This window comes from Coenobita brevimanus, chromosome 77, assembly GCF_032717465.1.
Source record: "Coenobita brevimanus isolate Jiangsu-jjx chromosome 77, ASM3271746v2, whole genome shotgun sequence".
NCBI lineage: Eukaryota > Metazoa > Arthropoda > Malacostraca > Decapoda > Coenobitidae > Coenobita > Coenobita brevimanus.
This window is the reverse complement of record NC_137030.1, coordinates 6,523,324-6,667,502: the sequence shown is the minus strand read 5'-3', so window position 1 is coordinate 6,667,502 and position 144,179 is coordinate 6,523,324. Positions and strand designations below refer to the sequence as shown.

Genomic DNA, 144,179 nt, shown 5'->3' with positions numbered 1-144,179 from the left:
ATACAAAGTGATGAGCAGGGCACGCTCTTGGAAGTATCTTGGGGAAGGGCACCGAACCTATCTCGATAAATGGGCCACGAAAATACGGACTGGCAACCCTCACAGCTTGGGTTACCAGTCCGTATTTCTCTGGCCCATTTATCGAGATAGAATAACCTGACATCCACCACTACATCCACCACTCTTGTGTATAACTTGGAAATAAAACCAATGTATTATTACAATGTCTTTACTATATACCTTTTCTTTACAAATATATTTTTTTTACATATATATTAAAATGTGGACTTTGAAAAAATATCAGAGAATAATACCAAGACATATATGAATAGTACAAAGGAGACATCACTTCGTACTATTCATAAATGTCTTGGTATTACTTTCTTTGATATTTTTTCAAAGTCCACATTTTGTACACACAATACTAAGCAAAATTTTTCTGAGACATACCTTAAAGTATAGAAAACATGATTTGGAACATGAAAGCACAGAAAATACAATAAATGAAATATATAAAGACTAACAAATTACATAAGGGGCATGGCAAGGGAGGGAAGAGGAGAGCAGCAGACAAGAGCAGGGCCAGTTCCAGGGCAGAGGAAGGAAAGAACAGCAGAGCACAGCAGGGGAGGGCAGGTCAGAGGCACAGGCAGGGAAAGAACAGCAGGGGAGGGCAGGCCGGAGGTAAGAGATGTCAGGACAACATAAGAGATGAGAGGACAGTGATGGAAGGACAAGAACAGCAAGACAGGGCACTGATGGCAAGGCAAAGCAAGGGTGGAGGTGAGGACACAAGGGACGGCAGGGCAGGACAGGTGAAGGATGGCAGGGCAGGGCAGGGCAGGGCAGGTGAAGGATGGTAGGACAGAAACACCTAGACAGCTCAGGGGAGGACTATGCAAGGGTGCAGGGCAGTTATGTGAAAGCAGGACAGGACAGGAATGGCAGGGCATAACAATGGTACAGGGGAGGGTATGGCCGTGTATTGCAATGACACAAGGTAGATTATAGCAGGGCACAGCAAGGGGGAAAGTGAGATTATGGCAGGGCACGGCAAGGGGGGAAAGGGAGATTATAGCAGGGCACAGCAAGGGGGAAAGGGAGATTATAGCAGGGCACAGCAAGGGGGGAAAGGGAGATTATGGCAGGGCACAGCAAGGGGGGAAAGGGAGATTATAGCAGGGCACAGCAAGGGGGGAAAGGGAGATTATAGCAGGGCACAGCAAGGGGGAAAGGGAGATTATAGCAGGGCACAGCAAGGGGGAAAGGGAGATTATAGCAGGGCACAGCAAGGGGGAAAGGGAGATTATAGCAGGGCACAGCAAGGGGGAAAGGGAGATTATAGCAGGGCACAGCAAGGGGGGAAAGGGAGATTATGGCAGGGCACAGCAAGGGGGGAAAGGGAGATTATGGCAGGGCACAGCAAGGGGGGAAAGGGAGATAATAGCAGGGCACAGCAAGGGGGGAAAGGGAGATTATAGCAGGGCACAGCAAAGGGGGAAAGGGAGATTATGGCAGGGCACAGCAAGGGGGGAAAGGGAGATTATGGCAGGGCACAGCAAAGGGGCAAGGCAGGTTAAGGCAGGGCACAGCAAGGCAGGTTATGGCAGGGCACAGCAAGGGGGCAAGGCAGGTTATGGCAGGGTGCAGCAAGGGGCCAAGGCAGGTTATAGCAGGGCACAGCAAGGAGGCAAGGCAGGTTATAGCAGGGCGCAGCAAGGGGGCAGGGGAGGGGAGGACAGTGCAAAGATGCAGGGCAGGTAAGATATGGCAAGACAGGACAAGGCTGGCAGAGCAAGGGTGGCAGGACAGGACAAGGATGGCAAGACAAGGATTACTGGACAGGACAGGGAAGACAGAACGGTGAAGGCAGGACAGGTAAGGGATGGCAGGAACTGCATGGGGAGGGGAGGCATGGCTGTGTATTGCAAGGGTGCAAGGGAGGTTATGGTGGGGCAAAGCAAGGGTGTAAGGAAAGGGAGGACAGCACAAGGGTGCAGGGCAGTAAGAGATGGCAGGACAGGACAGCATTGGCAGCACAGGACAAGGTTGGCAGGACAGGACAAGGCTGGCAGGACAGGACAGGGTTGGCAGGGCAGGACAGGGGTGACAGGGCAGGACGAGGAGGGCAGGACAAGGATGGCAAGACAGGGGTGACAGGGCAGGCCAGGGGTGACAGGGCAGGCCAGGGGTGACAGGACACAACAGGGGTGACAGGGCAGGCCAGGGGTGACAGGACACAACAGGGGTGACAGGGCAGGCCAGGGGTGACAGGACACAACAGGGGTGACAGGACAAGGATGGCAGGATAAAGGATGGCAGGACAGGGGTGACAGGACATGACAGGGGTGACAGGGCAGGACGAGGAGGGCAGGACAAGGATGGCAAGACAGGGGTGACAGGGCAGGCCAGGGGTGACAGGACACAACAGGGGTGACAGGACAAGGATGGCAGGATAAAGGATGGCAGGACAGGGGTGACATGACACGACAGGGGCGACAGGACAGGACAGGGGTGGCAGAAGAGGACAAGGATGGCAGGACAGGACAAGGATGGCAGGACAGGACAAGGATGGCAGGACAGGACAAGGATGGCAAAAACAGGGATGACAGGACAGAGGTGACAGGACAGGACAGGGGTGACAGGAAATGACAGGGGTGGCAGGACAGGTCAAGGATGGCAGGACAACGGTGACAGGACAGGACAGTGATGGCAGGACAAGGGTGACAGGACAGGGATGACAGGACAGGGATGACAGGACAAGGATGGCAGGACAGGGATGACAGGACAGGGATGACAGGACAAGGATGGCAGGACAAGGATGACAGGACAGGACAAGGATGGCAGGACAGGGGTGACAGGACAGGATGGTGATGGTAGGACAGGGGTGACAGGACAGGGATGATGGGAGAATGATGGCGAGGCAGGTATGGAAGCAGGGCAGGGGAGACATGCCTGTGCATTGCAAGGGTGCAGGGAAGGGCATGACTGTGTACTGCAAGGGTGCAGGGGAGACATGGTTGTGCATTGCAGAGGTGCAGGGGAGGGCATGGTTGTGCATTGCAACAGTGCAGGGGAGGGCATGGCTGTATTTTGCAAGGATGCAGGGGAGGGCATGGCTATGTATTGCATGGGTGTAGTGGAAGGCATGGCTGTGTATTGCAAGGGTGCAAGGGAAATTATAGCAGGGCACAGCAAGGGGCCAAGGCAGGTTATAGCAGGGCACAGCAAGGGGGCAAGGCAGGTTATGGCAGGGTGCAGCAAGGGGGCAAGGCAGGTTATGGCAGGGTGCAGCAAGGGGGCAAGGCAGGTTATGGCAGGGTGCAGCAAGGGGGCAGGGGAGGGGAGGACAGTGCAAAGATGCAGGGCAGGTAAGATATGGCAAGACAGGACAAGGCTGGCAGAGCAAGGGTGGCAGGACAGGACAAGGATGGCATGACAAGGATTACTGGACAGGACAGGGAAGACAGAACGGTGAAGGCAGGACAGGTAAGGGATGGCAGGAACTGCATGGGGAGGGGAGGCATGGCTGTGTAATGCAAGGGTGCAAGGGAGGTTATGGTGGGGCAAAGCAAGGGTGCAGGGAAAGGGAGGACAGCACAAGGGTGCAGAGCAGGTAAGAGATGGCAGGACAGGACAAGGTTGGCAGCACAGGACAAGGTTGGCAGCACAGGACAAGGTTGGCAGCACAGGACAAGGTTGGCAGTACAGGACAGGGTTGGCAGGGCAGGACAGGGGTGACAGGACATGACAGGAGTGACAGGACAGGGCGAGGATGGCAGGACAGGGGTGACAGGACAGGACAGGGGTGACAGGACAGGACAGGGGTGACAGGACAGGACAAGGATGGCAGGACAGGGGTGACAGGACAGGACAGGGGTGACAGGACAGGACAAGGATGGCAGGACAGGACAGGGGTGACATGACAGGACAGGGGTGACAGGACAGGACAAGGATGGCAGGACAGGGGTGACAGGACAGGACAAGGATGGCAGGACAAGGATGGCAGGACAAGGGTGACAGGACAGGGATGACTGGAGAGTGATGGCGAGGCAGATAAGGAAGCAGGGAGGGGAGGGCATGGCTGTGTATTGCAAGGGTGCTGGGGAGGGCATTGCCGTGTATTGCAAGGGTGCAGGGGAGGGTATGGCTGTGTATTGCAAGGGTGCAGTGGAGGGCATGGCTGTATATTGCAAGGGTGCAGGGGAGGGTATGGCTGTGTATTGCAAGGGTGCTGGGGAGGGCATTGCTGTGTATTGCAAGGGTGCAGGGGAGGGAATGGGTGTGTATTGCAAGGGTGCAGGGGAGGACATGGCTGTGTATTGCAAGGGTGCTGGGGAGGGCATGGCTGTGTATTGCAAGGGTGTCGTGGAGGGCATGGCTGTGTATTGCAAGGGTGTAGGGGAGGACATGGTGCTGTATTGCAAGGGTGTAGTGGAAGGAATGGCTGTGTATATTACAAGGGTGCAGGGGAGGGCATGGCTGTGTATTGCAAGCATACAGGGGAGGGCATGGCTGCACTGCATGGGTGCTGGGGAGGGCATCTCTATGATGGCAAGGTAGCACAGTACAGGGGGGAAGGTATGGCAAAACAGGTCAGGGAAAGGGAGCACGGCAAAGCAGTGCATGGAAGCATGGCAGAGCAAGGGTGCAAGGCAAAGATGCAACGAAGGGCATGGCAGAGTGGAGGGAAAGGAACAAGGAGGTGCAGGGCAAAGGGCAAGGCAAGGCAGGGCAGGAAAGGTGGGAGAGCAGGGCAGTGGTATGGTGGGTTGCAAGGTGGTGGTGGTAGCAGTAGGGAGGGTTGTAGGGTGGGTTGCAGGGCAGTGGTGGTGGTACGGTGAGTTGCAGAGTGGTGGTGGTGGTGGTGGTAGTGTTGGATGCAGGGTGGCAGTGTTGTGAGGGTGGTTGGGTTAGTTGCAGGGTAGTGGTGATGGTGGTGGTGGTGGTGGTGGCAGGGAGGCTGGATGTGTGGTAAGGTGAGAAGGAAGAAGAAATGAAAAGGAAGGGGAAGAAGTACAAGAAGAAGGAGGAGAAGAAGAGGGAGGAGAAGAAGAGGGAGTGGAAGAAGGGAGGGAGCCTAATACAATAGATAACTATATGAAATACTAAAACACACAGATAATAACACTCAAATCTGTTTTCACTTGTAGTACTGTATAATGCCAACAAGAGGTATCATTAGTTTAAGCTTCAGAAACTGCTTGTTAGAGTAAACAAAAAATAATAATAAAAATAACAACAATAATAATAATGATAATAATAATAATAATAATAATAATAATAATAATAATAATAACTAACTGTGAAACCCCTATCAGTAATTCCTCATTTAAGATACTTTCACTAGGCACAGTTTCTCTCTTAATCTGTCATTCAAAATACAAACACTTTCCACAAACTTCTTAATTAATCTCATCAGTGTGTGGTGAATGATCAAGGTTAATTCATCTGAAAACATTACTAATCTAAATTTAACATTAATACATATTTTCTTACTTAATTGCTGTCTTGAATATGATCCGTAAATCTTTGAGAAAAAGACCCACTTGCTGGAACCTAACCCTAACTTCAAGCAATGTTCATCTATTAGCCATTTACAAGAATACAGTACGTTATATATCAATTACTAAATGAGGAACTACTTTTTGCTGGCATTATACACAGACGAACCTCATGCTTTTATATATTCAGTTTGTAATAGCAAGGAAAATGTGCCACTGGATTTCAGATGATCTCTGTCTATCTATCTATCTATCTATTGCCAGACACCTTAAACTGGTAAGGGGTGGCCACAAATAAATTGCTTCCATGTCGTCATGTCCCCCACCATTTCACTGCCCAGCTCCCAGCTCACACCACCCTCTCTCATATACCTCCCCATTCCATCCCTTCATCTCATCCTCAGCCTCCCCCTCCCTCTCCTCCCCTCCATCTCACTCAAATACACTCTCCTCGTCAGTCTCTCGCTCTCCATCCTCTCCATATGGCCAAACTGCGTCAATGTGTTTCTCCTAACGCTTTCTATCACAAACATCCACACCACAATGCTCCTTCACTTCCTCATTTGTCAGTCTGTCTCTTCATGTGACTCCACATGCTCCTCTCAAATAACTCATTTCCACTGCTCTCACTCTTGACTTCTGTCCCTCCAACTAGGTCCAAGCTTCACTTCACAAGTTGGAGTTGGTATCACAATACTGCCATGCTCACTTCCCTGTTTCTTATCACTGCTTTCAAAGAACCACCAACCTTTCTTCCTTGTTGTACCCTTTCAAGCACTTCACTCTCTTCTATCCTTACTTCTATCCTTACTCATCACACTACCCAAGTACCGAAATGCACTAATATTTTCCATTTCTTCTTCATCAAACCTCACTGTACATCCAGTGACTTCATTTCTCTCGAAGGCTATAACTTTACTCCTCCCTACATTCACCTTTAGATTACGTTTCTTACACACACTCCCAGACTCATTCACCAAGCCTTGCAGCTCCCCTTTCTCTTCACTTAACAACACAGTATCAATCTCAGATGATGTGTTTAAATATATTTCAATCCTGTGCATATATATATATACTGAGGTGCTAATATCCTTGAAGTTCTGAGTGCATGATGGGCCTGTAGAAGTGGTTCAGTATTTCTGCATCATTTGTATTGTATCGTTTGTAAAGACTACAACATGCATGCATCAGCCTTGTCACCTAATGGCGGCTCTCAATGCTGCTCAATCTCCGGCAGCCACTCTGCAACCTTGTCCCTGGTCATTTCAATCTGCATCTCTCAATCCTACCTCAGAAGTTCACACATCTCACCTTCCGAATCTAACTGTTATAAAAATGTGGTGCTAGGGAGGCACCCTCATGTGGTGGCACTGATATAACCAGGCCATGTCCAGTGAAAAGGGGCAGAAGCTCGCTCACTGACCATTTAAGCCCCTGGAATCCTGACTACCTCACATATTTTTCTTTACATAAGCGCTTCAAAATTATCAACTCCATGACTTTCCCAATCCACACAAACACCAATGTAATACCAGCTGGTGTTCTCAGTGCCAAAGATCCCTCGTGGCTAAACACACAGACACAGGACAACCAAGGGACTCTCAATCCAGAAAAACACAAACACATAAACATCGTAAATAACCACTACACCCCAACAAGACGTCCACACACATATATGAAGCTGCCTCCTCCCCCCAGCCTCACTATGTACCTCTTTACAGTAAGTTATTTCATTTTTATCTGACAAAAGTAGACCAATCCCAAGAAACTTGGTGCACCTTAGTTACGAGACAGGCATAAGCTTGCATAAGTTTCCTTGGTTAGTAGTTAAACTCACCCTCCAGTCTGGCTTCACTGTCAGGGGAAATAAATGCATTATGGCCATACAAACCATCAAGGAAATTGTAGCAGACCTATCACTTTACCAATACCTCAAAGTCCTTAAAATGCAACCTATCACATGACCACTGCCCCAAAGTATTGTACTTAAAAAGCAACCTCCATCCAATTATGTGACCATTTTTTTGTGTGTGCTTTAGTTTGCCCCCCTTTATATTAATTTTTTTCCTTCTATTAATATTTAATCCTGTACATACTCACTACCTAGCCACTGGAGTCATTCAAAACCTACAACATTACATGCACTGCCTGAACAATATCCCCTCTTCCTCCTCTACCCTACATTACACTTCTCTTTTCCTCCCCTGCCCAACACCACACTTGCCTCTTCCTCCTCAACCTGACACTACACCTCCCTCTTCCTCCTCTACCCAACACTACACTTTCCTCTTCTTCCTCTACCTAATACAACACCTCATACAATTTTTTTCCCCTACCTAAATGATCTCCATCCTACAGGGACTGCATTTTGAAAAGCACATTATTTCATAGCACAGGTCACAGGCCCCGACCATCCACCAGTGATTGTGGTCGTCATCCACCTTTTTTGTCTTTTAAACTTTATTAATAATCACAGTTCATACAACAGACTAGCTAAAACAACTCTCTGTGCATACTGCATGAGAAGGAATACAAAAAGCCCACAAAATTAAAATAAAACAGAGAGCCAAATTCAAGGTCCATTCATTTCCAGATGCCTGGGCACACTGCCTTAAAACTGGAGATTTAGGGCAATAATTGCTGGAGCATCAAGTTCTTTTATATTGTAAACAGCTTTATGATTTTCACAATAGTATATTCTACAATGACAAACATGTGAAAGCATGACGTTCCATTTCTCTGAATAGTATAGGGGATGTGTGTGTGTGTGTGTGTGTGTGTGTGTTCTTACCTAATTGTACCTAATTGTATCTTTACAGGAATGAGTCAAGCTCGTATTGTCCCGTGTCTTAGACCATATTTATCGTACATATCCTTAAATTTGTGAATTGTTTTGGCACACACTATTTCATTCGGTAGTGCATTCCATTGATCAATTGCTCTGTTTGGGAAACTGAATTTCCTTACGTCTTTATCACCTCTCTTCTTATGCAATTTTTTGCAGTGTCCTCTTGCTGATGCTTCTCCATATGTTAAGTAATCATTTATGTCTATTTTCTCCTTTCCTGATATGCACTTATATAGCATTATCATGTCACCTCTTTTCCTTCTCTCCTGTAGTGTTGGTAGATTCAGTTTATTTAGTCTTTCTACGTTCGTAGCTTAGCTCCCTTAAGCTTGGTATCAGGGATGTTCTGCCCAGAGACCCAATATATCGTACCGTAGCATGAAAATTATCGTATATTACCCTAAAATTATCGTACAGGTAAATTTTCAATTAAAACAAGTTACCAGACGAGATGGTGTGTAAAGAAAGTATGATGAAATGGTAAATGTAGACGGGGCATCATGAGCTTGACTGAGTCAATCCAGGAGAATCACAATTAGGTGAATACAAACTAGTAATTAAGACGGTACATTACTTTTGCCTTTCTTACACTCACGTTTCCCGGTAAGAAATTGAGAATATCCTACAAAGCTTTATGTATACCAGCATATCAACTGTACTTACGACTTTACTGAAGTCCTATACAAAGTTGCAGAGTGGGTAGTGGGTACAGCAGCACTACAGCTTGGCCAGGGCATTGAACCAGACCACTACCAAGCACCAAGTAAAGTTTGAACTTCTAAGTCCTTGACATTTATGGGGTCGGCCGGGCTTGGCCCTGACCTCCCATGGGTCTGGGAGGGGAAAGGAATTTCGTGAGTGACTCAGGGGAAGCGTGGGTTACTGGGGTGTGGGCACAATGAACCGTGTGGCGGGAATAGTGAGTGTTGTTAACCTGCAGTATATATATATATGAAAAAAAAAAAAAATCTAGGGAAGCTGAAATAGACAAAAATTATCGTATATTTTGAATGTGATATCGTACATCGTACAAGCATCCCAAATTATAGTACAAATACGATAATTATCGTACGTAGAACATCCCTGCTTGGTATCCATCTTGTAGCGGCCCTTTGAACTTTTTCAATCTTGTCTATATGCTTTTTGAGATGAGGACTCCAGACTATTGATGCATATTCCAGGGTTGGTCTAATGAATGATGTTATTATCCTTCTTAGCATGTCTTCATTTATGTATGTGAATGCTATTCTCATATTTGCAAGCAGTGTATACATGTTCCGTACCTTCTCACTGATGTGGTCAGCCGGAGATAGTCTGTTATTGATAATCACACCTAGGTCTTTCTCTCTTTCTGATGTGTATAGGGTTTTATTTCCTAACTTATAATCCCAATCAGGTCTTTTTCCACTTTTACCAAACTTGATTACATGACACTTGTCCACATTGAATTCCATTTGCCATGTACTACTCCATTCATGAAGTTTATTTAATTCTTCTTGTAGCTCCCTACAAGAGTCTGTGCTAGTAATTCTCCTTTGTATTTTTGCATCATCTGCAAACATATTCAGATAGCTCTCATTTCCAGTATTACTGTTTATATCATTTATGTACACTAAAAACATGATTGGTGCCAGCACCGAACCCTGTGGTACTCCACTAGTCACTTCTTTCCATGATGAGTAGTTTCCTCTTAGTACTGTCCTCATTTCTCTTTTTATGAGAAAGTCTTGCATCCAACAATACAGTTTGCCTCGAATTCCTCCTTGATGGTACAGCTTCCATAAAAGTCTTTGGTGTGGTACTGTGTCAAAAGCTTTCTTGAAATCTAAATAGATACTGTCCACCCATCCTTCCCTTTCCTGTATTGTGTTTGTTACTCTGTCATAGTAGCTCAACAGATTAGTAACACATGATTTTCCTTTTCTGAAGCCAAACTGTCTTTCTGTTAACATACTGTGTTCTTCTAGATGATTTACCCAAGCTTTTCTTATATGTTTTTCTAATACCTTGCTTACAACACTGCTCAGTGATACTGGTCGGTAGTTGAGAGGATTTTGTCTATTTCCTTTCTTGAATAAGGGGACTATATTTGCTTTTTTCCAAATATCAGGTAGTTTCCCTTGACTCAAGGATTTCTTGAAAATTAAAAATAATGGTTTACTTAACTCCTTTGCACATTCTCGTAACACCCAACATGAAATTTCATCAGGACCACTTGCTTTTCCTCTGTCTAATCTACTTAACTCCTCCTGTATTACTTTTCTGCTATTTGTATATCTGGTAGTATGTGTGGACATGCGTGTTCCACATATTCCCTCTCAAAATTTTTTTCTTCTGTAAAAACTAATTGGAAATTCTTATTTAGTGCTTCACAAATATCTTTCTCTTGTGTATAAGTGATTCCCTCGTCCGTGATGGATTGTATTATACCTTTTACTTTGGTTTTGCTTCTGATATAGCTGTAAAACAGCTTTGGTTGATCACTACTTTTATTTATTATATCCTCCTCAAACTGTTTTTGGGCTTCCCTCCTTATTCTTGTATAGTCGTTTCTTGCCTGTTTGTAATTATTATACGCTCTTTCACTATTGTATCTTCTGTATCTATTCCACAACAAATCTCTTCTTTCTTTTGATTTTTTACATTCTGTATTGAACCATTTCTGTATTTTCTTATCTGCTTCTTTGTGCTGTGGGATGTACTTCTGGACTCCTATTTCATAAAATTCACAGAATTTTTTATATACAGCATTTAAATCTTGTCCTCTAAGCTTATTTTCCCAATCAACTTCTAAGAAATACTTCTTTAGGTCTTGATAATTTCCCTTTTTATAGTTTAGTCTCTTTTTGTAACTGTCATTGCTGTTTACTATGTCATATGCTATCCTGAAGTTATAATTTAGTATTGCATGATCGCTTTTGCCGAGTGGAGGGTGAGATATTAAACTGTCAATGTCATTTTCTTGTCTAGTAAATATTAGATCTAGCACTGAAGGTACATCAAGTCCTCTTTTTCTAGTGGTTTCCCTCACATGTTGCGTTAAGAAAAACTCTTGTACGAGATCCAGGAGCTTTTGGTCCCAACAGCTTTCTTGGCTATTTATATCTAGAGTATTCCAATTTATATTTGCATTGTAATCCCCAGTTAGTATAATTCTTTCCGATTTCTCTTCCATTTTATGTAGCAAGGATCTTATACTCTGAATTGTACTCTCTGCCAGGTCCTCATATTCGTCTCTTTCCCATGTGTTTGATCTGGGTGGCATATACAAATTGGCTACAATTACTTTACCTTCAGATGTGTCGATCTCTACTGCAATCAGTTCTACTTGTGATGGTATATCTAGGTTTATTTCCTTGACTTTTAGATTTTTCTTAGTTAATATTATAATTCCTCCTCCTTTTTTTAAATTTCTGTCTCTTCTCCATATATTGTATTCCTCAAAATTTAGTATGTCATTGGATATCCTTGGTGTTAATTTTGTCTCAGGTATATTATTTGTGGTTCATTTTCTCTGACATAATCATTCATTTCTAGTAATTTAGATACCATTCCATCCACATTCGAGTACATCAACTTTATCATCTTGTTTATATACTTGTCATGACATGGTTCTACTAACTTCCTCCTTTTTCTTCCATCCTGTTTGTGTACCACTTTCGTACCTGCAATCCTATTACTTTGTAAAAAAATTTCTTCTTGTCCTCTTCTGATCTTCCCTCATTTTTTGTTTTTGCTTCCTCCCTTTTCTCTTTCAGTAATTCCAGTTCCTCTTGTGTTAGGCATCTTTTTATCCATACATTTTTGAACTCCTCTTTTTCCATAAGATTCTTTGCATTTTTTAGTATCTCTTCCACAGTGTTTACACTCTGGAAAGTCACCTTTAGAGGTCTTGTCTTGCTTTTCTCGTATTTCCCTAACCTTTTGTGTTCCTCTATGTCTTTACTACAGATTTCCTCTGATACTTCTTTCAGTAAGCTCATTACATTTGCCATCTCCTTTTTGTCTCTAGTGATTTTGTTTTTAATTTCTTCCTCTTCCATACCAGTGATTACTATCGATTTATTTATTTCTACTGAATCTCTGACTAACTTTGGATTGTTTTGGATTATTCTTTTCACTTCCTTTTTAATGTTTTTTTCCTCCACCCTTGTTTCTAAGTCTTTCTTTACTTTCACCACTTCAGCATACATGGTTTCTACATCATTTTTGTAGCTTTGCACAGCTTCATTCATCTGTGTTATCTTCTCCTCAATATCACTGCTCTGGTCCATAAGACTGCTTGCTTGTCTAATTGTCTCTGTGTCATTTTTTAACTCTTCCATAACACTCTCGTGATTAACTACTGTACTTCCCATTTCACTCACTTTCTTCCTAAGCGTACTCAATTCCACTGTTAGTTCACTGATGGTTGTGTCTTTCTTATTGGCCTCCCTTCCCAGTTTTTCTATCTCTTCCTTTTGCAAGTGCATTTGCTTCTTTATTTCATCAATTTCATTTTTGAAAGCCATTTCTAGTTTGTGTACACGTTCAACCAGTCTATTGTGAGTCTCCACTTCAACCAGTTCTTGGTAGAAATCATCATTTTGCTTTTTACTTTTATCCCTTTTCTTTTCCAGATTTGTTTTACTGAAGTATGTATCCATTTTGTAATACTAAATGAAGAGTATGTTCTTACACCTCCCACGTGTTGCCGTAGTATAAACAAACCCAGCTGACTCAACGCATCGTGGTTCTTTGTTGTTTCAACCAGTCTTATTTAAACTTATTTCTTTTCCTTTTAATAATGAAAAATCATTTAGTCTAACCTGGTACAGAGCTTGACTCATTCAAAGATACTTATTTAGGTAATGCCTCTGGCAGTGTTGAGCTTGTATGGAGCGCCGGTAAAGGACGTCTTCCTCCGACGATGCCGTGTGTGTGTGTGTGAGTGTAAAATTTCTTCTTGTACCGGTATTAATAAGCATCTGATATGGCATCCTAAGTAAGTGTTAATACTGTGAAATGTGGTATTCCCACAAGCTAGCCCTGACTGACCTCATAACCTGCAGTGGGATGTTTTGTGAATCATGTTCCTCAATAACAAACCTGGTCTTATGATTCAATTACGATGTAGCATGCAGTGTCAAGGCAATCTTTATGCACTAAATCCAGGGCTATATAAATCCATTCTGTCACTTTTTAGTACTCTGGCTTTACACTGAGTGACATGCCTAATGGTTTCTCGTAAGCCAGGAAACCATTAACAATGCCGGATGGTAACCATATAACCAACCCATTCATGTTCCCTATATGTCACCAAGTGGGTTGACAGAGAGTTAGTGCCCCTCCCTGTAAAACAACTGACTCAAAGACAAACGACCGTCCCTTATGGGATTATGCCATCTATCTACAGATAGACTATATAAGTCTAATAAGCCAAAGCTGTGGTACCAACTGTCTCCCTATACTGAGAGACAGTCATCGTAAACAGCATTATTCTTATATGGCAACACTTGCATATCAACCCTCCTAAGATTTCACTTGTTTCATTTAAAATTTTGGAAACACTGACCCCCTTTAAGCATAGATACTTGTTTTAGCTAGAGTATGGTCACTACCCAGCAACTAAACCTATTCAAAACCTACACCACACAGAGCTATAATACATCAGTTCTCATCCCACACCCAACACCAAATTTCACAAACATACATATTTTTTTCTCCCCCACCATCTGCACTATTCACATTCCGCCAATGACTGTGATCATTATCCGTTTTTTTTTTTTTTTTTTTTTTAATATATACTTTATTCTTATTATTTCAGACTGTACACAGCTACTACCTAGACATACATGGCCACTACAGCCATCAAAAATTCTCCAGCCAAACAGGAGCCTTCAAAAGCCATCACCAGACACCCACCCTTCTGAAACAACCCTACCCAGAGAAATGCAATTACATTATACTCTCTCTCTCTCTCTCTCTTTACCCTAACTTGGTCTAAAAATGCCTTATGCTCTGTCATGGATGCTGAGTTGTAAGAATACAGTATATAAACATTAAAATATGATGCTTGTCATGAAGAAAAGCTATGGAAAGAATGTAGGTCTGTAATATTTTCTTTTTCTGTTATCGAGTACTGTAATATGAAAAAAGCCACAAAAATATGAAAATCTGTGCTAGAGTTACATAAGTATACCAGACTTCAACACAACCATCACCTTTCTCTGCTTCAGTGCCAACACAAAATACAACTCTCAGACAAGACACTATGCCCACAATGTAATGCATCCTCCCATACCACACCACATTCACCACATGTACCACACTATTGTACCACACAACCATAAAACACTCACCACATGTACCACAGTGTAATGCATCCTCCCACACCACACCACATTCACCACATGTACCACACTATCACACTGCACTACCACAACACACAATATAACGTCTCCTCCTACACCACAACACACTCACTACACATATGTACCACACTATCACACCACATTACCACAACACACTCACCACAAGTACCACAGTGTAATGCCTCCTCCCACACCACATCACACTCACCACATGTACCATACTACCACACCACACTACCACAACACACTCACCACATGTACCACAGTGCAATGCCTCCTCTCACACCACATCACCTTTACCACATGCACCACACTATCACAACAGACAATCCTTCAACATATGTCATTGGGGCTGCCAGGATTTTTGTAGTCATTCCACTGGGTTTATGTCTAGATGAACCTGGAATGGCAACCACCACCATCAACTAATTTACATCTATATTATTCAGGGCATGGGAGAGGGGGAAGTCGATGGCGTCAAAACACCACAGCCTGAACCCAGAGGGGACATGCAAACCAGGACTAGATTTACTCATATGTAGCAAATATTCTTCAAAGCTGCATAACCTTGATCAAATAGGTTTATCATCTAATGACAAAGAAATGAAATATACTGTCAGAATTAACTGTTTTGCTTCACGGGATGGTGAGGGGGAAAAACTGTCAGTACAGGTGATGGGAGGGTCGGAGGCCTGTAATAATTTTTAGCACTAGGACATCCGGGTCTCTCTCTCTCTCTCTCTCCTTCCTTGCATACCACAAGTTTTCCAGTCCATTCGCTCCAAATTTGCTGACTCTAATTCCTCCAATACCCTTAACCGGTATTCAGCTGTCACTCTTTTATTTCTTAGTTACTCCCCCCCTTCTCTCTCTCCCTACAGGAACACATACCATCACAACCTAACCTGACTCTCTCCAACATCATCACAAAGACCTAAAATTATCCACAAACCAAGAAAAGGCAACAAAGTAGGAGAAATGTCAACAGCATAGCCTAAGAACAGCCTAAAGAATCCTCACTACACCTCATGAGCATAAAAAGCACCATCATCATCAACTAAAAAGATCCATAAACAAAGAGAAAGCATCACAGTGGGAGAAATATCAACAGAGTATGCAGTGAGCTGCCCTGGGAATATTACTCTTCTCCTATGCATAATATCAGTAATTCCTAAAATGTACAAGGCCAAGGATGAGATAGAGGGATGGAGTGGAGAGGTATATTAGAGAGGGGGGTATGGGCTGGGAGCAGGGCAGTGAAATGGTGGGGGACAGAGCAACATGGAGGCGATTTGTTTGTGGCCACCCCTTACGGGATTAAGGCGTCTGGCAATAGATAGATAGACAGATATAAATCATTGGCTGTGATGTTAGAGAACTTACAATTTTCTACAACACAGCCTGCCTAACATAGCTTGCTGCACAAAAAAATCTGTTCAACAAAATACTGTTGATTTCTGAGATACCATGAGTCGATAGATGACTGGGTGGGACTTGGACGGCAAATTAGCTCTTGCACATGCTTAAGAAATTAAGGCTAATGACTATGTGATTTGAAACAATATATCAAAATAATCCAGATTACTGGGGTACTTTAGGATCTTTCCATACAGCTAGTAAACTTTCAACAGCTGAAGATGACAATGCAATGGCATAATTTCCCCCACTGTTACAAATCAATAACAACAGAAATGTAAAAATAATGTACATATTACAATTCAATACATACATAACTACAGTCAGTTTGTTTTCATCTGACAGAACCAGGCAACTTTTATAACTTCAATACTAAATCATGGGTGTATAAAATTCTATATGCATAGTTGATGGGGTAGGGATGAGCCTCTTTGGTTACTAGTCAAATTAACTCTCCAGTCTGACTGCACTTGGTCATCTCCAAGCTATGAGGTTATGAATCTCTGTCAGGTAAAAGTAAACTGAATATAGTATAAATCAATAGAAATAAAAAGGTACCAAAACAAATAACTATATTGCTATATAAATAAATGTACAGTTGGCAAAAGAAAAAAATATTAACAAAAAATTCAAACCATAACAGTTTGTATACAAATAGCAATGTTGACATCACAGGGTCAATTGGTGTGGGTGATTGAAATGGAAAACACAGCAGTGACCTCAAAAAGTTTAGGGAATAATCTCAAACATGGATAAAGTTGCATGGAAATTTGAGATAAAAAGTATATTGCTAAGTGGAGGGTTTTGGAAAACTGATCATCATATTTGGAAGGTTACAATACATAGCTACTGGTACAGTAAGCTAATCCAGTATGCTAATCTGAAGTGTTTGAATTGAAACAAATGGGCAAACCACAAGCTATATAAATCAGTCCACTGCACATCTAGCAATATATATACCTTAACAATAAAAAATAATAATGCTAATAATCAGTCAATAATCACATACATAATTGACTGGGGTGTCTTTTAGGTGGCATAGGAGGCTTGGTAAGAAATTATGTTAGGAAATCACCATAGCCACAAAGAAGACAAGCCACTTTCATTGAACTAACACCAGACGTTGTTCACCTGAGACAAATACTGTACTAGTGGTCAAAGACATAAGAAAAAAAAAATGGGGAATCTTTCTGTCTATCCATTTCAAAATTCAAGCAATATATCTAACTAGCAAACATCTGTGTATCTGCATAATATTAATCTATTTATGTAGCTAGGCTACATGTCTATCTAGCAAGCTATCTACTATTTGTGTATGTGTAATGTTTATTTTAACGGTGTACTTGTCTATCCATCTGTCTATCAACTTGAAATAATGCTGAGCTGATGCAACAACTTAGCATGGAGACATGCTATTCATGAAGAAGTGCAATGGAAAGGTTTCAAAACTACCTGCTACTGGTATACCTGGGAACTTTGCTTACTATACTCTTGTTACTCTGTTCATTCACTCATCATCTAATCCTGGGTTGCCCCATGAGAAGCGTAGGAGCCCGGGGCTTGGCAAGTTGATCCTGAACCTGGCATAAAATTACCATCTCAAGTTCATCAAACAGATGAATGCTAGTCATGAAGAAGTGCAATGGGATGGATGTAGACCTGTAGTACTGCATTGTTCTACCACTGAGCTGCATGGAATAAGCTGGTGAAAAGGCAAATCCTGGGCCAAGTAAAGGTGCAAGAACTATGATAACTGAGCACAGATTAATATGAACAGATAAATAAGTTAAAAATAAAGTTCATTATTATCCTCAGACCCCCAAGAATTACTCTCAGTTGAAGAAAACCATCTGATGTTAGTTGGAATAAACCGAAGGAAGTTGCTCTCCCACTTACGCACATTTGAGCTATGAACTTTAGTTGTTGACTAAAGACTTATCAGCTTGAGATTTTATTAGGCCTTGTGGTTATTACTGACTCCTGACACTGCATCATCCTATCATCATTATCACTGTCATCATTGTCATTATCATCATCATCAATTAGCAAGTAAAATAAGTAAGTTGATTAAGTTAACTGGCCTTGTATATCCTAGTGGTGCAATGAATTATTTATGAAGCCTAGCGCTGCCACTGAGCATAATCATCATCATCACTAGGCAATATCATTATCATCATTAGGCATTATCATTATCATCAGCCCTGCCTTCTTTTCCCACATATAGATGGGATGGAGAAATCTCAATAAAATTTTGTAGGTAAGGGGAGCAACTGTTAACACACTTTGTTCACCTCAACTTGGCTTAAAAGTGATCTGGAAAGGATGAGCCACAGTGCTGCTATCCTTGTCTTATTCTGCTTGTGGGCTTTGTGGATTAGACTGCAAAGGAAAAAAAATCTTCACTAAGTGAAGGTGGACGAACCAAAAAATGTCTAACTCACATTTCAGTAGGGAGACTGTAGCTGTAGTAGTAGCAGTAGTAGTGCTACGTAGTTGTTGAGGTGTAGATAGGATATGAAGACTGACATTCTAAGGGAACCTCTTCAAGGCAGTCACAGGTATTTCCCCAGAGGTTAGAGGCCACTGCATAATAGGCACCAACCTCACAGGCAGCGGCAGTGGCAAATCCACAGGCAGCGGCAGCTGCAACCCCACTAGCAGAGACAGCTGCATCCCCACGGGCAGAGGCAGCTGCAACCCCACAGGCAGTGGCAGTTGCGACCCCACAGGCAGTGGCAGTTGCGATCCCACAGGCAGTGGCAGTTGCGACCCCACAGGCAGTGGCAGCTGCGACCCCACAGGCAGTGGCACAGGCAGCGGCAGCTGCAACCCCACAGGCAGTGGCAACTGCGACCCCACAGGCAGTGGCAACTGCGACCCCGCAGGCAGCGGCAGCGACAACCCCACAGGCAGCAGCAGCAGCAGGACAGCAGCAGAGGTAGCACTGGCAGCCCTTGAAAATATGTCAAGCTTTTAGAAGATAATCTGAGGTCCATTGATAATTCAATCCTTTGTCAGTGGAGAAGTTCAATATAGATCTTAATTTATCCCTATAGTATTTCATTAATAAACTGCTATAGTACTGATGCTAGAGTGGCACTAATAGGATGGGGGGGGGAGACCCTGCCTGATTTTATTAACATTTCTCAGTCCCATCCCTATCCCCCAACAGGACTATTGTGGACTGAAGACGGGCAACTCTGCCAGCAGTCCATTGGGTTAATGTTCTGATTAGTCTGGGTTGCAGCTACTACACCTACTAGTACTCAAAATCTAAGATGAAAAAATCTTTTTTGCATTATTTGTGTCTAAATTCCCTGGTTATAGTCTCTCAATTACTTCCTTATTCCCAGAGTGGAGGATGGTGGACTGCAGCAGACGGGATAACTTCATGCCAGCAGTCCATTGAATTCCTATTTCAGATGAGCCTGGGGCCACAACAACTACTAAAGCTTGGGGAAAAGTAGCAAATTTACTTCAGAGGGAGAAGAGGAACTATCTATCTACCTATCTATCCATAATAAAAAAAAATAATAATAATAATAATAATCTGTCTAAACCTGGCAGTCTTAATCCTTCAGGGGAGGGGGGGATGCTATGAACACCTGGTCTCAATGTTGCCCTGTCCTCTGCCATCATGTTGCCCTTCCCCCAGCTCACACCATATGGTATATAAAAACGACAAAAATTTGTATGAAGAAAACCTTGGGCCATATTATTTTAGGGCTGACAAGGTCTCTCAGCACCTCTTCCTAAGCAACTTATTTTATGCACTATATCACAGCATTCAGCATTCTCTTGCATATTATTTACATTATTTTTAAGACACTGAAGAGGTGGAGCATTTATAAACAATACACAATGAATGAATGAACATATGAAAAATAAACAGCATGAATAATGGACACGAATGAGGAGAGCATGTCATCATATGGTAACAATGATATAACTATGCATCTCCGTTATTCATTTTCAGAAACATTCCTCAACTATCTCCCTATCCCCCAAGAGGAGGAAGGTGAATGGCACGAAGAGAGCACCTTCAGTTGGCAGAACAAGACAATACTACGGCTCAGCAATATTACGGAACTCTTCACGGCTAGCATTATTCGTGCTAATCTCGTTACAGCTCAGCACTGGATATGGAGAGATGGCAGTTTAGACTGATAGATAGTGGGAAACAGGGTTGTAGACAGATTTAATTCCCTCACAATGATGGCTCTCTCCTAACATGAATAAATTCTGGTGGTAACAAGTATAAACTATATGACATCAGCAGAAGGTCCCATACTACAGGTTCCTTAGGCAAAAGAAAAGTTGTCATAGAAAAAAAAAAAAAAAAAAAAAAAAAAAAAAAAAAGCCTTTTCCCCACCCTTGTATGATGAGGTAAGGTACCAGTTGTCCATCCATCCATCCATCCATCATCCAATCCTACATTGCCCCATGAGGAGCGTAGAAGCCCGGGGCTAGGCAGTTGGTCCCGACATTTAAGATGACAGTGACCAGCCTCACTCATCCCTGAGTGGCATTACATAAGCAATCAACCCCAACCACCCCTTGGATATAAACCTTCACAGGCTCAATCCGATTGGAACGCAATAATTACCCACTAAACCACCAGGCGCCAAAATTTGGTTATATGGTTACCACCCAGCATAGTAAATGGTTTCCTGGTGCAAAGGAAACCACTTGGCTTGTCACTCAGTGTAGAGTCACACACATACACACACACACACCTGTACCAGGTTAGACTAAATGATTTTCCATTATTAAAAGGAAAAAAAAATAGTAAGTTTAAACATGACTGGTTCAAACAACAAAGAACCACGAGGAAAAAAAATGCGCTGAGTCAGCTGGGTTTGTTTATACTACAGCAACATGGGGAAAGTGTACATACTCTGTAAGTATATACTCTGTTCATTTAGTTTTACAAAATGGATACATACTTCAGTAAAACAAATATGGAAAAGAAAAGGGATAAAAGTAAAAAGCAAAATGATGATTTCTACCAAGAACTGGTTGAAGTGGAGACTCACAATAGACTGGTTGAACGTGTACACAAACTAGAAATGGCTTTCAAAAATGAAATTGATGAAATAAAGAAGCAAATGCACTTGCAAAAGAAAGAGATAGAAAAACTAGGAAGGGAGGCCAGTAAGAAAGACACAACCATCAGTGAACTAACAGTGGAACTGAGTACGCTTAGGAAAAAAGTGAGTGAAATGGGAAGTACAGTAGTCAATCACGAGAGTGTTATGGAAGAGTTCAAAAATGACACAGAGACAATTAGGCAAGCAAGCAGTCTTATTGACCAGAGCAGTGATACTGAGGAGAAGATAACACAGGTGAATGAAGCTGTGCAAAGCTACAAAAATGACGTAGAAACCACGTATGCTGAAATGGTGAAAGTAAAGAAAGACTTAGAAACAAGGGAGGAGGAAAAAAGCATTAAAAAGGAAGTGAAAAGAATAATCCAAAACAATCCAAAGTTAGTCAGAGATTCAGTAGAGATAAACAAATCAATAGTAATCACTGGTATAGAAGAGGAAGAAGTTAAAAACAAGATCAAGAGAAACAAAAAGGAGATGGCAAATGTAATGAGCTTACTGAATGAAGTATCAGAGGAAATCTGTAGTAAAGACATAGAGGAACACAAAAGGTTAGGGAAATACAAGAAAAGCAAGACAAGACCTCTAAAGGTGACTTTCCAGAGTGTAAACACTGTGGAAGAGATACTAAAAAATGCAAAGAATCTTATGGAAAAAGAGGAGTTCAAAAATGTATGGATAAAAAGATGCCTAACACAAGAGGAACTGGAATTACTGAAAGACAAAAAGGGAGGAAGCAAAAACAAAAAATGAGGGAAGATCAGAAGAGAAGAAGAAGAAATTTTTTTTACAAAGTAATAGGATTGCAGGTACGAAAGTGGTACACAAACAGGATGGAAGAAAAGGGGGAAGGTAGTAGAACCATGTCATGACAAGTATATAAACAAGATGATAAAGTTGATGTACTCAAATGTGGATGGAATGGTATCTAAATTACTAGAGATGAATGATTATGTCAGAGAAAATGAACCACAAATAATATGCCTAACTGAAACAAAATTAACACCAAGGATATCCAATGACATACTAAATTTTGAGGAATACAATATATGGAGAAGAGACAGAAATTTAAAAAAAGGAGGAGGAATTATAATATTAACTAAGAAAAATCTAAAAGTCAAGGAAATAAAACTAGATATACCATCACAAGTAGAACTGATTGCAGTAGAGATCAACACATCTGAAGGTAAAGTAATTGTAGCCAATTTGTACATGCCACCCAGATCAAACACATGGGAAAGAGATGAATATGAGGACCTGGCAGAGAGTACAATTCAGAGTATAAGATCATTGCTACATAAAATGGAAGAGAAATCGGAAAGAATTATACTAACTGGGGACTTCAATACAAATATAAATTGGAATACTCTAGATATAAATAGCCAAGAAAGCTGTTGGAACCAAAAGCTCCTGGATCTTGTACAAGGGTTTTTCTTAACGTAACATGTGAGGGAAACCACCAGAAAAAGAGGACTTGATATACCTTCAGTCCTAGATCTAATATTTACAAGGCAAGAAAATGATATTGACAGTTTAATATATCACCCTCCACTCGGCAAAAGCGATCATGCAGTACTAAATTTTAACTTCAGGATAGCATATGACATAGTAAACAGCAATGACAGTTACAAAAAGAGCCTAAAGTAGAAAAAGGGAAATTATCAAGACCTAAAGAAGTATTTCTTAGAAGTTGATTGGGAAAATGAGCTTAGAGGACAAGATTTAAATGCTGTATATAAAAAATTCTGTGAATTTTATGAAATAGGAGTCCAGAAGTACATCCCACAGCACAAAGAAGCAGATAAGAAAATACAGAAATGGTTCAATACAGAATGTAACAAATCAAAAGAAAGAAGAGATTTGCTGTGGAATAGATACAGAAGACACAATTGTGAAAGGGAGTATAATAATTACAAACAGACAAGAAACGACTATACAAGAATAAGGAGGGAAGCCCAAAAACAGTTTGAGGAGGATATAATAAATAAAAGTAGTGATCAACCAAAGCTGTTTTACAGCTATATCAGAAGCAAAACCAAAGTAAAAGATATAATACAATCCATTACGGACGAGGGAATCACTTATACACAAGAGAAAGATATTTGTGAAGCACTAAATAAGAATTTCCAATTAGTTTTTACAGAAGAAAAAAATTTTGAGAGGGACTATGTGGAACACGCATGTCCACACATACTACCAGATATACAAATAGCAGAAAAAGTAATACAGGAGGAGTTAAGTAGATTAGACAGAGGAAAAGCAAGTGGTCCTGATGAAATTTCATGTTGGGTATTACGAGAACGTGCAAAAGAGTTAAGTAAACCATTATTTTTAATTTTCAAGAAATCCTTGAGTCAAGGTAAACTACCTGATATTTGGAAAAAAGCAAATATTGTCCCCTTATTCAAGAAAGGAAATAGACAAAATCCATTCAACTACCGACCAGTAACACTGACCAGTGTTGTAAGCAAGGTACTGTATTAGAAAAACTTATAAGAAAAGCTTGGGTAAATCATCTAGAAGAACACAGTATGATAACAGAAAGACAGTTTGGTTTCAGAAAAGGAAAATCATGTGTTACTAATCTGTTGAGCTACTATGACAGAGTAACAAACACAATACAGGAAAGGGAAGGAAGGGTGGACAGTATCTATTTAGATTTCAAGAAAGCTTTTGACACAGTACCACACCAAAGACTTTTATGGAAACTGTACCATCAAGGAGGAATTCGAGGCAAACTGTTTTGTTGGATGCAAGACTTTCTCATAAAAAGAGAAATGAGGACAGTACTAAGAGGAAACTACTCATCATGGAAAGAAGTGACTAGTGGAGTACCACAGGGTTCAGTGCTGGCACCAATCATGTTTTTAGTGTATATAAATGATATAAACAGTAACACTGGAAATGAGAGATATCTGAATATGTTTGCAGATGATGCAAAAATACAAAGGAGAATTACTAACACAGACTCTTGTAAATAGATACAAGAAGAATTAAATAAACTTCATGAATGGAGTAGTACATGGCAAATGGAATTCAATGTGGACAAGTGTCATGTAATCAAGTTTGGTAAAAGTGGAAAAAGACCTGATTGGGATTATAAGTTAGGAAATAAAACCCTATACACATCAGAAAGAGAGAAAGACCTAGGTGTGATTATCAATAACAGACTATCTCCGGATGACCACATCAGCGAGAAGGTACGGAACATGTATACACTGCTTGCAAATATGAGAATAGCATTCACATACATAAATGAAGACATGCTAAGAAGGATAATAACATCATTCATTAGACCAACCCTGGAATATGCATCAGTAGTCTGGAGTCCTCATCTCAAAAAGCATATAGACAAGATTGAAAAAGTTCAAAGGGCCACTACAAGATGGATACCAAGCTTAAGGGACCTAAGCTACGAAGAAAGACTAAATAAACTGAATCTACCAACACTACAGGAGAGAAGGAAAAGAGGTGACATGATAATGCTATATAAGTGCATATCAGGAAAGGAGAAAATAGACATAAATGATTACTTAACATATGGAGAAGCATCAGCAAGAGGACACTGCAAAAAACTGCATAAGAAGAGAGGTGATAAAGACGTAGGGAAATTCAGTTTCCCAAACAGAGCAATTGATCAATGGAATGCACTACCGAATGAAATAGTGTGTGCCAAAACAATTCACAAATTTAAGGATATGTACGATAAATATGGTTTAAGACACGGGACAGTACGAGCTTGACTCATTCCTGTAAAGATACAATTAGTTAAGAACACACACACACACACACACACAAAAAAGAGAACTACTTTATGTCTCAATGGCATGCCAAATGGACCACACCCCCACACACCATTCAAGCCCCTGGAATCCTGAAAGCTCTACACAGGCATAACTATCCACACATATGCACTTCATGAAACCCATCAGATAATCCATCCAACATCTTTCAAGTTAAACAAATGCTGTCAACCCTCATGTACTCTCTCATACAAAACTCATCCAATCATCTTTTGATCTATTCCAATCATCTCTTACCTACTCAGCAAAAAATCAAACATATACCAAAATGTGATACTAGTCCCTGGTCTAAATAAATCTACACTATCTATCTATCAATAGCTAGATGCCTCAATTCCATAAGGGGTGGTTACAAACAAATCTCCTCCATGCTGCCCTGTCCCTGCCATTTCGATGCCCTTCCCTCAAACAACATCCCCCTCTCTCATAAACCTCACTACTCCTCCATCTCATCCTCGGTCTCCCCCTCCCTCTCCCTCAACTCTCTATTCCAAATAAGGAGGATGGTAGACTATAGGAGAAAGGTAATTTCTGGTTTTCCATCCAGATGGACTTGGGAACACTGCATTAACAAAAAACAGTCACCATTGAACACTTACCAGAGAGTACAGGCAGATGGTTAATATGACCGTAATTTGGCTGTTGGCAGCTAGTGGGTTTTAATTTGGCAGTTGGTTGGTATTAATGAGGCAACTGGTTGGTATTAATTTGGCGTTCTTCTTCCCTTTTCCACCTGTCTGTAGGCAGTTTCTGCAGCTGAGTCAACTAAAACACCTGAAATATATATTACACATTAGTCCTTTCCTTCCAAGCCTTGATTAATAAAATTATCTGGATGGTAGCTAGATCATCATCTGGGAACAACAGTTAAATTACATGTCAATACTAAGTGCAAAAGTGTCTTTCAAAATGCCTATCTATCTATTGCCAGGTGCTTTTCCCATAAGGGGCAGCCACAAACAAACTACCTCTATGTCGCCCTGTCCCCCACCATTTCACTGACCTGCTCCCAACTCACACATCCCTTCTCTCATATACCTCTCAACTCCATCCCTCCATCACATCCTTGGCATCCCCCTCCCTCTCCTCCACTCCACCTCACTCACATACACTCTCCTCATCAGTTTCTCACTCTCCATCCTCTCCATGTGGCCAAACCACCTCACTGTTTTTCTCCTAACACTTTCTTTCACATCCACATTCACACCACAATGCTCCTTCACTTCCTCATTTGTCAGTCTGTCTCTCCATTTAACTCCACATGCTCCTCTCAAATAACTCATTTCCACTGCTCTCGCTCTTGACTTGTGCCCCTCCAGCAACGTGCATGCATCACTTCCATAAGTTAGAGTTGGTATCTCAATACTGTCATGCAGCGAATTTTTCACTTCCATGCTCACTTCCCTGTTTCTTATCACTGCTCTCAAAGAACAAGCAACCTTTCTTCCTTGTTGTACCCTTTCAAACACTTCACCCTCCAAACTTCCATCCTTATTCATCACACTACCCAAGTACTTAAATGCATTCACATTTTCCATTTCCTCCTCATCCAACCTCACTGTACATTCAGTGACTTCATTTCTCTCGAAGGACATAACTTTATTCTTCCCTACATTAACCTTTAGATTTCATTTCTCACACACTCTCCCAAACTCATTTACCAAGCTTTGCAGCTACCCTTCATCTTCACTTAACAACACAATATCATTCGCAAACAACAGTACAGGGAGTTTCCAAACATTGCCCTCTCTCCTTAGGGCCACTCCAACGTCCACTGCCCTACCTTGTATCTCTTTTATAACTCCATCCGTATACAGGTTGAACAATCATGGAGATATAACACATCCCTGTTTCAATCCAACCTTCAAAGAGAAAAATTCACTCAGTTCGCTCTCCACACGCACTGCTGCCTTAGCACCCTCATATATACGCTTCACGGAAATCAACAACTTTCCATTTACTCCATGTATATCTTAATACTTTCCATAATCCCTGCCTATTCACCCTATCATATGCTTTCTCCAAATCCATGAAGGCCACATACAACTTCTTTCCTTTCTCTAGAAGCTTTTCCACTAAAGACTTAAGCATGACTATCTGATCTACACAACCTCTTCCCTTCCTAAAACCTCCCTGTTCTTCTCCAACTAATTCCTCTGTTATTTCCCTAACTCTGTCAATAAGTATCCTACCATTTACTTTTCCTATTACACTAAGAAAACAAATGCCCCTATGACTGCCACATACCTCTTTTTCCCTTTTTCCTTTGTACAGGGAAATAATTATACCTGACTTCCAATCATCCGGGACTCTGCCTTCCTCCCAGGCCAATCTGCACATCTTCCACATCCATTCTACTACTATCTCTCCCCCATGCTTTGGCATTTCACCACACACTCCATCAATTCCAGGGGCTTTCCCCATTTTGACTTTCTTCATCGTATCCACAACTTCCATCCTATTGCTTTCTTCCTCTCTTCTCACATCCCTCCTCCCAGTCATTCCCCAGTCACTTATACCCACATTACTTTCATTCTCTATGTTCAACAATTTCTTAAAGTGATCTCTCAATCTGCTCACTTTTTCTCCCTCCTCCACAAGCAATCTACCATTTTTATCTTTCACTCCCCAATTAACTTCTTTATCACCCTGTCTAACTCTCTTTATCTCTTTCCAGAACATTTTCTTACATTCCCTCCACTTTACACTCAAATTCCTTCCAAATTCCTCCACTCTCTTCTTATTCTCTCTCTCATTAATCTTTTCTCCTTTCTCTTCCTCTCTACAAATAACTCTCCCTTCTGTCACTCAACTTCCTCCACACCTATTTCTCATCCGCTCACTATATGTTTTCTTCTTTTAAGCCACAGCCTGTCTCACTGCTTTTTTCCAGCATGCTGTTCCTTGCACCCCCATTCATCTCTTCACCCTACACACCACCTCACATCCTGCAAAGATTTCTTCTGTGAATATCTTGCACCCACTTTCCACACACCCCATCTGCTACAAATCATATTTACCCAATCACTCCTCCACATTCTCTTGTGTTCTGACTTTTATAATATAATAATAATAATAAAAAAAATAAAAAAATGTCTGCAGTTTACCAATTTATATGCTGGATGAACCTGGAGTGACAAGAACAAAATCCACATACAGTATACAGTGCACTGGCTACAGTTAACATACTACAGGGGAAAAATATTTTCACCATATGCTGAATTAATCTGCCTTTTGGTACAAAGAAAGAAATCAGACAACCACATTCAGGACTAAACCTAGCACTCTTGAATAGAAAACAAGAAAAAAAAAAAGGGAGTGAGGGGTGATTCCTGGCAGATTTAACCCTTAATGCAATGAAGGCATTAAAAAGGTAAATCAAATAAAAATACTCATCTTTTTTTACTTACTTTAATCACCAAACAATAATACAGGCATGTGCAAGTGCAATATGATTGCATCATATTTACAAAGGCTCCAACGTGCTTGCATGCATCGGCCTTGGAAACCCAATGGTGGCTCTCCATGCTGCTTGATCTCTGGCAGTCTCCCTGTTCAGTCCCTTATCCCTGAGGTCACACTCTATGATCTCATCCCAGGTCTTTTTGGCTCAATCGGTAGAGAGGTGGCCTGCAGTCCTAGCGGACCCAGGTTCAAATTCCGGCTGGGGCAGGGAACAGTTTAAGGATTTGAATTTCATTAAATCAGGCTTTACTGATCTACCAGAAGACCCGCCGACATGTCGTAAAAATACCCCCGCTAATACCAATACACCAGTTCTGTATGAGACAGCCCTAGCATGTATTCAATATGGACGGTGGGTGTTAGCGCCGAAGTGGTGAGATGTAGAGGTGTATGGTATGTAGGAGGACTGCTGGGCCTTGATAGCAGGCTGTGAAGCTTATGCCCAGAGTCGGACCAAAAAAAAAAAAAAAAAAACTACCCCCGACATTCACACTTCTTGCTTTCCGCACCCAACTGTCATTTTTTATCCTCTCAACATACACATACCATCTCAATCTACCAATCCTAATCACAATAATGTTTTCCCGTATATTTTTATGCCTTACCTCCTGTTGCAACTTTAATCAACTTATGAAAAAAAAAATCTCAAATTATACATGACATGGTGAACATACAAAAACTTAAAAAAAAAAAAAAAAAAAATCTATATTTCTTCCTAAATACATACAGAACTGACCATCTATTTGATATCTCCTTGCTGGGTATTGTTTAGCCAACTATTGCTGGTGTGTTTGTACATTAATTATCTTTTTTTTTTCTTTTTTTTTTTAGTTATCTATACCCTGAAAATTTGCACACAAAAAATGAGGTTCATTTGTGGAACACTAGAGGGTTACAGTAGTCCTTAGCTTTAGCTCATCTGATGTCTGTCTACCTATCTATTGCAAGATGCCTTAATCCCACAAGGGGTGACCATAAACAAATTTCCATGTTGCCCTGTCTTCTGCTATTTGGGTGATCTTTCTCTACCTCACTCCCTACTGTATCATATATCCTTCCACTCCATCCCTCCATCTCATCCTTGGTCTCCCTCCCCTGCTCTCCCCCTCCACCTGACTCTCATACACTCTTCTAGTCTGTCTTATTCTCCATCCTTTCCACTTAGATAAACCATCTCTAAGTATTTCTCTTAACACTTTCAGTCACAAAAGATTTTTCCAAATGAGTCACACCAGATACTGAGTAGATTTTTCAACAACTTCACCAACAGTTTGGTTTTTATGTGTGCTGATTACTTCTGCATAAATATAAGTTTTTTTGCTTTCATTTTATAATTCTGACACTTTATTTCTTTATATCTATCTATCTATCTATATACCTAGGCTGCTTCCCCCAAGGAAAGGGAGGTAGCCGAGACAGGACGACTCACTCTCCATTTACTCATCCATTCAAACACATTCATTTGCATCTTAGCCCCAAAGGGGAGAACGGACAGATCCTCACCGCACCACACCGCACAAGGGTCAACTGGGCAATGCAATCAGTGACATCCGCAGCAGGGCCCGACAGCAGAACTGGTTTACCCCTGCCACATCATAAGAGACCCATCCCCTTACCCGCACCTGACCTGACTAGCTGATCTTTATATATGACAGTATATTGCAACACAGATGATGTGCCACACAACAGACTCAATGAAATTATCTTCAATGGGAGTTTCATTTATGACACTGTGTTTAAGCAAAGCTGATGGAAAATGTGAGGCAGCAGATTGTCAAAAGGAATAGGGAAGTCAGCCTGGGGGAAGGGACATAGAGATAAAACTGCTGCTTGACAGTATTATGATCCCCACTCTATCAAAGTGAAGCTTGACCTTACCTTGTGACACCCTGTGGAGATCTCAACCACTCTGCCTCTGCTACACATAGTGCCCCCACATCCATCACTTTCTTGCATAATTATGTACTCTGGTCTGTTGTTGTGAAGCTTAGTAGAGTATGCAGGATGTTGTGATGTGTCTTCAATATTCTGCAGGAAATTCTGGTGTGTCTTCAGTATTCTGTAGGAAGTGGTGGTGTCTTTGATTTTCTGTAGGTTGCTGAACAGCTTGAGCCCTGCTATGGTGAAGCTGTTGATCCCTAGGGTCCTGATGTTTTGGCAATTTGTTTTGAATCCTTTGATGTGGCAGGATCTTCCCCTCTCACTACGGAACTGTTATTCAAGCTTGGGTAGCATCAGATTCCTCCACAGGGTTAACATCCTCATCTCATTCCTGGTGGCAGGACACAAGTCATGGGTGGTAGCAGTAGAAAAGAGTGTAAAAAGGGTTATTTGAGAGAAGCACATGGAATTACATGGAAAAACAGAATGACAATTGAGAAGTAAAGATGCATTGCGGTATTGATGTGGATGTGACTGAAAGTGTTTAAGAGGAATACTTTGAGATGCTTTGGCCATATGGAGAGGATGGAGATTGAGACTGACTAGGGGAATGTATGTGAGTGAAGTCAACAGGCAAACTAAGGATAAGATGGTGGGATGGCATGGTGAGATATACTAGAGGAGGAGTTGTGAGTTCAGGGTAGGTCAGCCAAATGGCAGAGGACAGAGTGACATGGAGGAGATTTGACTGTGGCCACCCCTTGAGGGACTAACCTTACATTTTGCAACTGTGTAAGCTCTTCTTTGTTGAAGGTGTATATGAGTGATTATTTAGTACACAGCTTCTCCCTGTCCATGAAAAATTTTCAGATTCACACATTAAAAAAGAATTATTTCCCTACCTTTTATCCTTCTGCTTCCCCCATCCCTCCCCTACCTGATGGTGCAGAGGGTGGGAAAGAGCCTTCCTTTTGTCTATCTTTTTCCCACATGTTTGTTAGATATTTGTAGTCTCACATCTCCCCCCCCTTTTTTTTTTCCTCAACAGATAACCTTATTATATGGTGATAAGCCCCCTGTTATTTGTGCTTCATGTCCTGTATAAACTTACTCATAAGTTCTTACTTAATTCTCCATTCATTCTCAAAGACGTACAACAGGTGCTCATTCATTTAATTTCATCACCAACCAGACACTCCATTCACTAGTACACAGCTCTCTTACAGCCCATTTTTACTATCACCCATGGAACTCTATCAAATGCCTTCTCCAAATTCCCAACCATCATCCAGTCGCTTGATGTAGTCCTGCCTACTTCTTCCTTCCTCTTTCTCATTCTATCTCTGTGTGTCCTCTCTTCCTACTTCTCCCCTTCCATCCTGTCACTTTTTATTACTCTTCCAGTTCAGGTTGCCCTACACTGTGTGATAAACCTAATGGTTTCCCGTAACTAAGAAAACTGTTTACAATGCTGGGTGGTAACCATATACAGTACTCAGATAATGGGGTGATGTGGAGTCTGCTATGATGCCTGTTAACTGGAGTCCAACCAGGATCCAAACCTCTACAATATTCCCCTCTCCTTGCTGTGGTGAGGCACTGTTAGCTGCCAGTAAACATCTGTCCACTGTACGGGATGGCCCTGCAGAGGAGGCTGCTTGCCTGTAGTTGACGGGTCTGCTCAGCCAGACAAGTGGGCATGATAACAACACAAGCAATTTTTTATTTTTTTAGGCATTTCTTCTGCAGCTGTTGGACAATGAATATTCCTTTACACTCACCTTCTCCCATGCCATGTTCTCAATGACACTTTCCATAATATCAAATTTCTCACCTAACAGCTGCAACACATTAAGTACACACAAAAAAGTATCTTTACACAGGTGACTGAATTTCACAATAAGTGTTGCTACTGTTCATATTTTCTTCCTAAGGCAAAGAATTCTGAATGATAGTTTATATCACAAGTTGCAAAAACCTCATGCTTTCTGAGGTGTTGATGATATAGCAGGCATACTGATACATGAAAATCAGAGAATATTATTAAATGGTTCATCCACCATTTCAACATGTAAAGATAATTTTTAACTGTGTGAAGAATCATACATTCTCCTTAATCTGTGATAGCACTGGTTCAGCATCACTAAGCCCCTCCCCGTTTTAGTCAAATCCCTCATTCAGCTTCTCTTTGGGACTCTCCTCCCCAGATTCATTTCCCCAAAAAATTCAATCCACAGCAGTTCCGGTTCAACTGTTAGACTTTTTAGGAAGAGAGGACACCTGTAGCCTTTTGGATGGAGTGTATGAAATTTATTTTCCTAAAACATGGTTAGGTAGATGAGAAAGTAGACTGACAGATGAATATATGAATAGGTTGATGGATAGATGGACTGATAGACAAACACACACAGAGAGACAGTCTTATATTGCAATGCTCCTCTTTGTAACTTGGATCTTTGAGCCTGTGACAAGCTTTTCATAAAGCATCCTGGGATACAAGGGCACTATATACTGTATATCATCTGGGTAACCACACTGAACTCCCCTAAGTACTCATTTTGCCTTTTATATCTCTTTCTATCTCTGTCTCTTCCTGGTGCTAAAAGGCTGGCAGCTTCATACCAGCAGTGTTAACCACTCTGCTACCCATGCAGGAACAATGCATTGAAGGGGTTAAGGGTGGGCCAACATGTGCCCCTGACAGCATTACATAAAGAAAAAAAGAAAGTAAAATAAAAAGGGGACATGGTGATGGGAATAAATGATTACAGGGGCAAAGGTATGACAGGAGAGTGACAGAAATAGTATAAAGGACTGATTTGTGATAGAATGGTGTGGATTTTTTTTATGCAAGGAAGAAGGAATCAAGGGCTAAAAGCTCCAAGAAAAAAAAAAAAAAAAAGCAAGACAACAGAGTCAAATTCAAGATATGTTCCATTTTGAGATGCTTGGACACATTGCTTTTAAAAGATGAGAGGGATGCTTTCATGGGATGGCACTCTATAACTAACTGACTCCACTGCCTGGTAATACAAACATCCCTCAACTCCCTACCTATTTCCCTGAAAGGAGGACCGCTTCAGCCTGTAGTCAACTGGGTGCACATTTCAGATGAACCTGGGTCTACAACTACTACCATAACTACTGATAGGCTCTGGCAAACAGCTTATTTCAGTATACAGGACATAATTATCCACTTGTGCTATTTATGTGCACTTTTTCCATACCAAAAAGAACAAATACTGATGAAGAAGACACACTTACTTTCCCCTTTACTGTCTCTGCTAGCCATAGGTAGATCAAGAGGGGAGGGAAATGCTTCAAACTGTACTGATGTACTGTAGTGTGTTATACCTGTTGTTTCTATATAATTTTCAGATACTTTGTGATCAAGTGCATTTAAGTGCTGCCAAAGGTTGTGCTGTGGCACACAAGGGTCTTCTTCCCAAGGGTGGTTGGGGTTCATCATCATCATCATCATCATCATCATCAATCATCATCATCATCATCATCATCATCTCTGACCCTCCAAGACAGGGTAGGGCCATGACAGAAGTGCCTCCAGGCTACCTTCTCCTCACATCTTTCTCACTCTCTCAAACACTCCTCTCCCTTTTCCCACTCCTTCTTCAATGTACTGTTCCATTCTTCTTCCACATCACATATGGTCTGCCTCTACCAACATCACTCTCTATATCACTTTTACACACTTTCTTTGGTACCCAGTCTATGTGCATTCTTTGTAAATGTCCACTGTATATCAGTGTATTCTTCCCTATCCACTCAAAAATGCCACACATCATTCAGATACTTTTTTTTTTAACAGCTCACATAATTCTGTTATATGGGGAACAACTGGCAACTGTCACCTTACCTGTATAAACCTGAACAAGCTAGCTCTGGAACCCTACTCTCCTGATGGGACAGAAGACCTGGATGATGGATGAGTTCTTATGGGCGAAATTACTGAAGGTCTGAAAGGTGTGTGAATGACTGTGTGGACCGTTTAACTAGGCATTATTTCTTCTGTTTCCTTATTCTTATTCTACATCACTGCATCCCTTGGCACGAAAAATTCAGGATGATATCTATGTTGGCAGGTAAGTCCTCATAAGCTTATTACCAACTTAGATACCACTGATCAATCAAGTAGAAGTGGATCTTTTCTCCACAATCTTAGGTCTTTCCTTACAACTACCCTGAAGCTCTCCCAGCAGGATCTCACCCACTGTTTTCCTCAGTCTGCATCTGGGCATTCTTCCCTCCATTATTAAAAACTGTGAATGCTCCTCAACCAGCCTACCATTATGTCCAAACCATCTTAACCTACCGGTGCACAACCCTTATACAGGATCTCATATACTAAATCTCTCACTGCACACTACCCAGAGTTGTCAATGCTGCACTATTCTCCACCTGAATATCCCCAATTCTGTACTTTCCAGTGTCTGTATTCTCTTCTTTCCCTGGCCATGTCTTACTGCCATACTATAAGACTTAACATGTTTTCTAGTTCTGTTTGCATGCAAGGCAGAGCCCTACCATAGTCAGGAGAGGCAACAGTCCCCTAAACTCTTTCCACTCACTTCTCATTCAAGTAACTGAATTAGCATTTCTTCCTACAATAAATAAAACATCACATATCCCATTCAGTTATTATCCAAAACAATTCTTAAAATGTTTTATATCTATAGCCTGGATGCCGCCACAAACAGCACAAAAATTTTCACATCCTGCAGCTTTCCTTTGGCATTTCTTGTGAACTCATCTACTACAAACTTAACACAACAGAATTCTTTCCCCATTTTTGCACTCAGCAGAAGGCATGATATCCTGTCCTACATTACTTCCCTCACATCAGCTGACTATGACCTCCGTTTATTAGTACGGTACTGTATTAATTTTCAGTTCCATTGCTTCCATCATTTTACTTCTCACATTTCTCTCTAGCCCTCTGCATACTGTCAGCAATCACAGATGATACAACAACATATAAAAGTTCCCATGTTAGTAACTATTTGACAATGACCTAAGTGCCAGGATGACAGTAAAGGATTCAACACAGAACTGATGCATCTAGCTAAGGGAACTCCTTGCTTCACCCTCCATTCACTCTCACAGACAGCTGCCCCTTCATACTGTAGTTTCATCACTAACCTGTTTCCCACAGCCCATTTTTACTGTCACCCATGGGACTGTATTAAATGCTTTCCCCAAATCTACAAACACAGTAGCACAGTACAGTTTTCTTTTCTTTTATTTCTCTCTCTTGCATGTCTTGCTAGTTATTTTCTTTTTTGTCCTAGCCTTGTAGGCCTTATGCTTAATCACAACAAATTCCCCAATTCTACCTTTCTTCTAAGTATTAAAACACTATTTTCAGTGCTGTTCCCACTTCACAACTCCACCACAGTCACCATATACTGAGGGGTTCCCTTGACTTTTACTAGATTCTTCTTAAGAAGGTCCTAGCAATCATTAACATTTCCATGTATCCCATACTCATTAGCCACCTTCAGTAACCCAGACTAAGATTACTTTGTCTATCCCCCTTACTCTTTCAATTTCCACACCTCCCTCCACAACACAAAACTTCTTTACTTTCTCGCAGGACTTCTTAAGTCTGAGGTCTAGTAGTTCACCCTATTACACAAACTGTTTACCAAATGCATCTTTAACATCCCAGACCAACTTCCTGTTCCTTCTCCTGAGAGAGACAAATATCATCTGACTTTAGTTTCTATCAACTCTTGAGCTATCTAACATTTCCCTTCCAAAAATCATCTGACTTTAGTTTCTATCAAATCTTAAGCTATCTAACATTTCCCTTCCTAAACACAGTGCTACAGTACACACAATGAAGTTTGAGGCTGCTACATATTCTTATTATATATATATATATATATATATATATATATATATATATATATATATATATATATATACAGTATATGAATTAGGCAGCTACATTTTCTTATTTTAAAGAAAGTTATGAAAAGTCAGTTTTTTAAAAATGCAAGGAGCTGAGACATTTCTTAGGGAAGCCAACAAGTGAGATCAAACTTATATGCGAAGTAAGGAAATTCGGTGATTTAACCCGCTGCAAGCCAGCTATTTTTAGCCCTAGTCACGACCATTTTTCAACTTTTTTTTTTTTTTTTTTTTTGCCTAAAATGATAGATTTTGATGTGGAAACAACGAATTTTGCCATTAAAATGCTCATCGAGGCTCGGAAATCAGTTTTATTGAGTCCTGCATACTCGTGTACAGGTATAGCCCCTCTCTCACGCTCATCACATACGTGAGAGAAAGCCATTTTCTATGTAAGGTATACTCAGGTATTTATGCTGGGAAGGTATAGCAATGTTCAGTACACTTTTTTGATTACTTATTACAAGCATCTATCACAATTTGCGTGTCTTTCTCACTGTGAATACATTATCTTACACATACTTGAAGATAGGTACAACCTGACTTCATTATGTACAGTCCTGGCACTTACAAGAAGGTATTTACAACTTGACTTCATTACATACAGTCCTGGCACTTACAAGAAGGTATTTACAACTTGACTTCACTATATAGTCCTTACACTTACAAGAAAATATTTACAACTTACACTTACATGAAAATATTTACAAAATGCCTTCACTATGTACAGAACTGGGTGAGGCATACAGGGTGAGTGAGGCAGAGCGAGCGTGAGGGGGAGATCGAGTTAGTGTATGGCCTTGACAGCCTGGAGGATGGTAGAGGAACAGTTACCTTACATGCCTGCCAATTTTTACCTGCGAATCTTGAAAAATGCGATCACAGTAAAGTTTTTTATTTTAAACCGTTTTAAAATGGCACTGGCACTGGCCATGGAATTATGTCAGACCATTTTAAAACAGCACTGGCACATGGCAGGATAAGTGTTGAAGAGTGTCATTAGACAGACATGATCATATGGACAGAATGAATGCAGATACAGTGATGAAAAGGATAAACTGGGTTTAGGAGTGAGAAGAGGCATGGAAGGACAAGAAGATGGATGATATAATAAATGATCATGTGTGAATCCAAGGTATGGAAGCTGATGAAGCTAGGGAACTGATAGGTGAAAATGGTGGCTTATATTACACAGAGAAAAATACATGATACAGGTTTGGCATCCCTTCAAACATAATAACTGATCAGACAAGATTTTTAGCAGTTATTAAGTGCATCATACCATAGCAACAAACTCTCATCTCTTTTCTGTCCAGCTCTCTAATGCATGAGTTAACCATTACTCCCAGTTCTTCATGTATGCAACAGGTCAATTCTGGAACTGCCTTCCTCTGTATTCCCTACTGCCTATGACATTCAGTCTTGCTATTTATTACTGCAGTCAGGTGAGAGACTGACGAAGAGAGTGTATGTGAGTGAGGTGGAGGGGGGAAGAGGGAGGGGGAGGCCGAGGATGAGATGGAGGGATGGGGTGGAGAGGTATATGAGAGAGGGGGGTGTGAGCTGGGAGCAGGGCAGTGAAATGGCGGGGGACAGGGCGACTTGGAGGCGATTTGTTTGTGGCCACCCCAAACGGGATTGAGGCGTCTGGCAATAGATAGATAGATAGAGACTTCAACACTTCATTATAATGGCAATGAATCATGACTACTGAGCGATAAAGATGATACAGTGTTAAGGTTACACAACATGCATGGGATATGAACCACTGGGAACTCTTCCATTCACCTAGAGAATGATTAATTGGGGCTACCACTTGCTACACAAACTGGGAGCTGTATCTAAACAATTCGTTCCTATTTCTCAGAATGCATGGTGACTACAAGTTTCAAGAACTTTTTGGTGAGAGTGTACCTTGGAGATCAATTGTTAATGAAACCATGGCTTACACATGGAAGCACTGTCATTACTGTAAGCAGATGATTACAGTATTATTATAACTCTGACGGTGGTGATATACTGAACTGAACAGATGAGGTTTGCAATGAGACACACCTGGTAAGGGCAAGATACTTACTTTGTTGCTCTAGAATGGTACTATCTTGCAAGAGAATACAAAGCCATTTATATATCCTGTATTATCTTGTGGACTGAGCTGAGAATTTTTAAATTTTTAAAGTCTGAATGTAGAGCAAATTAATGTAAACCCCATTTCACTGGTTACTCTGCTGTTAAACCTTCCCATTTATCTGTTCCCTTTTATAGGTCTAGATACTTTTCACTGTGGTGGGTGGTGGCACTCACCATCCACTCACATAATATAGTGCTGCTTTGGGTGTCTGCCTTTTCCTCTCTTCCATCTTTCCTCTTCTGTCTTTCTTTTCTTCATTCTTTCCTTTTTCATCTGCCTAAGGGTGACTTTACACTCCCTCTTCTGTCTTTCTTTCCTTCATTTTTTCTTCTTCCTTCTGCCAATGGGTAACTCTACAGTACACCGAGTGACAAGCCTAATGGTTTCCTGTACACCAGGAAAACGATTACTATGCTGGGTAGTAACCATATAACCAAATTGTGGTACAGTACCTGTTGGTTTAGTGGGTATTTATGGTGCTCCAATTGGATTGAGGCTGTGTAGGTTTATATCCAAGGGATGGTTAGGGTTTATTGCTCATGTAATGCCACTCAGGGATGAGTGAGGCTGGTCACTCTCATCGTAAATGTCAGGACCAACTTGCAAAGACCCAGGTTCCTACGCTCCTTACGGAGTGACATAAGACTGATGATGGATGGATGGATACTTTTCATCCTATGTCAAAGAGAACTACAAAAGGATAGTGATGACAATAATTGATAATTACTACAGAACTCCACAGCAATACCAACCTTGAGTCCACAGTGGTACAAGTTTATGTGTAGTACCATATGTCACTTCATCCCAGCTGCAAGTCCAGTGTGGCAGTCCAGTCACGGATGGCAGATCATTTGGTGAAGTTGACAATCACCAGCAGCTGCAATCCTTCACTCCTGAAAACCATCCACACTACATTATTCACTGATACTTGTCATAAGAGAATAATGTACTCACATTTATCTGGCAACAAACATTTTATACAGTACAGTTAACCCTTGATTATCGCACATACTGTAATTGGTACCAGGCATGGTGTACCATAACAAAATTGCACCATAAAAAAAGCACAGAAACTATGGGATTTATCCATGAGATTTATCCTAACTGGTACCAGGCATCCCAAGTGCAATCCCAAAGTTTCCCTTTTACATCAATTTAGACTAGCAAAATATATACATACTGTTATGGTAAGAATCAGAAACACACACAGGCATGGTTAGATTAACAGAAAATTATGAAAAGGATATAATAAAGGAGCAACACATATTGTACCACAGAGAGACCTAAGATGGACCTGAAGTAAGGGGTGGGGACTTTTTTTTTTTTTTTTTTTTTTTTACTACAAAGAAGAAGGAACCAAAGGCCAGATTCCCACAAAATTGTTCCAAGAAAAAAAAAAAAAATCAAGGTCCTTTCATTCTCAGATGCCTGCATTAAAAAGACTGGAGGTCACAAACAATGAAAATAGAGACAGAGGAAGACAGTTCCAGAGGCGACCTGTTGCATACATGGAGTTGGACACAAAAGGGATGAGAGTTTGCTGCTAGATGGGTGCTGTGTGCTTGCCATAACTGTGGAGGGATACAAGCAGACAGCTCAGAGCAGCAATGACCATTAAAGGAGCATTAGAACAAGAGATAAAGATGCAACAGCCTGACGAAGAGACAGAGGTTGAAGCAAGATGGTAAGAGGAGGAGAGTTAATGAGATGAAAAGCCTTTGAGTCCACCTTGTTGAGAAGGGCTGTATGTGGGGAGCCTCCCCATACAGACTTGAACTCTACACAGGGTAAATAAAACCTCTGTATGAAGTCAACAACTGTGCAAGAGGTAAAGACGGCACAGAGTGGTTTCCACCACTTGGGATTAACTCTACAGTAGGGCCTATCTTTAAATCCCTCTAAGCCATCAGAAACCTCAGACACTGCACCAACATTGATGGCAGAAACCAGCTAACATGTGTGATAACAATGTTTTTAAGCCAAAAACTGCGTAATACCTGTGGGAGTGCAGATTTTCATTTTCCAATGATAACGAAAACTGGGTACTAGCCTATATAAAAATCAAATACTGTATTACTCACATATGTAGCTCATTAGGGGAGTTGAGGTCCATGACATACTCTGTACTGGACTCTGGTGCTGGTAGCCGTCTTGCATTGCTGCCATATGAGTGAATGCAACCACACTCTTTGATGACATTGCACACACACCTCCATCATGGTATAATCTGAAATGAGTATCGTAGCTACTTTAGCTACAAATGAAAACATTACATCATAAAGTAAATACTGTATCTGCAAAGCAAGGAAGAATTTCAAGTTGTGATATTCAGGGAGGAACTCTATTGTGGATAAATGAATTCATTCACCCATCCATCCACTTGTATACAGTACCATATACAAAAGGGCTACATTGTTTGTTTGTCCTTCAATCACACCCAAACCAAGGGCCAGAAACCCCCAGACCCATATACTGTACTGTATATTCTGAGGGTGACCCAAGGATTGGTGTAGGGGGTCAAAATTCAGATCTGGGTCACTTGAGGTTACTGGTACAGTGTGTTTGTCTTTTAGGTCCAGGCAATGCCGGGTACCCCTGCAGCCCAATTTTTGGCACAGAGACTCACATGACCTCCAATTCAGACAGAGGCTATGTCAGGTTGACCTCCAAGGTCATTTGAGGTCACTGGTCAGAGGTCATTTGAGGTCACTGGAAATACACGCTCAAACAACTGGACCTTGCAGCCTAATTTTTGGCATGGAGACTCGCATGACCTCCAATATGAACTCAAGCTATGTGAGGCTGACCTCCGAGTTCATTTGAGGTCACTGGTAACACACGCTCAAAGGACTGGAACCAGCAGCCCAATATTTGGCAAAGAGACTCACATGACCTCAAATTCAGACACAGGCTATATGAGCTTGACCTCTGAGGTCATCTGAGGTCACCAGTAATGGTAAACAAGTGCACACAAATACTGAGCATTAGTGTGTGAAAGCTGAAATGGAAATTCCTAGACCTCTTATAAACCCTCTTCAAAGGCATAAGAGGTACAAAGTCTTTCTGGAGTAAAAAGATAGATTGAACTAGAACAAATAAGATTACAGTGTTTGCCTTTTGGCTAGGGGCAACACCGGGTACTCCTGCTAGTACACTATTAAAAAACTAGTGCTTGCCCACAAAAATATGCAGAACTAATTAACTGCCTTCCCATCACAAAATATTTGTAAATACTGTTATCTCTGTTTTCATACTATCATGGAGCCCTCAATGACCAATTCTGATCAAAAGTAAAAAAAATTTTTTTTTTTGCATATTTTTGCGTGTCACAATTTCCAACAATTTCACACACATCGCATGCGATCACTAAAATTTTTGTTTGTTACTTTTCTGCTTCTCCCTGGACTAACTCCAACCTAATGTAAAAAGAATTTGTTATTATCTACTGTATTACCATTCTTGTGAAAGAAACAAACAAATGATATTTGCATATTTTTGCATCATGATTTCTGGCAATTTTGCACCAACGCATCGTGTGCCATCAAAAAAAAATCTTAGTTTGATATTTTTCTGACACTCCCTGGACTTACTCCAACCTATGCAAAAAGTAAGGGAACATCTATTACTGTTCTCATGAAAGAAATGAACAAACACAGACACAAACACATACAGCTTGACTTTCTTATTTAGATTCACTGTCCTGTCGGGACAGTAGTGGCTTGGGGCTAGATTATTCAGTCATGTCATTAAAGACTAACCATTCACTAACTGTTATGCTAGGTGTTTTTAGGGCAGCTTCCCGTCCTAGAAATGCCTGAATTGCAGTCAGGTTATTTTCTAGACTGGAGCTAGGATATACTATAAGAAGAACAGGGCACAAAAACTTGGAGCTACAACCATACAATTATGTTAAATTCTCAGATACAGAATGGGCAGACAATCCACACGATACTCTACACAAAGTCAATACACAGGCTGGGAAATAGGTTGTGTGTATCGCGCAGGATACAAGGGAGACACCATGCTCAGTTTGGGTAAATGGGTGATACACAGTTTCACAGTCCTTATACTGTATTTGTGCCTTGTTTCACTATGAGAGGGTAGGATATGGCCTTTCAGTGGGCACAGGGTGGATCTGCACAGTCTCAAGAGTTCTTATTCTGGCTCTGAACTTTATCTCTCACTAGCATAAAAGGGATATGCACTGTCACAAGAGTTCCTATTCTGGTACTGAACTTTACCTCTCACTTCCACAAGATGGACAGACACAGTCTCTGAATTTTGTCTCTCGCTTTCACTCTGTGGGGACTATGTATCACAATCACTGGTTGGTGGGCAAAGGGGAGGGGAGCCTGGGGACTCACAGGTGTCGGCCTGGCATTGGCGGAGTCTCTTCAGGAGTCTCTTCATCAAGCAGCCATGGGACAACTCCCAGGGGCGTCGCCTCTCGTCGTGGACTGCAGTTGGGCATGACGAAGGGCCCCTCACTATCGGGGCTAGGGACTGGGGTCTGGCCCTCAGGGCTGGGGCCAAACAGTCTTTGTAGGTGCTCCCGCAGGTGCCTGGTGGGAGAAGGGCGTCACCTCTGTCGAGGAGGGAAGAGGTCTCACCCCAGGGTACTGGGTTGCGCCATCGAGGGTCCGTCTGCTGCAGTCTCCTTCCTCCTGCTCCACCGTCAGGGTAGGGCTACGACGTCGCTCCCAGCAGGAGTCCGTCAGGCGTGCGTCTTCCCCGGGTGCCAGCTGTATGGAATACAACCCTGGGGACAACACAAGGCCTCTCCACCAGTCCTCTAGTTGGGAATTCTCCTTCTGGGGGCTGCCTCGATCTGGGTGGATAGAGGTGCGACCTACGCCACCACCGGTGGGTAGGGCTGAGTGCAGGTCGCCCTCATGTTGTGAAGTCACTGAGGGTGAGGGACTTTTATGACATCCCTTCCTGGTGCAGCTACAGGCCATTGCCGAGGTCCCTTGGGCACCAGGAGGAGGACACCAGGCCATCCCTTCCCTGTCGGTGCAGAGCTACAGGCCGTCACCGGGGCCCGACTTCACGACAGGACCACAGACAAAGTGCGACTACAGGCCGTCACTTGTCTATGGGCGAGGCTACAGGCCGTTGCCAGAGTCCCATGTGAAAGGTGACATGTAGGCGAGGAGCGGCTACAGGCCATCTCCTATCTACTGGTGTAACTACAGGCCGTCACCAGTGTTTTGCCCTCCGAGGCAACTGCAGAAGAAGAGGAGACGTACTGTTCTCTCCCCACATGCGGCTGCAGGCCATCACGGGCTCTGAAGGGGGGGTCAGCTGCACTTTGAGAGGCTACAGGCTGTCTCTTTTTGGGCGTGGCTACAGGCCGTTGCTTTAGTGTGAGGCTACAGGCCATCACGAGGGTGTGGCTACAGGCTGTCTCTTTTTGGGCGTGGCTACAGGCCGTCGCTTTAGTGTGAGGCTACAGGCCATCACGAGGGTGTGGCTACAGGCTGTCTCCTTATTAGAGCAGCTACAGGCTGTCTCTGGGTTTGTGCGGCTACCGGCCGTCACTAGGGCACAGCTACAGGCCGTTGCTTTATTAGAGCAGCTACAGGCTGCCTCTGGGTTTGTGCGGCTGCAGGCCATCACTGGGGTGCTGCTTGGAGTTGTGTTTTCAGCTCCACCTCGGTCCTGGCGAGGGCTGGCTCAGCCGGAAGGTAGTGCACTCAGACTTGGATGGTCATGCCGGGTGCATTCTAAGTAAGAGGGGCGCACAGCCCGGTGGGATTTATGTCCATATTGTACGGACATCGCGTGCGTGCCATATACCCCTCCGTGGTCACCTCCTGGGGGTGTAGTGGTGTCCTTAGTTGCCACGGCTGGTATTTCACTAACCACTGAGCACCATCAGCCTTTTTAATACACAAGGGAGAAGGAACTAAAGGTCACAAGTATTAAACCCCAATCCCTGACATGTAACCCTTTCCCACCAATGACATATTTCTTAAGTTGCTCTTGAATCCTGAGATGTAACAACTGATTACTGGTAAAGTATTACCTTGTCGTACAGAAGTGCTATGGTGATCACTGACCAAAGTTGTCCTGCTGCTCACCATCCTTTTTTTGGGGGTCAGGGAGAGTGAAATACCCACCGCAAGGGGAGGCCACGGACAGGGTGATGAAACGCCCACCCCCAAGGAGGAACTACAGACAGGGTGGCGCAACATCCACCCCAGGGAGAGACCATGGGGTGGCGCATAGAGTGCGTGGAGGGCCTGGGACAGACGGTCCTATGTCCCCCGCCACCATGCACCCCTCTTCCCCTCAATAAGACCCAACGAGAGGTACAGTAGTGCACCAACTTTTGCTACAGCAGGATTCGTGGAATCCACTTTCGCGGCATACACCAAATATTCCCTAACTTCCACTTTCGCTTGAAAAAAATCGATTTTCGCGCACAAATCTTGGGTTTGGAACAATATTTTGAACTTTGAATTTCCTGCACCGCCCGCCCGCAACCCACCGCCATCTTGAATGACGTCATGTCAACACTCTGTCCACTCATTCCCGCCATTGTGTATGAGCGTGCTAGCTCCATTGTGTTGGATTCTCACGGTTCAATGGCCTCTACTATACCTGATAGTGTGGGGAAAGGGCCTGGTGGTATGGGGGGAGAGCCTGGTGGTGTGGGGGGAGGGCCGGGAGGCAGTGGTGGTGATAAAAAGTGGCCAGGACATTCAAAGTCGGGAGGAAAGGCCAATACGTCTGGCGTGGCTAAATAAGCCCACCACGCGCCTCGGATACTTACCCCCAACATCCATTAAACACCTCAACCTGGTCTCTGTGGTATGTTTCTCCTCATATAATGTGTACTGTACAGTTTTTATTGTTTGTATCTCACAATGCAATGTACAATAGTGATTTGATGTACTGTATTGCAAGTGAAAATGAAAATCTGATGTTACTTTAGGATAACCGGGAACCAATTAGCCTTTTTGCCTTAAAGACAATGCCCCAACTTTCACTAATTCCACTTTCGCGCATTATTTTTGGACCCAATTAGGTGCGAAAATTGGTGCCCCACTGTATGCCGCGCTGGTACACTACTCTCCAGCCACACCAGCACTTGCCAGGATCAGGGTGGGACTTGTACTCATACAGTCTCAGGTAGCACTGCTACAACAGCCACCGTCCGCGTCAGGAAGAAGTCGGCCACCGTACGCTTTCCAGCTACTTCCCCCTGAAGGACTGCAGCAACAGCCTCTCTCCACACCAGGGAAGGGTTGGCCACCGTACACCCTTCACCTGCAGCTTCCACTGGGAACAGCACCGCAATGACGGCCACCTACCACACTGGGGAGAGATCAGCCGCCATATGTCTCGGCTGTGACCCCAGAGAAGGGCAGAACCGCGGCAACAGCCACCGTCCGCGCCGGGGAAGGATTGGCTACTGTCCGTCCTTCATCTGTCGCCTATGCAGGGAGCAGGGCTGCAGTGCTAGCCACTGTCCGCACCGGGGAAGGGTCAGACACTATACACTCTTCACCTGCTGTCCCAGGGGTTAATGGAACCCTGGCAACAGCCACCATACGTGCCAGGGGGAGATCAGCCACCGTACTTCCCTCGTCTGCTACCCGTGACGCCCCTCATGGAGGACGTCCCTTGCTTGCCTCACCCATCCAGAGGCCGAGCGGGACACCCTTCTCTCTCTCCCCACAGAGGCAGTTCCCCAGCGGAGTTGCAGCTGGAGGAGATCTGGCGAGGCCCCGTGGTGAGTCTGAGGACCCGTGTGCGCAGCCAGTGCCCTGACAATGCCCCTCGCTGTCGGACTCCAGAAGAAAAGGACGCCACAGGCAACCCCTGACAGCGGCTCGACCTGAGCGAGACTGCAGCCCTCAGGACTCCGGGGCACGACCTCCCCAGCCCCATCAGCAAGCAGTCCTCCTCCAGGAGCGGGTGCAAAACAAGCGTTCTTGCTCACCCTGTTTGGCCCCAGTCCCGAGGGCCAACCCTCCCATCGAGGCCCCACCAGGGAAGGGCCTCCCTCCACACTGCCCAGCAGCCCACTCCAGACGACCCGGCCCCTGGCAGTAGTCCCATGCCTCCTGCGGGAAGGCACACCTGACGAGACCCCTCCCACACCTGTGCTAAGCCCAAGTCCCCAGCAGCCCAAACCAGAGTCCTCCTGTCTTATTGTGTATTTAATCTGTACAGTGTGTTGTTAAGCTTGGATTAAGTACTGTGCTGACTTTAAGGTAATATACGTGTAATGTTGGTTGGCCCGAGTTTTTATGCCCTGTTCCTCTAGTTGCATGCTCTAGACCCGGTCTCGAAGGGAACCCCAGATCAGTCGCTCGTGTTCAGAGGACAAGAAGTTGGCCTCTGAACACGTAGCATAACAGAGGGTACGGTACGGTGGGACGCTTGTATAACCAGGAAGATCCATTTCGCGGTAACATCAGTGCTACCACATGAAGGCGTTCGTCTCCAACACCAAAAACATATCTACCTAGTATAAGCCTAGAAATTATATTATCCAGTCCTCAAAAATCACATGAAAATACAATCAAAACTCCTAAAAGAAATTTAAGTACTCACACCAGTTTTAAATGTACAAAACAGAGAAAAGTATTTTAGTAAACATGAGAGACTTCTAACCTACAATATGGCGACGGTTTGTGACCCAGAAAGGGTCTCTAGCGACGGTAAGGCGAAGTATGAAAAGAATTTCACGAGTTCGATCATATCGTCAGTCATTTAATTATAACACAGAGATTCTGTATTTATTCAGAAAATTTTTGTCCAATTTTCACCTGATTGCTTATGGAATATATTAATGATAATATCATTATTATATGTAAGGTTGGATTTACACTTAGCGAAAGAACGCGAGCACTGCCGAGCAAGCATTCAAACGTCCGCGTTTATGGCAGTACAGTATACGAGTAGGCTCCCATAGAAATTATTTCTTCTTCTGAGACCTCCAGTAGAAGAAGGCTTTAGTATTCCCACTGCAGGGTCTGCAGGGATGGGTATGACAAGATTAGCGCGGATGTTGGTGGGATGCATATTTCCGATGTCTATTGCACTAGGAGAAATTAGAACCAATCAGCGAACGCAATGAGTGCGGTGCTGGGAGGAGGGTCTAATCAGCTATCCCCAAACAAGTAAGGAACACTGATTTAATGGTCAACTTGCTCCTTTTGTGGACAGATATAGGAGGTTAGGTTAGTGCCTTGTCACTCTGCGCCAATCCGATTTTACCGTATTTGCCGAAAGAGCTGTGTGGCAAGATCCACTACCTTCTTTTGTTGTATAAGTAGTCTGTACACCTTTACAAGAATAAATATGATAAAACCAAATCAAAATCGGTTAATGATTGCCGATTCGGCATATCGTCGCACCGCTCCCGAAGGGAAGGTGATGTTACTGCACAGAGTGCATGATAACATGAATGTGCTCTGTAGCTTGCATCTTAACCACTGTGGACTATGTGTATGGTACAATAAAGATTATTTGCACATTTTTAGAGAGTATAACCTTTGCGAGTCTGACACTTGATTATCGTTAATTTTATTGAGAAGTATTTTGGCCTTGTAAACACTGTATTCGAATATCAATATTGAGTTAATCATAGTCTGCCTAGAATGCACAGCCATTTGAAGATGTAGGGTTTTATGTAGATCAATATCACACTAAGAGTTTTTATTTTCTCAATTACAGGATGTGAATGAAGGAGTCATATACAATAATTTTACAAGGGAAAAGAAACTTTAAGCAAAAGTCGGAGCCACGCAACGGGACGAGGCTTCATCATCAACACAGGTGAGACTATTCTGTAGCACTTGTGTTACCTTACCTGTCATCTCCAGTCTAGTCATCGCCAGTCGAGGTGGGGGACTGATAAGGGTAGGAAGTTCAGGTGTGCTCTTGTAATTTCAGAGCATGGTAAGTGTTCAAGTAGCCCAAAAATACGATCATCTTTTCCGTTCAGTTGGCATTGCAAATAATAGATGTACTAACGTAAAAATTAGTTTGTTACTCAGAACGAAGCTCGATACAAACAGAAGAAAACTATTTACCTGTAATGAATCTTTGTCCAGAGTACTCATCATCAAGTTAACTGTATAGGCTATAACTTTAACATAGTGTTGAAAACGGAGGAAATTATACGTGTTCACAACTTGGCCCAGATTTTTGCCCCTCTTTAGCTTTCATCATGTACTTCACTGGCAGAAAAAAGACAGTTCCACAGCTCCACATCCTTTCCATAGCACTTCATCATGATTAGCACTATATTCAGTGGTATTTCGTATTTACACCTAACTCACTAACAAGAAAATGGGCTAACTCACCTTATAGTTTATGCAATTCTAAGCCTTTTTTTCTTCTATGGCACTTCTATCATAAATCAACTGTTGATGAGTTCTGCAGTATATATTGTTTTTATTTTCAATGGGAGACAGCCATATTTCCCCTGTGTTCGTTTGTGTGTGTTATGTGTATGGGTGGATAAAGCGCATGCTTTGCACATGTTTCAGCCAATAACAAAGTAGGATTTCAAACGCCCCACGGTAGGGCCCGCACCCCACAGGATTTGAAAGTCAGTTCGTCTCCAGCCATGAACTGAGAAGGCTGCAAGATTAATTAATTCTGGAACTCTGAACTGGTAGGTAAAGGCATTATTTCGTATATCTATCTATCTATTGCCAGACCCCTCAATCCCGTTTGGGGTGGCCACAAACAAATCACCTCCAAGTCGCCCTGTCCCCTGCCATTTCACTGCCCTGCTTCCAACTCACACCCCCCTCTCTCATATACCTCTCCACCCCATCCCTCCATCTCATCCTCGGCCTCCCCCTCCCTCTTCCTCCCTCCACCTCACTCACATACACTCTCTTTGTCAGTCTTTCACCCTCCATCCTCTCCGCATGACCAAACCACCTCAGTGTGTTCCTCATAACGCTTCCTATCACATCCACATCCACACCACAACGCTCCTTTGTATCCTCGTTCGTCAGCCTGTCTCTCCATGTGACTCCACAGGCTCCTCTTAAATAACTCATTTCCACTGCTCTCACTCTTGACTTGTGTCCTTCCAACAACGTCCAAGCTTCACTTCCATACGTTAAGAGTTGGTATCACAATACTGTCATGTAGTAACTTTTTCACTTCCATGCTCACTTCCCTGTTGCTTATCACTGCTTTCAAAGAACCAGCAACCTTTCTTCCCTGCTGTACCCTTTCAAGCACTTCACCCTCCAAACCTCCATCCTTACTCATCACACTACCCAAGTACAGTACTTAAACGTACTCACATTTTCCAATTCCTCGCCATCCAACCTTGCTGTACATTCACTGACTTCACCTCTCTCAAAGACCATCACTTTACTCTTCTCTACATTCACCTTTAGATTCCGTTTCTTACACACTCTCCCAAACTCATCCACCAAGCCTTGCAGCTCCCCTTCGTCTTCACTCAGCAACACAGTATCATCTGCAAACAACAATACAGGGAGTTTCCAAACACTATCCTCTCTCACCAGGACCACTCCAACATCCACTACCCTACCTTGTACCTCTTTTATTACCCCATCCATGTACAGATTGAACAACCATGGAGACATGACACATCCCTGTTTCAACCCAACTTTCAAAGAGAAAAATTCACTTAGTTCACCATCCACATGCACTGCAGCCTTTGCACCATCATACATACTCTTCACAGCATTCAACAACTTCCCATCTACTCCATATAGTCTTAACACTTTCCACAATTCTTGTCTATCCACCCTGTCATATGCTTTCTCCAAATCCATGGACGCCGCATACAACTTCTTTCCCTTCTCTAGAAACTTTTCCACTAAAGATCTGAGAATGAATATCTGATCTACACAACCTCTTCCCTTCCTAAAGCCTCCCAGTTCTTCTCCAACTAATTTCTCTGTTCTTTCTCTAACTCTGTCAATAAGTATCCTACCATACACTTTTCCTATTATACTAAGAAGACAAATGCCCCTATGATTACCACACACTTCTTTTTTCCCCTTTTCCTTTGTACAAGGGAATAATTATACCTGACTTCCAATCCTCTGGGATTCTACCTTCCTCCCAGGCCAATCTGCACATCTTCCACATCCATTCTACTACTATCTCTCCCCCATGCTTCAGTATTTCACCACACACTCCATCAATTCCTGGGGCTTTCCCCGATTTAACTTTCTTCATTGCTTCCACAAATTCTATCCTACTGATTTCTTCCTGTCATCTCACCTCCCTCCTTCTCCCAGCCATTCCCCAGACGCTTATACTCGCATTACTTCCATCCTCTATGTTCAACAATTCCTTAAAGTGTTCTCTCCATCTGCTCACTTTTTCTCCCTTCTCCACTAGTAATCTACTATTTTTATCTTTCACTCCCCTGCTAACTTCACTTCCACCCTGTCTTACTCTTTTCACCTCATTCCAGAACATTTTCTTACAGTCCCTCCACTTTACACTCAAATTCCTTCCAAATTCCTCATCCACTCTCTTCTTACTCTCTCTTACTAATCTTTTCACCTCTCTCTTCCTTTCTACATATAACTCTCTCTTCCGCCTCTCAACTTCTTCCACGTCCCTACTTCTCATCCATTCATTGTATGCTTTCTTCTTTTGTGCCACAGCCTGTCTCACCTCTTCAGTCCACGATGCTGTTCCTTGCACCCCCCTCCGTCTTCTCTTCCTTCCACACACCACATCACATGCTGCACATATTTCTTCTGTAAATATCCTACACACACCTTCCACGTCTCCCATCTGCTCCAATGCATATTTGCCCAATCGTTCCTCCACTTCTCTCTTATACTCAGCCTTTTTCTCATCCTCTTGTGTTTACACCCAGTTAAGTTAGGTTAGATGAGGTTTGGTTAATATCAGGATGGGGTCTGAGGGGCAAAGCCCCTCAGTTAGGAAGCACAGCCAGGGCTGGGGGGTCTGGGGGGCAAAGCCCCCCAGTTAGGAAACACAAACTCCCTTAGAAACTTATAATTATATTTTTCCGAAGGATTTTAGTGTTTTTCGTTTGAATTTGATACCAGTTTCAGTTGGAAATGACTCGTTTTTGTGTGTTTCCCCCACCCAAAACCCTGCCTCCCCATAGGTCCCTCATTATTCTTGGGGAGGGGGAGGGACCGCAAGAAAAAGTGATTTCCGACAGAAATGATTACCGGTATCAGATTCAAACGAAAAGCACAAAAATCCTTCGGAAAAATATAATTTTAAGCTTCTTTGGGAGTTGGGTGTAAATATGAAAATTTACCATATATTCTACGTATCTATCTATAGCCAGATGCCATAATCCCTTGTTTGTTATTGGGTTAGTTGTTTTATGGGGAGGGGCACTGACCCTCTGCCAACCCTCTTGTTGAAGTGTAGGGAACACATGTGGGTTGGTTATATGCTTGCCACCCAGTGTTGTAAATGGCTATATACCGTAAATGTTTTGATACCGTTATATGTTGTAACAAATGAGCTTTCAAGGTGGAGAGTTGTTACAATCTAGTGCAGTCAAAATACAGCCTGTATTTCAGTTTGAAGGTTCAAGAACAAAATGCCAAAATTATCCTGTACAATAATTGTATAGGTGCATTTTAAATTGATTTTTTTACATTCTTCAACAAAGCCTACCAAACAGACCTAAGTTAAGCAAGCCGTGAGCCATATTCTCCTTGCTATATGACTTCATCACACCTCTTCCTTACTGGTTTATGTCTATAGATTGTTGTTGTTGCATAACCATGGCCCATTTGGCAGACAAACCTGTCAACCACAGATAAACAACTTCTTCTCTAAGGCTGTCCTGCAGGTGCAGTACAGTACATTGTATAGGGAATCAGTGCCTCACCAGGATTGGACCAAGATCCTTCTCCATGACAAGGCAGAGAGAAATTTGAGGAGCTTTGCCTCCTGAGTGGACATCACAGTTGCTTCACCCAGGGTTCACAGCGCCATCACGTGTAGGCTCCTCGTCAGCACCTCTGCAATTTGTAAAGGCCCATAATATGAAGGCTTGTAATTTCATCAGCTAAGGAGGCTCCCTAGTACCTCTTCTTTACCCGGTACCTGTTTATTTCTGCATATGGCACGCTGATAATTTGTTATTGTTATGCAAGCTGTACCCATGTCAGAAAGGTAGAATCAATATAGAAGCAAATAATAATCTGTACTAAGCTACAGAAGTAAGTGCTCATGTTGAAAAGGTAGAATTAACGTAAAAGCAAATAATAATCTATGTTATGCTATGGAAGTAAAGAAGTCATTGCATGACAGTATTATGATTCATGCTTTAATGTATGAATGTTAAGCATCAACCATGTTGGAAGGAGACAAGTCAAGAATGAGACCAATAGAAATGAATTAAGAGGAACATTTGGAGCTATGTGGAGAGACAGGCAGACTAATGAAGGAGCTTTGTGGTGTTGGTGTGGATGTGACTGAATTTTGGGGGCGCTCACCATCCACTCACTCGATGTAGTGCCGCTGTTGGGTGTCTGCCCTTTCCTCTCCTCCATCCTTCTTTCCTTCCATCCTCTTCTGTCGTTCGTTCCTTCATTCTTTCCTTTTTCATCTGCCTACAGGTGACTTTACACTCCTTCATCTGTCTTTCTTTCCTTCGTTCTTTCCTCTTCCTTCTGCCTGTGGGTGACTCTGCACTAAGTGACAAGCCAAAAGGTTTCCTGTATGCCAGGAAACCATTTACTACACTGGCTGGTAACCATATAACCAAATTTTGGTGCCTGGTGGTTTAGTGGGTAATTATTTTGCTCCAACTGGATTGAGCCGGTAAAGGTTTATATACAAAGGGTGGTTAGGGTTGATCGCTCATGTAATGCTACTCAGGGATGAGTGAGGCTGGTCACTCTCATCTTAAATGCTGGGACCAACTGCCTAGCCCCAGGCTTCTATGCTCCTTATGGGACAATGTAGGATTGGATGATGGATGAATGGATGGCTTCTGTGATGATTTGGCCATATGGAAAGGATGGAGAATGAGATGCTTACCAGATGAGTGTAGAGTATGTGAGTGAGTTGGAGAGGGGGAGGGGGTAGGGGGAGACTGAGGATGAGGTGGAGGAATAGGATGGACAGATATAGCCCATGAGAGAAGGGTACTGGTATGAGTTGGGTGGAGGGCAGCCTCATGGCAGAGGACATGGTGACATGGAGGAAATTTGTTTGTGGTCACTCTTTACTGGATTAAGGCATCTGGCTATAGGTAGATAAATAGACAGACCAAGCTAAGCAAACCACCAAGGAAAAAGTGTTAGTAAGTTATCTATATGGTACCAGTAAGAATGCGATCCTAGGTTTAGTTATCAAAATGTAACTCAGACTTAGTGTACTGGGATATGCATCTCGGAGTCTATCAGTATTTTAACTTTAACTTCGTCTAAGAATGCCATCGTTCAGTCTTTAATGGTGAGTTATAACAAAATGTCAACACTAGCATATGATGCTAGTCTTGAAGAAATGCAGTTAGAGGGGATGTATAGCTATAGTATTGTCTTTTTCTGCCACCAAGCTACATGAAATATGCTGCAAGAAGATGAAAATCTGGGTCAAGTCAGTGTGAAGAAATTATAGTTGTCCCCTTATACAGTCAGCAGCACTACACTGTGATCTGTTATTATTCTCTTTAGGTAAGACTTACATCATTTTCATGGTACTATAGCAAAACCCATATAAATAAATTTCTTTAGAATCATTAATGCTCATGATTCTTGATATAAGAAGTTATTTTGCTTGATGTTTCATCCCATGACAGCCACAACTGTAGCTATACAAAATTGACATGATCAGTTAACCTGTTCAATCCAGTGACATCATTTACATTTTGTTCTTGCTATCTCCTGACTTTTCTTCTACTCAGGAGAAATTTTTAACAAGTTACACACAATGTGATGAGTTGCTACCAAATTGACAGTCATTTACTAAATCAGCACTTTTAATTTGGAAAATACTGCCATATATTTTTAGTTACTATATAGATTCATACACACAAGTACAGTATCTGAAATCTGTTTTTTTTTTGTTTTCTTTTTGTTTTCTTTTTTTTTGATGAAATTATCTGTTAATAAAAAAAATCAGGATTCAAAATGAAAACCTGCTAAAGTTTGCAGTTGTTTTCCCTTTAGATTGCCAGCATGCTTTGATGTGATAGAAAGCTTTAGGAGAAATACATTGAGGAGGTTTGGCCATGTGGAGAGGGTGGAGAACAAGAGACTAATAAGGAGAGTGTATGTGAATGAGGTGAAGGGGGGAGGCCGAGGATAAGATGGTGGGATGGAGTGGAGAGGTATATGAGAGAGAGGGGGTGTGAGCTTGGGAGAGGGCTGCAGAATTGCAGGGAACAGTGCAACAAGGATGTGATTTGTTTGTGGCCACCTCTTACAGGATTAAGGCTCAGGCAATAGATAGATAGATAAATATTGATTTCATGTGCAGATACCAGTAAATATATTTGCATTATAAATCAATATTAATTCAGAATAAAGGTCTGTCAAGGGAAGTTGGTCAGCTAAAGGTGAAACATCCACTAGTTTTAGTACCATAACTACATTATTACTCAGAATCCTGATTTTTAATTAATACAGTGGGCTCGCACAGTTCGCCTTGTGAGCGAGTGAGCAAAAATCATAACCAAAAACCCTTTAATGCGCGAGTTTACCGCACAGAACGTGTTGCAGAGGCAAGGAGTGGCTCAAAAATGCCATTTTCTACTAGTGTGCGACCACCCCTCACGCAGCACGTCACGTGTCGTCATGTTGATGCGCAGAAATTCCCGGGCATTCTAGTGCGCAGCATGGGGTACAAGGGAGCGGGCGCACCATAACAGTCCTGGCTCATGCACTGTGCGGGTCCGCTCTCTACAGCTAACCTGTCGTGTACAACGTGTGGTGTTTTTTGTGCTGCCTGTACTTCACCGCACCATGGCTCCAACCCCAAGAGTTAAGAAACTTCTGATGCATGCCACCAAGTTAAAGATCATTAAGATGAAGGAGGAGGGTCAAGGAAACACGGCTATCGGGAGAACCCTGGGACTGGCTGAATCTACAGTGAGAACTGTGTGGAAGAACCGTGAAGCCATAAAGGCTGTAGTGAAGACATACGGTGCCTCTGACCTAGACGGCCGTTCGCGGGTGGGAAATCGTGCTGTAATACTAATGGAATGCTATCTTGCCACCTTCATAATGCGGAAAGAAAAGGAAGGTGTTCCACTCAATGGAAGATTTATTCAGAACCAAGCCCAGCTCTTTTACAAGGCTGCATCTTGAAGGTTAAAAGTGGAAAAACCGTTCAGGGCATCGGTTGGATGGCTGGACCGTTTTCTCAAGCACAAGGAACTCCGTTACGTGAAAGTGTCTGGTGAACGTGCCTCTGCCGATGAGCTGGCCGTGAGAGACTATCCTGCAATATTTAAAGCGATTATTGAAGAGGGACAGTACACCAAGGACCAGATCTACAACATCAATGAAACGTCCTTATATTACAAGGCCATGCCAAAATCAACTTACATTGCTAAATGACACAAACAAGCCCCTGGTCGCAAGCTCCAGAAGTGTAAGATGACGGTAATGTTCGCTGTAAACCTGTCTGGGAGCCACAAGATGAGGCCAGTTGTTGTACACACAGCTTCACATCCAAGGTGCTACTAAAACCTCACAAACATGGATGCAAGTGGCGTGTATTGGTACAAGTCCGTAAATGGTTGGATGACTGGGAACATTATGGCAGACTGGTTAACGAGGCGGTGTGTCCCTGACGCGAGAGCCAAGTGTCGGGAACTGGGCATTCCATTTAAGATGCTCCTTGTGCTTGTTAACGCACCAAGTCACCCTCCATACCTGGAAGATCTTCACAAGGATTGTCGTGTTGTGTTTCTGCTGCCCCGCACGACGTCACTAGTGCAGCCACTGGATCAAGAACTAATCACCACAGTGAAGCATTTCTACCATAAGCAAGTGTACGACTACCTACGCAGGAAGACCGACACACAAGAGGAGCATCATGCCCTACAAGAAGATCACGACGAAGACCTTGATGAGGCATCTGCTCCCGTTCCATCTCCACCAGCACCTGTATCCCTGCCTACCACAGATGCCATGACTGTTGAGGCATTTTGGCGTAACTTTACAGTGAAGGACGCAGTTGAATTTCTCCTTCAAGCCTGGCACCAGATTACACCTGCAACGGTGAACCATTCGTGGCAAATGCTCGTGCCTCACCTATACATCACCCAGGAGACGGCCATTCAACCACTGGCCGATGCTGAGGCAGCAACATTGACAGCAGCACAGGCTGTACCAGGTTTCAAGGACGTTACATTGGCGGACATACAAGAAGTGCACACTGCTACTGAGGAACAGCCTCCCGAGGAAATGTTGCAACGGATAGACGAGGCTGATGCAGAGCCCGACGCCAGACAGAGTCAAGTTGAGCAGCCTAGCGTGATGGAAGGCAGGACTGAGCCGTGTATGTCAAACATTGGCAAGATCCTTGCTGCCGTGGATAAGCTCAAGGAAGAGGTGAAGGAACAGGAAGTGAGCAACCTAAGAACGGAGGGACTTCTGGTTGGTATCGACAAACTCTTCCGTTTCTACACAGACAGGCACAGGGAAGAAATAAACAGGAGAAGACAGACGCTCATAACAAGCTACACACAGCGGGCTCAAGTTGGTGAAATTGCGGAACCATCTACATCGTCTGCTCCTGTTCCTGTTGAGGATGAAGAGGATGCAATGTCAGAAGTGTCAGCATTGGACTTTGAAGGGTTTATGGCCGAAGTGAGTGACTTTGATGCTCCTGGGGAAGGTGATCAAGAGGAGTCTGGGGAGGGAAGTGTTGGTGCGGTGGGGAGTGCGGTGCTGTAAGTGTTGCCGCGTCTCGGAACCCCTGTTATTTAAGGTTATCAGGCCTGTTGTCTACTGTTGTTAGGGTGACTACCCATATTTTTGTTATTGTAGCTATAGCTTTAGTACGGTGTTTGAAACATATGACCTTTATTATGTCTCTAAGGGCCAAAAAATGTCCAGGTATGAGGGGGTACCGCCCATATGTAATTATTCCCATGAGATTATGCATTCCTAGTGCACAAGCTCGTGCACCGACCAATCTCTCACGCACTGTGCGAGCCCACTGTAGTTGAATTTTTAAGAACTGACCAGATTTCAGGTAATTAGGTGTGTATGAACCTGTATGGTGTTAAAAATTATAATACTGTACGGTGTTTCCAATTAAAAGTGGCAGTTCAGTAAATGACCGCTGATTTGGTAATTCATTATACCGGGTTACACATAATGGTAAACTTCCTTCAGTGTAAGGAGTGTTTAAGTTAAATGAGATCATGAGGAGGAAGCAAGAATAAGCTGAAATAAGTTGTAATCCAATAGTCAATATGTTTTAATCTCACAGAAGTGGGTTTACTCCTTTGATACTGTGTCATGATTGTAAGAATTATGTTGAACCTTGTTTATGATATAGGAATGAATGTTCATAATTATTAGCTGCTAGTATATAAATCAGCCTTCCAGCTTAACTACACCTGGCCATCAACCAAACTTTAAAGGCTAATGATCTTTGTCAGACTTGAGTAAATGTGCCATAGTGGAGAGCTTTTTATGAACAATATGTAGAGAGAGTTGTAGATTGTAGAAAAAGTTTAGTCCCATTTTAGGTAGGTAATCAGAAGTGAATACCAGCACCATACTGTATAATTATACACTCATTTGGAAAGTACCGTATTATATTAATTAGCTAGCTGCTGTATGGTATGATAGGTAGAGGAAGTTTTAAAGTCAGGATTACAGATTATCAGTTATGTGGAGCATTATTTCCATAGTTACCTCTGCTAAGTTAATTGTTGACAGCAAGTTTTTACTGGTAAATGTACTGATGTGTGTGTCTTTTTTATGGTATTTTTACATATACAGGCAGTCCTCAAAATATGTAAGGAGTATGTTCCATAGCATTTTTTTTTTTTTTTTTTTTTTTTTTTTTTTTTAAACAACTGGAACTAGAAAATTAACCTTACAGTGGAGGTGTATGGTATGCAGGAGGACTACTGGGCCATGGTGGCAGGCTGTGAAGCCTATGGGCAGAGTCGGACAGATTAAAAAAATAATAATAATAACAATGGAGCTGTAGCAGGCAATTTTGCTGTAATTTTTTGTAAACTTAAGTGCAAGAAAAAATGAGAAAAGGTGACTTATAATTAGGGTTGCATTTATTATATGTATCGTGGTGTATCCACCCGTGTGCTGGAACAGTAATCTACTGACAACATGTAAACAACACAAGCTGTAGACATGCTCAGAACAGCAGCATCCAGATCATGTTGGCAACATCAGCTTCCCTGTATACACACACTTATTAGATCACCTTTGCTGCCATTAAGTTCAAACCTGCACTGAAACATGTTTACATACATCTCTCCAAATACACCTTAATCCCTTAAGGGGTGGCCATAAACAAATCTCCTCCATGTTTCCCAGTCCCCTGCCTTTTTGCTTCCCTCCCTCCTGCTTACCCCACCTTTTCTCATATACCTCTCCAATCCATCCCTCCATCTCTTCCTCAGTCTCACTACCCCCACGTCACTCACATGCACTCCATATAAGTCTCTTGCTCTCCATCCTTTCCACATGGCCAAACCACCTCATTGTACTTCTAACACTTTCTGTCACATCCACATCCACACCACAATGCTCCTTCATTTGTCAGTCTGTCTCTACATATAGCCTCACTCCACATGCTCCTCTCAAATAACTCATTTAACACGTGTGGACACGCTCTTACTAAAACACAGCTTTACTGCAGTGAATGTTATTACTTTGACAAAACAGGAGATAAAGAGAAGTGAATGAGTCATGTACAGTATTTAAACATCTTATATATTTCAGGAATGAGACTATGAGAGCTGATTGCACTTGATGTTGGAGCTGAGAGAACCTTGACACGCAGCATCTTGTGGTGCACTGGTCTTTCGCCCTTACTGACACACACCACACACACAAAATGAGTCTTGTAAGTCCAGAAAACATTGTTGTTGTGGATCGAGACTCATCTGAACATACTGTATAGCCTGTGAATGACATTGTTAGTGATGGTGATATTGATAATTATAAAGATGACTTAATTATAAGGAGGGCAGTGATGTGTTGATGATACTGTCACTGTTACAATGGTGATGATGATGATGATGACAGCGTTGATGATGCAAATTATGATAATGATGATACCAGTGATAACAATAATAAAAATGATGGTTTTATTTTCAGAGTACCAACAGCACTGGGGATGGGACCCAGAGGAAGGAGCATGAGATTTACCTGACCACAACAGAGAAGACGTTTCAGTATGATGAGGACCTTCCAACTGTGCCTGTTCCTCCATTGCATCAGACACTTGATAGGTCAGTAAGTGGAGAGAGAGAGGGAGAGAGAGAATTGATTAATAAACTGATTATACCAGCAGTCCTTCAATTAATCTTAATCCCTGCAGCTCCAGGATGTCTGTTTCATTTTGTTATAGTGTTTTATGCCTCACTTGAGACCTCAACCTCTCATGGTGAAATGATTAAAGAAAGTTCTGCTGTATTTGACCCTTGATATTTTCCTCATCTGATAAAAATTGCATGATTTTTAGATTGTGGAACCAAGATTTCAAAGGTTTACTTAGTATGTGAATGGGGGCAGGGTGGCTCAGTGGTAGAGCATCGGACTTGGGACTGGGGAGTTGTGAGTGTGAGCCATGCCCTGTAGCTGCCATGCTGGGAGGGGTAGCGTCCTCCTGTCACCCAGCGGAGCTATATAATCTAATAAGGTCTAGCTCAGAGGAACATTTCCCCTTTCCTTTCAGTATGTGAATGATAATGTGGATCATTTCACTGGACATGTGAATGATAATGTGGATCATTTCACTGGACATGTGAATGATAATGTGGATCATTTCACTGGACATGTGAATGATAATGTGGATCATTTCACTGGACATGTGAATGATAATGTGGATCATTTCACTGGACATGTGAATGATAATGTGGATCATTTCACTGGACATGTGAATGATAATGTGGATCATTTCACTGGACATGCTGTTTGATACGATACTTCTGCTGTTATGTTTTTCTTAATCTCAGGATCCTACCTCACCCTGACTCTTAGGTGGGAATCAGGGTTGGGGTGATTCTGGTAATGTTGATGATGATGGTGATGTAAACTACGTGGTATATATCACCCAATGCTGCATCCTGTGAGAATTGGCCACGATAAAAGGGTCTTGTGGCATTCATGTCCATATTCAGTGACTTCTCTTTCTATGATGCACCACTATCCTTTTCACATACCTTTGTCCTGCGTTCACTCATCATCATCGTCATCATCATCAATCATCCTAATTAGCTATTGTACTAATAGCTAGCATGGGTGGGACTGAGCTGCCTTGTTCTGGACCCCAACACTCCTGATGGGGCAGGAAAGGAGTGGAGAATGGACTGGGTGGTTGGATCTAGAAATACTGTACAAACATTTATTGACTGTCCCTTTCAACCCAGGTACTTGAAATCTGTGCGACCTCATGCGACACAGGAGGAGTACGAAACAACGAAAGAGATAGTGAGGAAGTTTGAGTTGGGCATCGGCCGAGAACTCCATAAGAAGTTGCTTGCTTATGCTGACAAAAAGAGAAACTGGGTGAGCATAATTATGTGTGTGTGTGTGTGTGTGTGTGTGTGTGTGTGTGTGTGTGTGTGTGTGTGTGTGTGATATACCCACCCCATATTTTATTCATAAGTGGGATCAGAATGTTGGTAATGGTAATAATATTGACATACATATAGCTGTTTGTTGCTGATACATTTTCTTCAGTTGCTGCTCATTTTTATTTCCTTAAGCTTGCCAAAGCAACTCATTACATCATATTCAGGGCTCTGCAAGTTTCTCTATTCACTGCACATCCCATAATAAGCACTTTACTCCATATTAAACACATCTCATCATAAACAGTATAATTCCATACTGACGCATCCATTCAGAGCATAGCTCATTATAAACACTGTAATTTCATACAGCTCTTCCACCCAAAGCAGTTTTTCATCATGGCTAAGCTTTCTATCACTTCATTTGAATTCTTCCAGTCAGAGTATAGCTATGCTGTAACATCACACCGGCTGTTACATTCAAAGCACATCTCATGATATACACATTATTTTTATACCAAGCTCATCTCATCATCAACACTATAACTTCATAGCAGCTGCTGTCTTCAAAGTGCATACCATAATTTGTTCATTCATTCATTTTTAAAGGCTCCACCATTTTTTCATGTGTCAGCCATGGTCACCAATGGCAGCTGTCCATGCTACTCAATCTCTCAGCCTCTCCATTCAGTCCATTATCCCAGAGGTCATGCTTTAGGACCTCATCCCAGATCTTTTTCGGTCTCTTTTGCGATCGTATCCTCAACCATCCCTCCTCTTACCCTGTGCACCCAGTTATCGTCCTCCATCCTCTCCTCATGCCCAAACCATTTCGGTCTACCTAATGCATTCTAGTCCCATCCTTCCTCTCACCTCTTCATTCACAATCCTAATGCCCCCAAACCTGTATTCAAGGATGCACTACACATCTGTCTAGTAATTATCATCTTTGTATGTTTTATCCTACATACATCCTTTTCCTTTGCTGCCCAGGTCTCACTGCCATGCAACATTACACTCCTAACACATGCTGCATACAAGATTTCCTAAGCATGGAGGGAGAACCCTCTTGATTTCAGGAGAGGCAACAGTTCTCCGAACTTCCACCAATCATTCCTTACCCTAACTACTGAGCTAGATTCAGCCCTACCTCCAACACATATCAAGTCCCCCAAATAATAAAACATTTTATAATCCCCAAACGGGATTGAGGCATCTGGCAATAGATAGATAGATAATTCAGTACCTCCTCTTCTGTTCAGTTAGAGGACTGGTGGCTACATTATGCTTACTTGATGTACCGTGAACCCATCCTGCCCATGATGAATACTGTTGGACCTCAGCCCCTCAATGCCACTCTCCAGAAGCCCTCCATTGAAAAGGCCGCTATGGTAAGATTTGTTTTGTTTTGTTTTATGCATTATCTTCATTTGTAAGGAGAGAATGTAAATGAACAGGGTGGTGCAGTGGCTATATGTGAATAAAATGGAAGGGGGAGAAACTGTGGTAGGCCATGAAGGTGGATAAATGTGGTAAATGATTGTGAGAAAGAGAGTCATGGATGTTGTAGATTGCTAGTGGAGAAGGGAGAAAAAATGAGCAGATGGAGAGAACAATTTAAGGAATTGTTGTACATAGGGAATGAAAGTAATGCGAGTATAAGTGACTGGGGAATGGCTGGGAGAAGGAGGGAGGTGAGAAGATAGGAAGAATTCAGTAGGATGGAGGTAGTGGAAGCAATGAAAAAAGTCAAAATGGGGAATGATCCAGGAATTCATGGAGTGTGTGGTGAAATGATGAAGCATGGGGGAGAGAAAACAGTAGAATGGGTATGGAAGATGTACAGATTGGCCTGGGAGGATGGTAGAGTCCTGAAGGATTGGAAGTCAGGTATACTTATTCCCTAATACAAAGGAAAAGGGGAAAAAAAAGTGTGTGGTAATCATAGGGGTATTTGTCTTCTGAGTGTAATAGGAAAAGTAAATGGTAAGATACTTATTGACAGGGTTAGGGAAACAACAGAGGAATTCGTTGGAAAAGAACAGGGAGGTTTTAGGAAGGGAAGAGGTTGTGTAGATCAGTATTCATTCTTAGGCATTACGTGGAGAAGTTTTGAGAGAAGGGAAAGAAGTTGCATACAGCCTTCATGGATTTGGAGAAAGCATATGACAAGGTGGATAGACAAGGAATGTGGAAAACATTAAGGATACAGGTATAGCCTACCCTGGCTTAACGATGTAATTGGTTAGGTACGGTAAGACCCCATTGTTGGGTGGGGTATCATATATCGGAGTAGATTTAACATGTAAAGCAATGGGATGTGTTTTTCAGCCTTGGGTTTCCCACCCAGCCAAGTCCAAAACCCACCCAAATGAGCCCCAAAACAAGTTTAAAGCCAATCTAAATGGCCTAACATCTGTAAAGGAAGCTAACCTAAACTTAACACCTTTAAATAACCCACTAAAACCAACAGATAAAATCTGAAAATCGTCATATATAAGTCTGGAAAAAAATCAAGCTTAGTAAACTGTACCCCAAAATGACAATGTTCACCCCACCTATGGCTAAAACACATTTATCTAAGTCTAAAAACAGTGTATAAGTCAAGCTAAACACACAGTTTGAGAATAAAAACCAGCAAAATTGGTTTAAAAAATCAAAACCTATCGTTAAACCAGGGTTCAGCCATCGTTAGGCAGGTATGGTGGTATTTCTGTCCCCATTGTTTAGCCAGGGTATCGCATCTAGGGGTATCGTATATCGAGGTATTGCTGTATATGGTGTAAATGGTAAGTTGTTAAATGCCCTGATGAGTATGTATGAGGGTGCTAAGGCTGCAGTGGATGTGGACAGTGAACTGGGTGAATTTTTCTGTTTGAATGTTGGATTGAAACAGGGATGTGTCATGTCTCCATGGTTATTCAATCTGTATATGAATGGTGTGATAAAAGAGATACAAGGTAGGGCAGTGGATGTTGGAGTGACCCTAATGAGAGAGGGCAGCATTTGGAAACTTCCTGTACTTTTGTTTGCAGATGATAGTGTATTGTCAAGTGAAAACGAAAGGGAGCTGCAAGGCTTGGTGAATGAGTTTGAGGGAGTGTGTAAGAAACGGAATCAAAAGGTTCCGTAAATATAGGAAAGAGTAAAGTTATAGTCTTCGTGAGAAATGAGGCCACTGAATGTACGATACAGTTGGATGATGAGAAAATGAAAAATGTGAGTGCATTTAAGGACTTCGGTAGTGTGACAAAGGGGAACTGCAAGGCTTGGTGAATGAGTTTGGGAGAGTGTGTACGAAACGGAATTTAAAGGTGAATGTAGGGAAGAGTAAAGTTATACAGTAGTCTTCGTGAGAAGTGAAGTCACTGAATGTACAATGCGGTTGGATGATGAGAAAATGAAAAATTTTAGTCCATTTAAGGACTTCAGTAGTGTGATGAGTAAGAATGGAAGTTTAAAGCGTGAAGTGCTTGAAAGGGTACAACAAGGGAGAAAGGTTTCTGGTTCTTTGAAAGCAGTGATAAGAAATAGGGAACTGAGCATAGAAGTTGCTGCATGATAGTTTTGTGATACTAACTCTAACATATGGAAGCCAGGCTTGAACCTTGGTGGAAGGACACAAGTCAAGAGTGAGAGCAGTGGAAATGAGTTGTTTGAAAGGAGCATGTGGAGTTAACTGGAGAGAAAGACTGACAAATGAGAAAGTGAAGGAGCTTTGTGGTGTGGATGTGGATGTGATAGAAAGTGTTAGGAGAAATACATTGAGATGGTTTGACCACATGGAGAGGATGGCGAGCGAGAGACTAATGAGAAGAGTGTATGTGAGTGAGGTGGAGGGGGTGAGAGGGAGGAGGAGGAGGCCAAGGATGAGATGGAGGGATGGAGTGGAGAGGTATATGAAAGAAAACTGTGTGTATTGGGAGCAGGGCAGTGAAATGGCAGGGGACAGGCGGACATGGATGTGATTTGTTTGTGGCCACCCCTTATCGGATTGTGGCATCTGACAGTAGATAGATAGATAGATGAGACTGTTTTGTTCAGCTTTGCAGAGGATTTTGAAACTGGAGGAGTTAGATCTAGCCTGTGTTATCTCCTTCACTCTAGAGGCTGTCTGACTTGAATAAAATTATCTGGTGGTTGCAAGAATAAAATAGCAAACTATTCACCAGATCATGGGATTATGTCTAGGATGTGTACCATTTTAGTGAAATGCTACTTTAAGCAGAACAATTGTAAGTAATGTAGTTTTTGCTCATTATGTTTGTGTTGAAAGTGCACACACACACACACACACACACACACACACACACACACACACACACACACACACACACACACACACACACACACACACACACACACACATTTCTGACTTTAAAACAACTTTATAATAAATCCACAGAAACGTTCAAGAGAAAAACTAGTATAACACTAGCAACTCAATTATGAGTATGAGTGAGGTGGATGGATAGTGAAGGAGAAGAGATGCAGGGTGAGATAGAGATATAGGGCAGGGAGGTAGCTGTGTTAATGAGGGTAGTGTGATTTTGAAGGAACGGTAGTCTGATGGGAGAAGACAGTGTGACATGGAGGTGATTTGGTAGTGGCCACCCCCTTTGGGATTAAGGTATCTAGACATGGATGGATATGCAGTGATTAATGCATTGTTTTAATTATCTTTTTTTTTTCCCCCCCCCTAAATAGCCGCAGTTGTCGAACAGCACCATACAGTACGAATGCCATTGACATTAGATTAATGTAATCTATTTAAAAAATGCGAACAATAATGGGAAGGGAACGAAGGTCAGTGGTATGATTACATGAACCTACTCTGCCATCTCAAGCACTCAGGAAGTTAGTTCATCTCGCATGTTTTTTTGTATCACCCATTGGATTACATGTTTTGGAAAGTACAAGCCTAATGGTTTCTTTTAAGCCAGGAGACCATTTACAGCACTGGATGGTAGCCATATAAACAACCCATACGTGTTCCCTATGTGTCAGCAAGTGGAATGGCAGAGGGTTTGTGCCCCTCCCCGTAAAATATCTATCTCAGAGTCAAACGGCCACCCCTTATGGGATTATGGCGTCTGGCTATAGATAGATAGATAGACTTTGTCATTTGATTAATTTTTCTGCGAATTGTATTGAATGAAAGAATGGATTTAGGAAGAACATTGTCTGGCAGGTGTGCCAGACAGTTCTCTTCACCATCCGTGGGAAAAAAAAAATTAGATTTTCGAGATTTGAAAAAAATGGTCCCAGGGCTGGCCTGTGGTGCCCACAAATGTATTACCTCACAGCCATTGAGGGATTAATTATATATTTGTTTATGGATCTTTCCTTATCCCATCTGTGAGTGAGAGAAATGGTCAAAATGATGATGCTGATGATGATGATGGCAGTTTAGTAATTTTTCATTCTTTTTCTTTTATACAATATATTTACCCGATATCCATTCATTTCTTCCAGTCCTGTGTAACGCAGTCTGGTATATATCTGTATGTCAACAACCACATTCCTTAATTCCAGAAGGGGTAGCCACGGAGAAATTACTTCCATGTCATTGTGCCCTGGCATCCCGCTGTCCTCTCTATAACTCATACTAGCCTTATTCTTATACCTCCACCTTATTTCTCATGAACATCATCATCATACATCCTCTTTTTCCCAGCCATAGTTAGGATGAGGTAGGGTCCCTTAATTCAAGAGAAAAGAAAAAAGTGGGGGAACCTATCATCAACTTGCCGAATGCAATGTGCCACACACTCATTCACTCACCATTCAAACACTTGGAATCCTGGCTCCACCTCATCTAACTTGTATCAGTCTCTGTTTTCAGTATGGATCACAGTATTTGTGGGGTTTCCTAATGTTCAACCTGGCACTTCGAGAACAGCGAATCAAACCACACAAGACAAAAGAGGTGAGTCCCAGGCTCATATAGGTATTCTTTATACTCTACTTTTTTAAGTTTAACTAGGCCTAAAGCTGGAATTTGTCCATCTAATAATGCTGAGTTGTAAGAACAGATTAACACTGTAATATGGTGCTAGTCACAAACAAGTGCTGTGCAAAGGTTGTAGAGCTGTTGCGTCGTATGGTCTGCCTCTGAACTGTGAAATAAGGGACAAAAGAGTGAAAGTCTCAGCAAAGTTACAGTGAATAAACCATAAATGGCATAAGAAACTTTGTAGTGCCTTATCCTCAATAATTTATTTTGTAAATTGCACTTTAGCATTTTCGTATGTGTTGTTTATATATTTTAATATTCAAATGGACTTCACAGGACCAGAGAGATGAGTTCAAGGGTTGTATTCTAGATAACAATGTGACCTCATAGCATCTCTTCCTTATAATTTATCTTGCATTTTACACCTGAGTATCCATATATTATTCAGAGCATTGTATTTTATGCTTAGTTTGCATCAGTAGCATACAAGAGGATATTCAAATGTGTTGTGCGGAAAAAATTGTGCAGGAAGAGGGTGTTGTGAAGTCTTTAAAGCCACTCAGATATATGCCACCACTCCTGTCAGTCATTAGGTAGTTAATCCCTTCAGTCTGAGGTCTTTTTATTTTATTCTTGTCGCCATCCACTCACTCGATTTAGTGCTGCTTTGGGTGTCTGCCGTTTCCACATTTCTTTCCTTCCTCTTCTGTCTTTTTTTTTTCCTTCATTCTTTCCTCTTTCTTCTGCCAATGGGTGACTTTACACTCCCTCTTCTGTCTTTCTTACCTTCTTTCTTTCCTCTTCCTTCTGGCATTGGGTGACTCTACACTGAGAAACAAGCCATTTGGTTTTCTGTACACCAGGAAACCATTTCTATTCTGGATGGTAACCATATAACCAAACTATGGCACCTGGTGGTTTAGTGGGTAATTAAGGTGCTCCAATCGGATTGGGCCTTTGTAGGTTTATATCCAAGGGGTGGTTGGGGTTTATTGCTCACGTAATGCCACTCAGGGATGAGTGAGGCTGGTCACTCTCATCTTAAATGTCAGGACCAACTGGCCGAGCCCTGGGTTCCTACACTCCTCATGGGGCGACATGGGTTTGGATGGTGGATGGATGGATTGATGTTACCTCCAAATGATTTTACTTGGCTCAGAGTAGGGTTTTCAGGTTGGAGGGGCTGAATATCTATCTATCTATCTATCTATAGCCCGACGCCCTAATCCCGCAAAGGGTGGCCGCAGACAAAACGCCTCCAAGTCGCTCTGTCTCCCACCATTTGACTACGCTCCCCCCAACTCACCCCCCCCCCTCATATACCTCTCAACTCCATCCCTCCACCTCATCCTCGGTCTGCCTCTCCCTCTCCCTTCCTCCACCTCACCTACATACACCCTCTTAGTCAGTCTTTCATTCTCCATTCTCTTCACATGTCCAAACCACCTTAGTGTATTTCTCCTAATCTTCTCAACCACATCCACATCCACCCCACAGCGTTCCTTCACTTCTTCATTCGTCAACCTGTCCCTCCACATCACTCCACATGCTCCTCTCAAGTAACTTATTTCCACTGCTCTCACTCTTGACTTGTTCCCCTCTTGCAAGGTCCATGCCTCGCTTCCATACGTCAGGGTAGGGATCACAATACTCTCATTCAGTGACTTCTTAACTTCCATACTCACCTCCCTATTTCTCATCACTGCTTTCAGTGTACCAACAACCTTCCTTCCCTGCTGTACCCTTTCAAGCACTGCATCCCCCAAAGTTCCATCCTTACTCATCACACTACCCAAGTACTTGAATGCACTCACATTCTCCATATCCTCACCATCCAACGTCACTGCACACTCTGTGACTTCATTCCTCTCAAACACCATAACTTTACTTTTGTTTACATTAACTTTCAGATTCCTCCTCCTACACACTGTCCCAAATTCATTCACCAAACCTTGCAACTCCCATTCATCTTCACTCAATAGTACTGTATCATCAGCAAACAGCAACACCGGAAGCTTCCAAATCTCACCCTCAGTCATTAGAGCCACCCCCAACATCCACTTCCCTACCCTGCACCTCCTTTACAACCCCATCCATGTATATATTAAACAGCCATGGAGACATCACACAACCCTGTTTCAGTCCCACATTGAGATCAAAGAACTCACTCAGCTCACCATCCACTCGCACCGTAGCCCTAGCTCCCTCATACATACTCTTCACAGCACTCAACACTTTCCCCTCCACTCCATATATTCTTAATACCTTCCACATACCTTGCCTATCTATTCTGTCATAATCTTTCTCCAAGTCCATGAAGGCAGCATCCATTCCCTTCTCTAGATACTTCTCCACTAAACATCTTAGAACAAATATCTGATCTACACACCCTTTTTCCTTCCTAAATCCCCCTTGTTCTTCTCCAACTAGCTCCTCTGTCATATGCCTAACCCTATCAATGAGTATTCTACCATATATTTTACCAGTCACAATAAGAAGGCAAATACCCCTATGGTTACCACATACTTCTCTCTCCCCTTTTCCTTTGTATAAAGGAACAGTTATACCTGATTTCCAGTCCTCTGGAACCCTTCCCTCTTCCCAAGCCAATCTACACAACTTCTATATCCACTCCACAACAATCTCACCCCCATACCTAAGCATTTCACCACACACTCCATCACTTCCTGGGGCCTATCCCAACTTAATCTTCTTCATCGCTTCCACTGAATATACCCTGCATTATCCCCTTCCATATTAGGGTGGTCTCTTGTGCTTTGTATAATTGCATTGGTACTGAAGAATTAAATAATATGACACCCGTGAGGTGAAAGGGTAAGAATTTGTTATATAGTCTTTAATGATTTATACCTTTTTTATTTTCCTGTACTTGTGGGAATTAGAATTAGGATAATGGTTATGATATATTTTAAATGTTGTGGGGATGATTTGATTTTTAAATGGAACTGATTATTTTGCAGTAGAATGAGTGTCTCCTATACATCCAGTTTCATCTTGCACTTGATTCAGAGTTCTTTTGCTCAGTTCTTCCCATTTCTGTGTGGTATCCTGCTTTCTTTATCAGTGAGATGTCTGATTAGAATAATGACAGGCTACAGTTTAAAAGGTTTTTAATTAAATACTATTTCAAAATCTTTAGTGATGAATGAATGAATGTATGGCTTACTTTACAGTGCAGTAACCTAGCAGAGATATCCAACCCCATTAACCCTTACACCGTGGGCATGTTTCCCAATGTTTTGCGTCTCCAGCGGGGTTATTCGGGTTCCGACAGACTCTCAAAAAATATTTGCCAAAAATCAGTTATTAGTCCTAGAATATTAAAATTACATATGCATATGGCACATACCTTCAGCTTTCTCCTGGGATGTTTGTTGAGCCTTTGTTGATTACCGTAGGACTTGTGGAGACCTCTGAAGTTGGGTAATGAAGTCTCCACTTTACACTTCCCGACAACCCGTAATATGATTACCACAGCCAGATATTAACACTATAAACACTACTCTATGATTATCAAGTAGTTTGGGATCCATACTCTAAATAAAAACCACTGTGAAAGCAATGAAAATTACGAGCGCGTATCACCTTCCCACTTGCGCTAGTTTGCTGTTGGTATTCTGTCATTTATTATTCATAAAACCCCTCACACTTTATATTTCTATTACTATATAACACTTATATATATCTACAGTCTTTATCCATAAGTTTCCTTCAGTAGTATTAGTTTATTGTCATTGTAGGGATTCAATTTCTTTCAGTAAAATACGTAGCATTCACTTTCTCGTCCTGTATACTAGCATTGAGAGTGAATGTCACTTTCACCTTCACTCTCATAACTCATAGTATTCAGACACGCTAGAGTGAAACTTTCACTTTCATTACTCCTAGGGTATATACTCGTATTCTTATAATACTACTCATTTACATTTCTATTTACGTTCTCTATTTTATTTACGTTATTTACATTTCTATTTTATTTACACTGTGTTATGCACTGTCACTTGAAGTAACTTATAAAACTATTTTCCACTGTTCACGTATATTTACATTCATTACTTTCACTTGCTGTTTACACATTATTTACACATTATTTACAATTCCACTTGCACTGTTTTACTCAATAGAAAGATCGTAGTTACTCTTTTATCAATTGTCAGCCCTTTACCTCTTTCCACACGAGGTTTAGTAGGGGGTAAAGGTCACAGGGCCCTTTGCATGGGGATGAAAAGTCCCTGAAGTTAGCAAGAGCGAACAGACATACCTCCACATTGGAAGATGAGAGTGAACTGATAAGGGTGGGCCGGGGTGTTGGCCTACCTAGGGAAATGCATTACTACCAATGTTAGCCTCTTGACAGCAGCGAATATATGGCAGTGAAATGATTGGCAGGAAATCTAGACAATACATTATAAATTAGGTAGTTCCAGGTGAATGTAAATATCACTTAGGCTTCTCCTTTCCCTCCTTATATGTATATTTATTACGAAAATAGATTACACGGCATATTTCAAGGGGAAATAAACAGCGAAAATTTGCGAATGAGTGCACGTGAGGTGTTGTCAGGTGATAATTAGCCAATTCCAGGTGTATGGCACTCTCACTTACCTTATTTCTTTCTTGTATATATTATTTGGTATAAGAATAGGGCGTAGGGCTTATTTCAATGGATGAAATCAGTGAAAAATTCGAGGGAAGATTTACTTAGCGTAGCACGGCCGGGCAGGCGAGAGGATAGGGTAATGGAGGGGGGGCAGGGAGGGGAGTCAGGAATGGGGAGAAATGGCTAAATTGTCAACAATGGATGGGAGTACAGATGAGATTAGGAGTGCTGACTTTTGTTGGACATTGGCAGTACTGATAGATGATACAAGCCACCACTTGGAAGCCCGGGTGAATTCAAAATAACACAGAATCACAAAAGCGACGCCCCGCGGTATGATCCCTTGCTCCCAAGCGTCACGAAAGTGACACCCCGCGGTTAAGGGGTTAAGCTGTTGTTTTACGTACTTTATTGCATTCCATTCTTCTTGTGAGATTTTGTGATGGGATGATAGTGATACAAACTGTTATCTCTTCAATCAGGTATAAGTATTCTTTGATGAAGACGTAGGGATTCACAGCTGTATATGTATTATTGGTTATACCATTTTCTCCAATATCTATTGCCAGTCGCCTCAATCCCGTTTGGGGTGGCCACAAACAAATCGCCTCCAAGTCGCCCTGTCCCCCGCCATTTCACTCCCCTGCTCCCAACTCACACCCCCCTCTCTCATATACCTCTCCACCCCATCTCTCCATCTCATCCTCGGCCTCCCCCTCCCTCTTTCCCCCTCCACCTCATTCACATACACTCTCTTCATCAGTCTTTCACCCTCCATCCTCTCCACATGGCCAATATGCTGTTACTAATGTCAGGCCATTTTATTCACCCAAGCGAAGACCTTTCAGTGAAGGAGGTAGAAATAGTTCCAGTTAATATTTTTGTACCATTATTATTATTTTTTTTACATTATTCTTGCTACCATCAGACTACAGTATTTTACTCAGCTTAGGAAAGACATCTCATAACTGAGAAATTAGAAACGTTCTCTAGTGATCCATTAATATTGTGATGTCTTTATCAGTTTATTTTCACTGCCATCAGACAGTTTTATTCAGCCTTGGGTGGATGTCTCATATCATCACTTATCATCATGGTCTCTTATTTTATTTTGTTCCTGTAATTGTTAGCCATGAGACCAGGCTTGGAAGCAATAGTTATTCCTCTCTTACTGACCCAGTTTTTCAGTAGGAATTATGGATAGGATGATTATGGGAATACCATCACATAATTTTATTCACTTCTGTTTAGGTCAGCCTCCAGTCTCCATACTGTACTCTGAAGGAATATATCATGGGATTAGCTGTATTTACCTTATTAGCACCTTGGTGGATGCCTGAGTTAGGAAACTCCCAGTTTCCTTAATTGTTTTTTTTGGTCACTGCTTTGAGCAGGGTTAGTCAAGGCAGAGTTGGAAGGCTCAGATGCATGCTAAAAACTTCAGGAGAAATTGATCCACTAGAGCTGGTGCTTTGTAAAAATGCACATAGGCTTTGTGATCATCAGTGTAAACTTTTAAAAAATGCACATGTTCGTTAACATATACCATGGTACAGCATTAAGAAGTGAAAGGGTTAACTCCCTTGATGTGGTAATTTTTTTTTTTTTTTTTTTTTTTTTTTTCCTGCTACCAGAGTGTTATATGTCTGTTAATCTTTTCAAACTAGAGGGATTAAATATAGCTTCCATCAACTCCTTTAGTGATAAAGTTGAATAAAATAATTCGATTTAATCTCATGGAAACAATTTGACTGAAGAGGTTAAATAATGCTAGGATTGCATTCAAGGACCTTTTTGTTGTTGTGGTGGTTCCAGGCTCTTCTGGACATGTTGCGAGATGTTGGAACTGAATGGTGTTGAACATTTTTGCTGAATATTGGATGTTTGATGCAGGTTTTGGGCACATACTTTTGCATGTTCACATTGACAAAGGCGAAGATCAGGTCTAATCTGTTTACTGCTGTATCTGGTGCTTGAGGGAGTTGCCTTCACATGGTGGTATCAATATAGCTGAATGGTGGAGCTACTCGGTTATACTGTACTTGCATTCCTCAGCTCCCTCCCTCTTCCCCAGTTGGTGGATGATGGACCCTGGAGAAAGGACACTTTAGTCTTCAGTCTGTTGGGCTCACATTTCAGTCTGCTATTACTAATGCTTTATCTTGTGAAGTGTTGACACACTATTAATGTCCCCAACAATTGCAATACAATATAAGACTTTGAATCTTAACCCCTTAAGTTGGAGGGCATACTTTTTGTTGTATTCTTGCTACTAATAGATGATTTTACTCAGCTAAGGAAAGCCCCTGCTAGGTCAGGGAGGTTCATGAAGGCTTTAACCACTCAAACTGAAAAAACTCTGTCCCAGGGTGAATAAAATCATCTAGTGATAGCAAAAATGAGATTAGACTTGGCATTGGATTGAAGGGATTAACCATGGTTAAGTGATGTACTGTACAGGTGTGCTTTGACTCCATCACCATAAGTTTTTTTTTTTTCTTTCTTTCTTTTTCATATACTGAATACAAATATTTGTAGACAGCTGGAGATATCTAGGAAAGATATCATAATGTCATATTAATGTAGTGAAGTATTAAAGACAATCTTTCCTGAACTGAATAAAATCATCAGGCTTTATTAGTATCACAGTAGAAAAAATGTCTGTATTGAAGAGGCTGTTGTTGTTGTTGTTATTGTTGTCCTAGGCTCATCTATAATGTGAACCCAGTGGGTTGCAGGCTGAAATATCCCTCCTCGTACAGTCCATCCTCCTCCTTCGGGGAGATCAGAAGGAAGTTGAGGAATATTTGTATAACAGAGCAGTGAATCTACCTGGTTAAATCATTGCCACCACAGGAAGGCATCCCATCCCAGCACTTGTAAAGAAGTTAATGAACATACTGTAATTGTAAGCCCTGCACTGTTGGGGGTCTCTCCTGAGCTGAATAAAAGTCTCAGGAGGTGGCAAGATTAAAATAGATGTCATCATACTGAAGAACTTAGGCAAGTAGAATCCTACCCCATCTCCACTAGCAGTTGATCTACGGCAGTTTTCAGGCAACCACAACTAAGTGATTCAGGTGTGGTAGTGGCCCAGTTCCTTCTGATGAAAACAAATTGACTGCAGGTTTGAAGCAGGGAAGGTTCGTCATACTATAAGTGTTTACAGGGATCTTACACAAGGGATTAATGTGGATTACTTCTATGGTTGTTTGATGGTAACAAGAACAATATATAAGAGACATTATCAAACTGAACAGGTTAATGGAAACAGTTTGCTCCTTTGGTACAGTGACAGCATTTTTATTTCATCCTTGCTCCTTCATAACCATATTATTTAGCATTAAAGAAACTCCCTGTAGTGGAAAAGTTAGAAAGTTGTTATAAATTCCTTAAATATGTCTGTGTAACAAGATGCCTAAATCCTGGAAGGGTGATCACAAATGAATTGTCTCCATGTCACCCTGTCTCCTGCCATCAGGTTGCCATCTCTTTAACTTAAACCTTCCTCACTCATATGCCTCCCCACTCCATTTCCTTCCCTTAGACCCAGTGGTTTGACAATATCCATCTATCCATCATCCAATCCTGTGTTGTCCCATGAGGAGCATAGGAGCCCGGGGCTAGGCAAGTTGGTCCTAACATTTAAGATGAGATTTCCTCATTATTCTTCTCACTCCCTGATTATTTTTTACAGCTTTTAAAGGGCCTCTCATAACATAGAAGGTTAAAGTGAAGGAATCTTTCTTGATGTAAAAGAAAAAGTCATATGGAAACCGGAAAATAAAAAGAAGTTGCACCATCTTTTTTCTATCATTATCTAAACAGGTTACCTCCTTATCACCCTGTTCGCTTCTTTGAGGTTGCCTTTCCTCCAGCTCATACCATCCTCATTCATAATTACCCCTCCAGTTCATCATTCCACCTCATCCTCAGTCTGCCCCTTCCCCTGGCTGCATCCACCTCTAATACATACACTGGCGTGTTGACCTGTGCCATACTTACTATATTCAGGAGAAGATGGTGAGCTAGGGTAGAATAAATTAAGCTGTTGTTGCACTGAAGTGTTTACAGTCTTACCATCTGTCTGTGCTGTAACCCCTGCTGCATCTGCAACACAGTGACTTTATTAAGTTTGTTCTTGGCATTACCAGAATATTTATTAAGCTTGAGAGATTTTTGGAAATTAAGGGGTTATATATTGCATTCACAAAGCTCCTTTACTAGGGGGGCCCCTCATAAGCTGAATTAGAGTGACTGTCAGTATCATGATAAAAATTAGCAAGACATAATTTTCTTAAAGTGTTATTATATGTTTCTTTAATGTACTGTAGTGCATAGAGAATTCTTGTAATGCATTTCCACAGGGGTCCATTCTCTTATCCACACTCATCAACTTATACATGCATATTTCCACATCCCAGTCACCCAGGAACATTGGCTCATATGCAGATGACGTCACCATAACAACCACACTCCATACACACCCTGCACACTGCATCAGAACCACCTCAACACACAACAGACTTTGGTGGAGGACAACAGGCTTATGATCACCCCACCCAAATCCACCACCACTTTCATCAGCAGTAGCAACCACAAACACAAGTACTCCCCTGATATCACACTTGTCATTGTTAGTATGTCACACACACCCTTTTCAATAAGATCCTTCAAAATACATGACACTGGACTCACCTTCAAACACCATGTAAAAAATATCAAGAGGCAGTGCATCCCAGGCTTACTGCCCTCAGGGTTGCAATAGGGCCAGACTTTGGGCACCAATAAGAAACACTCTCCTTATTGTGCAAACAGTACATTAGATCACTGATGCCCTATGCATCCCTGGCATGGGCTTCCATCCTATCTGATACTACAACACCTTGCAGACCATACAGAACAATAACATGTGCATCACCATGGGCTGCACCAAAACCATTCCCACAGCTTGCTTACACCCTGAAGCTAAAATCCCCCATGTTAGAGACTACCTTGGTATGAAGGGTGCACAGTTCTATCCAGCAGCCTGTGCCAATACACAACACTCCTGTCATTACATGACCAAGGCACACAATACACCTAGGCACAGAAAACAATTGCCACACAAACATGAAACTGTGTGCGACAGTATCCCACCTCCAGATATTTCAACCCTTCACATGCAGGGCAATACAACATCTTGATCAGAACACATTATTACATGCCCCCCTCCTGATGTCACCCATCCCTCTTCATTTACTACCTTAGGTGTGGGTTGGGTGGAATCGTCACTGACATGTGCCCTGCGTATAGAATAGGCTTACACAACATAACACACATTATGGAGCACCACAGCATATGCCACACGAAGACATGACACAACATCAACATTGTAGGGAACCAGTGGGACCGGCCCATAGGAACATTGCTTACCTGTGGTCTGCCCAGTCAGATGGGCTGGGGTTGAGGAACAACAACACCAGCTGTACTGCACCATCCTTCGTAGGGAATACAGTGACTAAATTGTTGTATCACCAGAGGACTATTATGTTTATGTGTATTATCCTTGAACAGTGAGTGTGTAAGTATGTGAGCCATGTCATTGGGCATGTTGTTGATTAGTTTTCTCTTGACCATATTCTTCTCTTTTCTTGTTTTTAAAGCCATACATCACCCCATGTTTAGGAGGGGGAAAATGGTTGGGATGATGATGGTAATGTTATACATCCTTTACTATTCCATCAGTTGAGCTTAGAATTGGAAGAGCTCATGCTTAATTCTTTGGCTTATCAGACTTATGGACTAGTTTATTTTCCCCTTGTTCCTGTTTTCTTAGCAGTACAGGTGGGAACCTGGACATCATCATCATCATCATCATCATCATCTAATCTTGTGTTGCCCCATGAGGAGCATAGGAACCTGGGGCTAGGCAAGTTGGTCCTGACATTTAAGACGAGAGTGACCAGCCTTACTCATCCCTGAGTGGCATTACATGAGCAATAAACCCCAACCATCCTTTGGATATAAACCCACACAGGCCCAATCTGATTGGATTGCCTTAATTACCCACTAAACCACCAGGCATCATAATTTGGCTACATGGTTACCACCCAGTGTAGTAAATGGTTTCCTGGTGTACAGGAACCATTTGGCTTGTCACTCAATGTAGAGTCACCCTTAGACAAAAGGAAGAGGAAAGAATGAGGAAAGAGTGACATAGGAGGAAGGAAGGAAAGATGGAAGGAAGAGAGGAAAGGACACCCGCCCGAGAGCAGCACTACATCGAGTGAGTGGATGGTGAGTGCCCCCCAACTACCACCAGACATAACATTGATTATTGAGGCTGTATTCAGGGGGATGATTGGGACTTGCTAAAATTGAATCATCTTCCTAATGACCTCCTGCAGTTGATAGGCATTAACCCCTGTACTCTGATGATATGATTTGTATGTTATTCTCACTCCTTGGAGATTTTAATCATTTTAAGAGGGACTTCAGATTGGAGGGTTAGAGCGTAATCTCCATTGACCCCATCACTACCAGGGGGCTCTCTTAATGTGATTGTAGTCTTCTGTAGAGAGAAAAATTAAAATGGAAAGTACATCATCATACTGAGGAAGGTAATCCCAAGCCGTTATCTTCTTTGCCTCATGACAGGGTAAACCAGTGAGCTTGAGTTGGTTCCAGGAGTAAGGCATCTGGCTGTAGATAGTGTTACGTGTGGTCAATATACATTGCTTATATTCATATGTAATATTCAGAATCTTTAATATTCATTTATTAGTACCATGCTTAGCGTTCTGTGAATCGAGTTTATAAATATCAGACTGCAGGAAACAGCCTGGCCTAGCTGTGTGTCGATGTTTTAAGAGCTGTTTCGAACCACCTTCCTGTATCTGCTCACAGTTTCGACCTTGAGTTTCTGTTCTGCCCTTCTAGTTTCATAGAGTTGCGCTTCTTGCTTCTCTGAGTTACTCTTCTTGCCTTCCTGAGTTAACCTTCTTATTTCTTTGAGTTCGTCTATATAAGCCGGGCCGGGACTACCACAAATTAGTTAACGGCTTGAGTTAGACCGGTGTGTCGGACAGCTCTGTTCTGGGGATATTAGTATAATGTAGTAGTTTATCTGCCTCACGTGAGTTATGTTTATTGTCAACACATGATAGATTTATTAGGTTGTTATTTTGATATTGCTATTATTTATAAGAATTGTTGATTTAGAATCACTGTTATTGCCCTAGCTAATGTCACATGTTATATTAGTGTCAAGAGTCTGTCTTTATTTTTTTTATGCCAGGTCTTTATTGCAACCCTCAGTGGTTTTACAACCCAAGGGCTAGTTTGTGTTCTGGTTTATTTTTATTATTAACATTTGGAACTTTAGGATAACTTCTGCAAGAGCTAGTTTGACAGTCTGTTCGAACCTGTTTGATTTTGTTCTTGTAGCTTTAAGTTAGTGTTAAGTACATTAATTTAAGTATTTTTAATTGCCTGTTTCATTCCCCCTTTTCATCATTGGTATATGTTTTACACTTGATTACCATTTTCCCTCTTTTAAGCTTATGACTTGTTGTGGCTAGCCGCCACTTGGTATTCTAAAATTTCCGTTGTGCACTTTACAGGAAATCAGGTAGTCTTTTAGTCCCACCATGTTGTAACAATAGACAAAAAGTATTGAACGAGTTATAGAGGTATTATATATTTGTCTAATATCCAGTGCCATTTCATCCACAACAGTAAGTTGATAAACCTGAAACAGTTCCAGGATTAAGGTGTCTGGCTATAGTTAGAGAGAGGGAAATGTTCAGGAATCATTTCTAAGGTTAAAGGCATCTGGGTATCAATAGAGAGATAAATAAGAGAGAGAGTGAGTAAGAAAGAAAGAGTGAGAGAAAGAGAGGGAAAGGAGGAAGTGAAGATTTATTACATATTCATCTAATATCCTTTGCCACTCCATCCATCACAGGGCAAACCGATGAGTATGAATCAGTTTCGCTACCTCTTTAACTGCACCCGCATTCCTGGCCAGGGTGCAGACAGCTTGTACTCCTGCTGGAAGCCCAGTGAGTACTCATGTAGCATTGTATCTACACTTATTTTATCGGTGGGTTATGAGTTAGGGTGGTGATTTTTTTTTTTTTTTTTTTTTTTTTTTTTTTTTTTACCCCATTCTTTTGGTGGAAAAAGGATCAGGATAATGATGACGATGGTGATGATTGTTGACCTCTTTTACCCACCCACTTTTTAGGGTAGCATTAGGGTTTTGATGATGATGATTTTTTAACTTGCTCATCCCATTTTTTGTAGTGGGAATATGGGGTTATAATGATGATGATGATGTATAATAGTATGGATTAGGGCAAGGATAATGATGATAATTAATGTTGATGTACTTTTTCATGCCATTTTTTTTTTTTTATGAGTTTTTTTGGGGGGGAGATAAGGTTAGAATGATGATGACATAATTCATAGTACACCAGTTATATTCTATGTTATCTGTTTACAGTAAAATTGTGTTTCCATCCAGTCATCACTCAAGTAAACTACATTAGTTCCATCCATCAATCCAGCATCCAATCCTATGTCGCCCCATGAGGAGGTTAGGAACCCGGGGCTAGGCAAGTTGATCCTGACATTTAAGATGAGAGTGACCAGCCTCACTCATCCCTGAGTGGCATTACGTGAGCAATAAACCCCAACCACCCCTTGGATATAAACCTACACAGGCTCAGTTCAATTGGAGCACCTTAATTACCCACTAAACCACCAGACATCATACTTTGGTTATATGGTTACCACCCAGTGTAGTGTATTGTTTCCTGGTGTACAGGAAACCATTTGGCTTGTCACTCAGTGTAGAGTCACCCATAGGCAGAAGGAAGAGATAAGAATGAAGGAAAGAAAGACAGAAGAGGGAGCGAAAAGTCACCCGTAGGCAGAAGAAAGAGGAAAGAATGAAGGAAAGAAAGACAGAAGAGGAAGGATGGAAGAGAGGAAAGGGCCAATACCCAAAGCAGCCCTACATCGAGTGTGTGGATGGTGAGCGTGTTACACCTTGATAATTCTCTCCGATAAGCAGAGTATGTTTTCACCTCTGTAAGTTTGTTAGTTTGTTTGTTTGTTAGCAGGATTACTCAAAAACTAAAAGAGAGATTTGGCCCAAATTTGGTGGGTAGATAGCCCATGTCCCGGGGAACAGTTTGTTAACTTTTGGGACCGATCTGGATTATATTACAGATTCTGGATCCAGAAACCTTTTTTTTGTGAAACCCTAATCAGTGATGAGAAAACCTAACCACTTATGAAGGGTGGTTTGGTAATTACGTAGCCCTTGTCGGAGAGATGCGCGACATTGAATGCCCTTCAAGTTATTCCTTTAGCTTACATATACTCCATGTTTCTTTTATTGCAAGATAAAAGAAGCACATCATATTATATTCCCACCCTATATTAGAGAGAAATATGGTTGGGATGATAATGATGATGGTCATGATTTTTTTTTTTTTCTGTGTTTATTTCCTCCTATTTAATGCTATTTTTTCTCCATCCATCCATCCATCATATCCAGAGTTACTCCATCACAAGTGTAGGGAACCCAGCTAAGCTACTAGCACCAAGAGCATTCTACATTAATTGAAATAACTTGAGCCCCTTCAATATGATAACATATAGCACCAAACCTTATACAGCAGTTTAGTCTTGCTACTGTAACTGTAGAATCCATTTGTGGTCCATTGCAGAACTGAACCTTCTCCTTGGAGGGTGGAGGGAGAGTGATAGCCAGAAGTAACCCTTCCCCATCCTGTCAGAGTGCAGATGGGGAAGAGGTGTCTATGGGGAGAATGATGCACATGACAGTCATTGTGCTGTAATGTTTATGTGTATATGTGCCAATCAGTAACCAGCCCAGGGAGGACATCTGAAAGTGAAGGAGTTAACATAGTTCATATCTGAGTACTGCAGTTTGAATACAACACTTTCCTAAGCTGGAAATAGCAAGACTAAAATACTGTACTATATGATTTACAGTACATTATTGTAGTGAAGGGGTCAGAATTCCAGAATGTGTGTAAGTTCATAATTTGGTAGTTTAAAACAGAATAAAAACACTAATTTCTAACTTTAGAACAAAATTTTGTGAACAGTTTAATGTTGAAAATACCTTAATAACAACAATAATGAAGTAAGTTTGAGTGAGGACTGTGAATCCTCTGGGTATGGCAGGGCATGTTTTGTACAGATTATTTTGTCTGTGAAGTAGAGCCAGGAATAAGACAAAAATTGTACTGATGGTTGTGCTTGTAATATATTGGAATATATCCCTGCTAATATTTATTGCCACATGCATGATCTACACAAAAGCTTATCCTGAGTAGCCTTAAGAAATCACTTTAAAGCTTTGTGATTATAGTTTGTGCATCTCCCTCATGCTATTCCAAACCACTTTCCCTCATGTACTCTTCCATGTGGTAACATTTCTTATTGTCATCAGCATCAGCATCCACATCCACTTTTCATTAACTAGCTGTCAGAGTAGTGAGAAGGATCCAGAAGTAAAAACTAACAAGAGTAACAATTTTTTATTATATCAAAAGTGGTGGGTAGGTATATGTAAGTGCATCTAAAAGGAAAACAGCACAAAACAGTTTATTCACATGGTGTTTGTTTGTGACATGGAGCCTTTATTTCAAAGACTTGAGTGATTTATGAATGACTGTGTGTCCTGTTTCTCCTTATTCATTGTTTGATGGATCTCCTACTTTTGTGCTTTTTCTGCATTTAGTCTTACATCTTCACTTAACAATACAGTATCATCTGCAAACAACAGTACAGGGAGTTTCCAAACACTGCCCTCTCTCATTGGGGTCATTCCAACATCCACTGCCCTACCTTGTATCTCTTTTATAACCCTATCCATAAACAGATTGAATAACCATGGGAACATGACACATCCCTGTTTCAGTCCAACATTCTAATAGAAAAATTCACTCAGTTCACTATCCACATGCACTGCAGCCTTAGCACCCTCATACACATTCTTCATGGTATTCAGCGACTTCCCATTTACTCCATATATCCTTAATACTTTCCACATTCCTTGTCTGTCCTCTCTGTCATATGTTTTCTTCAAATCCATGCAGACCACATACAACTTCTTTCCCTTCTCTAGAAACTTTTCCACTAAAGACCTAAGAATGAATATCAGGTCTACTCAAGGCATGGTGATTGAGTCTGGGAGTGTGTGTAAGAAATGGAATCTAAAGGTGAATGTAGGGAAGAGTAAAGTTACGGTCTTTGAGAGAAATGAAGTCACTGAATGTACAGTGATGCTGGATGAGGAGGAAATGGAAAATCTGTGTCTTTAAGTACTTGGATAATGTGATGAGTAAGGATGGATGCTTAGAGGATGAAGTGCTTGAAAGGATACAACAGGGAAGAAAGGTTGCTGCTTCTTTGAAAGCAGTGATGAGGAACAGGGAAGTGAGCATGGAAGTATAAAAGTCACTGCATGACAGTATTGTCGCTGCATAATGTATGGAAGTGAAGCTTGGACTTTGTTGGAGGGACACAAGTCAAGAGTGAGAGCAATGGAAATGAGTTATTTGAGAGGAGCATGTGGAGTTACATGGAGAGACAGACTGGCAAATGAGGAAGTGAAGGAGCACTGTGGTGTGGATGTGGTTGTGATAGAAAACATTAGGAGAAATACGTTGAGGTGGTTTGGCTATGGGGAGAGGATGGAGAGTGAGAGACTAATGAGGAGAGTGTATGTGAGTGAGGTGGAGGGGGGAGAGGGAAGGGGATGCCGAGGATGAGATGGAGGGATGGAGTGGAGAGGTATATGAGAGAGAGGGGTGTGAGTTGAGGGGAGGGCAGTGAAATGGCGGGGGACAAGGTGACATGGAGGCGATTTGTTTGTGCTCATCCCTTAAGGGATTAAGGCATCTGGCAATAGATAGATAGATAGTCTTATGTCACTCCATCAATTAGGCAGGAAATTGGGTTCATATGAGAAGGAGGAGAAGGAGAGTGGTGGTGGTGGTGATCTGGGTAGGATCCAGAAGTCAGGAAAAAGTAGAAGGCAGTAACCCCTTCACAGCAATTATGTGTTTTGCGGTATATTTTTGCTAACTTGATTTCATTCAGATTTGGAGAGACTTTTTGAACCAGAGGAGTTATATAAAACCCTCATTAAGTCTTTAAGATGTTTCTTCAGAGTTGAATGATTTTAAGTGTTAGCCAAAATGTAGCAAAAAATATGTTCTTGAGCTGAAGGGTTTAACATAGTTCCCTGTAGATAGGTGATAAATCATTTCTCTCAGTGCAGCCTTTAACATAAAAAAAAAATAATAAAGATTCTAGTGAAGTTTGGCCTTAGTAAATAATTGTACAGACTTTTTCTGCAAGCTTCCATTGCTGCATAACACAGATAATACTCTTCAGCACACTATGGAGTTAACATAGGCTGGCAGTGTTTAATGAATTTAGCTGCATGCTTAACCCTGTCAGTCTGAGGACATCCTCATATTAATATTGATACCCTTAGATGATATTTTATGTTTGTTTAAACTTGAGGGGTTATGTACAGTCAGCAGTAACCCTTCCCATTCTGTGGAACTATTCTAAGTAAAAGAAAATCTTTTGTTAGCAGAAAAACTAAAGTGAAGAACTACTGTTTATGGTTTATGTTTTTCAGAGGATGAGGGAGAGTGCCCACTTCACATTATTCTGCTCTGCCATGGCCATATATGGACTGTGTACCCTTGGGATTCCTCAGGTAAAATCTTATGTGTGTGTGTGTGTGTGTGTGTGTGTGTGTGTGTGTGTGTGTGTGTGTGTGTGTGTGTGTTGATTCATGGGAGGTTGTGAAATAGTGAATGAACTCTGTGAACCCAGACTACTGTGATAGGCATGTAGAACCACAGTGATGCATTTGTTTTTCTCACTGCCATATTCTTAAAGGGCTTGAAGGCTCCCTTGCCCCTTCTCTACTTGTTTGTATCTTCATATGGCTGATTAATATTTTGTTGACTGTTCTTTTGGAATTTTTGTCAGTATTAGATATACATAAAATACAGTACAGGTAAATATTCAGTAATAATCGAAATGGTTCATTAAAGACAAGTTGGTAGAAAGCTTCCTAAGTGTACGAAAATACAGCCCATAGACTGTAAATGGAATGTTTTTTTACACCTGCACATGTGATGGCATGGTGGGTGTATTGTTTAATGAGGTGTGTGTGTGTGTGTGTGTGTGTGTGTGTGTGTGTGTGTGTGTGTGTGTGTGTATTTATCTAGTTTACCTAGTTGTATTTACCTAGTTGTGATATACTGCACAGGAAATGAGCTATGCTTGTGGGGTCCCATCTCCATGTTTCAACCAGTCAGACTTTGCTTTAAACTCAGTTAAGTTATTGGATTCTATGAGCTTCTTGTCCAGGCTATTCCACAGGTCAGTGCATTTATATGGGAAACTGTATTTCGTGATATCCTTCAGTTAACATGTCTTTATCAATTTCTTTCCATGTCCTCATGTTGCTCCCCCATCCCATAGAAACAGATCTCTGTCAATTTTGTCTACTCCTATCATGGCTCTGAACACTGCAATCACGTCACCCTTCTCTCTTTTTTCTTCTAAGGAAGGCAGACCGAGCTTTTCTAGTCTTTCCTTGTATGATAGATCTGTCAGGCTGGGGACTACCTTGGTTGCTGCTCTTTGTATTCTCTCGGGACCACCTTAGTTGCTTCTCTTTGTATTCTCTCTATCTTGTTTATATCTTTCTTTTTATGTGGGGGCCACACCACTGTCGTGTATTCTGACATGGGGTGGATCGAAGCCACTGGTAATTTTTTCATTATCTCCTCATCCATGCATCGAAATGCCACTCTTCTGTTTGTCAAAAGCTCATATGTCTCTCTGACTGTCTTGTTAATGTGTTTTTCAGGCGACAGATTATCCTGGACCAACACTCCCAGGTCCTTCTCTTCTCTTGCTTTTGTGATTGATTCCTTTCCTATTGAGCAGTTCAGTGATGGCATCTTACTACCTTTGCCCATTTCCAATATTTTACATTTTTGTATGTTGAATTTTATTTCCCATACCAGGCCCCATTCATGAATCATGTCAAGATCTTCCTGCAGCATTTTACAGTTCTCTTCAACTTATACATTCCTCATGATCTTAGCATAGTCTGCAAACAGACTTGCATAACTGTTCATTCCATCCACCATATCATTTACCTAAATCAGGAACAGTACGGGTGCCAGCACTGAGCCCTGCAGGGCTCCACTTGTTACTTCCCTCCACCGTGACATCCATTCCTTTATTACTGTCCCCATGTATCAGTCTCTCATGAAGGTTCCTCTTCAGTCCTCGTATGTGCTCCAATTTCCACATTAGTCATCTATGGGGTACCTTGTCAAAGGCTTTCTGCAGATCTAAGTACACACAGTCCACCCAACTATCTCTCTTCTGTAGCACGTCAGTCACCCTTGAGTGGAAGCTCAACAAATTAAAGACACACGACCTTCCATTTCTGAATCCAAGCTGACTTTCTGCCAAAATTTCCATCTCCTCCAGATATTTTATTCACCTGTCTTTCAAAATTCTCTTGTACAATTTTGTGACCATGCTGGTCAGGGACTCCCTTGTAAATTGGTACCACATTGGCTCTCTTCTATTCCCAAGGCACTTTCCCTTCTGCCAAGGAACACACAGTTAAACTGTGAATCTTATCTGCCAGTTGTTCTCTGCATTCCTGTAGAATCTAATTAGAGATCCTGTCAGGCCTTGGGGCCTTCCTTATATCTTGCGTTTCCAGTAATTTATACACTTCCTGCACTTTCGCTTTTATATCTTTTAACACTACATTTCTAGTCACTCCCTGCCCCTGTGTGTGTGTGTGTATGTGTGTGCATGCGTGATTGCGTGGGTGCGTAACTCAGAGAGTATTAATCTGAGTTTAACCGAACTTGAAAGGGTTGGGGGTTAGCCAAGGAGTTGACCCATAGATTTTTTGAGTGCATGATGGTTAAATAGGTAGATTGGTAGAAAGATAGACATAAATAAATAGAAACTAACCATTATAAAGGTAAATAAACAGCTATAAAGAAAGCTAGACTCTAGTACTCTTAACAGAACAATTGTCTGTGGTTAATTTTGTTGTGCCCTCTTCTTAGGTAAGCCACTAAACCCACCAGAACTTGAGGTGCAGATCCGATACATCCGAGAGCGCAGTGAAGCCCTTGGTCCCGGTCCAGGCGTCGGTGTGTTGACATGTGATACCCGGGATAACTGGTGTCAGGTATGGTAATATTGGGTTGCATGGTCACAACACAAGGGCATTGATAGTGGTATAATCAGTTTGTTTTTTCCTGATGGAGCTGTGCTGCTCACACAATGTGAATGCTAGGTTGTGATTGCAAAAAACTAGTTAACCCTTAGTTATGAGGCAGAAATGCATCTCTTTGAGTACTAGTCAGATCAACCTCCCAATCTGAGAACATTTGGCCCTCAGCTAAGGTGAAAGTGGATTTGGTGTCTGTTAGAAATATAGCTGTAGTGAAGTGATACACACAAGAAAGCTGATGAAGTTAGAACATGTGATGAGAATTTTGTGAGAGGAGGTAATTGAAGCACTGTGGAAACCTGAGTGTGGAAGGGACAGCATCTGTTGTCAGACCAAGTAATATATGGAATCAGGTCCTGAGAAGAGACTTCACAGTTAGGGAGCTTGACCAGTATGTAATGCAGGAGAACTTGAAAAGCATCCATTAGGTGAAAGAAAAAGGCTGGTCCATGCAAGTGTTTAAGACTGCCTTACAAAATGTATGTAGGAAGCTGTTCATTGGAACTGTTTATCATGGTTTTCATTGTAGCCTATAGTACAGTACTTGTTTTCTTGTTGTTTTGTTATTATTGTTTTTCCTGTCTGTTTTCATTTTTTATATTGTAGATCATAATTTTATCACTTGGAGGCTGGAAGAGGATTGCATTAAAATATGTTCATATCAATAGTACGGTAAATTCTGGATGTGAGATTTTGGTTTGATATAAGTTTGAATATCAAGAGCAAGGGCAGTGGAAATGGGTATGTCAAGGACTGTGTGTGTTGTTGTAGATACTGGATAGGACCTGAAACATGTAGATTTATGAAAGATGTGGAATAAGGAAGCATATTGATAGATGGAAGGAAGAGAATGTTTAGATGTTATGGTCATGTACAGTCGGCCCAAGAAGTGACGGCAGAATATCCAGAAGTTTTCAGTCAGCAGTAATGTACATACTTTTCCTCAAATCTTCACAAGGAGGAACCTATTATGTAAAATTGTTACAGAAAACAATTAGTAAATGCAAAAGTACCATAATATTTCAAAATTGTAGGAATCAGTTTGTTAGTCACGATAATAGGAAATCCTAAACAGAGCTAATTCAAATGTCAGAACTATCGCTCAGGGACAGTCAGGAATAAATTGCGGAGTTCATATCTCATATGTTAACACCATAATTTTTTAGTAGCGTAAGACGTAAAAGAAATGCGCTTTAATAATCAATTATCTGTCTATCTATCTGTCAATTGCCAGACGCCTCAATCCCGTTTGGGGTGGCCACAAACAAATCGCCTCCAAGTCGCCCTGTCCCCAACCATTTCACTGCCCTGCTTCCAACTCACACCTCCCTCTCTCATATACCTCTCCACCCCATCCCTCCATCTCATCCTTGGCCTCCCCCTCCCTCTTCCCCCCTCCACCTCACTCACATACACTCTCCTCGTCAGTCTTTCACCCTCCATCCTCTCCACATAGCCAAACCACCTCAGTGTGTTCCTCATAACGCTTCCTATCACATCCACATCAACACCACAACGCTCCTTTATATCCTCATTCGTCAGCCTGTCTCTCCATGTGACTCCACAGGCTCCTCTTAAATAACTCATTTCCACTGCTCTCACTCTTGACTTGTGTCCTTCCAACAATGTCCAAGCTTCACTTCCGTACGTTAGAGTTGGTATCACAATACTGTCATGTAGTAACTTTTTCACTTCCATGCTCACTTCCCTGTTTCTTATCACTGCTTTCAAAGAACCAGCAACCTTTCTTCCCTGCTGTACCCTTTCAAGCACTTCACCCTCCAAACCTCCATCCTTACTCATCACACTACCCAAGTACTTAAACGTACTCACATTTTCCAATTCCTCACGATCCAACCTCGCTGTACATTCACTGACTTCACCTCTCTCAGAGACCATCACTTTACTCTTCCCTACATTCACCTTTAGATTCCGTTTCTTACACACACTCCCAAACTCATCCACCAAGCCTTGCAGCTCCCCTTCGTCTTCACTCAACAACACAGTATCATCTGCAAACAACAGTACAGGGAGTTTCCAAACACTATCCTCTCTCACCAGGGCTACTCCAACATCCACTACCCTACCTTGTACCCCTTTTATTACCCCATCCATGTACAGATTGAACAACCATGGAGACATGACACATCCCTGTTTCAACCCAACTTTCAAAAAGAAAAATTCACTTAGTTCACCATCCACACGCACTGCAGCCCTTGCACCATCATACATACTCTTCACAGCATTCAACAACTTCCCATCTACTCCATGTATTCTTAATACTTTCCACAATCCTTGTCTATCCACCCTGTCATATGCTTTCTCTAAATCCATGAAAGCCGCATACAACTTTTCCCTTCTCTAGAAACTTTTCCACTACAGATCTAAGAATGAATATCTGATCTACACAACCTCTTCCCTTCCTAAAGCCTCCTTGTTCTTCTCCAACTAATTTCTCTGTTCTTTCTCTAACTCTGTCAGTAAGTATCCTACCATACACTTTTCCTATTATACTAAGAAGACAAATGCCCCTATGATTACCACACTTCTTTTTCCCCTTTTCCTTTGTACAAGGGAATAATTATACCTGACTTCCAATCCTCCGGGACTCTACCTCCTCCCAGGCCAATCTGCACATCTTCCACATCCATTCTACTACTATCTCTCCCCCATGCTTAAGCATTTCACCACACACTCCATCAATTCCTGGGGCTTTCCGCGATTTAACTTTCTTCATTTCTTCCACAACTTCTATCCTACTGATTTCTTCATGTCTTCTCACCTCCCTCCTTCTCCCAGCCATTCCCCAGCCACTTATACTCGCATTACTTCCATCCTTTACGTTCAACAAATCCTTAAAGTGTTCTCTCCATCTGCTCACTTTTTCTCCCTTCTCCACTAGTAATCTACCATTTTTATCTTTCACTCCCCTGCTAACTTCACTTCCACCCTGTCTTACTCTTTTTACCTCTTTCCAGAACATTTTCTTACAGTCCCTCCACTTTACACTCAAATTCCTTCCAAATTCCTCATCCACTCTCTTCTTACTCTCTCTTACTAATCTTTTCACCTCTCTCTTTCTTTCTACATATAACTCTCTCTTCCGCCTCTCAACTTCTTCCACGCCCCTATTTCTCATCCATTCATTGTATGCTTTCTTCTTTTGTGCCACAGCCTGTTTCACCTCTTCAGTTCACCACGCTGTTCCTTGCACCCCCCTCCATCTTCTCTTCCTTCCACACACCACATCACATGCTGCACATATTTCTTCTGTAAATATCCTACACACACCTTCCACGTCTCCCATCTGCTCCAATTCATATTTGCCCAATCATTCCTCCACTTCTCTCTTATACTCTGCCATTTTCTCATCCTCTTGTAACCTTTCCACTCTCCTTGCAACTACTTCCTCTCGTCTTTCCCTTCTTCTATTCCTCCATCTTACTTGAATTCTAATTCTGGCCACCACCAAGTAGTGGTCAGAAAGTCCACTCCCCCAACCTCTATAAACTCTTGCATCCATTACACATCTTCGCATCCTTTCATCCACACACACATAATCAATCATTGCCTTCCTTTCATTCAGTTCACCACCCACCCTTCTCATCACTTGCCATGTATACCTGTGGATCATTTTATGCCTGAAGAGGGTATTGGCTATCACCAACCCCCTCCCAGCACAAATGTCCACTAATGCACTCCCATTCTCATCTATCTCAGCAGGCACATCCCACTCACCAACTATTCCAGCCACCTTCACATTCTCAACTTTACCATTCATATCACCAATCAAAAACACTCTCTCATTCCTTCCAAACTTTTCCATGCACACTTCTACATACGTCCAGAACTCTTCTCTCACTCTTCTAGCACGATCTTGCGTTGCCGCATACACACACACAATCGCCCACATTTGTATTCCAACTTTCAACTTTACCCACACACTCCTTGACCCAACTGCTCCATACTGTCTTATGCTCCTCTTCCATCTTTTACTCACAACTATACATACTCCTTCCTTTGCCCTCTCAATCTCACCTACTCCTGCACAGATACCCCATCCATACTCCCATTCTCTCACACTTTCTCCTCCCCATTTTGTTTCAGTTATTCCACATACATCCACTTTCGCACCCTCAAGCACCTGGACAATCTCTCTCTCTTTCACCTCATCATTCGCTCCCCTTACATTCCAGGTTCCAATAACCATGTCCTTTGTCCGGTCCTTGGTCGTCATCGTTTGGTCAGTCCTTGTCCGAGGCTTATTGTTTGTTTTTTTAGTTAGTTGTTTTCCAGGGAGGGGCACTAACCCTCCGCCAACCCTTTTAGTCGCCTTTTACGACAATTAGTCATTATTATTAATAAAGTATTTCCCGTTACAATACTAAAGAATAATTTAAAGTCATTTGTTTCCGTTTTTGTTGTCTCCATGGACGACGACAGAAAGCGGGAATGTTGTGTTAAGTTAGTAGGCTATTTTAATGGTTCAGTTAACATGCACGGAAGGAAACAAACATTTATTCCAAGACATGCAGTTATGACAATGCATTTGGCCAGTTATTCATTAAGAAAATTCTCTTGAAATTTTAATATAACCCAGAGGACTATCAATGAATGAAAAATAAGGAAAACCTCGAAAATTTGTCGAGAGTCGGAGCTCCTTGGATAATGACAAACTTGTGTCATGGGCTAGTATCCTCAGTGTCTAAACAGTTGACAAGAGAAGTAAAATGCAAATGTTCATAAACAAGCCACTGAATTCAAAACTTTCAGATCAGCATTTTCAGGTAAGCAGGAGACAGTAGTTTATTTTAAAAGATACTAGAGACTATTAGATAGAGCAAAAAGTATGTGCTTTTGCATTGCAGGAGTATAAGCTCATGTTTTCGTTTTCTTCATTGCCTAGTGTATGAGAAAAGAGTAAAACCTGTCATATCTTCTTACAGCTTAAAATAATTTTGCATCAGTTAGGAATAAAGTCGCTATAAACGAGGGGAAGACAAGGAATAAAGGCAGAATGGTCTTGCTGCTGCTGCACGTAGGGTATCATTACTAAGATAAACTTCATTGTTGCGGCATCCTTGTTGTTGCTGTATCATCACCACAGCAATTCAAAATAAAGTAGTGTATTGCAATCACAAGAGTTTTCCTTAACTGGTTTTCAAAACTAGAGCATTCTGTATTTGAAATCCTGGGAAACAAATACATCAGGAAAGAGGGTTACGCTGTGCTCCGTGCGCAGAGTAATACATTACATATTCAATTTGGGGGACGTATATCCGAGTGTTAACTTCTAATATATCATTACCTCACGTTATTCATTTTACGTAAGTCTTAGTTTGATCTAATATATATTTTATTTTATATGACGTAATGGAGGCAGAGAAGTTTTACCATATATTAACTAAGATTTCATTGAACATATATCAGTGCAGAGTGACCGAAGCAATCTGAAACTCTGCCATCACTTCTTGGGGCGAACATAGATAAACATAAACATAAAGTGGTGAAAAAATCATTGTATATGTGAGTGAATTAAAAGGTAAGAAGAGGCATGAGAGATCATGAAAAATTTGGATAAATGTACTGTAGTCTGCAGTACACCACCGGGTTGATTAAATGCTTCTAGGAATGAGGCCTTATAGCCACATTGCAGTTGCAGGTCTAAAAGGTGTGAGAGCATCACCCTCTCCACTGCAATGGGTCGGGGTGTGGGAATCCGAAAGGAAACACCACATTACGTCATGCTTTCCCACCTTTTAGACCTGCAGCGGCAAGGTGGTTACAAGGCCTTGCTCTTAGAGGGGTTTAATTGACCCAGGGGTATTCTGCATTTATATGCTGTAGTATATGACAAGTGCTCGTGGGTCTTTTGGGCCCCTCACACTTGCTTCTGCGGAGGGCACTCTTGCTGCTATAGTTTATTTTAGTTGTACCTATGGGCAAAAAATTCTACAGAGATCCTATGCTTGGCGCCTGGAGCGGCATTTTTTGGTCGAAATGTGATCTGACCACTACTTGGTGGTGGCCAGAATCAAGATCCGAGTAAGATGGAGAAATAGAAGAAGGGAAGGACGGGAGGAAGGAGTAGTTGCAAGGAGAGTGGAAAGGTTACAAGAGGATGAGAAAAAGGCAGAATATAAGAGAGAAGTGGAGGAACGATTGGGTAAATATGAATTGGAGCAGATGGGGGACGTGGAAGGTGTGTGCAAGATATTCACAGAAGAAATATGCGCAGCATGTGACGTGGTGTGTGGGGTGAAGGGAAGGTGGAAGGTGTGTGCAAGATATTCACAGAAGAAATATGCACAGCATGTGACGTGGTGTGTAGGGTGAAGGGAAGGTGGAAGGGGGTGCAAGGAACAGCATGGTGGAATGAAGAGGTGAGACAGAGTGTGGCACAAAAGAAGAAAGCATACAATGAATGGATGAGAAATAGGGGTATGGAAGAAGTTGAGAGGCGGAAGAGAGAGTTATATGTACAGAGGAATAGAGATGTGAAAAGATTAGTAAGAGAGAGTAAGAAGAGAGTGGATGAGGAATTGGGGAGGAATATGAGTGTAAAGTGGAGGGACTGTAAGAAAATGTTCTGGAAAGAGGTGAAGAGAGTAAGACAGGGTGGTAGTGAAGTTAGTAGAGGAGTGAAAGATAAAAATGGTAGATTACCAGTGGAGAAGGGAGAAAAAGTGAGCAGATGGAGAGAACGCTTTAAGGAATTGTTGAACATAGAGAATGGAAGTAATGCGAGTATAAGTGGCAGGGGAATGGCTAGGAGAAGGAGGGAGGTGAGAAGACAGGAAGAAATCAGTAGGATAGAAGTTGTGGAAGCAATGAAAAAAGTCAAATTGGGGAAAGCCCCAGGAATTGATGGAGTCAGGCATGGGTCCGAGTACAGTACATGGACTTGTACTCATACTTAAGTACACAATATAATGTACTTGTACTTGTACTCGGGTTTAAAATTTCCATAGTACTTGTACTTGTACTCGGACTCAAAGTACTCGACAATTTTACGAGTACTTTCGAGTACAACCATGATATATAAAGGTGGTGAGGGTAACAATGGTGTGTCTTTGGAGAGGCCAGGTGGCCTGGGTTGGTGAGTCACTGAGGTCAAGTGGTGTACAGCCACGCCCACTAACTCCTGATAAGCTGCTTTTAATATGTTAGCACCTTGGTACTAATTGCAAGGAGTACTCGTAGTTGGATTCGAGTACAGCACAAATGTACTCATACTTGGACTCGAGTTCAGCTATAAAACGGAGTACTTGTACTTGTACTTGTACTTGGATTCGTGACACTGTAATATAATCATACTTGAACTCGAGTACAGAAAAATGTACTCGAACCCAAGCCTGGATGGAGTGTGTGGTGAAATGCTGAAGCATGGGGGAGAGATAGTAGTAGAATGGATGTGGAAGATGTGCAGGTTGGCCTGGGAGGAAGGTACAGTCCCGGAGGACTGGAAGTCAGGTATAATTATTCCCTTGTACAAAGGAAAAGGGGAAAAAGAAGTGTACGGAGGACTGAAAGTCAGGTATAATTATTCCCTTGTACAAAGGAAAAGGGGAAAAAGAAGTGTGTGGTAATCATAGGGGCATTTGTTTTCTTAGTGTAATTGGAAAAGTGTATGGTAGGATGCATTCTTAGTGTAATTGGAAAAGTGTATGGTAGGATACTTATTGACAGAGTTAGGGAAATAACAGAGGAATTCGTTGGAGAACAGGGAGGCTTTAGGAAGGGAAGAGGTTGTGTAGATCAGATATTCATTCTTTGATCTTTAGTGGAAAAGTTTCTAGAGAAGGGAAAGAATTTGTATGTGGCCTTCATGGATTTGGAGAAAGCATATGACAGGGTGGATAGACAAGGATTGTGGAAAGTGTTAAGAATATATGGAGTAGATGGGAAGTTGTTGAATGCTGTGAAGAGTATGTATGATGGTGCGAAGGCTGCAGTGCATGTGAATGGTGAACTGAGTGAATTTTCCTCTTTGAAGGTTGGGTTGAAACAGGGATGTGTCATGTCCCCATTGTTGTTCAATCTGTACATGGATGGGATAATAAAAGAGACACAAGGTAGGGCAGTGGATGTTGGAGTGGCCCTAGTGAGAGAGGGTAGTGTTTGAAGACTCCCTGTATTGTTGTTTGCAGATGATACTGTGTTGTTAAGTGAAGACGAAGGAGAGCTGCAAGGCTTGGTGGATGAGTTTGGGAGAGTGTGTAAGTAACGGAATCTAAAGGTGAATGTAGGGAAGAGTAAATTGATGGTCTTTGAGAGAGCTGAAGTCAGTAAATGTACAGCGAGGTTGGATGGTGAGGAAATGGAAAATGTGAGTATGTTTAAGTACTTGGGTAGTGTGATGAGTAAGGATGGAGGTTTGGAGGGTGAAGTGCTTGAAAAGGTACAACAAGGAAGAAAGGTTGCTGGTTCCTTGAAAGCAGTGATAAGAAACAGGGAATGAGCATGGAAGTGAAAAAGTTACTACATGACAGTATTGTGATACCAACTCTAACGTATGTAAGTGAAGCTTGGACATTGTTGGAAGGACACAAGTCAAGTGTGAGAGCAGTGGAAATGAGTTATTTGAGAGGAGCCTGTGGAGACACATGGAGAGACAGGCGGACAAATGAGGATATAAAGGAGCGTTGTGGTGTGGATGTGCATGTGATAGGAAGTGTTAGGAGGAACACACTGAGGTGCTTTGGCCATTTGGAGAGGATGGAGAATGAGAGACTGATGAGGAGAGTGTACAGTATGTGAGTGAGGTGGAGGGGGGGAGATGGAGGGGGAGGCCGAGGATGAGATGGAGGGATGGAGTAGAGAGGTATATGAGAGAGGGTGGTGTGAGTTCGGAGCAGGGCAGTGAAATGGCGGGGGCAGGGCGACGTGGAGGCGATTTGTTTGTGGCCACCCCATATGGGATTGAGGTGTCTGGCAATAGATAGATAGTGATCACTCATTAAATATAGTAAAAGTTTTTCAGTTGTAATGGGACCAAGTTTTTTCACATCAGCGAATTTTTTGCGATTTTTGTGCCAGTTTTGGTGCAATTTGAATGTGTAGTTTTGGCTGTCCAAAATACACACACACACACACACACACACACACACACACACACACACACACACACACACACACACACACAGTAATTGTAGCCAATTTGTACATGCCACCCAGATCGAACACATGGGAAAGAGACGAATATGAGGACCTGGCAGAGAGTACAATTCAGAGTTTAAGAGCATTACTACATAAAATGGAAAAGAAATTGGAAAGAATTATCCTAACTGGAGATTTTAATACAAATATAAATTGGAATACTCTAGATATAATAAGCCAAGAAAGCTCTTGGGACCAAAAGCTCCTGGATCTCGTGCAAGAGTTTTTTCTAACCCAACATGTGAGGGAAACCACCAGAAAAAAAGGACTCGATGTACCTTCAATGCTAGAATTCATATTTACTGGGCAAGAAAATGATTGTGACAGTTTAATATATCACCCTCCACTCGGCAAAAGAGACCATCCAGTACTAAATTGCAACTTCAGGATAGCATATGACATGGTTAACAGCAATGAAAGTTATAAAAAGAGCCTAAACTATAAAAAGGTAAATTATCATGACCTAAAAAACTATTTCTTAGAAGTTGATTGGGAAAATGAGCTTAGAGGAGAAGATTTAAATGCTGTATATAAAAAATTCTGTGAATTTTATGAAATAGGAGTCCAGAAGTACATCCCACAGCACAAAGAAGCAGATAAGAAAATACAGAAATGGTTCAATAATGTAAAAAATAAAAAAGAAGAGATTTGTTGTGGAATAGATACAGAAGACACAATAGTGAAAGGGCATATAATAGTTACAAACAGGCAAGAAACGATTATACTAGAATAAGGAGGGAAGCCCAAAAACAGTTTGAGGAGGATATCGTCAATAAAAGTAGTGATCAACCAAAGCTATTTTACAGCTAAATCAGAAGCAAAACCAAAGTAAAAGATATAATACAATCCATTAAGGATGAGGGAATCGCCTATACACAAGAGAAAGATACTGTATTTGTGAAGCACTATATAAGAATTTCCAATCAGTTTTTACAGAAGAAAAAAATTTTGAAAGGGACTATGTGGAACATGCATGTCCACGCATACTACCAGATATACAATTAGCAGAAAAAGTAATACAGGAGGAGTTAAGTAAATTAGACGGAGGAAAAGCAAATGGTCCTGATGAAATTTCATGTTGGGTGCTACGAGAATGTGCAAAGGGGTTAAGTAAACCATTATTTTTAATTTTCAAGAAATCCTTGAGTCAAGGTAAACTACCTGATATTTGGAAGAAAGGAAATATAGTCCCCTAATTCAAGAAAGGGAATAGACAAAGTCCACTCAACTACTGACCAATATCACTGACCAGTGTTGTAAGCAAGGCATTAGAATAGCTTATAAGAAAAGCTTGGGTAAATCATCTAGAAGAACACAATATGATAACAGAAAGACAATTTGGTTTCAGAAAAGGAAAATCATATGTTACTAATCTGTTGAGCTACTATGACAGAGTAACAGACACAATACAGGAAAGAGAAGGATGGGTGGACAGTATCTATTTAGATTTCAAGAAAGCATTTGACACAGTACCACACCAAAGACTTTTATGGAAACTGTACCATCAAGAAGGAATTCGAGGCAAACTGTTTTGTTGGATGCAAGATTTTCTCAAAAAAAGAGAAATGAGAACAGTACTAAGGGGAAACTACTCATCATGGAAAGAAGTGACTAGTGGAGTACCACAGGGCTCAGTGCTGGCACCAATCATGTTTTTAGGGTATATAAATGATATAGACAGTAACACTGGAAATGAAAGCTGTCTAAATATGTTTACAGATGATGCAAAAATACAAAGGATAATTACTAACAGACTCTTGTAAAGAGCTACAAGAAGAATTAAATAAACTTCATGAATGGAGTAATACATGGCAAATGGAATTCAATGTGGACAAGTGTCATGTAATCAAGTTTGTGATTATACATTAGGAAATAAAACCCTACACACATCAGAAAGAGAGAAGGACCTAGGTGTGATTATCAATAACAGACTATCTCCGGCCGACCACATCAGTGAGAAGGTACGAAACATGTATACACTGCTTGCAAATATGAGAATAGCATTCACATACATGAATGAAGACATGCTAAGAAGGATTATAACATCATTCATCAGACCAACCCTGGAGTATGCATCAGAAATCTGTAGTCCTCATCTCAAAAAACACATAGACAAGATTGAAAAAGTTCAAAAGGGCCGCTACAAGATGGATACCAAGCTTAAGGGATCTAAACTGTGAAGAAAGACTATACTGAATCTACCAACACTACAGGAGAGAAGGAAAAGAGGTGACATGATAATGCTATATAAATGCATATCAGGGAAGGAGAAAATAGACATAAATGATTACAGTACTTAACATATGGGGAAGCATCAGCAAGAGGACACTGCAAAAAACTGCATAAGAAGAGAGGTGATAAAGACGTAAGGAAATTCAGTTTCCCAAACAGAGCAATTGATCAGTGGAATGCACTACCAAATGAAATAGTGTGTGCCAAAACAATTCAGAAATTTAAGGATATGTACGATAAATATGGTTTAAGACACGGAACAGTACGAGCTTGACTCATTCCTGTAAAGATACAATTAGGTAAGAACACACACACACACACACACACACACACACACACACACACACACACACACACACACACACACACACACACACACACACACACACACACACACACACACAGCCGGAGAGAGCGGACGTCACAGGCATCGCTCCTAACCTTGAGTAGTTTCAGGAATTTTGTCTGTCCTGTCTCCTAGGGTCTTTCTTTAAATTTAAAATAATGAAAGTTAGTAGACTACCAAAAATGTAAAGATTTGTTGGCAATAGTATACATGAATGTTTGTGGCTTATTCGGTAACAGCTGTTTAGGTACTTTACATTAAACATGGCCGAAAATGTAAACAATGAGGGAATGGAATTTCAAGGATTTGATGCTAATACTAATGTCATGGACCTGGTGAAAACATTAATTATGAGGATTAGTGAACTCGAAAAAAAAAGTAGAGAATCTAGTGATGAAGGATGTGTCAGGAAATACGGAAACCACCATACAGAGTCTAATCCAGTCCAACGAAACAGCCAATGAAAAGATTAGGAATTTGAAGAGGGAAAATGTTGAACTGAGGAGGAAACTTGAAGAGAGTACTAATAAAACGGAGAAGGTGAGTAATGTATTAGAAGAACATAAGGCAAAGTGGGCACACGTAGAAGAAGAACAGAAAGAAGTGGTCAGCTTAAGAGAGATCATCCAGGAAGAAAGGGAAATGAACAAGAAAGAAATGGAAGAAAATGTAGTGAAAATACTGAAGAAAAAAGAGAAAATATTGAGAGAAACTGTAGAAAGGAACAGATGTGTGGTAGTATTTGGAAACAGGGAAGAGGAAGAAAAGGTTAGGTTCGCAAGACTCGAGAGAGAGACAAACATGGTGAGAGGAATATTAAGCAAGATTGACCCCGAAGGAGACAAGTGGGTAAAAGAAATTGAGGAAGTAAGGAGGATAGGGCCTTATAAGAAAGGGGAAACAAGACCAATGAGAGTCAAGTTTACATCAGAAAGTGTAATAAATGAGATACTTAAAGTGACCTGGAAATTAAGCAAAGAGGCGGGGATGGAAAATTTTATAATAAGAAAAGATCTGAATGAAGAAGAAAGAGAAGTTTTAAAATCATTAAAGGAAGAAGTAAAGGAAAAAAATGATAAGAGGACAGAGGATGAACGTAATACTGTACTTTTTTTTGGAGAGTATTGGATATGAAAGTAAGGAAATGGTATTTAAGGAAATAGAAGTGAAGGAAACTAGGGGGGATGGTTGTGAAAGATCAGAAGTTGAGGAAGTGGTACGGACAGAGAGTAGGAGAGAAGAGGGTACTAATAATGTCAAAAATAATTTGAACATGATATATACTAATGTTGATGGTTTCATATCGACAAGGATCGAAATTAATGATTTCTTGAGAGAACATGAACCTGATGTCATGTGCTTTGTAGAGACCAAATTAAGAGAAGATATTGATGTTCATTTGGGAGATGGTAAATACAAACTGTGGAGAAAAGACAGAAAAGAAAAAAAGGGAGGAGGAGTGATGATAGCAGTGAAGAACAACATAAATGTAGATACTGTGGAAATGGGAGAAGGCAGGGCTGAAGTGATATATATGAAATTAGAAACTGGAGAGAATGTTAAGAGAGATATGGCGGTAGTGTATGTTCCCCCAAAGACGAGAGTATGGAAGGATGACGAATACCATGAGATGTTGTCAGATATGGCTAGCTACTTGCAAAAAATAATTGAGAAAAGCAATAATATAATTTTGGTGGGTGACTTTAATTGTAAAGAGGTGAACTGGGAGGAATGGTACTCGGGAGGCAGCGAGAATTCGTGGGGCACTATGTTATTAAATATAATAATGAATAATGTGATGACGCAATGGGTCAAAGAAGAGACACGGTTTCGAGGTGAGGACACACCAGCAAGGTTAGATTTACTGTTCACCAAAGAACCCGATGTAATAGAATCATTGGAATATCTCTGTCCTTCAGGAAAAAGTGATCACGTGGTCATTGAGTTCCAGATGTTAATAGGAAACGTCGAGCCAAGAGACGAGCTTCATAGACAGGGAAGATACAACTTTGGCAAAGCAAATTTTACAGGATTGAGAAACTTTTTTGAAAATGCGGATTGGAGAAAATTCAGAGAAACAAGAGAGATACAGAGGAAGTGGGATATCTTTCTAGACCTCTATAATTTGGGAGTGGAAAAATTTGTACCAAGAGTAAGAGGGAAAGAAAACAGGAAAAAGGAATGGTTTAATAGAAGGTGTATGATAGCCAAAAAAGAGAGAGATGAGGCGTGGAACAATTGGAGAAAGAGAGGTAACGACAGAACAAAGGAAGAATATAAAAGAACAAGAAACGAATACACAAGACTACGTAGGGAAGAAGAAAGGAATTTTGAAAAAGGTATAATTGACAAATGCAAGGATGAACCCAAACTGTTTTATAGATTTGTTAATGGCAAACTGAAACAAAAGGAAGGAATCACCAAGCTGAAAGTAGATGGAGAGGTCTTTAAGGATGCGGCAATGCAAGCAGAAATAATGAACAAACGTTTCCAGTCAGTTTTCACTAAAGAAAAGGAGCTTGTGGAAGGGGAGGGAGTGATTAGAAATCTTCCGGTGATGAAAGATATAAAAGTGGAGGTGCAGGAGGTGTATAAATTACTGGAAACTCAAGATGTAAGGAAAGCCCCAGGACCTGATGGAATTTCTAATTGGGTACTGAAGGAATGCAGAGAACAACTGGCGGATAAAATTCACAGCTTAATTGTATGCTCACTGGAAGAGGGGAAAGTGCCAAAAGAATGGAAGAGGGCAAATGTGGTACCAATTTACAAGGGAGGAAACAGGGAATAACCCCTGAATTATAGACCAGTGTCTCTAACCAGCATGGTCGCAAAATTGTGTGAGAGAATCCTGAAAGATAGATGGATAAAATATCTGGAAGAGATGAATATTTTGGCTGAATGTCAGTTTGGATTCAGAAGTGGAAGGTCATGTGTTTCAAACTTGTTGAGCTTTTTCTCAAGAGCGATTGATGTGGTACAGGAGAGAGATGGTTGGGTGGATTGTGTGTACTTAGACTTAGAAAAGGCCTTTGACAAGGTACCTCATAAGAGACTAATGTGGAAACTAGAATATATAGGAGGACTAAAAGGGAAACTTCTGGAATGGATGAGAGACTTTTTGAGAGACAGACAAATGAGGACAGTAATAAAGGAAAAGATGTCTGGATGGAGGGAAGTAACAAGTGGAGTCCCTCAAGGCTCAGTGTTGGCGCCAGTAATGTTCCTGATTTACGTAAATGATATGGTAGATGGAGTGAACAGTTATGCGAGTCTGTTTGCTGATGATGTAAAGATCTTGAGGAAGATAGAGGTTGAGGAGGATTGTAAAATACTGCAGGAGGATTTGGATAGGATACACAATTGGAGCCGGACGTGGGAAATGAAATTTAATGTAAAGAAATGTAAAATATTGGAAATGGGTAAAAGTACCAGGAGACCATCACTGAATTATTTTTGGGTAATGAATTAATCACAAAAAGGAGAGAAGAGAAAGATTTGGGAGTGCTGGTCCAAGATAGTTTGTCACCAGAAAAGCACATTAACAAGATAGTTGGAGAGACTTATAAGCTCTTGACTAACATAAGAGTAGCATTTCATTATATGGATGAGGAAATGATGAAAAAATTGATAGTGGCCATGATCCGCCCCAGGTTAGAATATGCAGCGGTAGTGTGGTGCCCACACAAAAAGAAAGATATAAACAAGATTGAGAGAATACAAAGAACAGCAACCAAGATGGTCCCCAGTCTGACAGACCTGTCATACAGAGAGAGGCTGGAAAAACTGGATTTGCCTTCGTTAGAGGAAAGGAGAAAGAGGGGAGACATGATTGCGGTGTTCAGGACCATGGTGGGAGTAGATAAAATTGACAAAGAAGATCTGTTTGTATGGGATAAGAGAGCAACAAGAGGACATGGAATGAAATTGAAAAAGTCAAGCTGCTTGAAGGATATCAAGAAATATAGCTTTCCTTACAGAAGTATAGACTTATGGAATAGCCTGGACAAAGAGATCGTCCAGTCTAAAAACTTAAACGAGTTTAAAGTTAAATTCGACTTATTGAGAAACAGCGATGGAAACCCACGAGCATAGTACATTCCGTGTATATCACAATTAGGTATATTCTTAAATATTTGGAACGACTTAGACAAAGAGGTGGTGCATGAGAAAAACATTCATGTGTGTAAAGGTAGACTTGATAAATGTGGATATGGAGACAGGACAACACGAGCAATGCTCAATTCCTGTATACTACAAATAGGTAAATGCACACACACACACACACACATACACACACACACACACACACACACACACACACACACACACACACACACACACACACACACACACACACACACTGCTTGCTGGCTCAGTGGTAGTGTTCTCGCTTGCCATCTGGTAGACGGGAGTTCCCGCCTCGCTCAGGTTGCGAAAAGTTTCACTGCCGAAGTGGGTGGTTACTGTCCTCCTTGAGCAAGGGGACGGATGTGTGAGTGTGTGAAGGTCACAGCCTTGCCCTTAGATCGGACTATATGAGCTCTCAGCTCCCTTCCGGGAGGGTAAAAGCTGACGATCATGACCATCAAGTGATCATAACCGACCCGGTGAATTACACACGGCTAGTGCTATAGTATATTAGATTGTGTGAGAAAATGAGGCATTAAGTTGAGGAAACATGTAATTAACAAAGGACAGAACTGAAAAGATGAATTGTGTATGGAGATGCAGATTATAAGTAGCTCCTCTTTTTCTAATGTGATGGTTGACAAAATGGCACTATCTCACTGGTGTGCATAAAGAGCAGCTAAAATATATGTATATATATATATATATATATATATATATATATATATATATATATATATATATATATATATACATATATACATTTATGTATATATACACAGCCAAGTCGCCTATGGTGTGGACTTCTACAGCACAGCTTTCTATGACACGACAAGGTGCCAGACCCCCCAAAAACGAACCACATGCACAAAATACCTATGGCGCGGCAAGGTTTGAAACGCACAGGCAAATTCCCCTGGTGGTCGGCTTCCTTCCCTGTTTGTTAACAGAGAAGATGGCAACCACTTAAGCTCCAACTGTGGACTTTTTTCTCTCTTATGAGGTTAAACTTCCAACAGGCCTGTGGGAACTAGATTTTGATGATAATGATGACAATGCTGATGATGATTGGGAAGATTATGACAAGCTTTGTGATGGAATGCATAATTTACATGATAATTTAGCTCTGTTTTGTTATAGTTCTCTCTTCATTGATCCCTTGGTTATTGCACATAATTGATACTGAACATGGTGCATGACAACAGAAGTACATGGTAACAAAAGTACAGAACTTAACTGGAACCAGGCATCCCAAGTACGAGCCCAAATTTTGTGTTTTATGATAATTTTGATCCACAAAATTTGTACGTACATATATGTGTACCATTATGGTAGGTATCAAACACATAAAGGCATGGTTAGGTTAATACAAAGTTGTGAAAAGGGCACAGTAAGGAAGAAAAGCATACCATAGAGACCTGAGATGGGCTTGAGGAGACAAGTATTGAGTCTAGGGGGTGAAGAGTTAATGGTCTCCACCACCTGGGATTAACTCCTTGAGCTGGGCCTTATTTTTGAATCCCACAAAACCACCAGAAACCACCAATACGGCACCATCATTGTTGGCAGAAACCAATTCAGGTGCGCGATAACAATGTTTTTTGGCAAAAAATTGCACAGTAATGGCAGGAATGCAGATTTTCATCATGCAGTGATGGTGAAAACTGTGATAACCAAAGGATCACTGTATTGTGCTTTACCATTACTAGCCTTCTGGACTGTACCTAACCCTAATCATAGGTGGGAGAAGGTCTTGATGATGATAAAACTCTCTCAGCTGGAGGGCTTAGAGATAGTCTTCATTAACCCTTCACTACAAGAGGATTCTTAAGTTTAATATAATAATCTGGTAGCAACAGAGATGGACCACAAAAAGACATAATTGTACTAAAGGGTTATACAGTAGTATGCTTGTTCTAACGTGATGAAGATCCACAACCCTCTTCTGCTCAGTTGATGGCCAGATGTTGTCAGATTAGAGGTTCGTTTTGACAAGTAACTAGAGAGACTCATTCCTGCCACATGACTGTGGCTTGGCAGATTTCATGCAACCACAACTTAGCACCCTGTTGAAGTTGTGGTTGTGGTCTAGTTCTGTCCAGTGGAAGCAAACTGGCTGTAGTAATGAAAAAGACTCATTCCTAACTCATAGCTGAGGCTCATCAAATTTAATGGTTACCTCCTACCAACAGAACCGAGACTGGCTCAAATCTCTGAGCCTGAACAACATGAAGACCCTGGAGCTGATCGAGTCATCCTCGTTTGTTTTTGTGCTGGATGATAGTGAGCCAGAGGATGAGAAGGAGGTCAGGTTTTAACATTTTTATTTGAAGCCCTTTTTGTCCTGTTTCTAGATCCATCCCTAACCCTGGTTGTTGTTGTTGCTTCTTAACCCTGGTCTGTTTGGCCAAGCAGACCCATCAACCACAGGTAAGCAACTGCTTCCATGGGACCATGCTACATATACAGTACAGTGCATACATTGTGTGGTGTGTATGGAACTGGTGCCCCCCTGTGGTAGGTAGTGTCTCACCAGGGTTGTACCAGGGTCATATCTCACGGTGAGGTGCAGAGAAATATGAGGAGGTTTGGCCCCTGAATGAATACTGTAGCGGTTTTGTTTTACCCAGTATGCACAGTGCTGCTACATGTAGGCTCTTGACATCATGATGATAATAACTTCTCATATTTTTTTTGTGTTGTATGAATGGTTTGATGAACTGTGTGTAGAGGAGCACATGGTGGGTTTGGCACCCCTTTATCATTATATCCTGTAGTCAGTGGATTGATTTTATCTTGTAGGTGCTGCAGTGTGAAGCACATCAATAAAGAGAAATTTTAAAATGAGAATGTGCAGATGGTTGAGCATGCGAGGTAAAGCCAGGATTCAGGGGGCTTAAATACTATGGGAATGAGTGCTTGGCCCATTTCACTGGGCATGAAGTTATCGCTCTCTCATTCTTTCTCTTTCCTTGTTTTCCAAACCCTACCTTACACTGTCTTCTGTTTGTCTGCTGTATATGTTGCCAGACACTTTAATCCCATAAGGGATGGCCACAAACAAATCGCTTCCATGTCATCCTGTCCCCCGCCATTTCACTGCCCTCCCCCAACTCACACCCCCTCTCTCATATACCTCTACTCCATCCCTCCATCTCATCTGCGGCCTCTTCCTTCCTCCCCCACCCCACCTTACTCACATACACTCTCCTCGTTAGTTTCTCGCTGTCCATCCTCTCCACATGGCCAGACCGCCTCAGTGTGTTTCTCCTAACGCTTTCTATCTATCACTTCCACATCCACACCACAACCCTCCTTCACGTCCTCATATGTCAGTCTGCCTCTCCATGTAACTCACTTGCCTCTCTCAGATTACTCTGTCATCAGCTGGGTAAAATGGTCATGATGATGATGGTTTCTATATTCTCTCCTATCCCTACCCCTTTGACTTACAGGTAATGAGAAATTGAGTAATGAGGATATTGCTGTTTGCCCCTTGACTCACCCTCTACTATTGCCCACCATTATTTCTCTTATCTTCTCTCTTCTGTAGGGTTACATTACTTCTCTTTGCTGTGACTGTATCCTTATTCATTTTTGTTGATTTTAGTCTCCCCTCACTCATAACTCATGCTTTAACTGTAATCTCAGTCTTTTGTCTTTCTTAGCTGCTGTTTCATTTCTTCACTTGCATTTTGTTCGTTCATTCATTTTTGAAGGCTCCAACATTTTTGCATGCATCAGCCTTGGTCACCCAATGGCAGCTCTCCATGGCGCTCGATCTCTGACAGCTTCCCTATTCAGTCCCTTATCCCTGAGGTCACATTCAATGACCTCATCTCAGGTCTTTGTTGTTGGTCTACCTCACACAACCCTATCCCTAACATTAACACTTCTCACTTTCTGCACCCAGTTATGATCCCCCATCCTCTCCACATATCCAAACCATCTCAATCTACCTCTCCTCATCACAACACCAATACACTCCAGTCCCATCCTACCCCTCAACTCTTGCATCTTAAACCTAGCCACCCCCTAGGCCTCACACTCAGGGACGCACTGCACTTCCACTTAATCATTGTCATTTCTGCTCATTTGAGCCTACAAATATCCTCTTCCTTTACTGCCCTGGTCTCCCTACCATACAGCATTACACTCCTAACACCTGCTGTATACAAAGATCCCTTAGCATGGAGAGAAAGCCTTCTCAGTGTCAGGAGAAGCAACAGCCCCCTGAACTACTTCTAACCGTTCCTTACTCCATCCCCGCCTCCAGCACGTAACGTGTCTCCCAAATAACAAAACTCTTCCACACACTCAATAGACTGACCAGCATGTTAAATCCTTTCATGCCTGACAATCTCCACCTGCTCTCCCTTACACACCGCACACATGAAATCAGCATTATCTCGCAGTCTACTTCTAACACCACTACATCTCTAATGTACCCATTTATCACAGACACTGCACAAGATGGAATGGCTACCCATGCCCCTTTGGTATATCACACATGGCCACTCTCCCTCTTCTTTGACAGTACAGTACTGTCACCAGTCATAGATACCATCACTTTTGTATTACGTGCATTTACTCTTAAGCCCGTGTGCCCCATACCATCTCTCCACTTCCTTGCTTTGACTGTAACTACACTTACTATCATTTAACATAACTTCTCTCACTTCAGGTGTTGCTGGTGGACTATCATTTAACATAACTTTTCTCACTTCAGGTGTTGCTGGTGGGCATGTGTGGGGATACATCAAACCGCTGGGCAGACAAGTCCGTCTCGGCAATACTTACGCGTAATGGATGTGGCATCATGAACAATGATGTAAGCTTTTTTTATACCTAATATTGGTAATGTTCATATAACTCCTCTCATAATGTGTTCTTCCCTCCCACCCCCCACTCCAGCTGTTCATGAGAAATAGAGTTAGGATGGTTATTAAGATGGTAGTGACTTGTCTTTGGAGATGAACTAGTGCATGATGATCATTTTAGAGCTTTGAGGAATGGTTCTGAAATAAACAGATGTGTGATTCATTCAACAGATTTTATATGCATATTGCAGTAAGTTAAAACCAGATTCTCAAATCATGTTTGCATTCCAAAGGTAAGTGTGCACAAAATATTTTAAATTTTGCATTACTGTATTTAAGTTTTACTTGTGGAAGGTGGGGATGCTCATCATCCACTCAATCGATGTAGAACTGCTTTGGGTGTGTGCCCTTTCCTCTCATCCATCCTTCCTATTCTGTCTCTCTTTCATTCATTATTTCCTCTTCCTTTTGCCTTTGGGTGACTCTACAATGAGTGACAAGCCAAATGGTTTCCTGTACACCAGGAAACCATTTACAGTACCCTCGCGTCCAACACGGTAATATTGTCATGCATGGGTCACGTGTTGGACCAAAAACGTGTTGGACCAACAATAGAGCTTATGGAGAAAAATGAATTATGTCAGCAACCCTAGGAAAAGTCACCCTAAATACCTACCATATACCTATACATATATTGGTACTATTGTAATTATAATGAATGGTACTGTGCTATGAATAATAACTAACCTTTTAGGATAGTGTTGGTGGGCTTGCTGGGAATGGAAGGTGGTATCCAAGGCTGTAGGTAGTCCTACTGGGTCCCCGGAGGATGGCTGCTGGTGTCACTAGCGGGTAATGGCTGTTGCTCCTCCTCAACCTCCCTCATAAATGCTTCGAAATCACACTCAGAATCACTATCTTCGTCCACAGCCATGGAAGGTCCTGCTTCTGCCTGTCCTAGTACTCTGTAATCCTCGGCAAAGGGCATGCTTCTCACCGTTGCCAGAGCCCCGTCTCGTGACTGTGGAAAGTGATCGCTGTCGCTGACTCGGTAGAGAATAAGGAGAAGCAACTTTGTTTATAAACTGGTTCACACGCCGATGAGAAGGGTTTCAAAACGATGGATATTTATTCTAAAATATTAATATGTATTCAGTGTCAGGCTAAATGTTCAATGCTGTAGTACGATACATTCTCTGTCGAGTCGCCTGGGTTTTGGTCACACTGTTTTGCCCATCTTATCCTTATCAGGAATCCATCCAGATGAATTCCAAATGCCTGTGGTATCGTCGGCAATTTTACCACGTTACCGTTCCGATTTACCATCGTATCCTCGGCAAACCTGGTATGAAGTGCCGTGTGATAGCCTTCGGCTGCCAGGAACTTGTCTTGGTTTTTTATTATGGTCCTCACGTTGGCTTCATTCATGTCATAGGCCTTGGCAATGTCAACTTTCCTCTCCCCTTTCTTCTTCCTCTTGATGCTTTCTAGCTTGGTGGCCTGAGGGAGGTGCCGACGCTTCTTGGGGTTCTCAGAAGGCTTCCTAGGCATCGTGAGCAGGGTAAAATGCAGTAGCAAGGCAGAAAATGCAGCAAGAAAAAAAGCATCTTCCAATGGGAATTATGCGACTGAGTAGCGCTGTGGCGGGAGAAATTTAAACAAAACATCACGTGACTGCAGAAGCATTTTTAATTGGGCGGCATCACGATCACGTCACAATAGCGGGCGGGGAAGGCTACTTGATCAGAAGTTTTCATTGGCTATCATCATCATGGGAATGTCCAGTATGACCGTGTTGGACCGGGGGTGATCGTGCTAGAGGTGAACTCTGCGGATTTCGCCCACTTCTCGGAGCTCTGTGCGTGTTATGCTAACACACTCGTGTTGCAGTAATTAAATTGTATTAAATAATACTAATTATTTGCTCTCCGTGCTGGACGTGAATCGTGCTGGACTAACGCATGTTGGATGCGAGGGTACTGTACTACGCTGGGTGGTAACCATATAACTAAATTATGGCACCTGGTGGTTTAGTGGGTAATTAATGTACTCCAATTGGATTGAGCCTGTGTAGGTTTTTATCCAAGGGGTGGTTGGGGTTTATTGCTTACGTAATGCCACTGAGGGATGAGTGAGGCTGGTCACTCTTATCTTAAATGTCAGGACCAACTTGCCTAGCCCCGGGTTCCTACGTTCCTCATGGTGCGACATAGGATTGGATGATGGATGAATGGATGAAGTTGTACAGGTGTCATTGTATACAGTATATACATATCAATATATACCAGTTTTGCATTTCGTCTCTGAAAGATAGCTTTACTCAGCTGGGGAAGTGAAGGAGCATTGTTCTGTTGATGTGGAAGTGAGTGAAAGCATTAAGAGAAATACTCTAAGTTAGTTTGGCCATGTGGAGAGGATGGAGAATGAATGACAAAAAAAAGTGTATGTGAGTGAGATGGAGGTGGGAAGGGAGAAGGGGAAACCAAGGATGAGATTGTACGATGGAGTGGATAGATGTGAGAGAGGAGGATGTGAGTAAGAGGGATGGTACACTCAGGCAGAGGACAGGGTGATGTGGAGGCAGTTTGTTTGTTGCCACCCACAGGCATTTGGCTGTAGATAAATAGGTAGAATTTCAAGTTTCCTGCTACTGTATAGAATAAAATCACTCACCACATGTCATATCCTATTTTTGCCCACTAGCAAAAAACATTGGGATAATGAAAATGTCACTTCCATGATGTTCTGGCCTATGATGACATAGCCATAGGTTCTGGCATCATGAAAGGGGATTGTATGGGATTGGCTGTTATTTTTATTTCTTCATTGGTAATGATGATGATGATGACTATGGTGATAAGATATTCCTACAACCCACAGCATACTCCCTTTGATGCAATGGTGTCGGTGATGATGGGGCACTACCAGTGCCTGCTGCTGACGGATATGAACAATGTGTCGACAGACAGCAGGGAGGTGCGCTCTGTACCATCACCTACATTGTTGCATTTTGACCTGGACACCAAGATGTATGCTGCCATTGCTGAAGCCAAGGAAACAAGCTTGTCTTATGTGAGTTGAGAGAGGGAGAGAGAGAGAAAGAGTTGAGTTATGTAGAGAAAACAGGTACTGTACGTAAGAACAGTAGACTCTCACAATATTGAACTAACTTGGGGGAAGCCTGGTTCAGTGAATCTGGGGTTGCCCCCCCCCCCATGGGAATTCAAATACATGATTGAAGATAAATGACTACAATAAAATAATTTAGTATTGTAAATGAAAATGACACCCATTTTATACTAACTTGGCCCATAATTTTTCCCTTTCTCAGCTTATTTCACATCCTTGTCAAAGCACTTCATGATTAGTACGGTACTGTATTACTATAATCTGTTATTACAGGTCAACAGTCATGATGGGGAGAGGGCAATTTCAGTCCAGGTTGGAATAAAAAGGGTAGGAAACATGTATTGTGGTATATACTACCTGTATAGATGGCTGCACACTGCTAACACTGTCATTCGTTTTTTAGGCCATACAGTGCATGAACTTTCATTCATCGTCACTCTCATGCCTTTCTCATGGGCCTCAGTCACCTTAAGCTTCCTAGCAGTGGAAAGATTCCTCCTCTAGGCTTTCCCAGAAGAAGAGAGGGTGAGAGATTCCTACTAAAAGTCATGCTTCACAATGGAAAACACCTGGCAAAGTTGAGAGACGTGAGATGTGAACACAATAGTCTGAACACAACCAAGGATGCGGCCAGAATGAGTCTGTGTGTCCACAGACTCTGATCCCACCTGGTCCTTCCAGAAGTAGCCCCAGAATAGCCCAGCTCCTCATTTATTCTCAACAGCAGATTTCCAACGTAGCCCAGTTGGATGGGAAAAACTGCAACCATGGTGACTGTATTGTGAGTTACCCTGAATGTTGCCAGCAGTTCAGAAGAGCCATGTGATGCATCCCATTTATCAACCTTAGTTCAGTATAGCTAAGAAAACTGGCGGGCTCAGAGGCATTTGATAAATCCAAAATCCGTTATAGCGGGGCCTGCTAATGTGAGGGTTTAATGTACAGTAGGATGATGCATTTCGATCTTGACCCTAAGGTGTAAGGTGCCATTGCTGAAGCCAAGGAGACAAGTTTATCGTATGTGAGAGAGAGAGCATTTCTGAAGCCATGGAGATGAGTTTATATTAAGAGTTAGGGTGACATTTAGTGTTTTAGCTACACAAGTATGATATTTTTTTGTTTATTGCTGCTGCCAGATGATTTTACTTGGTTTAGGAGCGACCTTTCATAGTGAAGGGATAAGAAGATATCTCTGTTAGCCTCTTTAGTGTGATGATGATGATGATTTGTTGTTTTGTGTTCATAAATGTAGAGTCCATTGACCATGATAGCATGTACATATCTTCTCACTTGATGGCAGCTTCTTTCATGCCTTTGTTCTTTTTCCAGCCATTCTTCAACCAGTTACACAAGTGCTGCTTTCAGTTGTTGCATTCAGTAACTCATTAACATACTGTTTTCACTTTATTCCAGGTCAAAAATATACAAGTGCAGAAATACGTAGTGACAGAGTATGGGCGTGACTTCCTCAGACCCTACAACCTGCACCCAGACTCCTATGTACAAATGGCCATCCAGCTGGCATACACTCGCCTCCATGGCAAGTAAGTCTGTAATCAGGGTATGTAGGGAGAGTGGGGGTGTCATATCTCCATTGTCCATCCAGCTTGAGAGAGATAATGTACAATTCGTTCATTCATTCGTTCGTTTTTGAAGGCTCCAACATGCTTGCATGTGTCGGCCTTGGTCACCTAAATGGCGGCTCTCCATGCTGCACGATCTGTTGCAGCCTCCCTGTTCAGTCCCTTAACCCTGAGGTCACACTTAATGACCTCGTCCCACGTCTTTCTCGGTCTAGCCCTCTCAACCCCACCCTTAATATTAACACTTCTTACCTTCTGCACCCAGTTACCATGCTTCATCCTCTCCATATGCCCAGACCATCTCAATCTACCTCTCCTCATCACAACACCAATACACTCCAGTCCCATCCTACCTCTCAACTCTTCCATCGTAAACCCAGCCCCCCCAGGACTTGCATGCAGGGACACACTGTGCATCCGCCTAATCATTGTCATTTCTTTACGTTTGAGCCTGCGAATATCCTCTTTCTTTACTGCCCAGGTCTCACTACCATACAGCATCACACTCCTAACACATGCTGCATACAAAGACCCCTCAGCACGTAGGGAGAGTCCTCTCAGTGTCAGGAGAGGCAACAGCTCCCTGAACTTCTTCCAACCACTTCTCACCCTAGCCACAGAGCTAGCTCCAGCCTCACCTCCAGCACATAACATGTCTTCCAAATAACAAAACTCTTCCACACACTCAAGAGACTCACCAGCAAGTTCAATCCTTTCACGCGTGACAATCTCCACCTGCTCTCCCCGATGTGCTGCACACATAAAATATTGATTAAAAGTTCACCGACACATCCTACTTGACTGTGACAACAGAAAGTCTGACAAGAAATATTTGCAGAATATAAGAAGGAAGGATACACTGAAAGGCAAGGAGCTATCAGCGATATTTTGCTTGTGATTGTACATCATTTTCACAGGTATATCATTGCCATCATCTTCATTGGAATCATCATTGTGGTTGTCATCATCGTCGTCAGTCATAATCATACATACCAGTTTTATGGTTGTAAAAATGAAATATGAATGACAAGTAAATCATAAGGCAAGTTTCAATAACCACAAATTCATCAGTAATCTGGTAAAGATGATAACATTAATGAAGGCAGCAGGATGAAGATGATGGCGACTTGTAAACAGGCTTAACTGTGTGAAGATTAACAAGATTTTTTTTTTATTGTTGTTGGTAATGAAGGATTGCATGATGATTGGATGGTTGATTGATTGTATTAAAATCTGGCAGCACAACTGCCAGGGTCATATGATGATTGGATGGATGAAAGGAAGGAAGGAAGGATAGAGTATCAGTGGATGGTTGCAAGAATGACTAGATAGATTGAAGGAAGAATAAATAGATGTACATGGATGAGTAGATGCTTGGAAGGATGGATGGATTGATGAAAGGGCTGATGGATGGATGAATATTGTAAATAAATGGAATGAAGAAAAGATGGGTGGATCAGTCAGTGGATGGATGACAAGATCGAGATGGATAATATAATTAATCAAAGGATGAATGATTGTCTCATGTAATTATTCTCTTTTCACAACTCCAATCCCCCCAACCCTCAGAACAGCAGCAACTTACGAAACGGCCACCATTCGTCAGTTCTACAATGGACGAACGGAAACAACCCGCTCAGCTACGGTGGAGAGTGGAGAGTTTGTGAATGCTATGCTTGACCCTAAGGCAAAGGTGAGTGTTGAGAGAGAGAAAGAGAGAGAGAGGGAGAGAATGAGTATGTGTGTGTGTGTGTGTGTGTGTGTGTGTATGTTGATGATGATGATGATGTATCCGTATGTGATAGTGCATGTGAATGTGTGAGTTTGGAGGAGGTTTTACTTTATTTGTCATTCCTGTTTTTTTATAGCTGTTCAGTCTGAAATAATAAATATTCCATGTTTAATGAAAGTACAGTACAGTACACTCAATCCTCGTAAATCGCGTGTTTATAAATCACGGATTTGTAAATCACGGCTAAGTGGCTGGCAGACTGCCGGCACCCTTAAATCACTGTTAAGTCACGAAAATCGCTGATCTAGGCACCAAAGTGGGCCTTTTCTGAGGAGAATCGTAAACCGCGGCATTCAATTTGAAAATCACGACCCAACAACCAATCACCACCCGTCCCTGGTGGCAAGTGTGCATACTAATGCCGCAGAGTTAATGAGAAACATCAGAAACTCATCACCCACTATTTTGCCCGGGTAAGGGCAGAAGCTGAGCCTGAACCACAGCCTGGCCCTTCACACACTGAGGACGTGGATGACTTAGCATCTGTCATCTCTGAGGCAGACATTGAGGGCTTCCTGAGAGAGGCAGGGGAGCTGGAGAAGGGAGAACAGCATGAGGGAGCACCCACACCTCATGCTGAGAGGTTCTAAGTTCTTCCCAACACCACCCCACTCCATTCACTTAAGTAGTATCATCATAGGATTAAGGTGAGATCCCATAACATTGCTTATTTGTATTAAATACATTCACTGAATATTCCTAAATTTGTATGTTTGTGTTTGATGGTGCTTAGATAGGTGTAGGTAGGGTGCTGTGGGGGGTAGTTGGCCAAAGTGCAGACCCAAATTCATTTTTCACATAAGAGTTATTATTTATAAACCGCGGAATTTGTAAATCGTGGCAGTGGTCCAGACCCAAATTGCCGCAATTTACGAGGATTGAGTGTATTTTATAGAATAAGATGATGATGATGAGGAGGAGGAGGAGGATTGTCTGAATGATACTTGTACCGATAATTATGATGATGCTGATATTTATGATGGAGTGTGTGGTGAAATGCTGAAGCATGGGGGAGAGATAGTAGTAGAATGGATGTGGAAAATGTGCAGATTGGCCCGGGAGGAAGGTAGAGTCCCGGAGGATTGGAAGTCAGGTATAATTATTCCCTTTTACAAAGGAAAAGGGGAAAAAGAAGTGTGTGGTAATCATAAAGGCATCTGTCTTCGTAGTATAATAGGAAAAGTGTATGGTAGGATACTTATTGACAGAGTTAGAGAAAGAACAGAGGAATTAGTTGGAGAAGAACTGGGAGGCTTTAGGAAGGGAAGAGGTTGTGTAGATCAGATATTCATTCTTAGATCTTTAGTGAAAAAGTTTCTAGAGAAGGGAAAGAAGTTGTATGCGGCTTTCATGGATTTGCAGAAAGCATATGACAGGGTGGATAGACAAGGATTGTGGAAAGTATTAAGAATATATGGAGTAGCTGGGAAGTTATGGAATGCTGTGAAGAGTATGTATGATGGTGCTAAGGCTGCAGTGCGTGTGGATGGTGAACTGAGTGAATATTTCTCTTTGAAGGTTGGGTTGAAACAGGGATGTGTCATGTCTCCATGGTTGTTCAATCTGTACATGGATGGAGTAATAAAAGAGGTTCAAGGTAGGGTAGTGGATGTTGGAGTGGCCCTGGTGAGAGAGGGTAGTGTTTGGAAACTCCCTGTACTGTTGTTTGCAGATGGTACTGTGTTGTTGAGTGAAGATGAAGGAGAGCTGCAAGGCTTGGTGGATGAGTTTGGGAGAGTGTGTAAGAAATGGAATCAAAGGTGAATGTAGGGAAGAGTAAAGTGATGGTCTTTGAGAGAGGTGAAGTCAGTGAATGTACAGCGAGGTTGGATGGTGAGGAATTGGAAAATGTGAGTACGTTTAAGTACTTGGGTAGTGTGATGGGTAAGGATGGAGGTTTGGAGGGTGAAGTGCTTGAAAGGGTACAGCAGGGAAGAAAGGTTGCTGGTTCCTTGAAAGCAGTGATAAGAAACAGGGAAGTGAGCATGGAAGTGAAAAAGTTACTACATGACAGTATTGTGATACCAACTCTAATGTATGGAGGTGAAGCTTGGATGTTGCTGGAAGGACACAAGTCAAGAGTGAGAGCAATGGAAATGAGTTATTTAAGTGGAGCCTGTGGAGTCACATGGAGAGACAAGCTGACAAATGAGGATATAAAGGAGCGTTGTGGTGTAGATGTGGATGTGGTAGGAAGCGTTAGGAGGAGTACACTGAGGTGGTTTGGCCATGTGGAGAGGATGGAGGGTGAAAGACTGATGAAGAGAGTGTATGTGAGTGAGGTTGAGGGGGGAAGAGGGAAGGGGAGGCCAAGGATGAGATGGAGGGATGGGGTGGAGAGGTATATGAGAGAGGGTGGTTTGAGTTGGGAGTGGGGCAGTGAAATGGTGGGGGACAGGGGGACGTGGAGGCGATTTGTTTGTGGCCACCCCTAACGGGATTGAGGCATCAGGCAATAGATAGATAGAGATGATGTGTTGTTGATATTTATTCTGATATCTTTGTTATGTGTGCTGATAATTATGGTGATGAACTTTTCCAGAATGCAGAGAAGCGGCAGAGGCTAATCACTGCTGTCAACTCTCACAACGAGTTGATGGGGGAGTGTCAGAAGTGTGAGGGTGTGGATCGGCACTTGTTTGGCCTGTATATCATTGCCCTGGAGGCTGGTATTGATATCCCAGATATATTTACTGATCCTTTATTTACCAAGAGGTGGGTGAGACAGACAGACAGATTAGTAGTAGATACCAAAATAGATGGACAAGTTAGAGAGAGATACAGACAGACAGACAGACAGACAGACAGACAGAATCAAGGTATAAAGGTACACAGAGCCAAGAGACAGACAGACAGAAAGACTTTAGAGATATGTAGGTTAATAGTGTAAGATAGAGGAAAACTGAGTAAGATAATGTAAAAACTCCTCAAATCATTTTAATTGTATTCTCCTTGAGTATAATACCTTCATGTTCTGTTGCCCCGTAATGATGGTGGTGGCAACTTGTAACTGGGACACACCCTTATATTACTGTGAGTAAAACTAAAACACTCACATATTTCTTTGAGTATAAGTGTCATCCTTTCTTGCCCACTAGTGGTGGTGGTGGGAACTACACACTGTCAACTAGCTTAGTTGGCTACACTCCAGTCTATGGTGGGGTATCAGCAATGACCTCACACGGATACGGAGTCTTCTACTCCATACGGCCGGATGGGTGAGTAAATCATAAACTAGACATATTGTAGTCTGATTGTTTTTATTAGTCCTATGCTAGTTCTCTAGTGTATCATGTTTACTCAGATCTGACAAAGATCCCTAATCCTTTCAGCTATGTCAATATCTAAGTGTCATCATACTGAAGACTTGGTTCAACATAATCAAAATGACTTATTCCTACCTTGTCACTAAGACTTATCAACTTCATGTGATCCCAGTACAGTTTCAGATTTGTGGGTTTGGCTTAGTTCTGTCATGTGAAAACAGACTAACTGTAAACCTCTAAATCTGACCCTTGATGTAGAGATATGACTAGAGAGCTGTTACAGAGTAAAGCAAGGTGAATAAATGTTATCAAGTGAGCTCGTCTGACCCATACCACATGGAAAATGGACATAAAAATGAAGATTATAGTGGTGGTGGTGGCCTTGTACTCTGTGCAACCTTATATTTGAGTAATATGTAGAGTCGATATATTCATCCATCCATCCATCATCCAGTCCTACGTTGCCCCATGAGGACCGTAGGAGCCTGGGGCTAGGCAAGTTGGTCCTGGCATTTAAGATGAGAGTGACCAGCCTCACTCATCCCTGAATGGCATTACGTGAGCAGTGAACCCCAACCAACCCTTGGATGTAAACCTTCACTGGCTCAATCCGATTGGAGCACCGTTATTACCCACTAAACCACCAGGCGCCAAAATTTGGTTATATGGTTACTGCCCAGCATAGTAAATGGTTTCCAGGTGTACAGGAAACCATTTGGCTTGTCACTCAGTGTAGAGTCACCCACAGGCAGAAGGAAGAGGAAAGAATGAAGGAAAGAAAGACACAAGAGGGAGTGTAAAGTCACCTGCAGGCAGAAGAAAGAGGAAAGAATGAAGGAAAGAAAGACAGAAGAGGATGGATGGAAAGAAGGATGGAGGAGAGGAAAGGGCAGACACCCGAGAGCAGCACTACATCAAGTGAGTGGATGGTGAGCGCCCCCACCTTCCACACCAATTGTAGTCTGATTATGTTTTTAGTCTGATTAAATATTATTATTATTATTCATAGTAGGTAGGGGCATACACCATCCACTCACTCAATGCAGTGTTGCTTGTGGGTGCCTGCCCTTTCCTCTCTTCATTCCTTCCTTCCTCTTCTGTCTTTCTTTCCTTCATTCTTTCCTTTTCTTCAGTCAGTGGGTGACTACACTGAGTGACAAGCCAAATGGTTTCCTGTACACCAGGAAACCATTTACTATGCTGGGAGGCAACCATGTAGCCAAATTATGATGCCTGGTGGTTTAGTAGGTAATTAAGGCATTCCAAGTGGATTGAGCCTGTGCAGGGTCATATTCAAGGGGTGGTTGGGGTTTATTGCTCATGTAATGCCACTCAGGGATTAGTGAGGCTGGTCACTCTCATCATAAGTGTCAGGACCAATTTGCCCAGCACCGGGTTCCTATGCTCCTCATGGAGCAACACTGGCTTAGGTGATGAATGAATGAATTATTATTTATTATGTTTTTTAATTAATTTAATTATTTTTAACTGATATAGGGTCCTCTACTCTGTACTGTCTGACAGGTGGGTAAAAAGCAGAGAAGGTATATTATAGGTATATCATTATCATCAGCTACTCCTGTGCTGCCCCGTGAGGAGCGTAGGAGCCCGGGGCTAGGCAAGTTCGTTCTGACATAAGTTGAGAGTGACCAGCCTCACTTATCCCTGAGTGGCATTATGTGAGCAATAAACCCCAACCACTCCTTGGATATAACCTGCACAGGCTCAATCCGATTAGAGCGCCTTAATTACCCACTGAACCTCCAGACACCAGAATTTGGATATATGGTTACCACCCAGCATAGAAAATGGTTTCCTGGTGTAGAGGAAACCATTTGGCTTGTCACTCAGAGTAGAGTCACTCATAGACAGAAGGAAGGGGAGAGAATGAAGGAAAGAAGGACAGAAGAGGAAGGAAGAGAGGAAAGGGCTGTCACCTGAGAGCAGCACTTCCTCAAGTGAGTGGATGGTGAGTGCCCTCACCTACCACCCACATTAGTTTTAATTCTCTGTACATGATTATCTGTTTACAGTACACTTTGAATATTGCTGCTGCTCTTATCTACATCAGAGCCAACACAGTATGTAGCTCACATACAATTCACACTGCACTGTAGTTAATACCACCCCACACAGCACAACATACTGGCACTTATTTGCCTCTTACACATCACTAATGTAACCCTTCACGCCACAACACACTTATCTCATACACATCATTCTCACAATCCACTCTGGCATCACTGAAATGCCTCCCATCACACATCAACACACCTACTTCATACACCTCCCTTTTACAACATAAGCAGTGCTTCTGCACAACATAAGCAAAAGATCTCTGAAGTGTATTGGTGAAGTGATTGTATTGTAGCAGCCCATAAGGTTTGTGTCCTGATGAGCTTGGGGCCACATCTTCAACAGTAACAACAACAGGCCTTCAGTATTTTGACAATGGTTGGCTCAGTAATTTTTTAGCTTTGTAATACACAAGGTAAGAAAATTTACCCTTTAATGAGATTAGTAATTAAGTACTTGTTAGTTATATTAATGCATTCAGTCCAGCGACTTATTTTCATAGTTTATTCTTAATGCTGCCTGACAGTTTCATTACATTAGGGGAATAATATGGTAGAAATCAAGGTGATGAATGATAGGTCTAGCCTATCCAGTCATTATGTGTTGGAAAAAGAATATAATCACATGTTAACAGGAATTTTGCATCTGGCACGTGATTAAAGAGTTCCACCTATTTTATTGTGTATTGCTTTCATGGCACACTGTCAGATGAATTAAAGCCTCAGGAGTTAGCAGGATTAGAATACTTCGAGTTTTTGTGACTATGACAGAGGTAAAATCTGAATAAGTTACAAATCATTAACTCTGGAATTCAAGCACTGTACTGAGAGAAGGAGTGTGAGAAGTTCTCTTTAATTTACACATCTGTATTGTACAAATTTAATACAGTATTCGGATACTGAAATAAGAGAAGACCTAGCTCATTAACTTAGGTGCACAGCCTCACGCTTCATCCCCCGGCAGATTCCAGTTCTTCGTGAGTCACTTCCGGTCCTCGGGTGAGTCAGACGGTGACCAACTTGTGGCAGCGCTACGTGAATCATTCTGTGACATGAGGAGAGTCATTTCACAACCCCCTGCTAGTTTATAGTGCTCTCATTTAACCCCTAGACTCTAGATGACATGCTTTTTTTATTCTTCTGGCTGCTAGACAATATTATTCAGTTTAGGAAAGACTTTTTATTGAAGGAGTTTAAGACTCATGTGTCTAACCCTTCCAGTTCAGAACATTTATCCCAACCTTATTAAATCATCAGGAGACGGCAGGAATGAAATGAAAAAGACGGTCCCAGGATCAGCGGGTTAATCCTCTCAGTACAGAGACATCTCTCATTTATTTCTTGCCTTCTCACGATTTTATGTTGTAAGACGCATGGAGAGAGCATTACAGCCAGTTGTTGAATGAGGAGTTTGACTGGGACAGGGAAGGATTGGAGCAGCAGATCCAATGTTTGGCTATCGGCCTTTGAGTGACGCGGCTATTGTGAGAGGGGCAATAGGCAGGATGCAGGTGGGGAAGGAAGCAGATGTGTCTGGGTTGACTGCTGAAATGTTGAAAACCTCAGGAGATATAGGAGTGAGGTTAGTCATTGACCTGATGAATACATATATATATATATATATAGAGTGTGTTGTCCCAGATGATTGGCTGAAGAGTGTAACTGTAAATGTGTACAAGGGGAAAGGTGATGCCCTGGAAAGAGAAAATTATAGAGGCATAAAGCTTTTAGACCAGATTATGAAGGTGATGGAGAGAGTTCTAGTAGGTATGATTAAAGAGAGAGTGAATATTGATGAGATTCAGTTTAGGTTTATGCCAGGCAAAGGGACCACTGATGCCATATTCATTGTTTGCAGCTTCAGGAAAAATATATAGGAAAGAAAAGCAAACTGTATTTTGTTTTCGTTGATTTGGAGAAGGCCTTTGACAGAGTCCCTGGAGAGATGGTGAAGTGGGCAATGAGAAAGCTTGGGATAGAGAAGTGGCTGGTTAGGGTGGTTATGGCCATATATAGTATGTGGGTGCTCACACCCAGGTAAGGGTGAATGAAGATTTGAGTGATGAGTTTTCCATAAATGTTGGTATGCACCAGAGGTCAGTTTTGGGCCCCTTGTTGTTTATCATTGTACTTGAAGCCCTCTCACATGATGTAAGAAATGGACTCCCGTGGGAGATGTTGTATGCTGATGATTTGTGTTGGTTGCAGAGAATGAAATGGAGGTGGAGGAAAGATTTAGGAAGTGGAGAGATGGTATGGGGCACAAGGGCTTAAGAGTAAATGCAGACAAAACGAAAGTGATAGTATCTAGGGCTGGTGACAGTACTGTCACAGAAGAGGGAGAGTGGCCATGTGTGATTTGCCACAAGGGCATTGGAAGTAATTCCATCTTGTGCAGTGTCTATGATAAGTGGGTGCATAAGGGATGTAGTGGTATTAGCAAAGAGTATAGAGAAAGACAAGAGGGGACAGTCGCACCATCCCCTTGTAATTTTGGGTGATAGCGGCACCCCAACCGGCAGGTGCGGAAACAGAGCTGGAGAATGTAAACATCATGCCAGGCAGTCAGGTCTGTGCTGCTATTAACTGCAGAAATTCTAGGCAAAAAAGGCCGGGATTATCATTTTTTTTCGATTCCCAAGGGACTAGGAAAGGTGAGTGATATATTGACAGTCACATCTTATCTAAACTAAGTTCACGCTGATGAAATTATCAGAAATGTTGATCTGGTTGGTTATTCTCTCATTGTTCCTTTGGTATTTACTTCACCGTGATTTATCTAGACACTACAAGTGGTTACTCAGCATTGTTATAGGGTATCAGGCTCTTTTTATGTTGCTCATGTTATGTAATTTCTGTGTTTTATCTATAGACTACTATGGTTACTGAGTGTTGTTAACTTAGAGGTCAAGGAGAGGAGAGCAGATCTGGGGAGAACATCCGAGTCTCTGCTTAGAAGTTGTGTTTTTTGTGCTGAGCACTTCAGAGACAACCAGTTGATGAACACGGACATAAACAAGTGAAAATACGGTTCCTGATTTAGTCTAAAAGCAAGCTTTTATCAGCCAGCTACACTTGTTTCACATGTTTTTATCAGCTTTTATCAGCCAGCTACATTTGTCTCACATGCTTTTATCAGCCAGCTTTTTATCAGCCAGCTACACTTCTCTCACATGCTTTTATCAACTTTTATCAGTCAGCTACACTTGTCTCATATGCATGGAAGACCTCTTTTACTTTTGCAATTGAACATTTTTTAAATTTAGTTGTAGAAGAGAGAGAGCGAGAGGATTTGGTTAAAAAAAAAAAAAAAATTGCTTGATTTAAATCATTTGTTTAAATGCACCAACCCTGTATATACATTTATAAGATTTGGCATTACACCTCCCCCTCCAAAAAGTTGCAGTTATTTTTTTCTATTGTAAAAAAATACATTGTTGGTACAATAATTCCTCATATGCAGCAAAAGTGCTTTGATTAATATTGACATCGACATTATCATTATTCCATGATTGTTAATATGGAGAGGTTGAAGTATTTAACAGTATAATTTGAACCAAGAGATAAATCTTCAACTACCGGTATATATTCATCACTATGATATATTTCTTTTCTTGTAATTTACTGGTAACTCTCTCTCTCTCTCTCTCTCTGGGGGTCATCCATATGCTGCCAAGGATAGGATAGGTTAGGTTAGTTTAGGATAGGTTAGGTTAAAAAGTTAGGTTAGAAGAAGAGGTTAGGGTAGGTTAAGTTAGGATGTAAAACTGGGGAACATAGATATGCTCCCTTTGTCTGCATTCATAGCTATACATGCAGACAGAACAGTTATTTTCTTAAAATCATACAAATGCTGCTCCAGATACAATATTGTTATTACTTATTTGCAGTGGAGAGTTTCAATTTCTTAATAGATTGGCCTGATATATCTCATTTATTTACTCCCTACGTCTCAGCCTTTTTAATGACACGATTTAGTGCCAGGAGTTTTAAATGAAGATGTAAACCACAGTCAGAGGCCAGTGTGTCAAGTCGTGAGGTATGAGCTGTCAGTGACGAGCGCCACTCTCATTTGTATTTATTTACTAATTTTTTCCTGCAGAATATTTAGTAAGATTCCCTAATTAGTGCATCATTTTATATAAATAGGCTGTAATGGAGCTTAAGCTATTGTTACAACCTACATAAATGCTAACATTTGCCTTAAACACTGGTGTGGTGTGAGCCAGCACAAATGACTGTTATCATTGTTTCCGCGCCCTCCGTCGGGCAGTGCCACCGTTCCAGGAGTTACACTTTTCCCATAGAGACTCGCACGACTGTCCCCTCTTAACTTTCTCTATACTCATTGGTATTAGCAGTAGACTGCAAGATAATGCTGATTTCATGTGTGTGGTGTGTCGGGAGAGCAGGTGGAGATTGTGAGGTGTGAGAGGATTGAACTTGCTGGTGAGTCTCTTGAGTGTGTGGAAGAGTTTTGTTAATTTGGAGACATGTTATATGTTGGAGGTGGGGCTGGAGCTAGCTCTGTGGCTAGTGAAGAGTGGTTGGAAGAAGTTCGGGGAGCTGTTGCCTCAGCTGACATTGAGAGGGCTCTCCCTCCATGCTAAGGGATCTTTGTATGCAGCATGTTTTAGGAGTGTAATGCTGTATGGTAGTAAGACCTGGACAGTAAAGAAAGAGGATATTCGCAGGCTCGAACGAACAGAAATGACAATGATTAGGTGGAAGTGCAGTGTGTCCCTGAGTGTGATGCCTCAGGGGGCTAGGTTTATGATGGAAGGGTTGAGGAGTAGGATAGGACTGGAATGTATTGGTGTTGTGATGAGGAGAGGTAAATTGAGATGGTTTGGGCATGTGGAGAGGATGGGGGATGATAATTGGGTGCAGAAAGTGATAAGTGTTTATGTTAGGGACAGGGTTGTGAGAGGAAGACGAAAAAGACCTGGGACGAGGTCATTGGATGTGACCTCGGGGATAAGGGACTGAATAGGGAAGCTGCCAGAGATCAAGAAGCATGGAGAACCACCTTTAGGTGGCCAAGGCTGATGCTTGCAAGCATGGTGGAGCCTTCAAAAATGAATGAACAAAAAAAAGAGAGACTTTTCATACTGGAGGAGTTAGATATACCCTTAACTCTTTCAATCTGATGATGATCTTTCCACTTTTTCATGCTATTTACAGGTGATTTTATTCAACTCAGAACTGACCTCTAATAGTGAAGGTGTTAATGAAAGCTATAAATGCTAGGATTACCATACTAAAAGCTATAGTTAATCTGACTTGCCTAGGGTGAATAAGATCATCTGAAATAGCAAGAATAAAGCAAAGAATACATCATTGAACATAACAGACTCTTAGGTTGAATTGAAATAATTTGATAGCATGAAGAATATGTGTAAACAGAATTGGAAATCAACTGATTTAAAATAGTTAACAGGCTTTTTTTATGCTTGCAATCTATTAATAGTTTTGCCTCTGCCCCCTTCTCTCTCTCTCTTTCTCTCTCTCTCTCTCTCTCTCTCTTTACACATTGGTTTTCTTTTTAATTTTCATGGATTTTTTTTTTTTCTTGCATTATTTTCTTGCTTATGAATATTTAATCTTCGTTTGTATGGCTTATGAATTTTCAGGTTCATGGATTGAGCCTCCAAATATCTAGGCTTCGCCCTTTTAGCTTTCATCTTTTTAGCCTGTTGATACAGTGCCCTTGCACAGTGAACATATTCAGAGTAAATGATTCACCTAGTGAATAAGCAGGGATATTAGATCCACAAAACCATAATGAACGAGTTGCACCCCAAGTGAACAAAATCGGTGGAAAGAGTAGGCCATAACCACCATATCCCATATTGAACGACCCCCCTCCCCTCCCAAGTAGACACTGCACAAGAGGCCAGTCTGAGCAACCTGTTAAGCAGAATCCAATGGAGGATGAAGATTTACCTATGTCAAAGATCAGTAATATTCTAGCAGCAGTGGATGTTCTGAGAGAAGAGGCCAAGGCAAATGGAACCAGCTACCTTAGGATGCAGGAAGTGCTCAGTGGAGTAGAAATCACTTTTCGTTATTACATTAAAAGGCACGATATGAAAGTCAACAGAAGAAAACAAACACTAATCTCACGCTACTACTGAACTCAAGAACAACAGGAGCCAGTTTCCCCTACATCGTCTGCTACACTTCCTGGGGAAGACGATGATGATGTGATGTCAGTGGTGTCATCTTTGGACTTTGAAGGTTTTATGGGAGAGGTGAATGAGGTAGACACATAGGAAAATGGTTCAGTCAAGTGTTGAGGGTGAGACTGGTGACAGGAACAAGAGAGTGGAAGGTGATGTGGCGGTGACACTCTAAGTATATCTTCCTGCCTCGAAATCACTTGTATTTAAGCCAGTCAGGACTGCCTTCTGTTCCATTTAAGGTGAATAACCATGTGTTTTATATTTTATATATATCTATACTGTGTGTGTTTGAAATGTGCCCTTTAGTACATCTCTGTGGCTTAAAAAGTGGACTTTGAGGGAACGCTGCTGCCCATATGCTATTTTTCCCATAAGATATGTTGTTCACTCTGAAAGAATTCACAGTGAATGAGCTCATCTGCTGCCCATAAACTCGTTCACTGTGCGAGGGCACTGTATCTAAAATTTCATCTTTTTATCCACTGAATATCTAGGTTTCAACTTTAGCCTATGAATATCTAGGGTTTGTCTTTGTAGCTGATGAACATCTAGGCTTCACATTTCTAGCCTGTGAAAATGTAGGCTTCGTCTTTTATCCAGCAAATCCTTGTTATTATTGAGAGATATGTTCCAGTACATGACAGCTTACGGTAGACCTTCGCTATAACCAACTAATTGAGGGGAAGCCTGATCTGATAAAGCCGTTATATCCAATAGTACCCCCCTGAGGTGGGATTTCAGGCACATATTTGAAAATAAATGAGTATAATGCGAAGATGTGTAATAGATGCAAGAGCTTATAGAGGTTGGGGGAGTGGACTTTCTGACCACTACTTGGTGGTGGCCAGAATTAGGATCCAAGTAAGATGGAGGAATAGAAGAAGGGAGAGACGAGAGGAAGGAGTAGTTGCCAGGAGAGTTGAAAGGTTACAAGAGGATGAGAAAAAGGCAGAGTATAAGAGAGAAGTGGAGGAATGATTGGGCAAATATGAATTGGAGCAGATGGGGGACGTGGAAGGTGTGTGCAGGTTATTTACAGAAGAAATATGTGCAGCATGTGATGTGGTGTGTGGGAGGAAGAGAAGACGGAGGGGGGTGCAAGGAACAGCGTGGTGGACTGAAGAGGTGAGACAGGCTGTGGCACAAAAGAAGAAAGCATACAAGGAATGGATGAGAAATAGGGGCGTGGAAGAAGTTGAGAGGCAGAAGAGAGAGGTGAAAAGATTAGTAAGAGAGAGTAAGAAGAGAGTGGATGAGGAATTTGGAAGGAATTTGAGTGTAAAGTGGAGGGACTGTAAGAAAATGTTCTGGAAAGAGGTGAAGAGAGTAAGACAAGGTGGAAGTGAGGTTAGCAGGGGAGTGAAAGATAAAAATGGTAGAGTACTAGTGGAGAAGGGAGAAAAAGTGAGCAGATGGAGAGAACACTTTAAGGAATTGTTGAACATAGAGGATGGAAGTAATACGAGTATAAGTGGCTGGGGAATAGCTGGGAGAAGGAGGGAGGTGAGAAGACAGGAAGAAATCAGTAGGATAGAAGTTGTGGAAGCAATGAAGAAAGTTAAATTAGGGAAAGCCCCAGGAATTGATGGAGTGTGTGGTGAAATGCTGAAGCATGGGGGAGAGATAGTAGTAGAATGGATGTGGAAGATGTGCAGATTAGCTTGGGAGGAAGGTAGAGTCCCGGAGGATTGGAAGTCAGGTATAATTATTCCCTTGTACAAAGGAAAAGGGGAAAAAGAAGTGTGTGGTAATCATAGGGGCATTTGTCTTCTTAGTATAATAGGAAAAGTGTATGGTAGGATACTTATTGACAGAGTTAGAGAAAGAACAGAGGAATTAGTTGGAGAAGAACAGGGAGACTTTAGGAAGGGAAGAGGTTGTGTAGATCAGATAATCATTCTTAGATCTTTAATGGAAAAGTTTCTAGAGAAGGAAAAGAAGTTGTATGCGGCTTTCATGGATTTGGAGAAAGCATACGTGTCAAGTGGGGTTTGTGGAGGATTAGTGTCCCTCCCTGTAAAACAATTAACTCTAAGCCCTTGGCCACCCCATTTGGAATACATGGCGTCTGGCAATGGATGAATGAATGAATGATATGACAGGGTGGATAGACAAGGATTGTGGAAAGTATTAAGAATATATGGAGTAGATGGGAAGTTGTTGAATGCTGTGAAGAGTATGTATGATGGTGCTAAGGCTGCAGTGCGTGTGGATGGTGAACTAAGTGAATTTTTCTCTTTGAAGGTTGGGTTGAAACAGGGATGTGTCATGTCTCCATGGTTGTTCAATCTGTACATGGATGGGGTAAGAAAAGAGTTACAAGGTAGGGTAGTGGATGTTGGAGTGGCCTTGGTGAGAGAGGATAGTGTTTGGAAACTCCCTGTACTGTTGTTTGCTGATGATACTGTGTTGATGAGTGAAGACGAAGGGGAGCTGCAAGGCTTGGTGGATGAGTTTGGGAGAGTGTGTAAGAAACGGAATCTAAAGGTGAATGTAGGGAAGAGTAAAGTGATGGTCTTTGAGAGAGGTGAAGTCAGTGAATGTACAGCGAGGTTGGATGGTGAGGTGAGAAATTGGAAAATGTGAGTACGTTTAAGTACTTGGGTAGTGTGATGAGTAAGGATGGAGGTTTGGAGGGTGAAGTGCTTGAAAGGGTACAGCAGGGAAGAAAGGTTGCTGGTTCTTTGAAAGCAGTGATAAGAAACAGGGAAGTGAGCATGGAGGTGAAAAAGTTACTACATGACAGTATTGTGATACCAACTCTAACGTATGGAAGTGAAGCTTGGACGTTGTTGGAAGGACACAAGTCAAGAGTGAGAGCAGTGGAAATGAGTTATTTAAGTGGAGCCTGTGGAGTCACATGGAGAGACAGGCTGACGTATGAGGATATAAAGGAGCGTTGTGGTGTGGATGTGGATGTGATAGGAAGCGTTATGAGGAACACACTGAGGTGGTTTGGCCATGTGGAGAGGATGGAGGGTGAGAGGCTAACAAAGAGAGTGTATGTGAGTGAGGTGGAGGGGGAAAGAGGGAGGGGGAGGCCGAGGATGAGATGAAGGGATGGGGTGGAGCGGTATATGAGAGAGGGTGGTGTGAATTGGGAGTAGGGCAGTGAAATGGCGGGGGACAGGACGACGTGGAGGCGATTTGTTTGTGGCCACCCCAAATGGGATTGAGGCATCTGGCAATAGATAGATAGATAGAATAGTCTGTTGTTTACTAAGAATGAAAACTGTACCCATTTTTCACCAACTTGGTCCATAATTTTGACCTTTTGCAGTTTATTTCACATCCTTGTCATATAGTAGTACTGTACTTTTTCATGACTAGTACAGTATTACTGTACTATAGTCTGTTGTTGCAGTTCAGCAGTCATGATGGAGAGAGCAATTTCAGGCCATGCAGGAGTAAAAGGGGATAGATAACGCTTGTATTGCGACCCATTGCACCTAATTTAACAGACATTTTTTTTGTTATAGCTGATGGAAATCTAGTGGTCCTTGTAGTGTCCACTAAATCCGATATCCAATCTACTGAGGTTCGTTAAATTGAGGGTATACTGTACTTCGTAAAAATTGATCCAGAAATTGAGAGAAAACTGGAAGATCAACTTTAATGGTGACAGTGCATGTTTTACTTGACAGTTTTCCTGTAATTTGATACGAACTTATCAGCAAAAAGGAACATTAAAGGTAAGAGAATGAAGGTCTGACCGAATATCATTTTTTAGTTTTCTTGTTAAATGATGTTTTGTACATTTGCCTTTCTATAATACTGATTTCTAAGTTGCATTATTACTACTGTTTTACTCTCTTTACCATGAATGACATTCATCCATATCAAATGTCTTTATCATGCAAAGTGAGAGAGTGTTCCTAGTATTACTGCATTCAATTTTATATAATACTGTATCTGTTCCTGTACTTTCTAAGAGTTCATAAACATTGCTTAGGAAAGGTAACATTCTGTATCTCAAGTGCCCTTTTTTTTTTTTTTTATGAACAATATTTACGTGATACTGTACTTGTCACGGTAGGTACAGCTAGTGAAAATGCCGTCTTTGCTGCTCTTAGGAAAACTTTCTGGGAGATGCTTGAGGTCATCCTAAATCTTCTTGCAAGAGCAAATTTTCTCATGCAAGCAAAAATACCTGCTTTGAATGCCTTTCCATATTTTCCTTTGTTCCTTTTTATATATAACAAATTGACTTTACCTGATAGGTAATATCAATTTCCTGTATAATGAAAAATACAAGGAATAAACAAATGTATTGATGGTCATTCCTGTGGGTTGGAGTCAGGATTCCAGGAGCTTGAATGGTTTCAGTGGTGAGTGAATGAGTATGTAGCCAATTTTACTGAATATGCTGTTGATTAGTTCATCCTTGGTCTTGCTTTTCTCTATCCTTGCTTTGACCCCTACTTTACCTCATTCGTATGTGGGATGGAATAGTGATGATGATGATGGTGATGGTATATAGAGTGTCATTCTGGTGTGATGGGAAACAGGTCTGGAATGATTATGGTGACGTGAGTAGTTGAATGGACACCTGTTTGTCAAGTAGCTGGTCAGGGGTCTCCTGCCAAGGATGGCCTTTGTGGATTGAAGTCTGAGGGTTTGATGAGGTTAATTGCTCAGATACTGTTGCTCAGGGACAGGCGAATTGTCCTCCTTGCCTACTGAGTAGCCTAACCCTAGATTCCTGTCCTCCAGATACAGAAAGACATTAAAAAATTGGATGATAAAGAATTTGACAAGTCTACACTTCTTGTGGGGCACCACTGGATTAGATGATGAATGAATAGAAAAGAAGAGGAGGAAGGAAAAGACACAATATTAGAGAGGCATTTGAGGAATGAGAGAATAATAAAAGCAGCATATGCACACAAAATTTCCTGGAGGAGGTTCTGTTATGGGCATACTTTGTTGAAGTAGTACACAAGAACAAGTAAAGTGTCAAGAAACTTTAGAGATGGTGATGATGATGGGTATACAGGCATACCCTGGTTTAATGTTGCAATTGGTTAAGTAAAAACCCATCGCTAGGCAGGGTTCGTATCTCGGGGTAGATTTAACATGTAAAGTATAGGGATGTGTTTTCGAGGCTTGAGTTTCTCCCCCAACCAAGTCCTAAACCCACCCAAATGAGTCCAAAAACAAGTTTCTAGCTAACCTAAACCTTCATATAGCTTTAAAACAAGCACACCTGAGCCTAAAAGCAGTTTATAACTCACTTAAACCCAAAAATTATCTTTGAAAATCATAAAAAATAAGTCTGGAAAAAACAAACTTAGTAAACTGTGTCTGAAAATGACATGTTCACCCCACCTATGACTAAAAAACATTAATCTAAGTCTAAAAACAGTTTATAAACCAACCGAAACACAAAATTTAAGTCTAAAATGTAATCAAAATTGGTAAAAAAAAAAAAAAAAAAAAAAAAAAAAAAAAAAAAAAATCGTTATACCAGGGTTTGGCCATTTTTTGGTGGGGTTGGGTGGTATTTCTACCCCCATCACTATGCCTGGGTATCGCTTATAGGGGTATCGTATCTCGGGGTCTGCCTCTATATAAGATTGAGTTTCCAAAGTCAGCTTTGGTATATTAGACAGACATTTGCTTCACATTTTCCATATCATAACAGCAACAAATATTCAGCACAGCTTCTGATGATGTGTGTGTGTGTGTGTGTTTTAAATCAAAGAATATTACTGCTTATGAGAAACTAACTGAATATTGCATTATATTTTAAGTTTAGTTAAAGTGTCAAACCTGAGGTTGTATTCATTTCAATGTCCTATCTCAGTTACTCTTTAATATTAAAATATCTGTACTAGAATTTTGTTATTTCTCTGTATTATTTTCTCATAGTCTGTAGCTTTAAGTGCTTTACCAGTGTTATGATTTCAGTAATGCCATAACAACTGCCACACAATGCAATTACCTTTAATGACAAAATGTAATATACAAAATAGCATAGTATAGTTGGAAATCTGATGTTTGTGATCAAGAGGTACAGTACTTTGCTTTATTTGTAAAGAACTGGATGAGTTTTAAAACATTTTTTGGGACTGTGGTGGATGGAAGAAGAAGACGAGAAGAAGAGAGATGATGATGACGGAATAGTTTGGAGGTGGTTCTTTCTTAGGCATCCCTTGTCAAGTTTCTGAGAAGGGAATTAAGATATCAGGAATAGTGGTGATGGCATTTTACAATAATGATGCATGGACTTGATAGAATGAAGATAATTGTGAGTGGGATCAAGCTAAAAATTTCACAGGCCAGAATGATAACTGAGGGTGTGTATAGAGTATTTCACCGCACGCTGTTCGTAATTTCTGTTTTGCCTTTTGCTTTCTTTGTTTTGTTTTTTTTAGCCTTGTATGCCTCATTAGCTTGTGGGTGGTAAGGTTATAATGGTGATGATAATGGTGGTAATGATAATGATCAGTAACTGAGTGAGGTACTAGTATATCCTACTGGACTTGCAGTTGACATATCGTTTTTATTTGCTTTTTGCTTAATTCTAGCCATCCATTTATCTGTATTAGTTTTTCATAGTTTTAGGATAATGATGATGATGTTGATGTGGGGTTAGGATAAAGATGATGAGTACTTCATGAATATATTTTCACTGGGCATATTGGGTATGTGGCCAGAGCATGTATCTGGCTCAGGGGAGATGAATTCCCCTGCCCTACATAGACCCAGGACATTCTCAGGCAAGGAAGCACTTGATAGCCCACCAAAAAGGGAGTAGGTGGATGGTTACCACTGTCTTGAGAAGTACTGCCATGCTGCCATGAGAATGATGTAGGGCCAAGACCCAGTAGCTAGCACAACACTCCCAGGCAGGGAACTCAGCCACATTTACCAAGCACAGTAGTCAAAATCTGGGCTGAGATTGCTGCTCGTTAATATCTCCTTTACACAGCTTGGGGACAGTGCCTCTTCCTTTTTTCGTGCACCTAGCCATGAAAGAACCCTGTTCTAACCATAGTGAAGCACTGTCTGCCACAGGCAGTTGTCTGCATGCTTGTGGTCAATGGGTCTGCTTGGCCAGACAGACCAGATTAGAGCAACAATTACAACAACAGATTTTACTGGGTACTCTGTTGATGTCTTTTTCATATACAGTACTGTTCACTTTTTTTTTTCTTTTTTCTTTTTTTTCCTCAGCAGGATGAGAAACTAAGTAGGATGATGGTGATGTTGATATGATGATGTAGATGATGTAAATGCAAATCACAAAACATATTTCTCTGAAATGTCATAAAATATTAAGTATTCTGAATTGGATTACAAACATCTGATTCCCAGTTATACCCTACATTGTTATTTAGATCACTATAGTAAGATTCTCTTGTCTGCATTACATAGAGCACAGCCATGCACTGTAATGCAGATGCCAATCAGTGCATCTAAGATGAAGCAACTTAGACTGTATGAATATCTATAAGTAAAGAGTGTTAAAGTTTTGCTTAGTATTCATGTCCCAAACTGTTGTTCTGTGTCTCAAGCTGTTATCTTGGTTATTCTGTTTCATGCTCTGTGCCTAAAGTTGTTCTGTATCTTGTGTTCTTCTATGACTATAGTCTGTTTTAGCCTGACAAGGATCCCTTATCCATTTCAGCTCAGTTAATGGCAAAGTCTAGTTGCATTGGAGTGTCATTTAGACTAGCAGCCTAGGAGACTCCTTCTCTCATAACTAAGATTTTGAAAATCATACAATCATGACTTTGTATTCAAGTTCTGAGAATAGCTCTGTTCCATCAGATGAATGCAAACCATCCTTTGATGTCTTGTGTCTCAAGTTATTTGATGACTTCAGTTGTTATTCATGACTTCCATTGTTCTTTATATCTGTGACAGGTTGTTGTTATAGGTCGACTTGTTTGATGATTTCAGCATCTTAAGTTGTGCGGTATCTCAAGAGTTCTCTCTCAATTTGTTGTTTTGTTGCTAGTTTTTCAGTATCTCAAATTGTCCTATTTATCAGTTTCTTGGTCTTTGCTTTAATTTTTCTATGAAAGTGTTCAAGTGAAAACCATTGTGCATGAGAGCTACAAGTACTGCATTGTGTTTACCCTAACTCGGCAGAGATCTTCGTCCTTGTGTAACGTATTTCCACTTCCACAGTAGAAAAATATATCATTACTACACTTCTACAGTCCTTCAGTAGCACTTGATTGTGACCAGCATTACAGTCAAGTGTCTATGTTGTAGATGTAGTGCTGCCTACTTCTTCATTCACCTTTATAATGCTTTTTCTGTGTATGCCTTCCTCTCTTACTATTTCTACCATGATTTCTGTCTCTTTTTATTACTCCTCTTTCCTTTTCAGGTGGCTTTACATTGAATGACAAGAGTAATGATTTTCTGCAAGCTAGGAAACCATTTACAACTCTTAGTGGTAACCATATAACCAATCTAAACGTGTTCCCTACGTGTCAGCAAGTGGGTTGGTGGAAGGTAAGAGTCCTTTTCTTTAAAACAACTTAAACAGCCATCCCTTATAGGATTGTGGTGTCTGGCTATAGACAGATAGATAGATATTTTAATTTTTTTGTTACAGTTTGGTATTCGGTATTGAGCAATGGCAGCTTTATGAATAGTTAAAAGTGAAAAGAAATTAGGTTGTTAATTATCAGGCCTCAGCCAGAAATGATATACTCACTTGATTTTCACTGGGGGCGCTCACTGTCCATGCACTAGATGTAATGCAACTCTCGGGAGACTGCCCTTTCCTCTCTTCCTTCTTTCCTTCCTTCCTCTTCTGTCCTTTCCTTCGTTCTTTCTTCTTCCTTCTGTCTACAGGTGGCTCTGTACTGAGTGACAAGCCAAATGGTTTCCTGTACACTAGGAAACCATTTACTACACTGGGTGGCAACCATATAACCAAATTTGATGCCTGGTGGTTTAGTGGGCAATTAAGGCACTCCAATCGGATTGAGCCTGTGCAGGTTTATTCCAAGGGGTGGTTGGGGTTTATTGTTCATGTAATGCCATTCAGGGATGAGTGAGGTTGGTCACTCTCATCTTAAATATCAGGACCAACTTGCCTAGTCCTGGGTTCCTATGCTCCTCATGGGGCAACACAGGATTAGATGATAATGATGATTGTTCTTGATTCAATAGCTCAGGCCGTATTTTCTTTAACTTGAAGGCTCCATTGCACTTTTTCCATACCAGTTCCTTTTTGTATCTAGCTCAATATTCTCATGCATTTTTTTTCTGTTGACTGGCTTGATCAGTCTCAGGTTCCTATGGCACTTTCTGCAGTACTGTTTCTGTTAGCTGGAATAAAGTAAGAGTTATTCTGATTATGTCGTGATTAAGGTCTATCAGTCAGCATGTTGCCAAATGCCTTAATCCTGGGAAGGAGTGGCCACATACAAATTATTCCTAATACTTTTAATCACATCCACATGGTGAGGAAATGGAGAATGTGAGTGTATTCAAGTACTTAGGTAGTGTGATGAGTAAGGATGGATATTTAGAGGATGGAGTGCCTGAAAGGGTACAGCAGGGTAGAATGGCTGCTGGTTCACTGAAAGCAGCGGTAAGGAATAGATATGTGAGTATAGAAGTAAAAAAAAAAAAAAAAAGTTGCTTCATAACAATATTATGACTAACGCAGGGAAGTAAAGCTTGGATTCTTTTGAAAGAACACAAGAATGAGTGCAGTGGAAATGAGTTATCCGAGAGAAGCATGCTGAGTCATGCGGAGAGAGAGAGAGAGAGAGAGAGAGAGAGAGAAATGAGGAAGTAAAGGAGTGTTGTGTTGATGTGGATGTGACTGTTAAGAGAAATACTTTGAGATGGTTTGACCATGTGGAGAAAATAAAGAATGAGAGTGAGGTAGAGGGGGGAGGGGGAAGGGGAGCCAAGTGTGATATGGAAGGATAGAGTGGACAGATATGTCAGAAAAGGGGATGTGAGTTGGAGGAAGGGCAGCCAAATGGCAGAAGTCTGGGCAACATGAAGGCAGTTTGACGCCACTTCTTATACTGTTACAGGATTAAGGCATCTTCCAAGAGTTAGACCGATAGGTAGACATCCACATCAACACCATAATACTCCATCACTTCCTCTGCCTGTCTCTCCATGCAGCTCCACATGCTCCTCACAAATAACTCATTTCCACTGCTTTCACTGTTTTGTTATTCCAACAGAGTTGAAACTTCACTTTCATACATTAGAGTGAAGATTACAATATTGACATAAGCTGAACAAAAATAAATACATAAACCATGGGAGAGTTAAACTAATGTAAGTAGTTAACACAAGAAAAGGCTAAGGTGAGACATGCAAAGTGAGTAACTGAAGAAGAGGTAGTAGAAATCCCCTTAAGCCTAAATACGACCACAAGTTGCTTTATTATACGGGTCGCGTTAGCCCAAATCTCTTGTGCCCTGTCCCCTACTAAAGCCCCGCCCTTTTCCAGCTCTACTACTTGCTGATTGGCAGAGATAATAATTCTGATTGATAGACTAATGAGTCTTACTACGAAATAGTATCGTATGATTTACTTTTACTTTGAATTCATTTCTGTTCGACAAAGGAATCTCAAAAATTTGCTAACTGAATCAAAATCAATTTGAAAAGAACCAACCCGCCTCCTCCCGCGACTACATCTGAGTTTTGGCGCCAAGAGAGTTAGGAGCTTGGCAGTAACACATCGCATCTGTGCCGCTGTTACTATTAATCATATTAAGTCATCTGTCTGTCATGTCTGGTAAGTTGCCACAGTATCATAACCATATTGTAATTTTCCTTATTTATTTCCTTCATTAATTTCCTTAGAATTTGAGGGATCGAATACAGAAGTAGGAAAACAGAATGTCACTGGCTTCACCTACTTGTCCCCCTAACGAAGGTTTAAAGGCATGTAGGCTAGTAATTATTTAAACCAACAATGCTGTATAAGAAATATGATTCTATACACGTGAGTTCATTGAAATCTTAATAGTGAAAAGGGTTTTGTGTGTGTGTGTGTGTGTGTGTGTGTGTGTGTGTGTACCAAATATAAGGAAAAAAGTCAAAACACTAAATTCTTTGTGGAATGTATACCTTTTTATTTTCGTAGAGGGAACTTTCGTTACTTTACAAACCTTTCAGGCTGGTGACGTTCCTTGGTACTTTTTTCCAACATCCTTTACTACAAAACATATTTCCTAGTTAAATGGAAAAGATATAATTGCAGTTAAGGGGTTAAGTAAAAGTTTTGTTGCTTCGATTAACGAGATCGCCTGACATATTTACCCTATGCTGGCACGGCAAGACTGGATAGTGGATTCCTTCATCCCAGAACAGGATCCTACTCGGCCCATGGATGAGTGGGCGGGGCAAAGGGGACGGGGCTCAAGAGACTGGCTAACGCTACCCGTATAGTCCTTATTTTAGGATTTGGTGAAGAGTGGTGTAGATTGGAGAAAGGGCAGTCAAAAGGCAAAGGACAGGGTGACATGAAGTTGATTTGTTTGTGGACACCCCTTCCAGGATTTGTGCAACTATTGTTAGACACAAATAGATAGATAAATGGATACTTAAATTTTGTGTGCCATAGGAGGCATTGTAGCACCATATCCTTAGCAATTTGTTTTGCTTATTGCATCTTTAAAATATCTTGATATTTCTGTTATTATGTTTTGTATCATTAACATAAAAGAGGATTATGATGTGCAATGAGCTGAAAAAATTACTGCGAAAGAGGTATACTGAAATCTCCACAAAGTTACAGGGAGTTGAATGGTGAAAGGAAGCTCTCTGGTAGCCTACTTCTTCCTTGTCAGTTTATATCTGCATATGGCACATGAATATTGGCTATACTCTTTTTACTCTAACTTACCATAAAATTGCCATCTCTCTGTCTTGAATAATGAGTTGTTGCAAATTATTACCACTGAGTATAATGCTAGTCATGAAGAGGCGCTGTGGATAGTTGGATAGCAATTACATTGTCATTTTCCGCCACAGTGCTATGTACAGCAAGCTGCTAAAGGACAAAATTCTAGGCCAGGCTAAAGTAAAAAAAAAAAAAAGTACAGGAGAGTATGAGTAAGGTAGAATGAGGGAGGGGAAGGGAGAGACAGGATGAGATGGAAGGATGGGATGGAGAGGTGTATGAGTGAGTTGTGTGGTGGAGAGTGGGCAGCCTGATGGCAAAGAAAAGATTGACATGGAGGCAATTCATTTATGGCCACCCTGTCTAAGATGAAGGTGTCTGGTTATAGATAGATATATATTAGTTATGTAAACTGTGCCAATATTAGAAACAGTACAAGATGGTACTGGTCCTAACGGGTTACATTCCGAGAAACTGCTCGTAAGTTGATTTTTTTTTTTTTGGAAGTCGTAAATGCATTTAACACACCTAACCAACCAAACAGATACGTGAATTTCAGGCATCCCATATGCCATTATAAACTCAACCCCTTGAATCTGAGCAACGGCCTTTGTAGTTTGTTCTTGCTGCCACCAGCTTAGGTCATGCATCTCATATTGAAGGAGTTTATCAAGGCTGTGTTTTACCATTCCTGTTTAAAAGTATGTATTGCTGCTATGAAATTATTTTATTCATTTTAGGAAAGGCTTTTAGTATTAATGGGGTTTATTATGGCTCTTATCTTACCCCTGCCATTTGAATGGTGTTCCCTAAGCTGAATAAAATCATCTGATGGTTGAAAGAACGAAAGAAGGGCATCAACGTGTTGAAGAGGTTAAGGATGCTCCCTAGCACCTGTTCCTTAGCAAGTTATATTCCATATAACACCTTAACATTTTCTTGCATGATTATTTTTGTGGACATAGTTTGCATAAAGAGCAAACAAGAAAATTACAACTTTCAGCCTCCTGTAGATTCGATCCCGGGGAGGTGGCTTATGGTTTTTCGGCCATGTTATGCCTTCAAGGGGAGGTCCTCTGCCTTTAAATACACTGGACTGTGATAACATAGGCTATGACAGGGGCAAAAATGGGATTGACAGTTGTCATTATTGTTACCAGATTCAAATAGTGTACTGTAAAAACTGTTCAGGAAGAGGTGTCAGGGAGATTCCTAAACCCAATATTCCAAAGTAGAGTATGTTGTTGTTGTTGTTGTTGTTGTTCCTTTTGTGACTCCAGGCTCATTTAGATCTGAACCCGGTGGATTTCAGAGTTAAATTGCCCTTTTGCATCAATCCACCATCCACCTTTTGTGGGGTAGGGAGGGAACTGAAACATGTTTGTATAGCTGGGCAGTGGAGCCATCCACTTATATAGGTCCCGGCACAGAAAGTTGCCCCTCTCCAGCAACAGAGTGGCTTGTTTTCATGCCACCTGGTTTGACTTTTGACAGCTAATGAAATAGTTGTGCAAGCTTTATTCAAGTTTAACATAAAGATTAACCTGTCAGATTCCTTTCCACCTGTCTTCCTCCCTTCCTCTTCACCTTATCTCTGTTTTGTCGCACTGAATGAATGGGGACAAAATAACCTTGTCTCACTTAATGATAGTAAAACCAAATATATACAATTGACTAATAGATATTGCCAGATTCGTATATTACCTCCAGTGCTACAAATACCTCCATCTCCCAAACTATTGAAATTCTCGGTTTTCACTCTCGGCCGGACCTCTCATATTAGATCACTTGCTAAAACTGCCTCAGAGAATCTTGGATTATTGTACAGAGTCCGTAAATTCTTCACTGACGAGCAGTTAGCTATAATTTATAAGTCATGTGTGCTCTCAGCTAGAATATTGCACACCCTTGTGGAATGGATGTGGAGAGGTTGCACTGAAACAACTAGACAAAATTCAGAACAAAGGTGTTGGAATTATTAATAACCCTGCTATTATAAATAAACTACCTCCCGTACAAGTAAGAGGGAATGTTGCCTCCCTTGCATTATTTCACAGATACTTGGCAAATGCACAGACGAAGTTGCGTCCATTGTGCCACCTCTCCATGCCGTCCCTCGTGCTACACGGGCATCTGGTATCGCTCATGACTGAAATGTCACACAGCCGTATTGCAGAACTTCTGCTTGTCGGAATTCTTTTATTCCCCAAACTCTGGAACTTGCTTCCCCGGTGTTGTTTCCCCCCAAACATCAACCTATAGCTGTTCAACTCCACCTGTTACAGATTTTTTATGAATGGAGGACGCCAGTAATCTGGTATATGATTTTTTTTTAATTAATTTGTTTTTTTTTCTCTGTTCTGTTATTAAAAAAAAAAAAAACTTCTTTTCTTTTCGACTTAGCCTACACCATCCCTCTCGCACCTTCCCTTTCACATCCCTTCCCTCCACCCTCCGCATCTCCTTCCCTCCTTCCCTCACATTTTCTGTACCCTTCCATTCTATCCCATCCTTTACTTCCTCTGCTGTTTTCTGTTTCACCTTGTCTTTACCTCCCCTTCCTTCCATTCAGTTCCTTCCCTTCCTTTTTTCTCTCCTCTATCTCGTTTTCCATACACCCTTTCATACCTCTCCCCCTTCCTTTCGTTCCCACAATCCTTTTGCCTTCATTTCTCTCCCCCTCCTTTCTTTTCTTTACACTTCCTCCCTTTCTCTTACCTCCTTCCCTTATCCTTCCTGCTCTTTCATTCGCTTTAGATCCTTCCCCTCTCTATCTTTCCTCTCCCCTTCATTCATTTTCTTCCCTCCCTTTCTTTCCCTTCCCATCTCCCTTTATCAACTGTTCCTTCCTTATCTTCATTCCGCTCCCTCCCTCCCTTTCCTCTACCCTCTTCTGCCTTTTCCCTCTCTTCCTGTTCCTCTGTTCCTTCTCTTTTAATTTTCTTTCCTTTCATTTTCTTCCTTTTCCTCTTTTGCCCTCCCCTCCTCCCCACCCTTCCCTTTCCCATTCCTTCTTTCCCTCTCTTCCTTTTCCCTCTTCTTCATCCTATTGATTTAGTCCTCTTTCTCTTCTCTCCTTCTTTTCCTTCACTTTCCTTCCTCCTCTCTGTCACATTTCCTTCCCTTCTCCACTTTCCCTCCTTCCGTCTCACATTTTCCTTCCCTTTCCTTTCTCTCTCTCCCACTTCCCTTTCCTTCCTCCCTTCCCCTTACTTTTCCTCCCTTCTTTACGCTACGTCTCTTTCTCCTTCCTTCCCGCCTTCTCTTTCTCCCTCCTCGAAAGTCAGGAAAACATAATAGTATTTTGCAAACGTTTTTCTACCATTTTTTTGCATTTAATCGAAGCAAGGACCGATCTTTAAATTTTTCCTGTCGCTTTTCATGTATTGTAACAGAAAACCAGTACAAAACAACAATATTATTTTCTTGTAGATTTTTTCCAACCGTTTTAATGCATGTAATCGCAATGAGAATGGGTTTATTAATGTTTTTGCGTTTGTTACCCTTCAGCGTGCCATAATGAAAGCTAGGGCGAGTCCATTAGTTTGCGCATGTCATTAAAAATCTTCCCCTCTTCTATTTAATACCAAGAATCAGGTCATTTATTTTTACATTTTTCTAAAAAGTGAGACTTCAGGGTTTCCCTAGGTGATGGTAACCACATACAGTAATACACACACACACACACACACACACACACACACACACACACACACACACACACACACACACACACCGCTGTTGAAATACGAAAATGTAACTTACTAATTTTCCATGTTTTTCATTAAAATAGTATACTGTACAAAGTTTTTAACACAACAGGAAACCTTTCTTTGCCCTCCATCTCAAGCCGTGATATTTGAAGCTATGAAACACCCAGCACCTTATCTTTTTCTGTTTATTACCCCCATGTGACACCTAATTAGTTCCCTCAGAATTATGGCTTTTTTATTCTTTCTATCTCCAGACAATTTTATTCAGTTTACTTGAGCCCTGTGGGTGTGAAGGGGTTGAAGAAATGTATAACCCCCCCAGTTCGAAAAGTCTCTCCTAAGCTGAATAAAATCGTCTGGTGGTAGTATAACACTGAAATTCACTGTAGGATTAATCGTGTGTGTGTGTGTGTGTGTGTGTGTGTGTGTGTGTGTGTGTGTGTGTGGAAAGGTGTGTGCTATAGTGCATTTACTCTTACCTCTCAAATATTCCTAACCCCTTTCATGTCAGTTGATGGCCAGGTGTAGTCAGACTGAAGGGTTGCTTTGACTAATAACCAAGGACACTCGTTCCAACCTCATAATTAAGGCTGATCAAATTTCACGCTGTCATGGCCTAGTATTAATGGTAAGTGGCCCAGTTCTGTCAGATGAAAACACCCCAATGACAGGTTATATTGTCCTGTGGTCATATTCTCGTGGGTGTGAGAGACAATGCTAACACCTGCTCCGTAGCTTATCAGTCTTTCTATCCATCTGTTATAGGCTCGGTTAGCGATATCGTTAGGTTTGGAGTGCCGCCAGTGTAAGTCGATTATGGACTGGAACTGTATTTAGAATAAGACCATATCCAGTATATCATCATCATCATCATCATCATCGCCATCATCATCATCATCATCATCATCATCATCATCATCATATCCGGTATTTCATCATCATCATCATCATCATCATCATCATCATATTCGGTATATCATCATCATCATCATCATCATCATCCCGTCCTCTTTTCCCACAGAAGGATGGAGTGAGTTAGGATCCCGAGTGCAAGGAAAGCCTGGTAAAAGATGAAACTACCCCTAAGTCTCCCTGGTGAAATGGGCCACACTCTCATTCACTCACCATTCAAGTCCCCGGAATCCTGACACAGCCCCACAGGTATGCACATCCACATTTATACGTTTCAAACCACATATCAGCTGACCCATGGTCGTAAATATATTTGGTGACCCTGTAGCATCCCTTCCTAAGCGATTTATTCTGCATGTTACACCTCAGTAACCACTTGGTTGGTCGGATGATATAAAGGTAACGTACAGGAAAATTTTAAGGTGTAATCTGTAAAATAAATCGTTTAGGAAAAGGTGCTTAGAAGCCTCATAATTCGACAACTTTCCCTCCATCCTACAAAATTCAAATCAGCTCGATGCACTGTCAGTTCCTTAGCTTCATCATTCTTCATACCTCGCCTTCTCACACACCCATTCACCAGTTTAGTTTATGACGATCTGCGAAAATGAGGGTAGATTTTTTTTTTTTTTTTTTTTTTTTTTTTACGGATGTTCCAGCATGTAATCGTGAACAAAGGCAAAATCCATTACGTGATTTTTTTTTTTTCCCGTCTTTAAAATGAGAGCTTGACCATTATGCCTTAGCTTTTTCTCAGCTGCTTTCGTACTCTGAAATGAGGGCGAGTCCATTAATTTTTCCAGGGGTTCTTTTTGTTGGTGTGTCAGCAAAATTGAGGACAGATCTATTAATTTTGCGAGTCTTCTACCACTCCATTTATAAGCGAAATTTAGAACGAATATGTTAACCTCTCTCTCTCTCTCTCTCTCTCTCTCTCTCTCTCTCTTTCCCAGTAAATAATGACGCTGCGTCCTTTTTTTTTTTTTTTACCGTTAGCCAATCCCGGTTGCCGTTATTTCTTGACTTCTCTCCATACACGAAATTGAGGACGCTTCTATATAATTTTCGCGCGTATTTTATTACAGACGCGCAGGTTAGCATTCCAGGTGAGGGGAAGGTGAGCGTGGCCCTTATTTCGCTGACGAAGCTACCTAGCGCTGCTTCCATACTAAACCCTTTTTACTCTAACTTGGCTTAAAATTGCCATCTCTCCGTCTTGAATACTGAGTTTTAACAGTAGAATATGATGCTAGTCACGAAGAAGTGCTATTAAGAGAATGAGGTATAGTATTGCATTCTCTTGTTCTGCCAGTCAACATCGTGAAGTAAGTTGAAAAAAGACGAAAATCTGGGCTAAGTTAGTGTGAAAGAATTATAATACCGTATATGTTTAGTACGTTGATATTATTGGTTTGTTGTGTATGCAATATATGTTGCTTTTAAAATGGCATAAGTAAAACTGAAGGCAGCACAAAGTTTCAATATGCAAAATAAATTGCTAGTGAAGAGGTGTTACCCTCCTTGTCCGACGAGAATACGGTACTGAGTGAGGCGTTGGTGAGTGTCAACTACCACCTCCGTCTTCCCTCCCTCCCTCCTTCCTCTATCCCTCCCTCCTTCCCTCCTGGTCGATGACGGGGCCACGACGGTCATGCATTCTTCATGACCGCACCTTCCTCTTCCTCAGTCACCCCTCACACACGGCCGGGGGAGGATGTGGGGTTTCGGCTCTCTGCTTGGCGGGGGTGTAAGCATGATATTTTAACACTGTTTTGAAACGTAAAAAAATAAGAATACTATCTTAAAATTGCTATTGATGTGTGACATTTTGTTAGTGTCGCGATAAACATTGATGAATACTTTTCTAGTAATTGGAGTGACATGTTAAGCGACTGTAAAGAAGTGGAATTGTACTCGTGTGACCTTGTACTAAT

General features: G+C 41.6%; 1 protein-coding gene across 1 annotated transcript; it reads left to right on the top strand.

Moving 5' to 3' along the window:
- The first annotated feature begins 45,745 nt into the window (after positions 1–45,745).
- On the top strand, positions 45,746–120,678 carry CROT (Carnitine O-octanoyltransferase). The gene is made up of 16 exons (XM_080279168.1): positions 45,746–45,934; positions 59,729–59,862; positions 61,003–61,141; positions 62,409–62,537; positions 66,992–67,075; positions 79,672–79,768; positions 84,403–84,483; positions 86,885–87,009; positions 105,115–105,228; positions 107,652–107,753; positions 110,623–110,814; positions 112,285–112,415; positions 114,024–114,147; positions 116,789–116,961; positions 117,345–117,464; positions 120,552–120,678. The coding sequence occupies exons 1-16, from the start codon at positions 45,746–45,748 to the stop codon at positions 120,676–120,678; spliced, it is 2,061 nt and encodes a 686-aa protein (XP_080135294.1).
- The last annotated feature ends 23,501 nt before the right edge of the window (positions 120,679–144,179 follow it).

What these genes read in the sequence shown, in the direction of transcription:
- CROT (XM_080279168.1), top strand. Translation starts at nt 45,746, where the DNA reads ATGACGGCCACCTACCACACTGGGGAGAGATCAGCCGCCATATGTCTC. An exon ending in CTGACAAAAAGAGAAACTGG is followed by an intron (nt 61,142 to 62,408) that starts GTGAGCATAATT and finishes TCTTCTGTTCAG; the next exon opens with TTAGAGGACTGGTGGCTACA. An exon ending in AACCACACAAGACAAAAGAG is followed by an intron (nt 67,076 to 79,671) that starts GTGAGTCCCAGG and finishes CATCCATCACAG; the next exon opens with GGCAAACCGATGAGTATGAA.